Raw genomic sequence first — 110,485 nt, forward strand, 5'->3', positions numbered from 1 at the left:
GACCCACCAATTAGGTGGTTCGCTCATTCGCGAATAATGACTTGGCGGGATGGCGGTGCGACCTCATTTGGTCGCCCGTACATCCCATCGGACATAATAACACTTAACAGGTTAGCATTAGTAGATGATAAATGGCGGCAAGCTTGGCAAGTTATAATGGGTGGCGGGGATCTTGAAGGAACCTCATCTCTTTAATGATGAGGAGGGCGTTTAAGCGGGAGATAAGGTAAGTTTTAGTTTTGTTATTTATGCGCTTATGTCCCAAGCATATTTAATTATGTTAACCCCATAATGGGTGGAACTCTTATAGAGTTCGTCGGTATTTTTATTTCCTATATTAGTATGTTCTAACCTTGTTTTGCGGATGTCCGAATTTCACGCGGCGTTTCCATGGTATTGTTCTACCCTCTTTATTTAAATGCTTTGAGGACAAAGCATGCTTCTTGTTAGGGGGGGGCATAGAAACACGTGTAATTAAGGCATCTGTTAGGATATAGATATGTATAATATGCATTTGTTTTCAAGTTAAAAATTTCAAAAATATAAATAAATAAGTTTATGCTATACACTTAGGAATATTGGTATTGTTTTCCTTCTCTATGTGCTTAACAATCTAGAAGTCTCACATAGCTTTTGCATCAGAATAATTGTTAGCAACTTAGGTTAATATGTAGGTAATAATCTTTGCATCTATCTATAAATATATTACATGAGTATCTATGATTGTTAGCAGTAAGTTTCTGAAATCTAGGCTAGAGTACTTATTCTACAAATCCTGTGAGAATATAGCCTAAAGCCTTATATGAGCTAAACATTTGAGAAATGGCACAAGGGAGAAGTAAAATCCGGATAGAGAAATCATACGTCCACTTGCTTGATCACTATGCCATATCCTAAGCGAGAATTTAGGCCCTCTTTGGATCGATATAGCCGTAAATTCAAACCTATGAATTATTTTTCGCTAATTAAGCCCCTCTAAGCCTTTCTTTAGCCTTCCATAAACCACAATTCCTTTACCCTGTTACAAAAACAAACAAAATAAAAAATTCAACTTACCCAATCTAGAATAAGTCTGAGAATAGAATGAGTGAAGAAAGAAGAAGAGAAAAACCTGTGTAAACAAAAATTAGTAGTTGCTTCAGAAAAAGAAAAGAAGTTTCCATCCAAGGAAAAGAAAAAATAAAAATAAAAATAGAAATAAATAAAAACTCCAAAAATAGAATAAAAGGGAGTTAAAAGCCAAAGAAAAGAAGAAGAAAAAATATGGCTAAGGATAGAAACAAAGTATAGAAGCAAAAGAAAATAACAAGGTTTTCTCTAAGTTACATAATATAAATATTCTATTATCTCAGACTTGTCCTTTTGAATATCCATTTCCTTCCTTCTTAAACCATCTCCTAATCCCCGCAACACCTAATAAAGACCTCTAGCTCAATTAGGAATAGGTTAGTGTGATAGTAAGTGGCGGATGTGTTTGATCGACTCTGGCTTCCTTGTTGTCATTGAGATTGTAAGGTAAAGTGTGCCCATCGCACAACCGGAGTAAATGAAACTTCGGCGGAAAAATCAGAGTGGTTTTAGATCTTGACAATTATGTGAAGACCTACTTAAGGACGCTTATTCGAAGTTTTCATAAACGAACCTGCTAGGCATTTCATAGTATTACTCATAGTATATATATTTGTATCATAGATGATTGATTATTATGCATATATTAGTTTAGGTTTTAACTTGGTTATTCTTATTCAGGTTGCTAGTGAGATGTATAGATAGTTGGGACATGAATGAGGAAACAATAGTTTTATTTCTTAGTCGTTGTAGTATAGTTGAAGTTTGTGAGTACCTTCTTTGGAAAACTCTCACGAGGCTATAACTCGTCCACTAGGGAATTCCTAGTGGTTTAAGGCCTTTCGCATAAGGTCAATGCAATCGACTCAGTAAACGAGTAGATAGAACTCCATTTTTGGTCACTTATTCTAATTTCTCATCTTTGCTTGAGGACAAGCAAAATGCTGTTTGGGGGTGGTTTGATAAGAGCCCAAAACTGTAGTTTTAACCACAGAATGATCATACTTTTAGACCAATTATGTGAGTAATAATTAAGAGTTAATATCGACACGTGTTTTATGCATTTCAGCGTAAAAGTCCATTATGTCTGTGAAATGTGCCACTTTAGCGAGATAAAGGAGCAAAGGTCGGTTGCTAAGGAGTTCTGTGATTAAAGGCCAAGATTCAAGAAGACAAAGCCTCTGTAAAGCCTGGTCAAAAGATGAAGAGTCAAGGTCCACGCGGGCAGAAACAGTGCACAAAGTCAATAGAACTTCCGAAGACCATATCTTTGGACTCAGACCTCGGAATTGGGCCTACCTTATGTCAAAACGACCGGCTCGGAAAGAGCTTTCCAATGGTCTAAGCCTTGATCCAATCAGAGGAGTAAAAGTGGACGAAAAGTCTGTTGAAGCCAACTACAGCTGAAGAGGCCTTTTTGGACTGAAAGTATTGGGTTTTGGGCCTGATTCTCTAGCCCAAAACATGGCTCCAAGCCCATGCACGATTTTTGGATCTGAAAGTATAAAAACCAAAGCTTAGCTCTTTGTTAATGGTAGCTAGTTAGACTGTCATACCCCAAATTTCCAGAAAAATTAAAACTGATATTCAATCCTCTGGAAACCCAGGGTGAAACAAAACCCACTAACATATTATCAACCACAATATTTAAAACCTGAGATCAAATTAAAACTGAAAGAACAACGCTTCATTTACAAATAAAATTTTTACTAACCAACTCTATTACCTTTGTTTCAATTCAAAACCATACACTTTCGAAAAACTTAAACCAGAAGACTCCAAGAGCAAATCCAAGTCACGTGTCTTCATCCATCGTGACTCCACCATCTATGTTCCTAAGAAACACCCCCGTTGCAAAACAAAGCAAACATGGGTCAGACAAATTGAATTTCTTTGGTATGAGTAGACTAACAACAAAATATATATAATAATCTTTCAAATGAATAATATAACATTACAAACAATTTCAACTTGGAAGACAATATAGTTCCGTTTTCCAAAAACGGCGTGTAGTTTCTTCCCAAGTAAGATTTCACCCCCAACATACAAATTCCAAGAATCTCATATAATAGTAATTTCGTCATTCCCACTTTCCAAAATAACTCACAATACAATACCACTTACATTTCATTTATTAACTGCACATATGATAACCTAATTAAATATGAGTTTGGTATACCTTACCTTTAAGCCAACACGTCGTCTTAGGGTAGGATATTTACGTCCCTGCAGAAAAGATTAATTGATCCTACCCTCCTGCAAAACAGAGTTAGACATCACAATAAATTGATTTATCTCAGCCAGTCAAAATTCCATTCATAACCAAACCTCATTTAAGACATTTAAGTCTAATTGATATAACCTGGTTCATCCCGCATATTCAGGAAATACCACTTATCATAATACCTATATCAATTGTAGTCATTCATATGACATCATTACGTCATAAAGTTTCTGCGTGCATAATCATAGATCTCAGACTATCACAAGTCATTAATAGTTTCGTAAAAACATATCAAGTTATAGTCAATTCACAGTCACATAAAACTCACAATCATTTACTAGTATTATTCACCGTCACACTTCATATCCATAACATCACACAATTCATATAATTTTACTTTAGTATCACTCGTCTACTTATGAGAACAAGAAAAAGTCACAACCCAGGGAGTATATTCATCCCTTGTGAGTATCAACTCATACAAACTACGTATATATTTCTCATAAGAACTCATATGCATCATATGCAATAATTCCATCACACGTAAAATAAATATTTTACTTTACTTATTAATTATCTCGTTAACTCATTTATTCAAAGACACAGCCCAACCTTTAGTTCCTACTCCACGATTTGCACTACACACATTTGTCAAATCACACATATCCGTGTGCCCCACTCACACCGAGTACCACTACAAGACATACGTCCCAAGCGGGATATCGCCTCCAGGAAACATACTTTCATCTTGTAAACTCGTAACTTGTGAGTCACAACCATCTCTGGGCTTTCCATACACATAATCACAAAGCCTCCTTTGGGCATAATAAAATATCAGGTCATTCATGGCACATTCAATGAACACCTTGGGTCATTCCCGCCACATTCAAGGAATACCCATCATAACACTAATGGGCCATTCATGGCACATTCAATGAATGCCCTGAGTCATTCCCGCCACATTCAAGGAATACCCAAACCTACATTCCCGTACATTCAAGGAATACAACCAACCGGCAAGGCGAATACCTTAGTTCCTCTCTAGGGCAGTCCAAACGATTGGGTCATTCATGGCACATTCAATGAATACCCGGGTCATTCATGGCACATTCAATGAATACCCATCTATCACATGACATCACAAGTCATAAACATTTCTTTTCATTACCAAATTCTGAGGCGTGGAGAGTTCTAAAGATGTGGGCGACACATTAAACTTTCACCGGACACTTTTACACTGGATTTTTAACACTCATGAGTTCTCATATTATTATAATATTTTTATTACAAAACAAACATCGTCTCAAATAATAATTCATCACTAAAGATTCCAAACACAATAACTAATCAACTCACCTCATTATCAATTATATAAATCATAGATATCAAAAGGTTCAATCAGGAATAACACATTAGTTAAATGTTTCGTGAATACATTTTAAATAACCACAATCACGTACACAATCACGTTCACACATAGTTACCACAATAACTAATATATAATATTTAATATAGTATAGTGGCTGCACTTTTGCTCAAAGCTGCCTACGTATCCAAATCTTTCAGGATTGGAATCAAGCCTTCGTAGTTCTTATCAGCCACATAGTCAATGCTATAGTTTTTCCTACATTCATCCAAATGACATGTAACCAAATGACATGTAATTTAATTTTTTAGAAACTAAGGTATGTAGATATACTTTTTCATGTAGAACTCGAAGTCCCAACCTCAGCCTATCTAGAAGTAAACTTAAGTCGAAAACGGTAAAAATCATAATCTTCAGCAAATTAGATTTCTGACGGACTATCTTCCGAATGGCTCAACTCTTTCCACAGGTGTCCAAACGAGACAAGGCTTTTTGTGTTGAAAAGCTGACACACAGAACTTACTTTCTTATGTTTTACAAAAACACTCAATCTCATTTTAAACGTGCCAAAACTAGGCTCGAACACAGTGCGAAGAAACTGATTTCTGACCTTGCTTGTTTTCTACCGATCAAACTTCCAAACACCATAATTAATTCCACAGGCCTTCGAATGCGATGAGGCCAATTGGAATAGAAAGAATACTTCTAGATCTTACTCTTTTATGTTTTATAAAAATTCTAACTCTCACCCTAACTATGCAATTTGTGATCAAACCCTATGCAAAAAAACTATTTTCTGACGAATAGAATTTCTGACGCATAGAACTATCAAGGTCATATCTTTTCCGTCACTCATCCAAATTAAGTGAGGCTCACTGCGTTGGATAAAAGACTCTCTAAGGTTTCATTCAGTTTTGGTTTCGCACAAATCTACAAAGTACAGTGTCCTATACACTTCCTACAATGCAACATGTCCAGAATACTTTCACAAACAGTCATCATATATTGCAGTCAGTTTTCAATAATACACTGCATCAGTGTTGAGGATATTTAGATATGCATATCAAAGTAGACTTCTGAATTAATGATCTAATAATAGAATGCCTCCTTGTTATCTAAAATAAAAAAGTTATATCTGTATGATGCAAGCATACCAATTCCAAATTCAGTATCATATATCCGAAAAGTGAATGAAACCACTATGAAAGACAAACCTTGCTAAATCCCAACCAGTTAGAGTCCCCTCTAATGAAAACACCTTCTGGTTATCTCTCCAATTCCCACAAAAGACCTCATAATGTGGTACATGTGTCACAAGAAATTATAGGATGGTCAGATAGTGCATGCCATTAAATTCAAAAACGGATACTACCTTTTCTGCCTTCTTAGGTAGAGAGCACAAGTTGAGAGAAAATCATATAATAACATTATTCTTATGAAGTTCCCTATAAACATATATGATACGGTAACCAATGCTCTATTTTCGGAGGGTAATTATACATAAAGGTGTCATATCAAAAGGCCATTTTTTGAACCACATTGCCAGTCAGAAGCAATGATATTAGGCGGACAGGCAGCAACTTTGACAAGGGGCAACATGAATTCTGGTTCTAACTTATTCATTAGCATTCACTAGAAGTATAATAAACAATCTTTCAACACACGTTACAAATTAGGCAGTTAAGATTTCAACAAAAGTTCTGTGATGCTATTAATATTTTTGGGTACGCCAAGCCCTTAAATGTCTGAATGCTATTACGATTTCGATTTGCATACTATATTTAGATTAACCTAAAGTAGTCAACATGAAGAATTGAAAGAAATGAAGCAATTACCTCATAATCAACACCTTGTACGTATACATAATCGGAGTCAAGTGATGAGAAAACAAGTCATGTTATCTCATATTTTTTTAACAATTCATCCATCTTGATAAGGCTGACCATCTGCGAGAATCATATATGGTTACACTACGATCAGCTCCTCCTACTGCAATGTGCCCAGTTGAGGCACTGCAAATAGAATAGATTATATCCCCCATAGATCCACACACTCTTTGTACACAACATCCTCAAGTCCCATATAGACAGCTGGCAGCCAAAGGTGTGTAAACTCCTAATATCGATCTCCTGGTCGTAAGCATCAATACTTTTACCAAAGCTGTGTGCCACAGCTGCCATGGACCATTGACTTGGACTGAAGCAGAACCCTCTCCTCCTTTCTCTTTTAGATCCCGTCTATCTGTTTTTCTCTTTCCTTTCAAAAACCCCCCAAAAACTCACAAAGATGGAGAGTTCGGTTGTAACAAAACCCTTTTTACTCTCCCACCTTTTTATCTTATCTTCTTTTATCTTTATCCCTTTCTTTTCTTTTTAATATTATTATTACTTTTTAAATCCTAATAATAAGGAAAAATAAAGAAAATTAACGGGGTGTTATATAGACCTAAAACCATATAGATAATTCTAGATCTAGTTTTCAGTAGATTAATTAAGTTTTAGTGCCATTTTCAATTTTTGTTTTAGATTAATTCTTTGAATCATTGTTCTTGATTGATTAGATAAATAAAATAGTTATTTTATCAATTTCAATTTTTGTCATCTCAATTTATAGATCTAGTTTTAATTCTTGTTGATTATCATTTCGTAGTTTAAGTAGATTGAAACATTGTTAGTTAATTTAGTAAGTTAGAATTTTAATATGATGAGTAGTTATAATTCAATGAGAAATGATGGTTTGATGACTCAAGGCTAAAACCTCCATTAGAGGGGTTGATGAAGCCTTGATGAAAACTTAGTGGTATAGTGTAGAAGCATTGTAGAATCTATTCCAATCTAGAAGGTCGTGATTCGCCATGAGAATGGGTGGACGACCTCACATGCTAGTTAGTATTCGATAGAAATGCCATGAACACTAGGGATTAGAACTCGAATTTCTTGCCATAAGAACGTAAGAATCGAGATACAAGAATCTATGCTAGGTTATTAAGTTGGATTCGAGGTGGATTCAATTCCCCTCTAATCCTTATCTAGATTAAAAAACAATCATATTTCCATAGCATTCGTAGTTAAATTCAACATAATCAAATTCATATAGGTATCGTAGTATAACACCCTTCGTAAAACTCTCATTAGACTTAAGACCGACTAATTAGACTAGAAAACATTCTATGCTAGAGCACTAGGAGTGGAACAAATTTGTTACTCCACTCTATTTCGATAGAATTGAGAGTAGAAACTTTGATAAACATATAGGCTCATAAGATAGTTTTAGTTTACTTACGTTTTGAGTTCATCGTTCATTTCGTAGGTAAACTATTCAATTTTATGTTTTATCAATATGCTCGGGAACTATCCTAATAAGTGCAGGGGGGATGAGCCCTCCGCTGACTCTCGTGTCCAAATCAAACATGGGGCAGCCTGAGCTGTTCCCGGATGTGCATTTCGAAGGAGAGCAGAGGGGTTCGAGAAGAACCTTCGCGGATATGCTCTGGGACTATCCGAATGAGTGCGGGGGGGATGAGCCCTTCACGAACCCTCGTGTCCGAATCAAACATGGAGCAGGCTAAGTTGTTCCCGGATGTGCATTTTGAAGGAGAGCGGAGGGGTTCAAGAAGAACCTTAGCGGATATGCTCTGGGACTATCCGAATGAGTGCGGGGGGGATGAGCCCTTCACGGACCCTCGTGTCCGAATCAAACATGGGGCAGGCTGAGATGTTCCTGGATGTGCATTCCGAAGGAGAGCGGAGGGGTTCGAGAAGACCTTTCACGGATATGTCGTGGGGCAATCCGAATGAGTGCGGGGGGATGAGCCCTTCGCGGACCCTCGTGTTCAAATTAAACATGGGGCAAGTTGAGCTGTTCTCGGATGTGCATTTCAAAAGAGAGCGGAGGGGTTCGAGAAGAACCTTCGCGGATATGATGTGGGACTATCCGAATGAGTGCGGGGGGGATGAGCCATCCACGGACCCTCATGTCCGAATCAAACATGGGGCAAGCTGAGCTGCTCCCGGATGTGCATTGCGAAGGAGAGCGGAAGGGTTCGAGAAGACCCTTCGCGGATATGTCGTGGGGAAATCCGAATGAGTGCGGGGGGGATGAGCCCTCCGCGGACCCTCATGTCCGAATCAAACATGGGGCAAGCTGAGCTGTTCTCGGATGTGCATTTCGAAGGAGAGCGGAGGGGTTCGAGAAGAACCTTGGCAGATATACTGTGGGACTATCCGAATGAGCGCGGGGGGGATGAGCCCTCTGTGGACCCTTGTGTCCAAATCAAACATGGGGCAGGCTGAGCTGTTCCCGGATGTGCATTCCAAAAGAGAGCGGAGGGATTCAAGAAGACCCTTTACAGATATGTCCTGGGGCTATCCAAATGAGTGCGAGGGGGATGAGCCCTTTACAGGCCCTCATGTCCGAACAGAGGTGAAATTGAGCTGGTATTGAGAGATGGATCCATCTCACTTCATTTACTACAATTTACATACATTATATTGTCATCAAAGAGCTTACTTTCTGCATTAAATGTTTATTGCGTGATATAGCATTGAGTAAGACCGGGGTCGAGCCTCTTACTTGTTATACGGGGAACCTCGGAGTCTACTGGTACCTCTATGTAGTTGTGTGGGAAGAATTAGAGTTGGGTTGTTCCTAAGCCAAAGAGCCGGGTGTGAACCCTTTGTGGTGGACCAGGTGTCCGAATCAAGCTTGAGGCAAGTTGCCTCTGAGCCAGAAAGCGGGGGGGATGAGCCCTTCGTGGACCGCAGTGTCCGAATCAAGCTTAGGGCAAAATAAGTTGCCTCTAAGCCAAAGAGCGGGTGGGATGAGACCCATCGCGGACATAATGTGGAGTTTTACAAAGCACCAAAGATTGAGACCCTTCGCGGATATACTGTTGAGTTCTACAAATGAGAATAGAGGGGATGGGACCCTTCATGGATACAAGGATGAGGTCTGCGAAAGAGGACAGATAGGATGAGATCCTTGGCTGACATGATGGTGAGTTTTACGAATAAAAACGAGGGGGTTGAGATATTTTGTGGACATGATGTTGAGTTCTAAGAGTAAGTGTGGAGGGGATGAGAGCCTTCGCGGATAAGATGTTGAGTTGGAAGAGTGAAAGTGATGGGGATGAAACCCTTCGCAGATACGCTAATGAGTTTTGTGAACGAGAGCCGATGGGTTGAGACACTGCAATAGCATGGCGCAGAGTAAAAATAGGGAGAATGAAAGGGATGAGACCCTTCGCGGAGATGGTAGGGAGTTCTATGAAAGAGAGATAGTGGCTGAGGTTAGACACTCCACAGACATGAGGGCAAGCTGAGCTGTCCTTGGATATGCTTCACGCTTTTCGAATGAACAGAAGGGATGAGACACATCGCGGGCATGGTAGTGAGTTCTATGAATGAGAGTGATAGCAGGGTTGAGACACTTCGCGGGCATGAGGATCGAGTTTGAAGAGTGAGAGCGAAAGGGATGAGACCCTTCGCAGATATGATGTTGGGTCTTACAAATGAGAATGGAACATCGCGGGCATGGTAGTGAGTTCTATGAATGAGAGTGATAGCAGGGTTGAGACACTTCGCGGGCATGAGGATCGAGTTTGAAGAGTGAGAGCGAAGGGGATGAGACCCTTCACAGATATGATGTTGGGTCTTACAAATGAGAATAGAAGGGAAGAAACCATTCGCGGATATGTGCGCAAAAGGATTGAGACGAATAAGGATACGTAGATAAAGATTTGTCCACAAAAGTACAAGGGGCATCCATAGAAAGCATATTCTGAATCACGAAGGAGATGAGCACACTCGAGAATAATATGGTGGCAAATTAACTATGTAGGAGGAGCATTGGGTTCGTAGAATTTGGATATGAGATCCAGAGCGCCGAGGACAAGTTGAATAAAATCAAAGGCCGTGGAATTTGAGATACAGATATTTGATAGATTGAGCATTTGACAGGTAAGGAAGGTCGAAAACTTCTCGGATCCGCAGATTCTTCGGAGTACATCTGCGCACCCGAGAGGGGGCATTTGTAGTAGCCAAATTCTTAGATAGATGATGTATGTCTTGGGCCAAAAGATAAGCCCAAGGCCATAGAATGTATTGGGCCAAGAAGATAGGCTCAAGAGACACTATGGCCCATGAAGTAAATCTAAAAGAGAGATGGAGGGCACCAAGGAGAGAGGCGGCTGATAAGAGAGGAGGAGAGGGCAGAGGAGAAAGGAGTGAACTACGGCGACTTGATCCCGAATGGGTACGTAGGCAACCTAAATTGTGGTGCAGCCGATCAAAAATAGAGCACTAGTACTAGTAGAAGGAATGGTCACGGAATGGGATGCGACAATAACACCGCTAGCTATATAGCAATTTCCTTACAACACATGTGCTATTCGAGATCGCAAGATATAGGTAATGCATCCGATTCGATTTGGATAGAAAAGATTCAGAAGAAGGAGACATGAGAGGGAAAGAAGAATTGTGGTGAAAGGGTTTTTCTTTCTCATTTTTCTCTTAGCTAACAGTGGTTAGTAACCATTTCTGTTATTTGTTGGTGAATTGACAAAAGATTGTTTTGTTAAAATTTCCACCTTTTTATTGTTTATCAAGCTTTTTTTTTTTTTTTTTTTGGTAAAGGTCGGGGGTGGGGTTTTGAGTTTTGACGAAAGGTTTATTTCTCTTTTTCTTTTATTTCGGATTGTTACGCGAACAGTTTCCAAAACTGGGCGTGAGTTTGTTTTTTTTCTGCCGAATCATTGTAAAAGCTGAGGAGTCCATATAAGAGAAAAAAAATGGGGCTGACAACCTAAATAGGAAGATTACAACTCCAAGACATTCGTATAGAAAAAAAAAATTCTAGTCATTTATGCGGCTATCAATGGATGATGGAAAAACCAGCTAGCTCGGATGCTAAGAAACATCGTAAGAGAAGCAGACCTGACGAACAGTTATATCAGACCCAGAAAAAGAGGTCGGGGATTGTTCCGTAGCCATGTCAAACAAACATATATGACCAATTTTCATAACAGGTAGGGAGAGAAAACTAACATATATGAATTGCCAGTAAGCATTGAAGGAGTCAAAATCTTTACCAATGTATGCCCGTAAGCTTTCGAACGCTTCATTGCCATACAATATTTTCTGAAATCAGTTTTTTGTTTAGATACATAGGATTCTTATTTTCCTCAATACTTAAAGTACGGTATTTATGAGACATGTCCCCAAATACATAACAATATTCCAACTTCCTGAGCTTATTGAGTTCCATAGAAGAGCAATTAGGCAGACTTGACGAATTTTTTTAATTATATTCTTTAACAAACTATAAATTCTATATAATATATAGCATGATAGGGGAAAAAACTACTTTCGCACGATATTTGAAGTTGGAATTAAATAGATCAAAACATAAACGAACATAAAAACTCTCGAACCCAAAATCTTACGCTCGTTCTAGATAAATCTCTTCAAAAAAATAGTTTATTTTTTTAATTATAAAGTAAGCACCGATACAGAAAACTGCAAAATAGAGTTTTCAAAAATTACCCGAGTCATATTCTCAAAATCCATGTCCTTAATTGCTTTCATAGTTAGTTCAGATTAACTAACTGAATTTCCCCCTTCTCCAACCAAGTCCATTACTTCCCCCCTGAAAACAAATGATGTGCAATTGATAAATTATGAAATTGAATAATTCAATCGGAGATTTAAAAATATGAAATTCATAGAAGAGTGTACCTGGTGGGTATGGATGATTGAAATCAAGATTGAACTGAGAACCAATAGTTGAAGCGATAGAGAGATAACATATCCATATATATCAAATAGCATTGATTTCCCAAGTGAAAATGACAAAGTTCATATAGATGCTTTTAGTGGGTGGTACACTCAGTAAGGAATACTGGAACAGTAATAGAAAAAGCGATTGGAAAAAAAAATTAAAAAAAAATCTAAATATGTTTGTTGGGAAAGAAGTTATAACAAAAGTAACTTGTATAACCATTTATTCGAGATTACTTCCACCAATATACCATGAGAGCAGCTACTATCTTCCAACTATCTTGACCAAGTGAACGCATTGGCACCAATCTATATGTCACGATAGTTCCAATTATCGTGGCAACTGCAATAACAAAAGGAACAAATAAGCAGAAAAAGAACAAATACATAACATACATAAATCCTTCGTCAAAGGCTAGATTTGCAAATCCATGGTGAATATAATCAAAATTCATTTCATTCGAGTCAATTTTATGCAAATGTCATTTGATGAAAGAGGAAAAATGAATAATGTCATTCTGACAAATAAAGCTTAAATGTTCTAATAAACATGTATGCCACAATCTATTTTGAACAATGGTTTCAAAGAGTAATATGAATAGATTACATTATCAGTAACACCACATTACAACTCTTCCCCCACTCACAAAGAACAAACTAAAATACAAAAATTTCATCCACTGATAATGATGAAAAAGGACACAGAATTGATGCAAGAATATGACTTGATCCGAGTAAGAAAGCCAACAACATTTTCCCGGTTGACTGTACCACGCGTCCCAAATCCGCTTTAAATAACAATAATGGAATAGTGATTGGAAGAAGATATTCCATTACAAGTGAGTATGCAGGAGCTTCATTAGAGATTATCCCAAGATTACTTGCAGCAAGTCCACCCAATGTACTAACCACTACTCCACTGATAGTACACCCTATCTTCATAGTATCCGACCTTGAATCCCAAAACTCAATCTTGTAAGAAATTCTACCAATTAGACAAACAGAAACCTTGGAAAGAAAGTAAGAATTTAGGATAGCTTACTAGATACCAAAGGTAGCTGTGGCGAAGAGAACAGAAAAAGTTCCCCAATGATCTTGAGGAGGAATTAGAGAGAAATTTAACTGAGCTTTAACTTTTACAGATGGATATGATTTGGTTTTATTGGTGGTCAGAAGATGGTTTTATGTTTGAAAAATGGTTGATGATGTTGTTGAGTGAGTGAAGATTTTAGGGATGGAATGTAAGTGTGGAATGAAGTTAATGATAATTTTAAGGTTGTTGGTAATGATGGGAAAGAGGTAGTCGGTGTGTATAAACATCCATATCCATATTCTATGTTGAAACAGAAGTAACAACAAATAACACCGATCTAAAATGAATCCAAGAAGATGATGACGCCATCAAATAAAAAGATAAATTTGAAGTCTAAATTCTAATATCAGAAAACAAAAATGAAATTCGGTATAGAGGGATTTGAGAGATATTGCCACTATCGGTATTTTTTTAGAGCTCTTGCCCATTTTGAGATTTAAGACCATCGATTGAAGTTTGAAGAGATTAGATAAGATGAAGAGAAAAGTTGGGAGGGCGAACAGCGGTTTTTCTTTTGGATTTTCTGTTTTTAGGTTTATTTTTCCTACGCAAACGTACGAACAATTGAAAATGGCGTGGATTTGCCTTTTTTTCCTGCCAAAACTGACGTGTCCAACTCAGAGAAAAAAGGGAACTGACGTGTTTCAATAGGAGTATTCTCGACTGCTGAGTATTAATGGTCATTGATATATTAGTGGAATAGTGCTATACGGGCCTATTTTTTAGACCAACGGACATGTATCTCCAGGTAAATAAAAAATTACAATTAGTCGATTAGTAGGTCGGTTAAGTAGCTCAGTGTATCATTACTGTATATTAGTGTCCGTTTGGTTGTAATGTAAGTACGGCCAGCAGGGAAACAACTCACGTGGCGAATCCAAAAGGTCAAAATTAAAATCCGACCCTTTTCCGTTTTCTTAACTGATGCACGCTTCAATCACCACTTCGGCGCTCCCCCCCCAAACTATACTCCCTTCTAAGTACCCACGTCGCAATTAAGAAATCTAAAAACTCACCACGTGGCGAGTTCCTAATCTCATTGCAACTTAAAAACATTACTTGTACGAGTACAAAAGAAAAACACGGAGTTGAAGAAAACAGCACCGCCACATCTCTCTGCCAACAAAACTAACAACACTTAGTCTTGTTTTTTCATTAAACAATCTAAAAAAAAAGTCTTCTCTTCTCTCACATTCAAATGTGTTTTTCCAAACCCTAAAAAAAAAAAAAATGGCAATGGAAGAAGCCGTTAGTGTAAAACAAGAAAGAATAGAAACAAAACCACCTCTTATTAGTAATACTAGTTGTATAACATCTTACCAACCGTGTTCAGTAATCGAACTCAGTAGTGGTAGTAGTGATGATGATGAGTCAGACGATTTCTTTTCTGACGACTCAGAAGACGAGAATAAAAAATTAAAAAAAAAAAGGAAGAAGAGGAAATTGAGTAGTGGGAATAATAATAATAATAATGAGATGGGAATTGTATTGCCAGATGGTTTTCTTGATCCACTTCCACAGTCTGTTGAAGAAGAAGAAGAAGAAGTTGTTTTTCGTTTGCCTGAACCGGCTAGGAAAAATCAAGTACCGGTTGTAGTAAGTCAGCATGGGTCGAAACAGTTTTGGAAAGCTGGTGATTATCAGGATTCTGATGCTTCTTCTTCTTCCTCCATTTCTGGTAAAAAAAAAATATCTTTATGTTTAGTTTTCTCAATTATGTGTTATTTGAGTACGTGGACACCATATAGGTAGGTTTGTGAATGCAGATAATTTTGAGTGGAATAGTGAGAAGGGGTGGTTGGATTTCCTATTACCCCTTCTATGACCTCGTGCCAAGTTTTTGTTGGTTTTAGTTTGTTTTTTTGAATCCTGTTTCTCAATACTTTGGGTTTCTTTCATTTTTATTAGTTGTTTCTCATCCATTGGAGAGGTGTCTAGCATTTGTTTTTACCGTGGAATGGGGAGGAGCACAGAACATCTTTCTAGGCAAGTTTTTTGTTTTAAAAGAAGAAATGGGAAACGGGCAAGAAGAGTAGATGAAAAGAGGAGAGTGAAAATTATTCAAACGATTATCGTCTGCTAACAGAAGCGAGACAGAAAGATGGTTAAAGTCTAATGTTTTATTTATCATTTTTGTATGCAGTTGGCTTGGATCATGTCAGGGTCCATCCCAAGTTTCTGCATTCCAATGCAACTAGCCATAAATGGGCTCTTGGAGGTTAGACTGCATTATGTTTTTGTTTTTTGTTTGTTTGGAGTACCTGGGTCTTGCCATGGTTTCTTCCCCCACCCCCCACAGTTAGTTTTTTAATATTCGAACCATACATTTTTCAGCTTTTGCGGAGCTTCTTGACAATTCTTTAGATGAGGTATATTATGGTGTTATCTATTTGAAGGTATATTGGATTTCCTTCGTACTCTCTGCTGTCTTCATTAGAGATTCTAACTTCTTTGCTAGGTCTGCTATGGAGCTACTTTTGTAAATGTTGATGTGTTAGAAAATAAGAAGGATGGGAGCAGAATGTTGCTAATTGAAGGTAGGTACTCTTTAACTTATGCAACTTCACATGGGCATCTGCTTTCTTGGACCTAAGATTTGAGATGCATGTACAACATTGCAACCAAAATATATATATCGTTGTGGCCTTGAGGGCTACATTCATCTATATCTTGGGGTGTTGGTTAGTAAGGTTGAAGTGCAGGAAATCTTTGATTTCAAATCTGCCATGAGCTGAAGTCAACCTTAGGTGATGTTGTTACGATTAAAGAAAAGCACATCCTCAATCTATATTTTCTATAATACCTTTTGTTTTGTTTTTTCTTACTGGTAAATAGAAAATACTGCTTTATTTGGGAATGACTAGTAAACCAACGGTACGATTGTTTTGTTTCCTTTATGGGGGAAATCATGGCATGAGTTTCCTTTGCAGATGATGGTGGTGGAATGGATCCAGATAAAATGCGTCAGTGTATGTCACTTGGTTATTCAGCAAAAAGCAAATTGGCAAATGTTATTGGGCAATGTAAGACACATGTTTACTTGCATAAAGTTTCTTTAATATAATAAAATTTGTACCAGTGAATGTTTTGTAATGAGTATATACTGGTATGGTTTTTGGGGAATACTTTTTTTTATTTGCTAGAATGAAATTTTCTTTTCATGTTATCCCTTTTTACTTAAATCATAATATCTCCTACTCTCACACACACTCTCTCCTATAGATGGGAATGGCTTTAAGACGAGTACCATGAGACTTGGAGCAGATGTGATTGTGTTCTCACGTTCCCGGGGAAGAGATGGAAAAAGGTTTGGATTTCTGTTATAAACAGTCATTATATTACAGGCTTTGCTTTATAGTTATTTGCCATACATTTTAATCATCATCATCATCATAATTTGTACATTCTCTAATTACTAGGGTTGTCAATATCATTTTTATTGTCTTCTCTACTACATTAACATTCTCTAATTACTAGGGTTGTCAATATCATGTTGTGTCTCCAACCTTAGTTCATTCATGCATGACTTTGAGTTCTCAGAAAGTTTAGAATCACTAATGTGTATGAGCAAGAAAGAGGGTGCTCTTTGGTTTGATTAATCATTTGAACTAGCGTAAGAATTTAATTTGAATTTAGGAATACTAACTACAAATTGGAAAATAGAAAAGGTGTCCAGGAGAATTGAACATCTGATACTCTGATAGTACTATTGCCGTTGTCAAAAATATAGTACTCCCCGTCTGAAGTCCTTCCATGTAAACTTTTATAAAGTTCAGTGCATTTTTACTTTTTTCAGAACAATGGCTCTTTTTATCTGAAATGTTGTTTTTCAGCAGTTTTTTTTTTTTTTTGCGACTGCCGTCTTGGAAGTGGGAATTACTTGGGGCAGATTGGAAAAAAAAACCTTTGAGTCGTGTGTGTGTGTGATGACTCTGAAACAGTGAAACAACAAAAGTAATATAGCAGTTTTGTAATATGGACAGGTAGTCAAAATAGGACAGACGACTTTGGAGTCATTAGCAGCTTTCACTGTTGCTAATTCAATTATTATTGTTGTTTCTATTATTATTATTATTAGTAGTAGTAGTAGTAGTATTGTATAGTATTTAAGGTTGTGATATGTGATTTAAAGCAGACCAACTCGAGAAACACGTGGAGGTTGCAGCATACGTGAATGTTACTAGCCTACTAGTATATGTAAACAATTGTTTAGTTTCCATGATAGACTGCCAATACTTTTGGTCTATGATGCACGGATACTCCTAAAATGCCATTGCACCCGTATTGGTCGGGTACGATACCAATACGGGTACTAGATACTTCTAGGGTACTGGAATCCCCAAAATAGACCTGATCCGATAGTTCTACTCCGTTGAAATGTAAATTGTTCTTGAGCCTTCAAGCTGTATTTACTTTGACATGTGCTATAATAGTTTTTCACATGTTCTTGACTAATTTTACTCAAAGAACTGCTAACATAATTTTTAGAATACACATATTTTAAAATATTCATATTCATTAGCTGTACCCATAGGCCGTACCCATATCCTAATATTTCAAAAAAGCAGTATCGTACCCCGTACCTGTGTTGCCGTATCGGTATCCGTACCCGTATCCATGCATCATAGCTTTTGGTTTTATAATCCTTTTTTTTTGTTCATTTTCTTGTGCTTGTATTTTTCAGACTTTTAATTTGTTTCTAGATATTTTTATTCTTGTCTGTCCATTTTACTTATAGCTGAGCCTAATTGTTGTTGCTCTCTAGTCCCACACAAAGCATTGGGATGCTGTCCTACACATTCTTGCGGAGCACGGCTAAGGAGGATATAGTAGTTCCCATGGTAAGAATTTTTTCAATTGTGCTATATTTTCTCGTGTGGATTTTTAATCTTGTACATTTGGCTGTGAGAAATTTATGTGTTATTTTTTGAGTTCAGCTTGACTATGAGAAAGTTGGACGAGGGTGGAACAGGGTGATGCGGTCCTCTTCAGGTGATTGGGATATAAATGTAGAAACTATTGTGCAGTGGTCGCCTTATTTATGTGAAGCAGATCTTTTGCATCAGGTGATTTTTCTTTTCTTCGATGAAGAGGAGTGTTTTCCTCATATGGAACTTGGTACTACAATTTCATTTTATATATTTTCACATATCAGACATTGTTGAGGTAGAACTTTTCTGTTCTATTTTGCTTATGTTATGAACAGTACTCAGACTCGTAGTAATGCATTTTGTGACATGTTATTGCTATTTTTTGTTTTATTTTGTGTTTTTCCACTGTGTTAGATTGGCACTGGTTTAGAACTGCAAGACTGCCTGAAAGGAAAATGTCCAATTTTGAATTGTCAAGTTTAAACCACTATATTCTTTTAGCAAACTTTTCAATAATTGTCCATACATATTGTTATATCCGTATTTATCAACTATTTAGATTGTCATCTTGATGTGTGGTAAAATGTAGCATTGCTTGTTCTTGAAGAATGATATGAATTTCGATTTTTTAATGGACTTATTTTTTCTTGCTAACACTTTTCTTTAAAGTGTTTGGATTACTACTTTGAATGTCATAAATAGAACTATAGCAACTAGCGTGGTGTTTTATTAACTTTCTTTTGCTCTCTTAACTAACTGTTTTCTTATGGTTGCAGTTCAGCATGATGAAGGATCATGGCACTCGTATAATTATATACAATTTATGGGAGGATGATCAAGGAGAACTTGAACTTGATTTTTGCGAGGATCGGAATGTACTTCTCTGTACCTTTTCCTCTATCTTTTTCTATCTTTAACAAACACATTAATATTCAAGTGACTTGGTAAAATTGTTTTCTAAAAGAGTACTTAGGTGTACCATCCAAGAACAAGTAATTAATTATTTATTGGATGTGATCAAGTGTACGAATGGTTTTCTACACTATTTGAACACAACACTATCTGGGTGGTCGGCATCCTATGCGGAAGTTGGGTCACATTACTTATTTGATGTCAATTCCCACACTTCCATTCCCTGTGGTTGCACTAAACTTTAGAAGATGGACTTGCACGCAGGTGCTTTGTGAAGATCTACCCACCATGGGGATCTTTACAAAAACTAAAGTAATTTGTACACTCTTAATACTGTCAAAAGAAGGTTGTTATATGAGAAAATACAGTAGTATATTATCAGAAAAAAAAAAACAAAAAAAAAACAAACAAACAAACAAACAAAATATCCAATAGTTAAAAAACAACTTTTGATAAAGTCTGAAAATGTGAAATCATTTCAACAAAAATTCATTTTTCAAGGTTCCTTGTATACAATCATGTGTATAAAGCAATTGGTGCATTGATCCTACTTGTTCAGTTATGTGTTTCACTTATTTATCATTTTTCTTATAATCAAATTGCAGGACATTCAAATAAGAGGTGTCAACCGAGATGAGAGGAAGATTCAAATGGCAAAACAATTTCCAAACTCTCGACACTTTCTGACTTATAGGCATTCTCTAAGGGTATAGTTTATCCTTTTTCATTTCATATGTTCAAGTTATCTGGTTGAAGTTGATCTGTGTGTGTACACCTTGTGGGTTCAATTGTTTTCTGGTTCTGATTGCACCCTCTAGGAGCATGCTTGCTTAGCTTATGTCAGTGCCCTGCTTGATATATATTCTTATCTAATTTTTAGGCTATGGATGGCTTTAATATTTTTATATTTTTTCTAAGCTCTTCTTTCCAATCCATTGTTACAGAGTTACGCGTCCATTCTTTATCTCAGACTTCCGCCTGGCTTTCGAATTGTTCTGCGTGGGAAAGATGTTGAGCACCACAATATTGTTAATGATTTGATGATAACCCAAGAAATCACATACAGGCCGCAGCCGGGTGCTGATGGGGTTCAAAAAGAGCCGAATGTAAACTTCTTCTTCGGCTATACATTCTTCTCTGTTTACCCTGTCATTCAGATCTCAGTCTAATTAATACTTTGACGATTTGAACATTAGATGGTCGCTGTTGTGACAGTGGGCTTTGTAAAGGATGCAAAAGATCACATTGATGTCCAAGGGTTCAATGTTTATCACAAGAATAGACTTATCAAGGTTTGTATTTGCTTTTTCCACTGAATTTTGATCAACATGACAAGTGTGTGGCGTTGGTCTCATTGCTTGGTTGGATTACAGTACAATGTTTGGAGGATTGAATTTTCTCAGAATTGTTTTTTTCTGTTTTTGTAGCCGTTCTGGAGGGTTTGGAATGCTGCAGGGAGTGATGGACGTGGAGTAATAGGTACAAGAGTCGTCTTTCAAATGGTTCAGTTGACATTACGCTGATGTAACTCAAGTTCTCTTTTTAATATAGGTGTTTTGGAGGCTAATTTTGTTGAACCGGCTCACGATAAGCAAGGCTTTGAGCGTACTACAGTCCTCTCCAGACTTGAATCACGATTAGTGCAGATGCAAAAGACATATTGGTTCGTTATCTCGTTCACCATTTTTTTTTCTTCCAACAAGAAGTTGGAAGTCTTGGCGTTTTACATGGGGTCAAGAGGGTGGTTTGTCCACACTATGTCAACTGAAATATTCCATTTCATGCAGGTCATCAAATTGCCAAAAAATTGGTTATGCTCCTAGGCGACAAAAGAAGCTGGTGAATGAGGCTGCAGCTAGAGGTACTTTATAGATACATTCTTATTCCCTTTCCATCGCTACATTCTTATTCAATCCGAGCTGTTAAGATCAGAACTTTCTTGTTCATGCTTTTGTATAATTTGCAGAAAGTTCACCGGAGTACTCTCCTTATCAATCACATAGACATTCAAATAAATCTACTTCTGCACATATGAACAAGAATTCTACGTTAAAGGACTCCGTAGTATCCCCTAAAATGAAGGACCTCCAGCATGTTAGCAGACAAGCAAACGGTAATGGGGGCAATAAAATGCTGACCAGCACAAAGTATGGTATCAAATCAAGTTCTTCAGAACCAACATCATCTTTTGCAGAAGAGGATGGTGACTCTGTGATGCAAACAATTCGTTCCAAAGGAACACCCAATGGTGGTATTCGTAAGGCTTCTCCTGCTCGGAAATCACTTCAGAAGGAACTCTCTAAGAATACAAGTTCATTTTCTCCAAACTCAGATAACAGTGAAGTTCGACTTGATCATGTATCTAATGGAGTTACTGGTCGAGTTTTAACTCGCTCTCAAATAAAGGTAATTTCAGGTTGCCAGTGACCTTGTTAAAGCCATACTGCTCTGTGTAATTCCATTTTTGTGATGCATATACTTCTCTGCTATTGATTCTTATCTGCTTGTAGTCTTGTACATGGATGATCCTTTCACATATTGGTTGAGCCAATTGTCTATGATCCTTTCTGTGATATGCTTACTTCATCTTTGTTGTATATTATGAATACTGGTTTTCATGGTTTAGAGTTGTTTGGTTGTTTTCTAAGATGTGGATATGGAATTTTATGTATGAAACTGGCTTGTAAATACAGGATTTCTATTTTATGAGTGTTACTTCAAGAATATTCTTTTTAGTTCTCACCTGTTATCGCTTGAATAGTCAATGGTAACCTGTATTGTTGTTCCATGTCTTATTTTAATTTCTTAACTTCCTTACGATATTAAATTGATTGCGTTGAAATTGGTGTTGGTGGGAATTGGAGAGTTGTCAACATGAACTTAAAATGTCCTCTTACTGAAAAGTATGTAGTTTGAATGTTAAAGTTCGTAATACAGGCTTTATACTTTTATCGTTATTACAGTGTAGCCTTTTTTACCTTTGCAGCATTGTGGTGATCTCTCTACTTATTTATTGGCTTTAGGTTGTAATTAATGATTCCTAATGTAATCCAAGTTCACAGTTGTTTCTTGTTAGTGAGCTCCATTGTCTAATGCTCGAATTTGTCAGCGGTTAATGTCTAATTTCTTGTCTCTTGTATTGGCAGGAAACGTCTGCTGCATCTAATGAATATACACCTCCAACAGCAGATACACTTGGTCTTAATCAATTGAAAGTAGATAATCGTGAATTAAAGGACAGGTGGGCATAGCTTCTTTATGTGTTGGTGTACTTTCCAATAATATGTTTCTGTTCCATGGCCAACTGAAAATGCTTACCATGTAGATTAAAGAAAATGGAAGAATCATTTTCGCATGATTTGAAATTTGAGAGAGATAAGAACAGATCATTAGAAGCACTGGTAAATGGAGACTCTGACTTAGATGCATCTGGTCGAAGTCAGTTGAAAATGGAGAACCATAAGTTGAAAAACAGGTGCTTATTTTTCCCTTAGTTTCTCCTGTTTTACTCTTACAATTTTCAAAGCCGGCGTTTAGTGTTTAGAAACATTTTGTTTTGTAGTTTGAAGAAAATGGAAGAGACGTTCTTGCATGATTTGCAATATGAGAGAGACAGGTGTAAATCACTAGAAGCTCAAGTAAGAATGCTGCTATCGTTATGCATTACTTTATACTTTTCCTTTTTCATTTGTTAAAATCTTTGGATTTCTGTTGTGCTTGACACATTTATACTATTTTTTTTGAGGAATGTCTAGAACAGTAGTTAAGTTTTTCGATGGTGATGGAGCATTAATTGATATATGGATGTCCTTAACTATTTACTATTGTGCATTAAGTGAACTTTAGGTAAAGGTTTAGAACAGTTGTTGATTAAGTTCATTGTAGTAATCCATATCATGTGCTGATAACCGTCTCGGGATCAGGTTAGATTATAAATTCCTGCTAGAATGGCTTCTGCAGGTTGTTCATAACCATTTACTTCTTTACATTAAGTGAAAAGTTTAGGTAAATGTTTAGAACAGTTGTTAATTAAGTAGTTCATAGTAGTAATCTGTATCATGTGTTCATGACCGTTGGGGAATCAGGTTAGATTAGAAATTCCTGCTAGAATGACCTCTGCAGTCAAAATTCTTTATATTCATGATTGTGTTGTACATGCATAATACACGAGTATATTGTGTGACAGTGTGCGCAAATCATCGTCAGCAAGCTGAGATAATGAATTGAAAATGGAGTTTGCAGGAGGGAAGAGAAGAGAACTGAAGGGAAGAGAGGAAGGAGAAAGAGAAGGGAGTGAAGGGATTTCCAAAATTCAACAGTTTTCGAAGTCAAATTTCAGCAAAGTATGATTTGAGAGAAAGAAATTGAGGGAGGGAGAAAACAGCGGAAGAAAAGAGAGGAAGAGGGAAAAAAAAAAGCAGTAAGACATGAAGACAGGGAATGGGACAATGCTTTTAACCCAACTGTGGCAAGAGAACTCACAATCGTTCGTTCGGATTAGATACTCTTTACCAACCTTGTTTGCCTTTTCTTGCAACACTCAAACTTAATGTTGAAATGGCAATTGCAGAAAAACTAATCCCATAACCTCAGAACTGACATTCATTTAAGTCTTTAGAATCTTGATTACAGTGTGTCTGTTTATTGACGTGCTAATCTTAGAAAGTGTACAATTAGATGACCTTTCACACACAAAATAATTAATAAAACTACACCTTGATTGCTCTTCCACCTAGAAATGTTAAGATTGTCTCTCATGTCTATCCTCTTCTTTGTGAGCAATCCTGTCCATGTCCTCTTACTTGTTTGGTTATATGTGTATAATTATATTTGTTGAAATCCTGATATTGATTTCTGTTTCCCACTTTACCAGCTCAAAGATTTTGAAAACAAGATTGAAGAGATGAACAAAGAACAGGAAGCTTTGATTGATATATTTTCAGAAGAGAGGAAGCGACGTGATGACGACGAGGAGAATCTCAGGAGGAAGTTGAAGGTAAGAAACTAGTACGATCAACTTACTGGTTTAATTCATCCAACCGTTTTGCATCCCTTAATTCTTAAGATGCTTTTTCTGATGACTACATTGCTAATGCCACAATGTGAAGTCTCTATAATAGTAGGATTTCTGCAAATTTTCACATATATAAGCTATAAATAGCAGCTGATTTAAGATGCTTAAGGGGAAAGATACAAATGCAACCCAAGTATGAAGTGCACAAATAGCTAGCTTATTTTATATACTTTTTGCTGATGAATGGCAAAAGATCTTGTTGCATAAACTTTCCTAGGTAAATGTACTGCCTGCCTCAATTAATATTGTTCTCTTCCTTGTTTTTGATTCAGTTGTTGTTTATTCACCAGAATTTTATCCTTGTTTGTTTCTCTTGAAGGATGCGTCGAATACGATACAACAATTGCTGGATAAAGTGAAGCAGCTGGAAACGTTGAATTCTCAAAAGTGCAAAATAGAACATTAACAAAAGAAGGGCAGCTAGAACATCCAACTTGATTATTGTCTGTGATGACGATCGCTACCTTGATCCTCGGAGATATTTCGGCGTGGTTGAACATAAATTTCCGCAACAACCTGACCGAACCTGACTGGCTGCAGAGGCCTTGAACAGGGCTTGCCCTTTTTTGTATGGTAATTAATTGTACTGAATTATGTTGTTCATATGGTATTATTAGGAAGACCAGTTGTATAGTGTTTTAAGAACAAAGCTATATCGACCATTACTTCATTAATTTTTGAATTTTGTCCCCACTTTTTTTTGTTAGGTGGAGTAAGTGTAAGACTCTTCTTTAACACCGCTTGTAAGTCTCTGAAGTGAAACATGGTAGTGTCATTGGCTTGGAACTTAGGAACATAGCCATATATTGTTATTGTTCTGACTTTTGTGGTACCAGTATTAATTATTAAATGCCCCTCCACAAATTCGTTCTCTTGTTACATCCATTTTATATTCAGCTCAAAAATACAGAAGAGGGAGAAAAAAAAACCATTATTTCAAAGAATAGTCAGAACGTTAAAAGTGATAAATCCTTCAACCCATTGTCCGTCCACCTTTGTAGTGTAATGATATCTAAATCCATTGTAACAGCCTTTGCACTGCTTTCCCAATAACTACTTTCACATCCTTCGTTTCCTGCTGGGTAGGAAGACAAAGCTAAAAGAGATTAGAGAAACGAAAAGGAAGAAGCGAGTGAATTGCTCTTTGATGAATTGTTAAGAGACTCAAGATGGGTTTACCACTTGTTTTTTTCCCGGCTTGGATGCTTTGAGCCCTTTTTGCCTGCCTCCTTATTCCACACCACATGGGTTATTTTTCTAACCGTTAGATCTATTGTGTTGTGTGGTCCAGATCTATTGTATAGAATCCATTGTAAACGGAACCGCTTTTATGTTCAAACACACTTATATTCCAGCTGTACTGCTTAAATCGGAGATACTATTGTTGATTAAAAATTTGTTCGAAAAATTCTAAGAAGCTTACTGCCAAAGTTTGAGTATGCACTACACCTTTGGAACAGTTTTTATTAGGCCTGTCTCTAAATTGTGAAGAAAACTTTTATTAGTTTAATTTTGAGACGGGCCTAACGGAAATGATGTAGGCACAAGTGCACAACTACTAAAGAAATCTAAAGATTTATCTAAGTTGTTTTTCTCCGAATTAATGGGATCTCGGGAAGCACCTGCAATACGAATGAGCAGGTTTGAAGAACAGCCGGTCAAGTGTAAGTTGAATTTCACAAACAAGAAAGAGCACCTAGGGATATAAACAAAAAAAAGTAATGGGTATAATTCCAAAAGGTTTGCTAAATTTTTTTCTTCATCTCCATATTATGATATTAATGCTTGCAAAAAAGTTGAGAACTCAAGTGAAGATTGCAAATGTAAGTGTTAGAAGTAAAGAAATGGAATCATATGTTCAAAGATTGCTGTCATCAGAATAGGAACCATTCGATCTGGACACAATAATTCTCAAAATCAGTTGTTTTATTCTTGCGAACAACCAACAAGAGTCCCATGATGTCTAGTAATTAGACAGTGGCTGTAGTAAGTAGTGTGGTTCTCGACTCCTCAAAGGCTTTTGACCTGGTTTGAGGGGTTTCGGCTAATGGGCTGGGTCGGGCCGAAGACCATTTTATCACCCCTTGGACTGTGACCCTTCCCCGTTTCCCCCTTGCCCCCTTATCTATGAGAATCGAACCAATAAATCTGACCACTAAACCAAGTACATGCAACTATGAAAGTGACACAAATTTAGGTTTGGGGTCTTCTAAAGAAGGATGAAGATTAAAGGCTTAGAAATGTCAAATTGCATGGCACGAGCGCAGAGGGCTGTAAAGCAAAGCAAACTCAGCCATTTGATTGCTTTGATGGTTGAAAACTACGTTTGCTCATGGAAACACACGTGGGAACAAGCAGCTAATTGGTGAGCCGGACGTCTGCACGTACGCCTTGATCATGATTTTCAACATTGCCGAAAATATTTGCAAAGGTCATTATCAACACATTGAGAAGCGATAATAACCCTGCTGCTCTTGTACATATATTCTTTCAACACTGGGACTTGTATCGTGCTGCTCCTATTCTGAAATAGTTAATGTTATAGATTTTTTTTACGTATGGAGACAGATGTTAGTCCATTTAATTGTCGTATTTGATTTAATTAATTGTTCATTTTGTCAGGAATTGGAGATTAAACTGTCAAAATGGAATTGAGCTAATTGGTTGATGTACGCACTTAATAACGAAGTTGAACTCCTTTTGTCCACTCTGAGTATATGCAATCAAAACCAGATATAAGGAGTTGCTTGATAGAATAAGTTCATAGTACAAAATTGAGGATAAAATCGTCTTTTAGAAAACATCATTTCAAAATCACGTCTGACTGCGGAGCATGTTCGTTCACTAATTGCTAACTAGCTAATCCCTAATCTAAACCATAGGTGTACAGTTGTAACTTAGCTATAGGCTTTTGAGACAAGTTTACCAAATAAACCTCGAAAATTACCAAATGTACCTAGCTTTTAAAGAAAGACAATGACCAAATTCTGAAAAGGGTAATCCTGGAACACAACAATAATTAATTAATTTCCTACACATCACGTGCAATATTAACCAGAGTCAATAAAATAAAATTCTTTGAACTACAGTTACATTTAATATATATATATATATATATATATATATGCCAAAAGAAGAAGAAGAAGAAGCGTCTTCCTCATTATTAACAGTTGCAAAACACCCATTTTAAAACCCTAACTACTTTTTTCATGCGTGTGGAGGTGAGGTTACGAAACCATATGTATGTTTGATTGTGTGTTTTTGTTTTGGCTATTTTGATGCCATATTGGGGTGTTTGTTTTGGGAAAAAGCGCGTTATTCAAAGTATAGTAGTCTTGTTGGGTTAAAATGGTTTTACATATAAATGGAGAGAAAATAGTAAAGAGGTATTTATTTACTTCATGGGTGTGTCTTTCTAATAACTTGATTCATTCATTATCGATCTTAGAGCAAACTGAAACCAAGTCTATTATTCTTTCTTTTCTGTCTGATACAAATTTATGTGCGTGTGGTGTGGTTTCAGAATTCAGAAGAAGCATATATATGCTGCCAGATTTTCAGTTTTCATATATTCTCTTGTCCCAATGACACTTTTTCTTCTTTTTTTCTCGTATACAGCACACTGCCTATAAGGTCCTCTATTCAGCAGCAGCAGCAGCGTTGAAAAGTAGTTTATCATCTTCTTCAACTGAGATAGATATATTTTTCTTCTTCTAAAGATGAAGAATAAGAAGATTTGGTTCACTTTGTTGTTGGGGTTTTTGCTCACTTGTTGTTCTCTAGGTATGTATAAGTATTTCATGATTGAGAAGTGGAAAACCCATTTGTGAGTTTCATTTTTTCTTCCACAGGTTTGGAGCAAGTTATGGGGCTTGAATCATCAAACCAGAATATCTCCTCGACCCCACATCGGAAACTTCTAGCCCATGATGGTAAGAAAAAGGCGATTGAACCCAACCTTTTTTATTTGTTTATTTATTTTTGATTAAACAAAATGGGATAAAAATATCATAGAGAAGAAGGAGCATTAATGGTGTGGGAACGAGCGTGCTAGTGTTTATCTGTAAGACTACTGTAGTAGTGTTCAGGTATTCAGGTTGTTGTACGAGAGAAGGTGGCGCACTTTTTGTTTGTATTCTGTGATTGGCTGATCAACTTGTGTTGGTCGGCTCTTTTGTTAACCTATTTGATTTTTCTTCAGCTTGTTTTTCGTCTTTTTTCTGCGTCAGTAGCAGTCTGTTTTCTAGTGAACCACACCCTCCTCACCTGCTCTCTTTCTCTCGGTTCTATTTGCACCTTATGCGCATTCTAGCCTACTCCAGTTGTTTTATGCCTTGTCTCTTTAGGTACATGTTAGCATGAGAATAACTAGTCTTGTGTTTGGTGGTTTACTTTTGTTCATGTTAGCATATGGACCAGGAGTCTACGAAGCATGGAAATATGAAATAGTTATGATATCTGGCAAATTTGGGCATGTGGGTGCAGGGTGGATCATAGGCCCTATCATTTTCTTTAGCGTTCATGTGCTTTCTGGGTCTACAGCTACTCTCTGTGTTTATTCATAGTAAAGCTGTGAAAGGTTGTTATCATTCATGGAAGTATGGAACATTGCAAGCATGTGGCATCTCATTCTTCTTTCATTTATTTGGGGTATTCATGTGTTCTGTGCACTTGTGCTAGGTCTGTTGTAGCGCAACTTAGCTTACCATTTTGACTGAAGTCTTAACATTCATATATTGACAGCACATCATAGAGAGGAATAAAAAGTGTTTCTATTTTATTGCTTTTTTCATACTTTACAGTGTTATCAGCTTCAAAAGCATGTTTTGTCTTGAGATGTTTGGGCTTATTACTTATTTTTGGACTGTTTTTTATTTGGGACTATTTTGTTGATGAAAACAGCAATGGAACCAAACAGAATGTGGGGTGAAAAATGTTCTAAGTCCGATATTGTGGTGAACCAAGGGCCGACAGCACCATTACCAAATGGGATACCCACATACACAGTGGAAATCATGAATGTTTGTCCCAATGGCTGTGATATCAGAGGAATTCACTTGAATTGTGGCTGGTTCAGTTCTGCTCGATTAATCAATCCGAAGATTTTCAAGCGTCTTCGATACAACGATTGCCTCGTCAACAATGGGAAATCTCTTGTTAATGGCGGAACTGTCTCATTTCAGTATGCAAATACTTACCTATACCCACTTTCAGTCTCCAGTGTCCGCTGCTGATGGTTCCACATCATACTACTATATAGTAATATAGTAAATACACAAGTAAATAAGAATTTGACGATGTACAGGCAAAAGCACTACTAAAACCATGGCAAGATGGGAGAGAAATTCAGTTTTGAGAAATAGTGTGTTTTAGTCTTGCTTTTGCTTTTGGGGATTTTTAATTTTGCGGAAAACAGAGAATACATACTTGTACGGTCGTGTACTGATGATATGCTACTTCAGATTTTGGTGACGAGGAATTTTGAGATTTTGCTGTGATATATTTTTCTAATGTTTGTAGAATCAGATAATTGTAGTAATAAAGTGACTAGAAGTTGATTGATACTTGATATGTACTCGGAAAATTCATGATGATGAATTTGTGTTCAGACTTCATACTTCGACTTTTGTTTGGCACAGAGAATTTCTATCTTCTTATTTACTTGAGTTTTAGATTTTTAATCGTAATGGGGCCATGGGGGAGGTGTGGTTTCTGAACTTGTGATTTGGGATTGAAAAGTTTGTAATGAGTGCAATATTTGGGAAGGGCAGACAAATATCCTTCTTGAGATTGACAGAAGACGTCATTAGATTAACCTTGCGTTGCGTTTATCGAGATAAAAGTTGACTAGTGAGTTGGGAATTTTTAACCAGCATGTAAAAATTCCAATTTCCAAAACTCATGATTGTGAACCCAATTGCGGAAAAAGGGAAAGAACACCCTCATACACAGTTCAAGAGGGGCTAAAAACCAAATCGCCAATGAGAAATTCCGTTTAAGGCCGTTTTGCATATTGCTGCAAGTCTGCAAACTCAAAGTTCAAACATAAAACAAGTAGCTTGTGGGCTTGTGGCGTAATTTTTTCTGTAGGTATTTGATGTTTTTACTTTTTACACTTTTACCTTCTGGGTCTGGCCAACAATTTTCAAGTTCAAAACAAGACAAAGATCAAGTACATTAGAGTTGTGATAAATATATATGGTTGGGCTTAAGTTTGGCTAAATACTCAATAACAAGAAAATATAATTTGGAACTATATAATATAACATGGAGTGACTCTCCACGGCAGATCGGGGAAAAAGTAATTTTCAAAACTAATTTTCGGACAGGATAGATGAAAGGTCAAGTATACTATTGAAGAGAAATTAAAAACGGTTCAGAAAACTAAGAAGTCAAGTATACCCCTAGCGTGAAATAATAAACGGTTTGTTCCAACCGAAACGACCTGGTGTATATAGTATGAATTTAACAATCATTGTTTATACCTCAACATAATGTATGATTAACATAATGTATGATTAGTAAGAACACCTATTGGAGTATGAATACATATTTGAGTTATTCATATCTTAACATGAGCTATAAACACTCATTGTTCATATCTCAACATAATGTATGATCAGTAAGAATACCTATTGGAGTATGAAAATGATTGTTCATACCTATTTGGGACATGAACAATCAATGTTCATATCTCAACATAATGTATAATCAGTAAGAACTAGGGCTGTCAATGGGTTTCGATAACCCGATAACTGACTCGAACCAAACCGATAAAAAATTATTTGGGTTTTGATAATTTGGTTTGGTTTCGGGTTTGCCCTCCAACGAACCGAACCGATAAGATGACATTTTAGTAATATTTATGATTAATTTTGTATATCAATTATGTAGTTAAAATTAATTGATTTAATTGATTTTATAGTTTTCGATTCAGTTTCAGTTTGCAATATATCTTTTCGGTTCGGTTTTGGGTTCCCAATTTTCTTATCGGTTCAAGTTCGGATTTTCCAAAACCCGACTCAAACCAATCTATCGACAGCCATAGTAAGAACATCTATTGGAGTACGAACAATCATTATTTATACCTCAATATGAGCTATGGACAATCATTGTTCATATCCAAATAGGCAAACTTACCTCATACAATATATTAATGTATGAACAAAACAACATAAAGAGTAAAATCAGAAAATATTTATTTCAAATCTGAGTTATTTGTCCTTACAAGTTATTTTTACTCGAAAATTGGTTTTTCAGGGTTATTTTCACTCTCAAATTGTCCTTGAGAGTAATTAAAACAAAACGCTGGTTCTGAGAGTGATTTTCACTCGAAAATGGGTCTTGGAACCAATTTCTTGATAATATAATAACTTCAACTTGCCAACTACTGTATATTTAAATCCGATATTAGTTTGTGGAGATTTTTAATCATTTTATTAGAGTTTGATTTTGAGGAGTTTTTTTTTGCTCACAGCTCTAACGCTCACAGTGCTCACAGGGGCGACATGTGTCACACAGAAATGTCAACAAATAAAAATTAATACGTAGAGACTCTCTCTTTGCCCCCTCTTTTTACCTAGCCCCTTCCTCCTTACTCTTCTCTCTCCCTCTCCCATTTTACCTCACTGGAAATAATTTTAGTTTCATTTTATTCCTACCAAACGAATTCCGGTCGATAACCAAATCTAAACATATTCCGGCGAGATTTGGAAACGAACTCAAACCACTTTAAATGTGACGTTGCAAGGTAATTTGTATATTATTTTTTTTGAGGTTGAATGGATGCATAAAATTTTCAATTTTTTTTTAGTACTAGTTAAAAACTATTATACAAATTATTAAATTCATTATTTGCACAAATTATTTAATTCATTACTTGTAGGTTTTGTTATAGTGTAAATTTCAATTTTTCACTGGTGGTGTTGTTTTTAATAGTAAGTTATATTCTAAATCTACTTGTTTGTTGAATGTATAATGAACCTACTGTTCTGAACATGGCTTTGGATATTGAAGATGGTGAAGAGATATTATGGGAGAGGGTTTGGAGAACATGACCGATAACGCCGATGACGACACATCTGAAAAAATCCAAAGTTTGGTTCCTTCTGTTGGTATGTTATTTGATACAGACAAATCAACATATGACTTTTACAATCAATATGCAAGAACAATTGGATTCAGTGTTAGGAAAAAAACCATGTATAGTGACGCCAAAGGTATTGAAAGACGAAGAGATTTGTGTTGTTCCTGGGAAGGGTATTATCAGGGGAAAAAAAAAAAACACTCCCTTGAAGCGAATAGATAATAGAAGGGGTGGATGTAAAGCTATGATGATGGTGAAGTTCAAATATGACAGTAAGAAGTATATTGTGCTATGTCTGAAATGCTCCTTATAATTAAAAGTTTGGATTCAATTAATGAACAAGGAAATACATTTTGTGCTAGCACTTATAGTGCCCAAGAAAAGCAGGTTGATGAGAGCAATGTGGGTATGCCTAGTGGAGATGTATTACTGCGAGACCCGATACCAAAGCAGCGCACTCGACAACACAAAGGGTGTTACAAAGGTGTGCTAGAAAAAGAACAAAGAAAAAGGAAAAATACTACTTCATACCAAATTGAATCACTAACTGGTAATATTTACTTTAGTAATCAATTATTTTCAACTAACAATTCCTATATATTTAAGACATACTTTTTCTTAAACGGGTTGTCCGTTTACGGACATGTTACATAGTGTGTTGAGCAACTTATATAGTGTTATATATAAGCATAAATTAAAAAAGTTAATAAATGTAAATTAAAAAAGTTGTTCAAGACACTATATAAGTTGTTCACGACACTATATAAGATATTCAAGACACATGTTCGTGTTTGTTTAAGAGAAAAACTGATATTTAAGATAGTTTTATTAATAACTTCGTTTGATGTAGGTACCTCAAATGCACGTACTACCAGATGAAGATCAAATTCTAAAGGCCATTAATGGAAGTGTGCAGTCCACTCTGGTTTATACCGACTTCTTTGTACTATATTTTTGGTGATTTATTTCTTTTATCATATTTATTCCTTTGATTGCAACTTGTGAAACCGGATTCATGGGTGCCACATGCATACAATGGTCCAAGTGGTTACTATCCCCTAAATACATGTATGTATCCAGATTTGTCAATGGCTCAAAGTTTTCCATTTCATCAACATGGACCCCCAAGCATGCTAATGATGTTGTTTAATCACTCTTTGCTTTATTCACAGGTTTGCTAATTATATCCGATCTATACTAAAATCTAATCGTTAAGCTAAGCATCGTACAATTGAAATTCTGAAGTTAATTTGCAGGCTTTAGTAAGATTATCGGAGCACATAATCCAACAAGACATTCCCAATATTCAGGCATATATAAATGAAGATTAAGTTTTTTTTTTTCTTCCAATTTTAATTTTTTAATACAATTTATCGTTTGTTCTTATTTGGATATGGTGTAGGCAAGAGCTGAATCATCCCGCACACTCTGTAGACTTTGTGGATTTCTTTGTTTGAAATAGTATCTTTAGCCTATTGTGAAGTCCAACTCAAGCTTAAATTCATGATGCTAAAATTTTGTTCATGCTCTCAAAGTTGCTAACCGCTTTCAATATTTCGAGCTCTCTGTGGTTCTAACTTCAAGAGTGGTGAAAGCAATTGTCAAGTTAATATTGGAGTGGTCATATATTTTGTAATTTTCTTTATTATCTTAAAAAAGTTTTTGTTACCTGTATCCCAAACACATACATGAAATATAATGGAGAATTTTCTTGCATTGTAAATGGTTTTTCTTTACTATTTTTAATGGGTTAAATTTTATTTATTGGTAATTTTGAGAAAATAAATGAATTATATTATTTTGGACCGGAGAGGGGAAAAAAAAGAAGAAGAAACCCGAGAAAATAAATGAATTATATGTTGCCCCTGTGAGCACTGTGGGCGTCAGTGCTGTGAGCAAAGAAAACTCGATTTTGAGCGGTTATAAACTAATTTAATATTTTAATTATCAACTGTTCAACACTTCAACTAAATTTCTGGGCACACAAGAGACCGTTCGTTTGGACTTTGGACCAAGAAACGGACGTGGATCAATTTCGTTTTTAAAAACTTAATTGACAATGTAACTTGGGTGGGCTGAACCCCCAGCCCAACAAGTTAAACCACCCACAGGCCACAGAAGACCAGTACAAGTCCCATTTCCAAAGTTCATCTTGGGGCGAAGAATGTGTTAAGTGCCAAGGTTCGAAAACCCAATTTTATTACAATGTCTCGGTGTTTTCTATGTTTAAGTTTAGTTAGTCCATAATCTATAGCCTCTGTATATGGTAGAACAAACCCGAAATAAATTATTATGCTTCGAGGAATTTACATGAGAAGCTAGGAGCAATGTTCTTTAGTTGTTGATGGTTTGCTCCTTTTTTTTATTTGTATATTAGAGGAACCTGTTTGGCTTGTATTGTGTGGTCATTGTTTAGTATTGCAGATGGAAGCTTCACATCTTTTCACTAGGGAATATGAAGTTTATTTATGGGTCTTACGAAGTTAAGAGTTTTTGAATTTATCGATTTACTAGATCAGTTTAGACCTATGTAACATGGACACGCCATATGTCAAAAATAATCTGTGTCGGACACATTGTATGTGATATACCTCCATTTTTTATACTTTGCCGTGTCAGATAGTTTGTATCCGTGTCGGATACGGGATCATCTATCCATGTCAATGTAAGTTAGGTTTAGACTTTAGACTCTGCTTATTCTTGTTTCCTTGCATATATTGGGAATATTTCCAGGTAGGTGTTGAACTTAAACGGGGTTGAGTGAAGGACTAGGTAGGTGTTTACACCACTAAAATCCTACCAAAATGGATGCAAATCTAGGTAAAATTTTGCAGTTCTGAAATGGCAACAAAGATCACGGGATCTGCATCTTCTTTTTGTAGGATTTTAATGGTGGAAAGACCTACGAATCCTTCATCCATCCTCTGTTTGAGCTAAATTTCTATATGTAAAGGTTACCACAATTTGCAGGGGAAGTGAGCACAGCCTTAAGATTATTCATATCTCGGACCATGGTACTCAATTCAGATAAAAGATTTCATTGAGAACATAAACAAGAATCTGTTTCTACAAGGTTATCAAGACTCCGGACTATGGAATCTGAAATTTGGTCACTTTCTGTGAAACTCCTTTCATATGCTACGGTGTTAAAATTTTAGCAATTTGAAAGCAATACTCGGCAGTATATGTGCCATGTTCATTTCTTGAAGCATAATTATGGTGTTAGATTTCCTCTTGCGCTGAAGGAAGGGACTCTCTCTAAAGATTTAGTGATAATTTTGGGGATCGTAAGTAGGGATTAATGATGGGAATGTGGGATTGCTTTTGATTTTTGATTTTGGTTCTTTGTTCTCCATATGAGGCTCTTCTTTTTCCTCTATGTTTTTTGGTAATTTAGTAAATGATAAATGACCGAAGGGTTGCTAATCTACCGTTAAAGGTCTGTCCTCCCTTTACGTCTGCAATTTTACATATTATTATTTCATGACCTTTTCCTGAAGTACTTGCTGCTTTTCTTCGGAGGAGAAAAAGTGTAAGTTGCCTTAAGATTTTCATTTGCCTACTTAAGAAGAATATCCTAGAAAAGCATTTACTCTGTTGATTTCTCATAACTCTAGGTGGTTGTCACCATCATCTATGATATTGTTACTGATCACATCTAAGACTTTTATGTGTGCATATGTTACTAACCTAAATTAGCCATTTCAAAGTAGGTGCTTGCTTCAGATGATTACAGTGCGTTCAATAAAACATGTTGGTACATATATTTATCTATGTCGTTCAAGAAAACATGATGGTTTAAGTTTTCAATTCAGGGACTGGAGCTTGTACCAGTGTGCTCTTCAAGCGATAATAGAGCATTACTTTTAGGGTTTCAACTAGCTTTGTAATGTCCCCTTTCTTGCCAAAACAAAAAGTAGGCTTGCCAATTGCCATCTCCAGGTTCTGTTATTTTACCAGGGTGACCTACATGGTGCATCTGTGATTTGTCAGTGTAGTGATCTCCACATTTTGGAGAGTCTCTGAGAGTGATGAAAGAGAGTTTCCTGCCCTGTTCCTTGACCGAAAGAAAAGGAGATCATTTTTGAAGAGGGTGATATTGTTTACGGGTGGATCAGAGGGGAATTTGTGCATGATTCTTGTTCTTGGAAGATCATTAGCAGTCAATTTCCTGTCGGGGATCATGGACTATGGTAATGTGAACAAGGGGCATGTAAGAGGTTGGAACCTGAGCATAACCTAATCAGTGACAGCCGGCATCTACATGTTAAGATGTTGAAAGAGCAATGGAGTTGGGAAAATGTAGATTACTTAATTAGAGGTCCTGATGACATATAAAGTGGAGAATTCTGCTGGATGGTCGTTTCGAGAACCAGATAGCACCAATAGTACATTGGGATCCCTGGTTGACAGAAGATGTGGAATAGATGTCACATAAATGTGGTAAAGATGATATCATCACCTCAGCGTTGATTATTTCATGTTGTGGATACGATCATTGTAGAGTGCAATCAAGTTATCATGCATGGAGAGGGGATTGTGCTTGTTGCAGGATGTGGTTCATCTTCGCAGAGGACCACTGCATAAGTTCCAGAGATGAACACAGAACGTACTGAAAACGTGAAGGGAAGTTTGATGGAGATCTCTTCCCATCATAGCTTGGCGAGCTGGCGCTTAGTTCTGCTGATACCTGATGGATAACTGTGAAGAACATCCTTCACTTAAATGGTCTGTTGCTCTGTTCCCACCTTTGTGTTCCTGTTTTACAATATCATTCATGATATATTTACAATGTGTTGTCTAGATTAACCTATTTCCTGTAGATTGTGCTTCTTAATTTACCTACTTAGCATTAGTCCGACTAAAACACACTAAATAAATCTCATATACTAACAGAAAAATTCAACATAATTGAGATATATGGGCTACTCTATATATTCAAGACTATCCAATAATTACATGGTAATCGGAACATTGAATCTTCTAGTTAGAGAACCAAATGGAGAATAATAATGTTAGAAACACTGAATCTGGTGTCATGGATGCTGGTCTTGCGGTTGGTTAGGAGGGGGTGGAGGGATGAAAGGTATCCAAGTTCGTGGGTCTCCTAGATTAAAAACAGGAGGAGGAGATGTTGATAATAATGGTGGGGTTTGAGGAAGAGGAGGAAAGCGAGGAAAAGGAGGAAGGGGAGGAAGAGGTGGGAATGGGAAAGGTAGAGATGGTGGTGGAAGTGACACTGGAGGGAAGGGAAAATATGAGAAAGGTGGCGAGGGAGCAAAAGGAAAAGGTGGGAAGGAAGGGAAAGGTGGTGAGGGAGGGAAAGAAAAAGGTGGAAAGGAAGGGAAAGGTGGTGAGGGAGGGAAAGAAAAAGGTGGAAAGGAAGGGAAAGGTGGCGAGGGAGGGAAAGAGAAAGGTGGAAAGGAAGGGAAAGGGAATGAGGGAAAAGGCGGAAGCGGAGGGAAGGGAAATGAAGGGAAAGGTGGAAAAGGAGGGAAGGGAAATGAAGGGAAAGGAGGAAATGGAGGGAAAGGAAAACCAAATGGTGGGTAGCAAGGAAGAAAGAACTTGGCTGAGTTTATTGAATCTGACATTCCCTCTTTGTATTCTCCACATAAGTTTGTATCTCTTTTTGGTGGTCTGTAATTCAATGCATTTAAGCTATAGTAACAAACATTAGCTTGTTTCGATTTGAATGCCATTTGATCGGAAGTCGTCTTCAAACCGGGAATGTTGCACACGGATGATGTGGTCTCAACCAAGCTTGCCTGGCAAGATGATTGAACTGATTGCTCTTCCGCACACTTGATTCCATCAACAGATGGGATTTCCAACTTATAGATTCCGAATTTATCCGTTGTTCTGTTGACTGAGAAGGTGATTTGTTCTGTGGTTGTTGGTGAGATTGCATTGAACTTGCAGTTTATGTGAACCTTCACTCCTGATTACATGATGAACATTATCGTGCCAAAATGTGTTACATTTATCAGAATCTATTCAAAAGAATGCAACAGAGAATTTGAAGTATTGGGTCTATTTAGTTATATTACCTGGCAAGAAGTAGCTGTGTCTTGAGAAGGTGTTGTTGGAGCAAATGTCACAGTATACAAAACCCATTACAGCAATATTAGAGGTGGTTCTTGGTGAGGGAGATTCTTTGGAAAGTGACTGAGTAAACAAAGACACAAGAATGAAAAGAACCCTTGGATCCATTGCAGCAAAATGGGACTGTGGAGAAGCTCCCGACCAAGCTATCTACAGTAACATAATTCGTTCTTGAAGAGCTTTTAGAGCAGTACCACACACTTGAAGTGAAGATAACTAACAACAGATATAGCTGGAGCAAGGTGTATGTACTGTATTGAGGTAGATGAACCCGTGAGCAGTTGCTGACTTGTGTGTGTTAATGCAAAGTGCAATCAAAGACTTTAGGAACATGTTCTTTACTAGAAACAAAGACATGTGAAGGGGTTCTTTGGCAGCTTGCAGACTCTTTGTAATGGATTCACGGGTTGTAGTATATATTGAAGGCTTTATGAGCTTTCAGAAGCAAGAAATCTACGGATATATCGACCCCAATTGGAATGTAGGAGTGAAACTTTATTGTTCCGTTAGAATTAAATGTCAAGCTTTTGACTTCATTACTCTTTCGCCCTTTCTGCTACACATACAACAGCGTTGATAGATTAGCTGCAGACTGCAACATTCTGATGACTAGTACATGGAACATTCTGATGATTGGTACATGGAACATTCTGATGACTACTGTACAAAACTATTAAATATACTTCGAGTTCTGTTCAAATCAATGGAGTACTTGTATTTGTAGAATTGTGGACACCTCAACCTTATGGAGAACTTGGAGATGAAATGACAACAGACAACCTACATTCAAAAACATTTGGTTTTCGGTACTTTGTATTTGAAAGTGATGTATTTTACATGATGTTGAACAGTTGAATTTTAAATTTGAACCCATAACTATTATACATAAGCTGATCATGTAGATACATGCCAATATTTGAACGTAACCATGGCTTGATGGTGAGCAATTTGGCTCGGTAATGATAGCCTTTGGGCTTGATTTCTCTAGAGCTGTTTATAACTCCATCGTCAATTACCTTTTGGGACTGGAGCAAAAGGAAAATATTTACTTAAACTTGGCTTGAAAACACTGCTTGAACTGGTCGTCTATCATCTATATGGACAACTTTCTTGCCTGGACAACTTTAAACACATACATTGTATTAACCATGTACTGTGGACATGACAAGTTGGGTTGGGGGGTGGGGGAGTACTCTTGGTGGACAGGAGTGTGCCACTATAGACCGTTTGGCATTGCTAATGTTGTTAAGCTGCCTTTGATATGCAGAATATGCAGCCACTACCTTAACTTTATAATTGCAATTTTTCCAACCCAAAAATATTTAGGGTTAACCACTATTACACCCCCTAGATGGGAAATTAAGGTCTTTTCCCAAATACACACAAAAAAAACACGGTCAACCTAACCCAAGTTGATTTTTTTTTTTGGTGTGTACTTGGGGATAGACCCTAATTTCTCCATCTAGTGAGAGGGGAATTCTAATTTGCTCATTAATACTAGTAAACCCAAATATTTATATGAAGCACTTCTATTAGTTGTTATTCACTTTCTAGTGATAGAAATTGTTCAACTTGTTATGAAGATATATATGAACTCTGAAGATGAGAAAAGTAGCTTAATAAGTTTTAACAAACTAGCAATACCGTAGCAATACCAAATGGGCTAAAGCGTTGCCACTTGATATGTTGTTACTCTTTTTTTTAACACTTTAACTGAGTTGGATTGGCTTTGACTGTTTGAGATTTTTGTGGGAGGTGAAAATGGGTGTAGAAAGTGGAATGAAGAAAAAAAATCGTTATTTTCACTTGCCAAAGATAAGGCATTATGTAAATTTCCCTTCTAGTTTAGTTTATAGAGAACTTTGTGATACCTTGGCTTTAGCTAATGAACAAAAAGTGAAATGTTTAGGTGATCCATGGTGTCATCAAGACATCAACTAAAAATGACTGGACACAAAATAATTTATTTTTGGCTGGAGGGATTTTAACACGCGACAATTTCGAACACCATAGAGTCCTACTGATGATACAGCAATAGTTCCCATAATTTTCTTTTAGGAAGGATTCTAAGAACATATGTTAAAAAACATGTAAACTAGCTCATGTTCGTTCATGAATTTTTTAAGTTTTAGATTAGGCCCTTTTTAGCATATATGATCTCCAACTATTTTAAATATTGTCAAATTTAAATTGAAAATTCTATCCATTGAATGTAGCTAGTTAACAAATTAAGATTTGTAGACCATTCATTTTCATGATATTTGATACTATACTTGACAAGATAAAAAATTTCTGAATAACCAGATATTTTGTGACAATGTTTAATATAGTTATAAGATCATATCTATAAAAAAATTAACCTAATCTAATACTTAGAAATACCCTAACGTGTTTGTTTATGTGTTTTTGTAATTTATGCATAGTTCGGGATTTTGGAATTTTTGGAATTCCGATAAATCTAAAAACCGAAATTCATTAAATTTCAACCCTATCACATTTGGAATTTTGGATATTTCGACTCTATATTTGGAATTCCAATTTTTTAAAAAACCGAAATATTAGGCGGAATTCCAAAATTTCATTTGGAATCACGAACATTGAATTTATGTCACTAGAACCCTTCACTTTTCTTTTTAACTGCCCATCTTCATATTTGCTCATCGAACAATTTGGTGTAGAAAAATGTCACATATATGTTTAATTTTTCATTGTACAATTTTCTGAATTTTTCTGTGAGTAGCAAACTAAATTCGTAGACAAAAATACTACAAATGGTAATGTACTATGTGACCTTTACCAATTGGAATAATATACTATTTTTTGGACCAATTTAGGCAATGCACTATCTCAATTGGGTCACAACGTTTCTAATTCTGGCCAATTTAAACTCCCGGAGTGATGATGTGTCAGGTGAAGTTTGACATGGATCACACGTGGAGCGACAAAAATACTACAAAGGGCAATGTACTATGTGCTGTTTACCAATTGGAACAATATACTATTTTTTGGACCAATTTAGGCAATGCACTATCTCAATTGGGTCAATTGACACAACGTCTCTAATTCTGGCCAATTTAGACTCACTACTAACACATAAAAAATTACTTCTTTTTTTCTAAATCCATTGTAATTATAACTTCTTAAAAGATACTGTAAAAATATGGTGGAAAAACACATGCAGAAAGTATATATATACATGTTTAATTTCTATATGTTCATTAGAAGAAAAAATATATATCTTGAAAAAGATGATATATAGATGAACTTATTATTATATATGGGGGTTGAGAACCTACACACTAGCAAATAATATGAAAACATTCCAAATATTCTTTCACAAAAAACTACATAGAAGGACTCTTGACACCATTATTTGCATCTTAAGTTTAGGTTACTTAGCCTTTTTTCAGTATTATGCTTTCCTCTGAGTTAGTATTGTTTGTGTTTGCCTCCTAAGCATATAACTAGAGACATTGTGGAACACCACCAAATCAGAAGTAACACAACTCTTAAACAATGTAAACTTTGTCACTTGCATCAAACCACTTTTCACAATTAAATATCATTACTTGTTATTCACAAACTTAGAATGTTCAAATTTTCCACTAATAAATGATAGTCCTCTAAATTGGGCGGACTTAGAGATGTTGTGTCAATTGACTCAATTGAGATAGTGCATTGTCTAAATTGGTCTAAAAAATAGTATATTGTTCCAATTGGTAAACAACGCATAGTACATTACCCTTTGTAGTATTTTTGTCGCTCCACGTGTGATCCATGTCAAACTTCACTTGACACATCATCACTCCGGGAGTCTAAATTGGTCGGAATTAGAAACGCTGTGTCAATTGACCCAATTGAGATAGTGCATTGCCTAAATTGGTCCAAAAAATAGTATATTGTTCCAATTGCTAAACAGTATATAGTACATTGCCCTTTGTAGTATTTTTGTCAAATTTGTATTAAGCTCAGTTTGCATGAGACACCATTAAAGATTTCTTCACTACGTCAGCCTGCAGTATGTTGAAGGTGACAAATACCATATCAGATATTTTAGGAGTGGTAAGCTAAGTGAGATGGCCTGGCAAAGAAACTTGAAGTGCCGCCTAATGAAGAGGGACAAACAGTAGGCGTGTGTATTCTCTGTGCTGGGAAATCCAAGGCATTGCTGCATTGGCGTCGCCACCATGCTTACATCCAACGATTTCGCCAATGTCTTCTCTTTTGTCTCTCTCCTTGTTCCTTTGCTTTTAAATTTTGGAACTAAAAAAAACTCAACTTTTTTTCACTTGTCAACCTCACCACTGTACTATTCACCCATAATATTCAGTTCTCTCATAAGATAATTCTTATGAATAAGAAAAAATGGCATACGTACTATAAGCAAAGAACCTAATTAACAACAAAAAAACATAAAGGCCCATAAATTAAGCGTGGTACTGTTTTCTTTTGATTTATGTCCTTGGAAGCGATACTATCATTGTTATTCTTTTAAACAGGACAATATCTTTAATTCATAATAGTCCTTCAATGTCTCATGATACGCACTTTAGTAATCTCACGTGTATTTAGTTATCTTACCAAAAAAAATATGTATTTAGTTATGTATTATGGCATGTATTTAGTTGTCTTACCAAAAAAAATATGTATTTAGTTGTGTATTATGCAACTATAAGTATGTACAGAAATATTTTTATATCTCATTTGTCATTTCTGTTCTCCTGTTTATATTATGCAACACGAAGAAGAGTATGCAATAATGTTTTTTTTTCTTTCGTGTATGCTTAATTTGATATCTATTCGGAATGCAGTATAAGCTTATTTCTAAGGACAAACTGGTACTAAAAAGAAGACTCCGAATCTTGTTTTTCCACAATCGAAGTATTTAACCTTTTTTCTGTATTAATACAGTAGAAGACTAGAAGCCTTGATCCTCCTCCTATACAAAAACAAAACTTCTTAGTATAGTACTTGCAATGTGCATACGTACGGCCTCGGCTTTTTTCTGGATAATAATAAAACTAATCACAAATTCCAATTAAAGATTCAAATTCTCTTGTTTTAACTTTATTGGCCGGCCCAAGGAGGAAGGATCCAACTCTTCACAACCCTACTAGTCTACAACATAAAGAGTTGGCAAAAACTGATGAAATCATGGTACAAGATGACAAAGTACGCTTTCCATAATACAGCTAAACTTAGCATTGTTGATAAAATGGAGGCACTTCAATAGAAGCCTCCAAGAACATAATGTCAGAAAATAAATTGTGTCACACACATACCTCACATTACCCTCCTAACTGCCACAAAGTTGGAAGGAACAATATCCCTATATGAGAAGAACTAATGAAGACAGAAGAAAACTTTTAGTCCTCATATGCTACTTCCCCATCGTAGCATGTTGAAAATAGTGAGACAGAAGTGACATGTTTTCTCCTTTGGTTTGAGTTCGTACTGAAGTTTCTTTTTCTCTTTTTCGGTGACAAGAATGAAAAATTCTTTAGGTGGGAGTGTAGGAACTCTTAAGAGGGAGAATTCATACTCAACATTGAACACCACTCTTAATGACTCAATTTTGGAGAGATCAAACTCAACATTGAATATAACTCAAACTGATTCAGACTTGGAGAAATCATGCTCAGCAGTGACTCCATCTTCTTCTAATGCTTCACTTTTCAAGTCTAACAAGATTGCTGCATTGCTGGAGTATAATGAGATTGATCTCAATCCGTCCAATTCGATTTTAGAAAACCTCAAATTTGAAGAAATATACACTGAACTCCAGTCACCAGACTATTCAATATGGGAGTCTTTATTTACCGATCAAGTCGACCTTAGCCCAGACCTCATGATGTATTCCCCTAAGGTTACACCTGACGTAAAGATCTCTTCACCGATGAAAATGACAACTGGGACACAAACTTTAGGCAACAATCAAAACTACAGCCATCTTCAGGGGCCAAATCAGCTGGGATCATCACCTTCCCACATCTTAAATAAAGGGAAAGCACAAAGTCCACTGCACAAGATTTTCAATTCTCCAAAAAATCGTTTTATGCAGCCGGAAAGCTTTGTACTGCCAGGAATGGAAGGGTTAGTGGATGAATATCGCAAAGATGGATTAGGAGCTTATAACTCAACCAAGAAGACATCAGGCTTTGGAAGCTCCCCGGAGAATTTTGAGTTGACACTTTTGGAGATGCTGGATTTGCCAACACCGAATTCTTTGAAGTTTGGCGACGAGATCTATGACCCGCTGGCCTCAGTAGGTTCCAATATGACCCAGGAGAGAGATCCATATCAGCTGAACTCCGTTGTAACCACACCGCTACCACCACAATATCGTCGTCAACCACTGCAACAACAGCAGCAGCAACAACAACGACAACAGCCAACACCACCTCTACCACCACCACAACAACAACAGAAGAAGCAACAGCAACAGCAGAAGCAAGAACAACATGACGGCCTTAATTATAGCTTGGTTACACCTCCTGTCATTGGGGCTGGACAGGCAGATTTCACTATGGTAAGTCATAAATATAGTCAATTTTGTCTCCTTAAGCGACTACAGTATCTCCTTTCTTCTCACAATTACAACAAGACATGGTTAAATTTGACATCTGAAACCTTTTATAAAAGGAATGATCTACAAAAGCAACTTTTGCATAAAATAATGATCGAGATCCAACCTAAACAATATCTGAACCATTATCTGCATCTTTTAGAATTTCAAACTGGTTCAATAATTGTCATGGTTATAATGTAGTGAAGAGTCACTTTTCTTTAACAGAGACAGAGATCGATCTCATATGTTGGACAGCATCCTTAGAAATAACAGCATCACACACACCGTACTCTATATTTGAAGCTGGATTTAATATGATCGCAAAGCCTGAATTTCACAATCTAATCCATGGTATGACAATTTCTGGTTATTTTTTATCCATCAGGAACAAGACAGTGGTCTTCAACTCGTGCATCTTTTGCTTGCCTGTGCGGAAGCAGTTGCCAAAGAGGAGTACATGTCAGCAAGGCGGTTCCTCCATAACCTCAATAGAATTGTCACGCCTCTGGGCGACTCAATGCAACGAGTTGCCTCCTGCTTCACTGACGCCCTTGGTGCAAGGCTCGCTACAGCTCTTACCACAAACTCAAATTCATCCACTCCAAAATCCTTCGCACCCTTCGTTCCAAACTCACTAGACACGCTTAAAATATACCAAATTGTGTACCAAGCTTGCCCGTACATAAAATTTGCTCACTTCACAGCGAACCAGACAATCTTTGAGGCTTTCGAGTCTGAAGAGCGTGTTCATGTCATTGATCTAGATATCCTTCAGGGGTACCAGTGGCCAGCATTCATGCAAGCTCTCGCTGCTCGTCGTGGAGGTCCCCCTTTTCTTCGAATAACTGGAGTCGGTTCCCCACAAGAGTCAGTAAGGGAGACTGGCCGAGGCTTAACTGAATTAGCCCATTCTCTTCACATCCCATTTGCCTTTCACCCAGTTGGGGAGAGACTAGAGGACATAAAACCTCACATGTTTCAACGACGTATTGGAGAAGCACTGGCAGTTAACTCTGTGAATTGCCTCCATCGTGTACCCGGTGGCTCTCTAGGAAACCTGTTGGGAATGATTCGAGATCAAGCGCCAAATGTTGTCACCCTAGTAGAGCAGGAATCAAGCCACAATGGACCATACTTCTTGGGCAGGTTCCTTGAAGCATTGCATTATTACTCAGCCATTTTTGACTCATTGGACGCAACATTCCCAATTGACTCACCAGAGCGGGCCAAGGTGGAGCAATATATATTTGCACCAGAGATAAAGAACATTGTCGCATGTGAGGGATCAGAGAGGGTGGAAAGACACGAGAGACTAGAAAAATGGAGGAAGATGATGGAAGGAAAGGGATTTAAGGGAGTGGCGTTGAGTGGACATGCCGTAACACAGTCAAAGATGTTGCTGGGATTGTATCCATGTGCTGGGTACAGGTTGAGAGAAGATAGGGGTTGCTTGCTGTTGGGGTGGCAAGATAGAGCCATTTTAGCTGCTTCTGCATGGCGTTGTTGATACTTCAATGGCGTGCTGTGCCTTTTGTTTATGACTATAAACTGCAGAGAGAACTCACATCTATCTGTAGTTAGTCAACTTTTTTCTGCACGTAAGCATGAAAAAAAGTACGACACCCCTCCACCCCCTTCCCCAAACCCAACCAAAACAAAAAGACAAACTTAATTGGTTATGGTACTAAGAATAAAGTTCAATAGGATGCACTATATCTTATGTAGAAATAGAGATTATACTGAATTATGACAAACGAACTATTGTTAGGGGAGTATATGAGATATGGTTAGGATTTGTTTCTATCTCCATTCCTTGAAGATGTCCATTTAGATTCTCAGTAAATCAGTGTAACTTATCCATTTTATCAATAAAATTATTCTTTAGCTAAAACTTATGATGGCAAGGCTCTACTGATAGCACTTTCTTAGAAGGCGTCTTTTGCCTGTGACGATGGACTCCACAGTCGAGGAGACAAGGACGGAGACATTCCCCAAACATTTGGAAAAACCAACAAATTATACTACAATTGGTACAAATATTATTCCAGAAACTATAAGGCTTCCCCCTTCAAAAAAATTCAGGATGGTGAACTACTGCCTCCTCATACCCCCCAGATTCCTAGCTCCGTCACTGTCCCCAGTTGCCAGACCCCTCAGATTCCTAGCTCCGTTCCTGTCTCCAGTTGCCAGACGCCTTATTGTATTATCTCGCCATGAAACTGACTATATTAAAAGGATTAGTACCCTTTTCCTGGATCAATGACTCCAAAACTTACATTCTTAAGCATAGAGGTGCACTAAATACCACGGATTCTGATTATAAGCATTATCCTAAATGATGGAGCTAGGGAGGCTGAGGGGGTAAACCCGCTGCCAGATATATTGGTAAACTAGTATGTTTCATGGTCATGCCATATTTTGAAAAAAATCCGTGTTTTTTATATTTCACGGTTCGCTGTGTCATAAACTTCGTATATGTGTCGGATAAGGACACACCTATCCGTGTCCATGTAACTTAGGTAAACTACTATTTTATATCACTATAAGAATTTCTAAAACTACAAAGGTTCGCCCCTCCGAAAAAATTCAGAAAATGTACTAAAGCCCCCTTATGGCCTTATATAAACCCAAGATCCTCGCTCCTCCCTTTCCCCAATCCAAACTCAGATTGCTACCTCTGTCAAAGATTACCCTCCTGACGTTACATCATCAAATACCTGCAGGCTATCTAGCATCGTACTCTTAATAACAAAACCGGCCTTTGTCTCTTGGAACCAACTGATCATTGTAATCTCACTATTTAGTTCTACTGTATTGGCAACCTGTTAATCATCTTTCTCCCTAGTCATCACAATATGAAGCATTGACGTGAAGCCGTGAACACAGACACAGAGTCAAATGGTAATTCCGTCAAGACTGATTATCGTTAAAGCTATGACTTCGGATTAAACATTTAAACTATAATGTTACTCAAATATCTCTTGATAAAAGGACAATGCTTATAGTATGATATGGATGCAAGAGTGCAAGACCAACCGATCTTAATGTGTGTGCATGCATTTGTACATCACAATAAAGTGAAACACATAACACAAGAAAAACAAAATTTCGTACCTCTCTCGCGTGTTGAAGCAGCATGCCTTCCGAATTGGACTTCAATGCTGAGAAAGTCCTCTAAGTCACGTAACGTTATTGGATCACTTTCGTCAAGATTTTGATGAATTCAAGTGCAAATCACGGATTCAAAGCTGCCAACAAGTTTCAGTTTTCAAAAGATCATTCAAGAGTGAATTTGAGAAAACGTATGAGTGCAACTGTGCAAGACGCATGTTACGCATGTATATCAATCCTTTCATAGGCTACGTACGTGCCCAAATAGTGGCTACATCTATCTTAAACAATACACATTCCTCCGGCGTTTGAAACGTTGTGGGTAATCTTGCAAGACCAGTCCAATTATCCAGGCCTAACTAGGCTCAGCTCGTACATAAAACACTATCCCCAAAACTCCTTTCGAGGTCACTCGACTAGATCGAGACATTTCTGGCAGCACCGGCCTAATGTTTCTAGGTTGGGGATGGCCATCCTTTTTTAATACCTGGTTTCAGGCCATCAGCTATGTTTTAGCAATTTTTTGACCATGCATGCAAGATGTGTTCAGACTTTAGAAATGGTTAGAGAATCTCAGATGGATCAATCCTATCATTGGACTATATTGCGCTTCTGGCCTTTACACTAAAGACGGGACAAATCCAATAACACGCTAATCGCTAATCGGTACTTATTTGGGCCTAATTGGGCCCAGGTTTAAAATACTTCATATCCGAATAACGGAAACTGTTGCCAAGCTTATGCGTTTAGCACCTCGTAATTAAGGTCTTCCAAGTCCTATCAAGGTCGATCCTCATTCCTCTAGGTGAATAATGAAGCTGACCTAGGTCAAGAATATCCAATTTCGCAATCGCAAGCACGTCTAAACCAATGCCTTTCAAACCAAGAAATTAGTCGCTGCTTACTAGGTTGGAAATCAGACATTCTTATTGAATCGGGGCTACAATGAAAATATAATACATGGGCTGTGACTCTGTGAGTATCTTTAGGCCTTAGTAATAATATAAATGGGCTTTTTTGTATCATATGTGTAACATAAGATAGCACACCATGAACAAGGATCAGAGAGCAATGAGACACATTAGGCTCTGTTTGGCAGTAGAAAAAATTCGTAGTAGCCAACCTGGTTTAGCTGATCTAATTCTGTAGATGTGCAACTTAAAGCAGAGTAAGCTGTTTGGCAGTTACTCGTTCTGTCACAAGTTTGGTGTGCTCGCTGTTTGGTTCACACTGTATTTGTTACACTGATAACTTGTTACATACTTGAAAAAATAATATAACATTATAAACAAAAGGAAAATAATAACTTAAATGCCCCTATTCTCACCCAAAATATTTTTAAAAAAAACACTCCACAAAATATTTAATTAGAAACACGTACCATCGATCATTTCATTCTTAACATGAAACAAATCTAAAAAGGAAAATCAAAATTATTACATCAATCTGCATTGTAATAGTCACAATAGTCATTCCACATTGCAATGGCAATAGACTTTCTATAATTTGATGCCATTTCTCGTATTCTATTTCTACTAAGGTTTCCTAGATCTTGTCTCCTCATTCCAGAGTCTCCTTCAAGTTCTTCTTGCTCTTTCCGATCCTTATCGAAAAATTCATCATTAAGTTTCTCTCTTCATATGTGATTGTGTAGAACAACATGCTATTACTATCTTTACTTGTGTTTCAAACGGACATGGAGGTGGAAGAGCCAAAATAGCAAACCGCTTTTTCAAAATTCCAATGATACGTTCAACAGTATTCCTCAAGATGAATGATGAAGATTGAATAACTCTTTGTAATTTGTAGGATGTAACACTCCAAATTCTTTTAGATGATAGCGAGTGCCACGAAATGGAGCAATAAAATTTGGTGTATTGGCATAGCACGCATCTGCCAAATAATATTTACCTACATTGCAAATTAAATAAAATTAGGTTACAAATAGTATACAAAACACCCTAGAAAGATTTAAGAAACTTTTAGTTTATTACTAGAAATATTTTCCAAAATAGGTCTATGCACCTACAACGACAACATGATGAAGCTATAACTTTCTCTACATTCATCCAAATGACACGTGACTTGATTATTTAGAAACTAAGATATGTACACTTATTTTTTCATATTGAACACAAAATCTCAATGCCAGCCTATCCTAGAAGTAAATATAGCACAAACTCGGTAAAAATCATGATTTCTACAGACTAGAAATCAGACCGACTATCTTCCGGATGGCACATGTCTTTCCATATATGTCCAAAAGCTATGAGGCCTTTTGCGTTGAAAAGAAGACTCACAGACTTATATGTTTTACAAAAAATCTAACTCTTATGCTAACTATACAAAAACGGGGCTCGAATACAGTGCGTAGAAACTGTATTCTGACGGAATATTTTTCTGCCAACCAAATTTCTAGACACCATAACTATCTCCATATGCCTCGGAACGGGATAAGGCCAATTGGATTAGAAAGAAGACACTCAAAACTTACATTTTCATGTTTTATCAAAAACTTAAATCTCAACTTAATCATGTGAAATCGTGGATCCAATCCAGTGCACACAACCTGAGTTCTGCAGTTAGAAAATTCTGACAGCCTAAGTTCTCGAGTCCATAACTCTCTCCTCACAAATCCAAAAGGACTGTGGTTTGCTGCATTGGATAGAGGACTCAATAAAGTTTCATTCAGAGTTGGATTTGGTGAAAAAGACTAACTATTCAATTTTAGACGGAATTTCAAATATCACCGCAGATACAATATTATAGCTAAAAGTAGACATCAAGTTTGTTATACAAAACAAATGGATGCAATAGGCCATCATTAGCTAACTTGTCACAAAACAAATGAAATGTATGAGCTAACTTGTCACAATAATCTTGTTTAGAAAAGAATGAAACAAAATGCTACAAGAAAAATGTACGAGCTAACTAGTGTTACCAAAAAGCTCAAACTAAAACAATCTATAAAGAAGTTAGTGTGTCCCCCCGACTCTCTTATACACCCATACACTCTTACTTTGGCAAATATTTCCAACTTGAGCACTATATAATTGATTAAGCAATCAGCAATTCAGCACTAGCTTCATGTTCGACAAGTCGATTCTTGATTCAACCTCATTCGCCCTAAGTAAGGCATATGGTCACTTATACATAGAGCATACTAGACTACTAGATTAATAAGTTGTTCACTGGGCACCTTTTGGAAGAACTTTACACCTTAGTTCATGGGAACCTTGAACTAATCTGATAAACGGTCTTCATCAGTGTAATAGTTTTAGTTGGACATAGTAACTCATAAGAGGGAATTGAACTAACCAGTATGTCATACTAATATATTACCTACAAGCCCACAAAATATATAAATCGTCCCTCAGCTCCTTTTCCTCTTCAATTATTACTCTCTAGTTGAGTACTCCTTTTCCTAAAAGCCTATGGAGCTCTAATCGATTGACTCGCACAAACAATAGCATATACATTTTCCAAACTCCAAAGGCTAGATCAATGACTTGTGCCAACCACATACATATTTTTTCAAAGGCTATAAAGTCTTGCAAACTACTGAAACTAGTTACTTAGTTAGTTAGAAACCATTTTGCATAACAAATTGCCCAAACTTTTAGCAAAAGAATAGAACGTACAATAACTGCAGAAAAGTGATGGATTTCAGGGGGTAAATTTGTGTTTTCAATTTACTAACATTCCTAAATTTTGAAACCCTTTTATATTGTTCAAACTCACACTTCCATTACCAATGTTCTTGAAATATAAAAGTAAGAGAGAGAAGAAATACCTAAGTTTGAATCAAAAGGCGTTAAGGTAGAGAGATCAATGGATAAAAATGGTGGGAGCTAGTGGTAGCGTGTTGTTTCTTCACTTCTCTTTCGCGGTCATTTTTTTTTTTTTTTCTTCGTGGTTTTTTTATTTTATTTTCTTGTTTATGGGTTTTATAACTTAATCTGTAGATTGGAATCCAGTGCTCCACAAGTGATATCAGTATACACGCTTTTGTGGTTGGGCCAACCAACTAGTTGCCTACGGTCTACGGAATTGGGCTCAAAATATAAGAACCAAACATAAAAACTTGGATAGTGCACCCTAACCCATGTACAGGTTGGCCCATACATGCTACCAAACAGGGCCTTAGCGAAAAAAAAAGAAGAGAGCAATGAGACGGACTTCTACTTTGATTTGGTATAGCATCAAAATTGTTAATGCTTGCCCTAATTCAAAATTTAAGTTGGCTATCCAATATTTCAGAGAACCACGCTGTTTACACACCAAATTAAAGTTAAACAACTCTGCACAGTAGACTAAAATCAAGTACCAGTCTCGGAAAAACGTTGATCATCAGAGAATTCTTTATCTCTGAACATAGGTACACAACAAAGACTCTCGCATGCGCCACGTCCTTTATTGGGAGAAATTAAATCTTTTGAGTCACCAATTGTTACGTACGGCCATGTCGTAAGTCCCATGATGACGTCGACCAAATTTCACGACAATGAACGTGCTATTTTTGTCCTCAGTTAAAGCTCACCACGTTGCACATTTGTCTTTTACGTTGCGTGGTCACTGAGCCCAATGCCACGTCATCTGGTATGTAATGCTTTTGTTTCTTTTTCGAATTTCTCCTCACACAATTATGTTGTTGATTGTGCTTTGCAGGTTGCAGAGAACAGATAAGCGATGCCAGCATATAATCCTTGCTGAAATGTTGACAAAGAATGTATTTCCATTTTTTTTGGGACAAAATTTTATATGCCAATTTTTAGCTGACAATGCTACAAGTATACAACATGTACATATATAACGCCAGAAATTAAAAAGAAAGTAGATTGAAGGAACAAAATATCACTAACAAGTAACAAGTAACAACCATTTTGTTTTCCTCTCAGTAGGAGAAGTACATTTCTCTCTCTGCACCTCTCAACACACTCAAAACACCCATAAAAAAAGAAGGATAAGAAATCGAGAGAGAGAAAAAAAAGACTAAAAACTGATTAGCTGATGAAGGAGTCAAAACAAAAATCCAAGTCTCCTTTTACTTTCTAGCTAGTCTATGCATATTTTTGTCTAACTATTATTAGTAGTAGTCATAATTAAACCATTATCAAAGCCAAAGGGCACCAGCTTCTTTGAGCAAAGGAACAAGAGAGCCATTAATATGAGAAGCCATAACACCATCCATAGCACCAACAAGTTTACCACCAACAAAAACAACTGGGACAGCAGAAGAAGCACCAAGCAAACTCATTAATGCTTTCTCAATCTCTTTACCTCTTGGGTCTTCATCAAGTTCATAAACAGTTGGGTTCACACCCATTCCACAGAACAACCTTTTTATAGCATGACACATACAGCAAGTGCTAATGCTGAAAATCACCACAGCACTTTCAGATGCTAGTCTCTCTATTCGTTCCATTGGGTCTCCATTGGTGCTCCTTGTCGACATGTATGAGCCCCATGAATCAGTCTGATAATGCATATTGAGGAATTGACACTAGTTAGCTTGTTTGTAGTTGTTTGAAAAACAAAGGAAAACTAAACAGATATGTTTGTATGTATACTGTATAGAGTGGTGATGAAGTTTGTTTTTGAGTGTTTTTTTCACTCTCACAAGTGAGAATTTATAGAGAGCATAGTAAAGAGGGTATTTTCGTAATAGTAGTGTGATTTGTCGAATTATGGTCGTCACTCGTCAGAGCATGCTGGATGAAAAAGTGGAGTATGGAATTGTATAAATATAATTCTGTTTTAGTGGAAAAGAGTGGAGACATAAGACAGGCTTTTTCAGGGAGAAGTTGTTCGTTATTAGACGGCTTGTCTGTGTCCTTATTGTCGGTTCAACGTGAAAAACAAAAGAAGGAAGAACTGCCCATAGTCCATGCCCACCTCATGGAGACGTGGAGTCATGGCTGCATCCTCAATGTTCAAAATGTCAAAATATCAAAAACGAAAAAATTAGTTTTGTTTCGCGACCGAAAAGGTCACTTGCCTTGAATAGTTGAATGCATAAATTAATGTAGAGCATATTTTGAAACTTAATTTGCATAACAATTACACAATTCAATAGAATGCTTACTTTGAATTTAATATAAAGTTGCTCAGTCTCGATTTGAGATATGTAGATTATATATATGGCTCTTATAGAGTTTAGCATAGTTCAAGACTTCAAGTGTTTATTTTCCGAAACATAACTCAATAATGGCTTCTTTTTTTTTTTTTTGGTAGACAATAATAATGGCTTTGTTTGTGATCTTGTATCCGTAGTCAGGAATTCTTTTAAGTTTCTTGCAACAAATTCACAAACGACAAACATATACAAATTGATTAGAAATGTACGTTTGGTGGGCTACAACTCTTAATTATTAATAGAACTTAGGTTTGGGTAGTATCTCGCTTACGTTGAGCTTCTTTCGATTTTTTCTTGCTAGCTACTAATATAATATACTGTAAGAACTTTAATTTTTTTGTTTGGGTCGGGATTGGAAGGAAGATCGAGGTTGATGCATAATTTTATTCCAAAGCTAACTGCCATGTATTCTTCAGCCATTACAAAGCCCTCGTATGGTATGTCAATTAGAATAATTCGCCCATGTTAAGGAAGCTTAACCATATCTTAATACGACGATATTATGAATATTGAATCATATATGTTAACTCTAAATGTTAAAAGTTAAAACTTATTTGACTAAACGAAAAAATAAAGAATAGTTCCACGGAAGATACCAAAATCACTTCTTCAATTTGGCAAAATGATTAAATCATATCTTCAATTTTTGTGTTTATACGTATGAAATTTAAATAATTATCCCAAACTAGTTAATTGGGTCGAGTTACCCAGAATAACTTGAATTGATCACAGGGGGGAAAAAAGGCCAGCATGGAAAGTATAAGCCACTACAAATAAGGTTCAGGGAAGCTGTTTGAACTTTTAACCTTGGAACATGGAGCCGCAACTAGACAAACTCACAAAAGTCGATTACATTGTGAAATTGAATTGGGTTCTGTGTGCACGCTAACTGTAATTGCTAATAGGCTATTAAGCATGTGGATTTGTTTTGTAAGTTAGTTGTCTTCTTTGTTTTTCTTCATTAATAAAGAGAACAATGGCTATTAATAATCTATTACGCATGTGGATTGGTTTTGTAAGTTAGTAGCCAACATAGTGTGCCATTAAAGAGTAAACGTCATGGATTTAAGTTGCAATTTTTGGTGATTTCATCTGACTATATGGGATTAGATTTAAAGTTTCCAACTTTGTTAAAAAGGAAATGCTAAAAATAAGTTACAGGGATCGGAGGAAAAAAAAATGAAATTTGAGGAAACACCATTGCGAAGACTCGGTATCATTAGAAATCTCAAAACAAACTCACATTTTTATGTGGATGATCTCCTTGCAGAAAATGACTTCGTATGTGTATGGTAGAGTACTATACCAAGTGAGTAGTTTTACAGTATCTACTAGCTGGAGAGTCTTGTATGAGGGGAGAGTCTTGTATGAGGGCAGACCCTTTTTGTCATGCCCTAAATTTTCAGAAAATTAAAATAGAAAATTATCCAATATATAATTATCTCAATCGTCACTCTATTCCAAAAACCCAGATGAAACGAAACCCTAATAACCTATTACCAAACACAATATAGAAAAATAAGATCAAATTAAAACTGAAATAACAACTCTTTATTCACATATAAAAAAATTACTAACCAACTCTATTACATCTATTTCAAATCAAAACTTTCAACTTCAGAAAACTTAAACCAGTAAGGCTCCAAAAGCAAATCCAAATCAAACGTCGTCATCTACTGCATTCTACCATTTATGTTTCCAAGAACACACCCACATTACAAAAGAAAGCAAACATGGGTCAGCAAATTGAATTTGCTGATATGAGTAAGACTAAAATAAAATATACATTACTACATTCAATTTTCTAATAAATAAATAAAACATTACCAACCATTTCAACTTGGAAGACAAGATAGTTCTGTTTTCCAAAACAGCGTGTAATTTCTTCCCAAGTAAGATTTTCAATTCTAATAACTCATTCTAATAATTTAGTAATTGAATTAAATCTTACCGATAACCGCTTCTCTGTAAGAGTAGGACAACGTCTCTGCATAAAAAGTTAATAAATCCTACCCTCGTGCAAAACAAAGATAAATTTCCCAAACGTAACTCTTTAAAATATACATTTATTTCACTCTCACTGCAACTATCATGGGTATACATAATCTGGCATAATATATCGCCAATATTAACATTCATGTCATACTGTCATATTCATCATATCACGCTAACTACATTCACGTACATTCCTTCGTAAGAAATTATATGTATCATATCATAATACATAACAAATCATATCCAACAACTCGCTCATACATAAAACCAATATTTTACTTAAAAACCATTCGTCTATTTATGAGAACGAGGAAAAAATCACAACTAGGAAGTACATTCATCCCTCGTGAGTATCAACTCACACAAACCACATAAACATTTCTTTATAAGAAAGTATGTACATCATCATAATACATAAATATTCATATGTAATAACTCATTCATACATAAAATCAATATTTTACTTTGTTTATTAATTATCTTGTTAACTCATTTATTAACAGACACTGCCCAACCTTTAGTTCTTACTCCATAATTTGTACTTCACACATTTGTCAAATTACACATACCCGTGTGCCTCACTCACACCAAATACCACTACAAGACATATGTCCCAAGCGGGGATATCGCCTCCAGAAAACATATTTCCATCTTGTAAACTCGCAACTTGTGAGTCACAACCATCTCTGGGATTTCCATACACATAATCACAACCTCTTTGGGCATAAAATCTCAGGTCATTCATGGCACATTCAATGAATATCTTGGGTCATTCCCGCCACATTCAAGGAATACCCATCATAACATTAACATGTCATTCATGGCACATTCAATGAATACCTTAGATTATTCCCGCGACATTCAAGGAATATCCATCATAATACTAACAGGTCATTCATGACACATTCAATGAATACCTTGGGTCATTCCCACCACATTCAAGGAATACCCAGACCTACATTCCCGTACACTCAAGGAATACAACCAACCTACAAGGCGAATGCCTTAGTTCCTCTCTAAGACGGCTTTTCACATGAAATCATTAGTCATAAACATTTCATTTATTTTCTTTTCATCAAAAAGGCGTGGAGAGATCTAAAGATGTGGGCGACACATTAAATTTTCACAACACTTTTTACAACACTTTTTAACACCCAAGAGTTATCATTTATTATAATATTTACATAATAAAATATACATCTTCTCGATCACACAGTGGAATCATTAATAAATATTCCAAACACAATAATCATTTAACTCGCCTCAATATCAAATATATAAAACATATATATCAAAATTCTCAATTATGAGTAACACATTAATTAAATGCCTCGTGAATTAAAATACACTCCCAATCGAGGAGCAACACTCTGAAAGAGTACAATCAAGTTCCACATACCGTTTATCACAATAACTAATATATAATATAGTGGCTGCACTTTTGCTTAAAGCTGCCTACGTATCCAAATCTTTCAAAATTGGTATCAAGCTTTCGTAGTTCTTATCAGCCACATAGTCAAAGTCAAAGAACAATAAGAAATTATGCCATAAGGTTGCACACTTCATTTCCCTTTCATTCCTCAATTATATATACTAAACTCAAACTTTATTGTAACATATCACGTATTAACATTTAGGGTTTGTGCAACAATTGTACAAATATTAAATTAATCAATCAAGACACCCATATGCCTAAGTACAATCATTTATCTCATTACAAAAAGAAAAGTTAACTAGAGCTCACCTAAAAGAAAACATGGTAGGTTATCTAGCTAACTTGCCAAAATAATAACTTTTCCTACAGTCATCCAAATAATACACCAGGCCACTTGATTATTTGAAAACTAGGATATGTATACTTATTTTTTCATGTAGAACTCGAAGTCCCAACCTCAAGCCATATAGAAGAAAACTTAGGTCAAAAACGGTAAAAATCATAATTTTCAACAAACTAGATTTCTAATGGACTATATTCCGAATGGATCAACTCTTTCCATAGGTGTCCAAACGTGACAAGCACTTTTGCGTTGAAAAGAAGACTCTCATAACTTACTCATTTATGTTTTACAAAAATTCTAACTCTCACTCTAACTATATTAAAACTGGACTTGAATACAGTGCGCAGAAACTAATTTCTATTGCACTGTTTTATATCAACCAAACTTTCAAACATTATATCTACCTCCACAGAACTCGGAATGTGACGAGGCCAATTGAGTTAGAACAAAGACTCATAAAACTCACCTTTTCATGTTTTACAAAAACTCTAACTCTCCCCTTAGCTTTATGCAATTTGTGATCAAACCTTATGCAGAAAACTATTTTCTGACGAATAGAATTTCTGACGCATATAATTGTCGAGGTCATATATATTTTTTCACTCATCCAAATTAAGTGAGGCTCACTGTGTTAGATAAAAGACTCTCTAAGGTTTCATTAGGTTTTGGTTTCGCACAAATATACAAAGTATAGCTTCCTATACACTTCCTATAATGCAATATGTCCATAATATGTGCACAAACAGTCATCATATATTGAAATCAGTTTTTCATAATCTTAAACACGAGTATGAACTTGGGTCAAAGTATGAGGTTGTATCTCTCTAAGTATAGATTCTAATGGTTTTGGAATCAACACAAAAGAGTAAATATTTTATTTTATAAGATTTTATTACTGCAGACTGCTCAGTTTTAGTCCTAGTTTCTGCGTCAGACTTTAACTTCAATTTTAGTATGCAAAACGACTAGATATGAAATTTTACAAAACACGAAAGTTGTAGATAAGCGTGTCTACAGTAAACAGGTGTTGGATTCATATAAAAAAGATCAAAAACAAATTTTCTATACTTAAATTTCCATGAATAGTTTTGAAATTCTGAAAATCAAAACCCTATAACATGAATCCAATGACTTCACATCATTCAAAATAGTTGCAAGCCTATATAATACTACCAATCAATCAATAAACACATGGTTTACTCACTACCATATACAAATACTGTTAGTAATATACAACTTAATTGTACTTACTCTTTACCAATTACCAAACCATACAAACCTTTTATCTTGTATGTATCTTGTACTTCTTAATTAAATCCGAGCCTAGTATAGATACACTATGTCCTTAAGACAGATTTTCTCCCTCACAGTGCTTGAAGGTTGATGGGAAACTATCTCCCAAGATAGAACGTATTTCCTTCTATAGAAAGCTAGCACTTCAATTCTATAGAATCAGTGAACACAACATAGTATTTGACTAAGAACAGGGGGAGAAGAGAAAGATCAGAACTCTGTGTGATCTGGTATGTCTTTCTCTCCAAATTTATCCACTATTTATAGATAAGTGATGTCTCTTTGAAACAACACAGTGACTCTTGGGAAAAAGTAAACAACTATTTTAAAAGTCACATGTTTCGAAAATACACATCATTTCGACATAAAGCACTGTTTCGAACCAGTGCCTATTTCGAAATGTCACACCTTTTCGGCATGATGCACTGTTTCGAACGAGTGCACATTTCGAAAGGTTGCACATTTTTGGCATAATGCACTATTTCGAACTAGTGCATCCTTTTGAAAAGGTTTTTCTCACTTTACATACTGTTTCAAGAGAAACCCATTTTATCTCAATATGGGATAACTTGGGAGACAAATTACTCATTCATATCTCAATGGATTTGTGCAAATCCATTTTTCTAACAAACACTCCTCAACATGACAACACCTATATATCAAAGCTAAACTTTTGGTGCCAGTAACTCAGTATACTAAAAGTTTCTGATTTAACATATAATTTTGATCTCAAAGTTTCATTATAGAGAATTAAATACACAACTAATCTAAACCATAATAATAAATCAATTATATAAAAATAAGGTTTAGACTACTCATTTTTTGTTAACCGAACTGAAAAATGAAAGTTGACTGTCGGCGCCTTAAGTGATTGTCTTCTTCCTCCACCCTATTCTTTTTTACTCTCCAACATTCTCAAGCAAATGGCTCTTTTTTTCTTTTTTTTTTTCTCTCTCTTTTTCTTTTGCACGTCTCTTTTTTTCTTTTGTATTTCCAAAACCCCTAAATACAAGGAAAAAGGTTCAATGGTTATAACCCCCTATCCTTTTCTCTCCCCACGTTTTTCTCTTTCTATCTTTATCTCATCATTTTCATGTTTTTTTTTAAAGCCCACCATCCCACTTTGTAAATAATAGGCCCATGTCCAAATAAGGTTAATAAAACAAAATAAAATACATGCTATAAATATTCTTTTATTTATTTGAAAAAAATAGGGGTGTTATACTCTTAGCTATCAAAACATTCCCAAAGCAGGTTTTGTTACTCCACAAGACTATTTACCCTCAAAGTTACACTCTTTTGGCGAACCTATCAGGGGTTGTCCAATGCAAAGGTGATTTTGAAACCTGGATGAAATCTAATATCCCGTTCAAAGGAAAAAATAAATCACATGGACAGAATGAAAACATCTCGTCTTTTACTCAAAATGTCGAAAACACGCAGGGCTGAATGAAACATGCAGTCCAAAGAAAAGGAAAAAACATGAAATATTGAAAAAACGAAATGTCAACGAGAAATAAGAAAAAACAAGCGGGCAACACTTGCTACCCTTAAAGTTACATAGTGAAGAATGACATACATAGTCACCCTTGCATTGGGAAGCTCTTTTTGGCAAATGAGGCTAGGGGCACTTTGGCAATGTGACATCCAAAGTGACCTTGTATTGAGATTGCTCTCAAGATGGGAATCCCCTTTTCCAGTTACTTTAGATTCAATTAAAGTTGATACTTGATAGGAGTATCAACTATTATGTATTCACAAACTTCTATGGACTTCAAACTTTCAAATTGTACTATTTGCAATTTTCTTCTTCATTTGAATTTGTTAACTTACAAGTTGTTCTTGTTCCAGTTTCTACCGATTCCTATAGAAATCGTAGACCAAACCAATACACTCGGTTTTCTAAAAGTCTAAACCAAAACAGAATTGAACTTGAAAAAAAACCGAGATGAGACCGAAATCGAAACCGAAAAATTCGGTTTCGGTAGGTTGTCAATTTGGGCCTTGCCATTTGAGCTTTCTATCAAACTTCAAATCGAAGCCTATATGGGCCTATTGAACACCAGCCAAGTGAATTTTAATAAATCTGTTGAATAGTATTGATGCCAATTTAGGCCTGTTGACAATATATAACACCAATCATAAGAAACAAGAGTAGCATGAACCATTTAGCCAAAAAAAAAGAATAGTAATTAAAAAACTCTAAAATTTCTATATGTATCTAGCACCCGATTTGGTTCGGTTTATATCGGTTAACCGAACCTCCAAACCGAAAAATGGACCTAACCAATCGGTTTTGCCTTTTGAGAACTGGCAACTGAACCGAAGAAATTAAAAATAGCTAATTTCACCCAGTTTAGCTCGATTCGATTCAGTTTTTCGGTTCCCGATTTTTTTTAACATCCCTACTTACAACAAAACAGGTGGACGACTAATTCACATGAACTTGAACAAGTTTCACATGGGCATTGGCCACGGTTTAGGACATTAAAGCATCTCTAGGTGGTAGTATTACCTTCGAATTTGCTTCCACAACTCAGAATTCCGCGAAAAACCAACTCTAGGTGGAAGCAAATCTGGAGTTATCACCTGTCTAGCCGCATCCGTAGATGCAAATTTGTGATTTTGGATGTGGATGCAGCACGACAGTGGTAATGTCGCGCGCCATTACTAATGTCACCCAAAATGTTTTTTTGACTTTGACCAGCACACTGCGTCACTACTAATGTTGCACGACATTTCTACTATAGCGCGATACTATCACTATCGCGTGCTCCAGCGGGAAAAATACGGGCAAAAAACGGTCAGAATTCTACATCCATATATCTACACTCATTTCCTTCTTCATTTTACAAACATTCAACCCAAACATTCCAATCAAACAACTCAACTATTTCACATCAATCCTCAACAAACAACACACACACACACATTGCCAAAAACTGGATCATGAAGTGTATGAGCCTTTTCCCTTTCAATCTTCATCTTTGTCTTCATCTTCATCGTCATCTTCTTCTTCATCTTCTCCGGCGGAAGACTCGGTAGATAGTCTTGATGAGAAATTTGTTAACGTCATTCCCCTTATGAAGCACATTTTGGCTATACTTGCACAAGCACAAGTACATGCTCCGAAGGCACCACATGGTGGTTCAAAGAAGGGTCGAAAAGTGAAACATAGAAACTATGTTTTGACTTTGGAAATCTTGAAGGCCAACTACGTCGATCATCCTGTTTTTCTGAAAGAGGATTTCAAACGGTGTTTTCATATGAAAAAAATTTGTATTCCTTCACATCTTCAATGATACTCAGACTCATTTTAAGTACTTTCAGCCTAAATTTAACAATGTTGGTAAACCTGGGATATATTCTTTGATCAAGGTGGCTGCAGTTTTGCGAATTCTTGGTTATGGTACGGTGGCTGATCAAATTGACAATCAATTATACATTTCCGAGCAATCTGGAAACCAGGCGTTGAGGCATTTCTATTATGCAATTATCAAATTGTACGGTTCAGTCTACTTGCGAAGGCCAAACATTGCAGACACAGAGCACTTGCTTGCACATTCTGCCAAACGTGGATGGCCGAGTATTTTGGGAAACATTGATTGCATGTATTGGGAATGACATAATTGTCCAACTGGATGGCAAGGTGCTTACAGTGGTTGTTCTGAAAACCATATGTTATTCTTGAAGCTGTTGCAACCGAAAATCTGTGGATATGACATTCTTTCTTTGGGATGTCAGGGTCACACAATGACATCAACATGTTGGACAACTCACCGGTGTTTGAGCACATGATCAATAGTACTTTCCCAACTGTTTATTTTGATGTAAATTATCATATATAGCTACAATATGGGTTATTATTTAGCTGATGGTATCTATCCTGACTATGCGACATTTATACAAACAATTTCAAAACCTAATGCTTTAAAGATGTAAATGTTCGCAACGATGCAGGAAGCTGCAAGGAAAGATATTGAAAGAGCTTTTAGGGTTTTGCAATCTAAATTTGGGATTTTGGTAAAAACTTGCAAATTATGACATGTGGAGACAATGGGTACTGTTATCAGAGCATGTATCATATTACATAATATGATAATCGGAGTTAAGAATAAAAATTATGAAATTAAGAGGTACATTCCTGATCCAGAAGGGCAACCACAGATCCCACCTACTCGAGAACACTACATTGAGGGGACTCCACGAGTTCAATCAAAGACTATGCATGATAGACTTAAAAGCGACCTTATCGAGCATTTATGGAGCATTAGGAGTGACTCACGTTGAGTCAATTGTTGTAATTTAATTTAATTTCGTAGATACATGTTTCTTCTTAATCATCAATAAAACAATGTTAATCAATTTCTCTTATATATATATATATAAACTAACATATATTTATAGAAAATAAAAATTCATTCATATTAAAAAAAACATATTACGTTACATATTCATAGAAAAATAAATTGATTAACCACTCTTAGTTCGCAAACTTTTTCAGCTCTCTAATACCATTACAACCATTTGGGCATGGTATCTGTGCATAGGTGTTGAAGTAGAAAGTGGTGGGTAAAGGGTTTTGAAGTTATTCATCTTAGATCTATATATGAGTAGAAGTGTGATGGAGCTGAGAAAAACCAAACTTTTCTATTTGTTCTTGGTAAGACTTGATGTATGAAGATGTAGACCACTAGTTATTAAGGTTTTGAGGATTAAAACATGAATATTATGGTGAGTTAAGTGTTAAGCATGTAGATTTTGATGTATAAAGGTAGCTTGGTTAGCAAGTTATATTCATTTGATTGATTCAAATGAGTAGAACCAACTTTGGTTGGTTGAATGAATGAATAAGAAGTTATTTTGAAGAACAATTTTGATAAGTAACAAGATTAAACACTTTGAATGGAAGAAAACCAATTTGATTCAATAAAGGTTGAAGCTTGAAAACAATCAAAATGGAAAACAATAACAAAAACTATTTAATCTACTCATAATTATTTACACTACTCCTAGCTAGCCTACCCTAACTTGCATCCTTATTTTGTGGGCATCTTTATACTTATATATGTGTAGAGATGTACAAGTTTGTCCTAATCTTATCTTATCCAACAAGCAACCTAATCTAGAACCTTCTTGTGTCTTCTTTGAGTGGATAGAATTAAGCCCTTTGGGCCCAAACCCATGTCTTTAGGAATTTGATCATTTGGTCTTTTGAGGCTTTTGTGTTTAGTCCTTGTCTTCTAAAGGATTGAGTCTTTGGTCCTTGAAGCCTTGGAGTGTTTCCTGAGCTTTTGGACTCTTGAGTTGACTTTGACCGTTGACGTTGACGTTGACTTTGATAGTTGACTTTTTGGCACTTTTTCTCAGTTGTCCCATAAGGTTCTTTTTATGCTCCTTTTGGCTCTAGAACACGTCTTTTGAGGTATTTTATCAAGAATAGGTTGTATCCTAAAAAAGCAATAAGAACATGGGTTTTCTACATTATTGATCATATAATTTGACTAAATCGAAACATATATTATAAGAGGATAAAAACGCATATTTGGGGACTGATCAATAGGGGCAATACCTATACCAATGATCTTCCTCGCCACAACACTTGCATATCAACAAATATATATATATATATATATATATATATATATATATATATATATATATATATATATATATATATATCATACATGCATTTCAAAAATCTTACTTTTTCACCATCTTCGTTACACCTTCTATATATGAGCATATAATTATGAGCATATAGCCTTGGCAATGTAGTGCTTTAGGACACCTTGCATTCAGATACTTGCATGATAATGCAAGGTGTTTCCTTGAGGTGCAAATTTAGCACCTATCTTGATCGAATGTATCAAAATAACATGATTGTTGAGTTGATTCGCCAACGTCGGTATGTTGGCTAGTTTTTTGCAATGATGAAGAAGAAGTCATAGTAAAATGAAATGGTTGTGGAGATAGTTTTGGAGTTCGGGGTGAGAATGAAGTAGTGTGAAAAAATTGCGTCTTTTTACTCGATAGCACGTGACATTGGTAATGGCGCGCGGGGTAGACCCTACATACATACAGATTTGCGTCCGATATTTGCCTCCACCTAGAGTTGGTCAAAATTTGAGGATACTTTTTTCAAATTTCGCCTTCAAACTTGGAGGTGATACTACCACCACCTAAAGATGCTCTTAGTGTGCTTCCTTCAACACTATTTAGATAAATAGTCACCGAACCAAATCGGGTGCTAGTTACATATAAAAGTTTTAGGGTGTGTTTGTTTAGTGGCAAATAGGGGTGGCAAATTTTATTTTCCCACTAGATGCACCATTTGCCAGTGTTTGGGTGCATTTAAGGACACTGGCAAACACTATTCTCAATTTGCCGGCAAATGAAATTTTCCCACTAGAAGTGGGAAAATAGAATCCACCTCTCCCCCTAAACTCTTTTGCCACTCGTTATTTTCCCACTATGCCAAAAAAAATTTGCCAGTCTCTCTCTCTCTCTCATCTCCCACTCCCGGCCTCTCACCCTCACTCCCTCGAGCTCTCGCAGGTAAACCCTTCTCATCTCTCTCTCTCTCGGTTGCAGGGTTTACTCTCTCTCTCTCGGTTGCTTTTAAATAGTTTGAGAGAGAGAGGTAGAGAATCAGTTCTAGAGATATGCCATACTGTCCCTCTCTTTGATTGTCCCCAAGTTGAATTTGGATTTGGGATTTCAAGTGGGTTGAAAGAGAGAAATGCGAGATAATTTTCGCTTGTTTTTCAGCTGACTCCGCGGGCTTCTCTGTTTTGTGTCAGTCTCAACACGTAATGCCATGTTATTTTCATTAGATTTATTCATTTCTCTTGATTTCTTATTAGTAAAATTTAATTAGGTAGTTTCGTTTTGATATCAATCGACTAGTCTTCAAATACATTTCCTCATCATGGAATCCTATGTATACCAAATACACTGGGCATTATCGAATGGGCATTGCAACAAGTCATCAGTGGGCACGCTACCATGCCTGTTTGTCATGGCCAATTTATCAATGTCATCGGATTGACCGAGACTGCTGGGCTACTTAACTTTCTTTCTCTAAACCCTTCTCATCTCTCTCATCTCTCTCTCTCAAACTATTTCCCACTAGTGTATGTGAGTGTATTAGTATGCGGTTCCATGGAGAGAGTGATGGGAGGTGGTGTGTGTGTGTATGTGAGTGTGTGCTGGCAGGTGGCGGTGGTGGTAGTGTGTGTGTGTGTGTGTTGGATTGGTGGTGTGTGTATTGAGTGTATTAGACTAGTGGTGTGGTGGTGACTGCCTGTTGTTGCTGCTGGGTGTTGTTGGGTGCTGATGCTGATGTTGCTGCTGTGCTGATGCTGCGCTGATGCCGATGATGTGCTGATGCTGATGTTGTGCTGCTGCTGTGCTGATGCTGCTGCTGCGCTGATGATGTTGTTGTTGTGCTGATGCTGCCTTCTGTTGTCGCTTGTTGTGCCGAGCTTTTGTGTAGTGAAATGGTCAAATGGTTTATTTAACTTATTATTTGAGATATTTGAGATATTTAACTATTTTTCTATGTGTTTTAGAAAGGGGGATACAAATTGCTTGTGGACTCTGTGAATGACGGTGTGTGTGTGTGTGTGTTGTGTTGGCTGGCGGTAGGTGTGTGATGTGTGCTGGCAGGTGGTGGATGATATGTATGGTGTGTGCTGGCTGGTAGTGTTAGTGTTAGTGTGTGTGTATGTGAGTGTGTGCTGCCTGGTGGTGGTAGTGTGGTGAGTGTGTGGTGGTGGTGGTGGTGCTGGCAGTGTGGTGTGGTAGTGTGGACTGGTGTTGGCCGTGCTGCAGGTAGTACTGCTACTGCTGGTGTGTTGCGTGAGTGTGTATGTGTGGTGCATGAGTGGTGTGATTGTGTGTGATGCATAAGTGTGTGTGCTGCATGAGTGTGTGATTGTGTGGTGTGTGCATGTTGTCTAAATCCATATTATTTGGCCTTCAAATGTAATTGAATGGAGGATCATGGTTTATTTTTATTATTGTTTTTGTCTCGATCCTTTAGGAGTTACTACAAATGCACAAGTGCGAGATGCTCTGTGAGGGGAAACACAACCATGAGGTGCCTGCAGCTAGGAGCAGTAGCCCATGAACTCAGTTGGTGGTAGTGTACCTCTACCCAACTCAAATACTCAAGCCTCGCTGACGCTTCAGAGAAGCACCGATAATTACTTGTTCGCATCTCAAGTTGAGTCCAAAGAGATGAGGATGCTTTTGAGTGCCTAATAAGATTAATACATGCCTGCCTATTGCGTTAGATTTTTTGGTTATTCATGTTTGTTATTGTACAAAGCAACTTTATCAACCAGACTCGCATGCGTTAAAGCGTACGTAATTACTCTTTGTTTTTTGGTTCGGCTAAAATGACTATTGGAAAACTTATATTCATACTAGTCTGCAATATTATCTTGTATTTTTATTTTATTTTTTGCTTTTGTTATACTTCATTGAGTTTGAAAACCAAAAAAAAAAAATATTTCCAAAAAATTGAAATATCATTTGCCACTAGAGAAAAACCATGTAAACAAACACTGACAAAATTGGCAAATCTCATATTTTCCCACTAGAAATTTTTGCAAACAAACACTGGCAAATTGAAATTTTCCCACTATAAATTTGCCCTCGGCAGAAATCTCTAAATGAAAAAAACGTTGGCAAATCTCATATTTTCCCACTAGAGGTTTGCCACTAAACAAACACAGCCTTAGAGTTTTTTTATCAATATTTTTTCTGGCTAAATGGTTCATATTATTGAACATTTGAATACTTGTTTCTTATGATTGGCATTATAACTTGTCAACAGGCCTAAATTGGCATCAATACTATTCAACATATTTATTAAAATTTACTTAGCTAGTAATCAATAGGCCTATAGACTTCGATTTGAAGTTTGATAAAAGATCCAACCCGACAATTGAACCAAAACTGAACATTCGGTTCGGTTTTGGTTTAGACTTTTAGAAAACAAAATATATTGGTTCGGTCTACGGTTTCTATAGGACCAGACCGAGAACAGCCCTACTTCAAATGCTCAAAGATGCTCACACACTAACCCTAATGACAAGTGACATACAACTATACAACTGATACAACTGCATTCTATTTTTGGTAGAGTTTTGATACAAAGTGATGTCATTAATTATAGGGTACCCTAATTATATCTTTGGATGAACAATATGATGAGGTCATACGACCAAAAAACCCGCACTCAATGAGCAAAGAGAATCTTTTAAGGAACAATTCCATAATTCAAACGGAAATTCGACAATTATGCCTTATGAATCAAATGGTTACGTACACAATCAAATGATTATGTTTGCTTGTATGCAAAGAATTTGATAAGAATAGGAAACTCTTCAGATATCGGGCCCTACCGCAACCGTTGCACTTGTGTGACATCATCCCAACTTTGCTCATTGCAACAAACCGTATAGATCAGCTGCCACAATCACATTAAGCTTAGAGTACTGTTTCTCTTAAGCTATCACAATTCCAACTTACATCTCCAACAGTTTTATACTTTTATGGACTCTAATTTTGCAGAGCATATGGTTTCGAAACTTTTGTGATGATCAAATAAATATTTATTTGTGCTATGGCATTTGGGATTTGACCATCTATCTAATAAGATAGGGTGTTTTTTTTCGCTACAGGACAAAACTATAATAAAGGACGGTCGGGATCATTTCTATCACCATTCTACGGCTACTGAGTAGTGATTAATCTCGAGATACGAGTTCTAATTAGAATTTTGAAACAGGAAACTGCCGGGACGGATCCCATTTGGTTTTTATGGGCTTTTCGCACACAAGTCGCGGGTTCGAGCCCAGAGAACACTAACGAGTTTCGGTTTTTTTTTTATTCAAATCTTTTTAAAACACACAGTCAACTCCACTACTTACCCTCCACTCCGTCACCATCAAAAAGAAAAAAAAAAAAAACCCCTCCACTCCAAAAGTGAGTATCATGCAGCATGCAGGCCGGTATCAGTTTTATATACTTAATTAAATAAAGTTTAGCTCAACAGCTCACAAAAGTTTTAGTCAACATTAGTTAAGAGTTTGCAGACCCGCACGAATTTCTTTCACTCCAAAGACATCACTTTCTATAAATTTTCACTTCAGCAATTTAAAACAATGTTATTAAAATATCTCAAATATCAATGTGAGTTTGCTATCTCAGTTTTTACAATTGTTTATCACTTAAGGATTTTCGATGTCAAGCAAGCTATTGAAGGGTTGATGAAGAGGCAAGCTATTGAAGAGTTGATGAAGACCAAAGAATGGTATGTGTACTGCAGTCGACCTACTGGATTGTTGATCATTTTTTTCCGCTAAACTCGGGGATTGTTGATCACACCATCTCGATAATCAAAGCTTTTCTTAGCTATATGCCTATAGGGGCTCAAAGACCACAAATCTGTTGGCAAGTTCAAGTCCTGGTTTGAGCCACATTTAAATAACTCATATGACTTATTAACTTTCGGTTCATGCCTATGTAAGCCATTTGAATGTGGGAAATTGGGAATTATTCAAATACAGATAAAAACATAGAATGGAATCTTATTTGTTAGTTGATTTTGGTGGAAGCGTTTCCCATTACTTTCATACTAACCCTAATCACCTCCTTCATTCGACGAGCCAGTGTGTTTAAGAAACATGTTAGTATATTTTCTACATTCAATCGACCCTTTTACAATATTCTTCAGTGATTAAAATGCATATTTTTAATATTTATTCTCTCTTTTTTTTCAATGTTTAAACTCCTCAGAATCGTATGTAGATTACATTTACAATCAGTAACACAAAGTCAATGTATACTAAAAGTGAATAATAGACTTAATTAAATTAGAATTTTATATGTTAATTCCTAAATATATATGAAAGTCAATGTATTTCAGTGTTTTTTCAATTAGGTGTTCTACTATTTACTACTTTGAGTCTTCGCCGTGCTCTTTGATTAGAGCTCCGTTTTGATTCTCTAACTTTGCGTGTTTCCAAATTTTTGTGAATCCTCAAGATAAGGGTTCGAATTTAATTGTTGGAATATGACATTAACGGGAACGAATCCCACTTCGTTTTTACGAGCGTTTCTCACACCAAGTCACGGGCTCGAGTTAGAGCCCATCATCAATTTCATTTTTTTTGGGCACTCCTTTTTTGCCCTCAGTTGGACAATGAGTGATATAACTAACAATAGTAAGGGGTCTCAGTTGGACCCTTCGGCATCGATATTCTTGGGTTTGGATGATAGTAGGATTTGTAGGTGGGATAAGCGTGATCGAAAAGATATGATTTAGAATCTCGCAAGTGAGAGTACATCCGTCGGACATCAGTTTTCTAGAGGGACAAACTTTCAGTGTTTTTCCATTATTGGTGGTGGTTCAATTGTGGTTGGATCTCTTGGTGGTAAAATTAGATTGTATTTGCCATTACTGGTGGTGGTTCAGTGTGTCATGAGTGCCGTCTGGCATGGGCATCAACTAGTTGATTAAATAATATAAGATAGCAATTCATTAATAATAACATTGTAATTGAAAATGAAATGTAGATCAAAATCATAAAATACCAATACTAGAGTTTGATCATAGTAACGTACACTTTCTACACACGCATATATAGTTTACACTTTACACTATACAGTTTCACACCATAGTGTACAGTGATTCACACGTCAATTTGGTTGAAATGTCAAAAGTTAAACAAGTACAAATATCGTTTTTTCCAGAATTCTGCACAGAATAAAAAAAAAAGTTTTGAAATACTCCTGTTCTCCAGCAGTCCAGCCTAGCTATGACAGTGTACGCGTCTCAAAACCATTCGTAGTGACATCATTTAGTAGCTCATCACAGCCTTATCATCTTAAGAACTGGAGTAACACTTTCTTTGCTTTTTGATGAGACATAACAGAAGGAATGCAGTGGTGGAAGCACGCGGGGTATGAATTTTTGGTACGGGTACGGCGGAGACCGGCAAGAGATGAGGAGAAAAGTGAGAAAAGGATATATCAGTGTGTGCTTAATGCTTATTGCTTAAGCTTGTGTGTAGGACCCAAGAAAGAACAAGAAGAAGTTGGCATTCATATGTGCTGCAAAGGTGTGCTGCTTGTCCTTTGGTCTCCTCTGTCATGTTGGGCATGCAAAGTGAATTGAACCCCTTCTTTGTCATCTTTCATTTATCTTAGGCAGTTAGGCATGTTTCTGACGCAAACACCCTACTTTTCCTTAGTTTATGTTAGAAAGTAACTTATTTGAAGACTGGAGTAATTAATGAATATAAGTTGAGCATGATTTTGCTAAAACGGTAAAAAGTAAGAGATGAAGAGAGAAATGCATGACGCATTTCCTCAGTCATTCTAACGGAAACAGGTGACGTTTATACAGTTGACTGCTTTTCCTGGTGAGCTTAATCACTTTTCAGATACCCACATTTTTAATTCTTACCAATTAATTTTCACAACATGTCTCGTGATCGAAGGTTACTTTATGTGTATGTGTCCATGTGTCTCAGGTATTTTAAGGGTAGGTCGTTTGATTGGTCCCAAGTTGTGTCCTGAACTCCCGATCACTCCTTAGTAGTAGTTTATTTCTTGATGCTTGTTTTGTTCTAACTTCTAAACTATGTCACATTTTGCTATATGCAGAGCAAAACTTGGCCACGTGCACATGAATTTTCTAATACTCGACTGTAATATACATTCGGCCTACCAACCCTAGGACTACAAGGAATGCTAGGAGCTACACTCAAAACCACATTTCTTCTTTCTGTGTTTCTGAAAAACATGCTCAACTTTCAATTCTCAGGACATGAAATTTATCTATGCGTTGATGATTTTGCTAAATAAATCATCAGCCAATTGTTGGTTGACAAAAGGGTATGACCCTGGGAACAAGCCATGGAAGACGTCCAAAATATAATTGGTAATTTAATTGGAAACTTCAAGCAACCTCGATCTAATCCAAGCACTTGACAGATATGAAGGATTCTCCCCGCTCTCTCGAAGCAAAGCTTCTCCTGAATCATCAAGGAATATGCAGATTATGAAGCAAAAAAAGTAACACATCACCTATGATTGGGTATTGTAAAGTTCTAAAATCATTTCCCACACAAGCTTCCAACCTTTAAGTTAAATAGGTATCTCTCGTATAAATTAATTGCCACTGGGAACGTTAACTAATATACAACTGTGTACTGAATTTATCCGAAGTTGCAGACCCTAGGATGGATAATTATGGGCAAGGAAACAAGAATTTCCATCTGCCCAAAAAAAGAGGTTACAGAGACTTCTTCCAAGTGCTCCAAAAATTGGAGCAACGAGAATTCACTGCCTGGAAATTGGATGAGATGATGCTGGCAGGGGTGGCTGGCTATAGAAACCACCTTCAGGTCCATAACTCTGGTAAGTATTTGGAGAAGCATAAGGAGGCATCCCTGTCAGTGGAGCTCCGACCATTGGATAACCAGGAAAAGGTGGCGTGCACTGCTGGGCTGAACCATAATTGTAAGATTCACTTTGCATTGTCCCCACTGTCTGCATGAATTGCGTTGAAGGCGGTTGGAGAATAGGTTGTTGGGGCGGTTGTGGCTGTTGCTGCACTGGAGGGGCTGGATGTCTCGGTGGCGATGAAGATGGAGGAGGTGGCTGCAATGGCTCGGAAGTGGCTGGTGGCATAGGCTGAATAAAGTCTGGATGTGGAAAAGGTGGTAGTGGCGGCTGTGAATGCTGAGGTGATGGATTGTAAGAAGATGAGCCATTCTCAAGCTTTGGTCTCTTCCCTGAAGCATACTCGGAAGAAGACTCAGTTGATTGGCTTCCTATGACACCCTCGGATGCCAGAGAGGAGAGAACATAGGTGAGCATTTGAGCTGAGGATGTTGAAGCTGCAAGCTTTGCAGCCACGGCAGCAGCTGCAGATTTCCGAGGGTCATCTTCCTTTAAGGAACAACTATTCAAAGGTCCCCGCTGTGTATACATGACTGGAGCAGATTGTTCTTTTTCACGACCATCAGTTGTTTCTGGAACAAGACTGGAATGTGTGTCCGAGTATGTGCTTGGTTCCTTCAGTCTATGCTCAGCAAACTGCCCACTCTTGATGTTCAATAATTGTTGGCATATATTACCAGCCCGTTCAGACCGAGATTGCGCAGCCTGAAAAAGAAACCGGAAATTATATGAAAAGCCCATTATACAACAGCAAAAAAAATGCAAACACTCACGTATCTTATTTAGCTATTCATATTGATTGTCGTTTGCAAGAGCACACATAAAACAAGACCATTCTTAGGATGGATATAGTACTCCAGAACGAAAGCTTTCTCACAATGCAAATCAGCTGGTACTAGTGCATTACTTGGATAAAACATCAGGGGATACCTAGAACAAGTGGTTTAAAGGCCTTAAAAGGTAACAAAAAGCATTTGTTAGGCATCAATTACCTTTCAGAAGGTGCCACAAAATTTTAATGTAAGTACATTGCTGGTATTGCATCTCAACATAGTAGCCAAGTCATCCAAAATCTATTACAAGCACAAGAACTAGTGCATTTCATGAACAGAACTTCTATAACAATTTCACAAGCGTTGCACCTCATTTCCCAAAAAAAAATCTTCTTAAATCTAATTGGATACAACTAGCAGCTCTTATGACAGCGAAAAGACTTCTCTACTCTCTCATTCCTCTTCTGGTCCTTGTCCTTCCCTTTTGGGTGCCTTTTACTTGTCCAATATCCGCTTATTCTTCCATTTCGTTTTGTTCACATCATCTTATTTGCACTTTAAAAGGGGACAGTCAATTCACTTCGATAGTATTGTTGACATCTGGATGGTGTGTGCAGTGAAGACTAGGGTTCAATCTGATAAAAAAAACATACATACCTAACTGGTCAAAGGCTAAGGCAAGGGAAATCTATGGATTGCACTACTAGGTAAATACCTATCTGACAACACGGCTCAGTATAACCTAGTAGCCAAATATATGGTGCAAGCCAAAGATGAGTCCTCAAGCAGTACTCTGTTATATGCCAACATAAAATTGGTAGAAACTCAGAGCTCCACCTCTAGCACTTCTATGATTGATTCGCTTTGTGTTCCACTTTTCCATTACAGATACCACTCGATAGTCACAAACCCATTTAATCAATCATAACAACAAAATCCTAGGCTAATCCATCAAATAGTCCTCCAAATTATTCCAGACTTTACAAACAAGAGAACAAAAGACAGCCTACAGTATAGTTCATATTCACCACTTTAATCAGGCTTGTTTTTCAAAGTCATCAAAATCGTCAATTCTGGGAAGAGCTCTCATTGGATTTCCACAGAACCTGACTGTAGAACTTACTTTCTAGAGGAACTCTAAACAGGATCTTGAGATAGATTGGAATACGACAATACTGCAGATATTTTTCACCCATGGCTGAAGAGATCTAAAGTTTCGAGATGAAATATATCAATTTTGAGAACTCTCACATTTTTGTTCATTGGAAAGAACCCCATATATAAACATATCTCCCCCAATTGTAGCAAAGTCGGTAAGTCACAAACATAAGCAGTTTTCTTGCGGAATATGTGCTACAAGCTCTGAAAACAATTAAGATAGTACGTCCAAAATGAACGATTGTGCAAGAAGATTGCTTCCTTCATGTAGAAAGCAATCTCTTGGCCTTGGTTCTCTGAAAATAGAAACCAATATCTTGTGACCAACTGACAACTCCTTTAGCAGCCATATCGCAAGAACCTAAGCACTTCGAAACAATATTTAAAGAACTGAAAATCTACACATCCCATGTGGGACTATAACAGACATCTCAACATGACCCCTCACGTGTTGCATTACTTGAGCCTAACACGTGGACAACACACTTCGGTGACGTGGAGCCCTTTGGGACAAACACAATAGCCAGCTCCAATACCAAGTGAATACTACTAAGATATATTTATTTCACCACGGTGAACAATTACATAGGCTCACTCTCCTAATGAGGAGGGAGCGGGAGCATGTGACAGAACTCCTAGCTCTCCAATATGGGACTAAAACCCACACATAATAATACTAATATGACTCTAACAATATCACTTAGACTTGTACATTCTCAACATCTTCTTTACACTCGACAAACACCAAGGTATTATCGGCATATTGGAGAATTTCCTCAAGACTCGATATGTACCCTTTCTTTTCCCCAATTCCACAAATCCAGTGAGAGCATCAGCCACCATAATGAATAATATAGGAAACAAAGATCACCCTGCCACACACCCCGAGAACTTCCAACGAAACCACACGGAGAACCATTCACTATAACTATAACTGAAAATTTTGCCGTAGAGAGACAAGTCTTAATCCAACGACGCCATCTATCACCAAGCCCCATTCTTTGCATAACAAATTCATGAAATCCCACCTAATGTGATCAAAATCTTTAGAATAGTCCATCTTGCATACAACCGCAGGTCTATTGACTCTATTGTAATAACCAATAACCTCATTACCAATCAAAGCTCTATCAAGAATTAACCTGTTATCACCGATGCACCTTGATACTCAGAAATGAGAGTGACTACAAGTGACTTCAGTTTCCTAGTATGAGTTTTGGCAATAATCTTTGAACTCCTCCCAAGAGACAAATTCGTCTAAAGTCCGCAAGAACCACTACCCCTTCCATCTTAAGAATAAGACAAATCTGAGCAGTATTATGCCTCCAATCAAGGAATGAATTATCTTGGAAATTTTTCACCACCTTCATAATGTCACCTTTATGAAGTGGAGAAAACCTACTCCACTTCTCTACTCTTCAGTTCATGGAAACGTTTCATGCTCTGACCATTAATGTTGAAAGTGGAACCATCCTTTGGATTTATCATTGACTGCACCATGTACAAACAGAATTCTTACTAGAAATAGACCTGACAACTGGCCCTCAAGATGCAGCCTAGAGTTGTGCAGGCCCTTTTAGTCAGGTTCAAGTGACATTTAATACATGGACTTGTCACAAAAATTACTTGCTTCTATATTCTACCATTGGTAAGCATCATCCGTGATTTCTTCCAGCTCAATGGTGCTGAAGTTTCTAATGACTTCCTGTAGCAAGCAAGTCAAATATAAGAGGTCTTCATGACCATAAGACCCTGCTTTAAGACAACTGTTAAGTGAGGAGCTTTCCCCCAGTCACAGACTAGCCTTTAAGGAGACATTCCTAGTGGTGTTTTAAAGGTGACTAATCATATAGTCACACAATTCGTCCAATGTTTAGTATTCCTTAGTAACTTAGCATTCAAGGTTTGCAAACAAGTTTATGACACTGTTGCCAGGGACAATTATATTATTTTCTCTATATAGAATTTACTTTCGAATTTGTGCACCTCCTGCTTCAACAATCCCTTATATTTTTAAGTATTCCCCTCAAACATTTTATGTGCGAGCAAATGTGGTAAAAATACTATGTATTAATATAAATGTAAAGCTACAACTCAACATCAGTCGCAATCGATAATTCAGATGAAAAAGTTGAGTCAGATAGATAAGGTATTCAAAAGACCGAGCCAAGCTAGCTTCCTAGTCCACCTCTCAAAATGTAGGGTCTGTTTTGTGATTGAAGACAGATGAAAGAAGATGCATTTTACGGTTTTTTACCCTCCCCCCCCCCAGTGTGGGCGAAAACCTACTTAGTTCAGGATTAGCTGATCAAAAGGAGTTTAATCATCAAAACAAGCACTGCCCAAAACAGCAATTCACAGTAACATGTACTAATTCTTAAACTTTGGACTCCAACTCAAAACCAATTGGCAATATGTGGAACGGCCTGAGGAACTATATTCAAATATGCATGGCTGCAAGTTCCCGTGTGGGATTATGCTAAACATCTCAACACATCCCCTCATGGTGGGGTTACTTGAGCCTGACACAAGGGCAAACATACTTTGGGACCACATGGAGTAAACCAACCCTTTGGACCATATAGAATAGCCTGCTCTAATACCATCTAAAACTCTGGGGTATGCCAACTGGCAGTAAGTAGAGCGACCCAGGAACTATACACTATTATGCAAGGCTTCAAGTGCCCCACGTGAGACTATACTAACTTCTCATCAATGATAATATGCCATCTTTTGTTCTAAAAACAATAAAAAGTTAAAAACAACTAATAATCAAATAGAAATTCCAATGCAAAAGTGAAAGTCCAAGAATGGAAGTTTCAAATATTACCTGAAGCTGATTACGGACCTCCTCCAATTTAATTTCCTGAAAATAAATTATTGTCAGATTTGTATCGATCAACATATGAAATATACAACCAGAATATAAACAACTATATACACCATCAGGTGCAATTTTTATTTCACTTGGAAGTAGATCATGTGGTCAATTGGGACAGTTAGCAGCTTGAGCTGTAAAAGATGCAGTGTTCTCATTTCTCATCTTGGATTACTGTTAAGTAGTTGTTGCATCTCTGAAGTCGAAGCTAAAATAAGCTCTAACTTAAAAGAAAAGGTGCAAACAAATCAAGGACAATAAATTGGATCATATCTGGACTCCCTTGTAATTACTCTCCATGTCCTTGAAGTAATTAAAAGAAAAGTTTTGATGTCGTTAAATACCAATTAGATGGAATAAAATAACACCAAGAAGCCACAATATCCCATCGCGATTGGGATAGGGAAGAGGCTGTTCTTGACAATTGCATCAGGTGGTGTGACATAGTTTTAACCAATGGTACTTTTATCAGATCCTAACTCAATTTATAGTTTTGGGGTTTGTGGTTGCCTTTACAAATGATAAGAAAATATTATTCTGCTCTATTCCTATATGGATCAGCAAAGGACTCAACCTGCTCCTGAAGAGCCTCTCTTAAATGAGACACAAGAGTTGCTCGGGATGATTCGACTGCTCTCAGCTGTTCAACGCATTCACTCAATATACCATGCTGCCCTTCTACAAATTCTGAACTATTAAGCTCCCCTGTTTATCAAAGAAGACAACATATGTATTAGAAAATCAGTCAATGTTTGGCAGTATCAAAAGAGATATTCCAGGAACCAAGAATATTATCTTTTGGGTGTTATACTATTCACCAGAGCATCAATGCGATGTTTCTTTGACTCACACATCACAAAATGACAGACACACCCACTTATGTAATTCATGTCGTATTTGAGAATTTTTATTTTTTGGATAAATAAAAGGTATTCATTGATAAAATTTGGAATTCCATCAAAAAAATTTATTTTAGGCTTTTAGCTAGTTCTCCATAGAACCCAACCAGCCCAAGTACAATAAAATTACATTTACATGCCGGTTACAATAATACTCCACACAAAGACAAAATGGGAGTTAAATTAATAAACACTGTCATAATATTCCCCAAGTGCTCAAATCTTAAATTTGGGGACTTCCCATATTAGACGCTTCATCGAGGAACCTGACACCTGAAACCATATTTGTGCATCAGAAAGTATGGAAGGTGGAAAGCCGCTAATTCGAAAAATGGGTGAGTTGCTATAGTTTCCTTCATCCCTCCCACATTCACTACGTAACCGCAACTAAAAAAAGAATCCTTTGAAACCATAGACAAAGAACTGGATTGATCTAACAAATTGCTTGGCTTATATCAAATCAAGTCTTTCTTATCAAACTCGTTGTCTCTTCAAAGTTGCCACCAAAGGTTAAACACAATTGCATATTTTTTTTTCGTTTTCCGATTTATTTCATTCTAATATTGAAACTTGGAAGTACATCTCGATTGAGAATCAGGAAGTAGGAAATTTTCTTTTCTTCACCTAATTCTACATTACTACTCACATTAGTATACTATTTCAGACCTGGTCAAAGTCTTATAACAAATTTAGGCCAATATCTTATTTCCAGTCAATAAGTACCCCAGATCTCTTTGTAGTAGGATTCAGTCATTAAAAACTAAGAAAGCATCCACAAGATTTTTTAAAAATAAATGAGGTATTTCATTGATTTGTAATCCCATTACAAAGAAAGTAAATGCAGCTTAACAAGATGCTAAACATAGGTTACCCGTTCCCAACTCAAAAAACAAAAAGATACTAAATACACGCATCAACGAGCTAGAAAGACCTAATACCAAGAAAAAAATTCATTTGGGTTAAACTTTCAAAAAATAGGTGAAGACTGTATTTGGTATTTATACATGGACCGTAGGATGGAAAAGCAACAAGTTTCTCGATCTACGACGCATCTTTACATTCTGTTCAGTAGCCAAATCAAGGACTGGGCTTAGTAGTGACTAGTGAATCGACAAGCTAGGGAAAGCCATGGTATTAGCCTCATGTAGAAGGCGAATTCGTGTATGAACTTAGTAGTGGATCCACAAGCTTGGGAAGGCCAAACGGATTTGTGTCTGCGCCTCATGTAGAAGGCGAATTTGTGTATGAGCCACATACATATATCAAATATAGACACGGACATAACTAAAATTAGGCTAAATAACAATTTTCATAAGAAATAAGATCAGTACACAGAATAACTAATTCATAGAGTATGTTTATGTACTGAATAAACCTTATTACTAGCTTCATAACAAGAAATTTATAAGATGATAATGTGGCTTTTGTACAGTAACAGTTAAACTATTATTGTATCCATTTTTAAGCTGCTTGATAGTCCTAATTTTGTGAAAATGACAAAAATAGACAGCAATAACCCTGAAATATGTGTTACCTGAGCTGCAGTCAATGCCAATTTCTTTCTCTACTCTATCAACACATCCAATTGCTGCTCTGCATTTGCTCAAAAGTGATTCTTCATCGACTGGACCATTATAAACAACATCATAACTTGAAGTGATCTTTTCAAGTACATTTCCCATGGACTGTTTCTGGTTAGGATAAAAAAAGATCAAAAGAAGATATACTTGAGTTTGAATCACAGCACCCACATGAACCACACTTATGAAGAACTGTGTACTAGTATACATGTTAAAAAGTCCTCACCACTTTTAAGCATGAGATTTTCTCATGTTTACTGGTGTTCTCCAGGTTCCTTCCCACAATTCCTTCCTTGAGAATTTTTCCACGTGAGCCAAAAACTTTTCTCTCTTCCCATATATTAACCTGGTTGGACAGATGCATGATATAAGAATAAATGCTACAGCAACAATTTTGAAGTGATCAATTGAACAACTTGATTAACGTCTAAAAGGAAGAAATTACATAAACAGAAGATTGCAAAACTAAAGATGTCCTCCACAAAAATCACCAAATACTAAGAAAAATCACCAACTTGATTTGTGAACAAGAAAAATTTCTCAGGGAGGAAGTCCTTCAATGGAATCTTTTCACGATTCCCTTGCCCAACTGAAACCTAATCGCTTCCCCAAACTACAATTAAACACTGAAAATCTTTCTTTCCTAACAACTGGTAGACCTAGTGACTAAAATAAGATAATAGCATCTGTGTACTATCTACTATGTGAATACAGAGTAAAACAAAGTGCTACGTCAGAAACTTACCCACTTTTGAAATCTAATAAGTAATTCTACATCAGTAAAGAAAAACGAAAAAAGGTCAACCAATGGACATAATGATCTAAAAATACAACGAACTTTGCTGTTATTTCTATTAGATGTAATGTATTATTTTTCTTGCCTACAATACATCAAATTTTCAATTCTTTAAAACTGATACAATCTGTTAAAATTGATTGAAGGGAATGTCAAATATCCGTTAAACATGATCACGTGAGTTGCACTCCCCTCACATTACTAAAATACCCTCTTTGAAAAACAAAAAATAATATGTACTGAAATAAAACTATGGGAAAATTCGTCTCTCATGTCATGTTGGCATCGATTTCTCTTAAACCATTGGGTGATAGTCATGTATAGCCTATACTTTGGATATTCTGAACCATGATTTTAGCTTAATGCATAAGGTAACTAAACAAATTTAGAAGAATGACTAATACTGCTAAGTTCCTCTTCAAAACAGAATAGATACTCCACAAAAACAATTGCTAGATTCTTAACAATTTCAAGAAAAGAAAAGAGAGAGAGAGAGAGAGAGGCCTCAAAATGCAACAAAAACAATGAAAATAAAAATGGTGTTTTCAAGCTCACAAGATTTCCCTATTGAGGAGGCTTCCTAGAGTATGTTTTTATGTTCTTGATTTATCAGCACTTAATTTCATAGAAGATTTGAAGAAAATATATATTTCTTTGCACCTATTCTTTTTAGGCACTTCTTTTTTCCTCTCATTTCTAATGTCCACATATATTGGTAAAGTCTGAGCATTTTAGTCATATAAGAAAAAAAATGATTAACTCATTGCCAAAGGGGAGAAACGAGAGAGGGGTTGCAACTCACGTGACCACTTCTAATGGCTAACTGACATCCCATCCAATCAATTTCAACAGATTGTAACAATTGTAAAAAGTTGAAAGTTCGATGTATTTTTAGGCAACAAAAAAAGCACATTGTATTAATTGTAAAAAAGACAAGCAAAGTTCATTGTATTTTTAGATTGTTATGTCTATGCCAATGCACAGTATTCAAATACTTACATCATCTTCAACAATACGCGACCATAACATGACAAAGTGCTTAGGCTTCATGTCTTCATCAGTCAATGATAAAACAAACTCGCCTACATGTGTACCTACTGGCGCACACACACACACACAAAAACCCCTACCCACCTAAATGGCTAAACCACAGAGCAAAATTCCAATTCCACCATCACCAGTTCCCCATCCCCAGTTACAAATACAAATACACAAACTACATCATATTACCACATAAAATAAAAATGAAAAGACATGTTAGTTCATCATACCAGTCGTAGTGCTGCATTTTTTGCAAATTCATCCCCATTTTCAATCACTTCACCAAGAGCTTCTGGAAGAAACTTCCAAAACTCAGCAACAAATTCAGAGCCTTTTCGCCTACTGTTCTGGAGTATATCATTTGCAAGATACAGAAAAGACAACCGCTGGTCTCGGGGGGAACAATGGAACTGCTTAGCCCAGGTTTCAACAACTTGTTTTGCTTTATTCATATGAAATATACACCAGTGTGAAAGAGCTTATCGGCGTCAAGGAAAACACCTCAAACACATTGATAATTATTAAATATTAATTAAGCAAGATTATTTTTTTATGGGGCAAGCACTAAGAACAAAATGTGAAACATATGAAGCATAACTAGCAGTCTAGCCCAGATAAGGCACTGAGCACAAACGAAGGGGCATGCAGTTTGAAAACAATTTTGAAATCTGAATCATCTCCAACTGCTAAAATCAAAAGGATACTCTCTATGCTTTGCTGTGAACTGTTGAGCCGGGCTAACTTTTCCACCAAAATCTGGGGATTGAAAGTACCGTTCATTTTTCCTAGTCTGATACTCTGAATAAATGAGATAAAACCTAGAAAGGAAAAATTAATTAGTATAACTCGCTAAAATATAGAACACTAACCAAAAAAACCAGTCTCTGCGATTCATTATTCAATATTACTCAGAGCTTCAATAAAGTGAATCTACATATTATACAAGTCAATATACATGTTCATGCTCAAGCACCATAATGCACCTAAATAAAGAATAAGGTTTACCTCAAAATTACTGTCTACTCCCGAACTGTATGCTTCACAAGGATCCCTACAAATGAAAGCTGAAATAACGTAAAACCAACTTCCAAAACAAGCCATATCTCATTGCAAGGATTAGTAATTACAATATTAACCGGAAAATACGCAGCACGGACAGTTGAAAAGGGAAATTTTGTTTTTGAACAAAACAAACAGAAGAAATGGGGTTGAACTCTATATCACCTCCATATAGATACACCCAGACTTTGAACAGAGACAAAGGACCAAGTATCTAAGATATACATTACACTGTTTATATTCCACATCCACCACATTACATTGCGTCACCATATGATCGATTTAATTTTTATTATATGCACATTGACTTAAGAAGTAATTACATGCTCAGTTTGACTTAAGAAGCTTTCCTTCAACTTCCCTTTGAAAAATCATAGGATCCTAATCCTACTGGAGCAGTAACTTTGCAGTACATAGTTTCTTATTCCTATCTAATTTCCATTTACACATTTATCACCCTTTTTAATTCTAAACACTCAAGTCTCTACATTATCTCTACAAACACATGGATTCTGAACTGACGTATACAGAAAAGTGATTGAATATATACACTAAGAATAAAAAACATCTCATTCATTCACTAAATATCAACTAAAGATTCATTATATCTCAGCATATATACAAATTTCAATAAAAAAGAAGGAAACTTTAACACGGAAAAACAAGCACAGCCATTCATTAAAACAAAAGCAAGCTTAACTAAAACTTTACCATAAACAAAGAGGAAAACGAATTTAAAATTGAGAATGCAACGACCAAGTAAGAAAGAAGCTGCTTTTCATGACAACATTCAAAATATTGTTTTGTTTTTCGCCGTGTTTAGAGGGGGCAGATAGATTGTGTGTTCTGTTTAAGATTCTTATATTATTTTAAGTACAGAACAAAAGGGCTTTAGTTTTCTTTTTACTAAAGTACCCTTGTTTGTGTTTTTGTAGGAGTCGCGTGTTGTTCACGTGAATGTGAAGTGATTCTATCATAATTTTTAACCAACAAAAGGGCTGCTAATGTCTCCCAAATCAAATAAGCTCAAATATACCAACAATATTTTGCCTAAAATAAATCTCAACGTGTTCAAACACATATTCACATTCTGTGATAGCAATCAAATTGTCATTGACAACAATTTGCATTCAGAGCTCACGTAGGTTTTTACTCTTTTAGGCATACATCAATTAGTGCATGACGTTTAAACCTTAAAATTGTTCAGAAATCGATCTAGTGTGCAAAAAGAATAAATTTTTACAATTTTGGTGAAGAAACTTATCGTTTAAAAAGCTTACCACAAATAAATATAATAAAGTTTAACCAAACACGTTTATTCAAAGTTGATTAAATAACAAATCCAAATAAACATTTCATTTTTGAAATAACATTTTTAACACTTGAGATCCAATGTTTTGGTTGAAAAAATTGGCGCATGCAATTCACATGTTTTTATGTATTCAATAACATAGTTTGTTGGGGTTTATACCAATACCAATCGATTCCCCACTACACAGATAATTTGTATTTGAACATAATTCAACTCCAGACAAATTCTAAATATCAACTACAATATATATTAACATGCCCAACTCGTTAAACAACTATTAACAACAGATAATAATGTAAAGTAAAATTAAACGCATACCACAACACAAAGATATACTGTGGTTCAGTCAATGGTGTCTACTTCTACAAGGGCTAGTTCTTTATAAAGTGGGAAGGAAGATTACAATCTCTCCTTTCAGTCTCTCACCTTACTAGATCACTCTTATCTCTTTACAGTGTTGTCTCTCTGTAAAGGTTATCTCTCAATCTTGATAGCTTTCAAGATTGGGTTTTTCTCTGACTTTTGTGCTGCCTCTCATGTGTTTTATGGGTGTTAGGTTTTGCCAAAAACTATAATTCTTATTGCAAACTCGCGGTCCCAATTTTCTTTTGAAAATAGACTTGGGCGTGGGTCGCGCCTCGGGCAAGACCAAGTCGAGCGCGCGTCACGCTGAAGGTACTAGAAGTCTTCCACGACATGGGCATTGGTCGCGCTCAAACATTTCCACGTAGAATGAAATCCTTTTCTCTCTCCTCATGTGAGGGATAAAGCCAACAATCTCCCCTCCCGAACAGTGAGGGGGGCTTTCTCCATGCAATTTCCAAATCAACAGGAGGAGTGTGCTGCCGTTCCGGCAATAGCACAACAAACATCAAACTTACCTTTTGGTAAGACTTTGGTCATCATATCCGACCCGTTCTTATCGGTATGGATATTCTCGATACACAAATGTTTGTCTTCGAGTACTTCTCTAATCCAATGATAACGCACGTGTATGTGCTTGGATCTAGAATGAAAACTCGGATTCTTGCTCAAAAAGATGGCGCTCTGACTGTCACATAGAACTACAAACTATTTCTGCTTTAGCCTTAGTTCGTCGAAGAACCTCTTCATCCATAGCAACTCTTTGCAACACTCAGTGGCTGTAATATACTCGGCTTCTGTAGTGGAGAAGGCAACACACTTTTGCAACTTTGATTGTCAAGAAACTGCTCCCCCTGCAAAAATAACCAGATAACCGGAGGTAGACTTTATCGAGTCAACATCACCTGCCATGTCTGCATCAGTGTAGCCTTCAAGTAAGGGCTTACTTCCACCAAAGCACAAACATGATTTGGAAGTGCCTTTGAGATATCTCAATATCCACTTAACACCTTCCCAATGCTCTTTTCCCGGATTTGACAGAAATCGGCTTACAACACCAACGGCAAAAGCAATATCTGGTCTTGTACACACCATTGCGTACATCAAGCTGTTCACTACGGATGCATAAGGAATCTTTTCAATCTGACTCTGCTCATGCTCACCCTTTGGACACATCTCTTTGGTCATGCGGGCCGCCACCAAGCGGATAACCGACCCGGCTTTGATCCATGTTGAATCTCTTCAACACCTTCTCAATGTAGCTTTCTTGAGAAAACCACAACTTTCCACTCTTTCTGTCACGAGTGATCCGCATCCCAAGTATTTACTTTGCTTGACCTAAATCCTTCATCTTAAATGACTTACTCAAGTCTTTCTTCAGCTTGGATATCTTGTTGATGTTTGGGCCAACTATCAACATATCATCCACATACAACAATAGCACTATGAAATCCCCATCTAGAAATCTCTGAACAAACACACAATGATCGGAAGCAGACTTCTTGTATCCTTGCTTCGCTATAAAGGAATCAATCTTTATGTATCACTATCTCGGTGCTTGCTTCAACCCATACAAGCTCTTTATCAGCTTGCATACTAGGTGCTCTTTGCCTTTGACCTCAAACCCCTCTGACTGGTCCATGTAGACATCTTTTTCAAGGTCTCCATGAAGAAAAGCTGTCTAAACATCTAGTTGTTCAACCTCAAGGTTCATACTTGTGGTCATACCCAATACCACCCAGATAGAAGTCATCTTCACTACAGGAGAGAAAATCTCATCAATGTCAATCCCTTTCCTTTGATCGAATCCCTTCACAACAAGGCGAGCTTTGTGCCTTGGGTGAAGATTGTTCTCCTCATGCTTGACTTTGTATATTCACTTATTCTTGAGAATTTTTCGTCCTTGTGGTTTCTCAACTAACTCATAAGTGTGATTATTATGCAAAGAATACATCTCGTCATGCATGGCCTTCAACCACTTTTCTTTGTCTGTACCTTCAAGTGCCTCTTGATAGTACATAGGTTCTCCACCATCCAATAGTAGCACGTACGTATGTGGTGGATACCTGGTTGAAGCTAGTCTCTCTCTGTTTGACCTCTTTCCCCCATCTGCTGGTGCCTCAGGAGGATGCACTTCTGCTTGCTTTGGTAGTGGTTCATGCATCTCATCTGCATCTTCTATACCAATAGGTTTTATCCCATCATGAGCAATATGATTCTCATCATGAGCTTCAAACTCATAGTTTTCTGTATTCTCAATGCCTTCTACACGTTCCATAAGAGGAACTTCTGGTTCTGAATCAACAAGATCATTGGTGAAAGCATGTAGCTTCTCACCCTCCTCAAAGTCTACTATGGTTTGGTCTTCCAGGAACATAACATCTCGACTTTGGATTACCTTCTTGTTAATCGGATCATAGAGTTTGTAACCAAACTTTTCATCTCCATAACCCAGAAAAATTCACTGCTTAGCTTTGTCATCAAGCTTGGATCTCTCATCCTTTGAAATATGCACAAATGTCATGCACCCAAATACTCAAGTATCCATAATCAACATCTCTGCCTGACCATACTCTCTATGGATAATCACTATTCAGAGGTTTTGACGGCGATAGGTTGATCACATGCATGGTTGTACGCATTGCTTCTACCCAGTAGGTTCTAGATAGCTTAGAGTGAGATAACATGCATCTCATTCTCTCTACAATGGTACAGTTCATTCTCTCTACTATTCCATTTTGTTGCGGTGTCTTGGGAACGGTCTGCTCATGACGAATCCCATGACTTTGGCAATACTCTTCAAATGGCCCAATGTACTCACTCCCATTATCTGAGCGAATACACTTCAACAACTTCCTAGTCTCTCTTTCCACCATGCTGTGGAATTTCTCAATCACGCCAAGTACTTTATCCTTGGTCTTCAAACTATATGCCCATATCTTTCTTGATGCATCATCAATGAAGGTCACGAAGTATGAAGCTCCCCCATGGGACTTCACTTTTATAGGACTACATAAGTATGTGTTCACTAGTTCAAGGACATTGTCCTTTCTGTGAGACGAGAATCTTTGGAAAGACACCCTGTGTTGCTTTCCTACCAAACAGTGACTACATGTATTTAAATGTGTACCTTTAATGTCTGGAAATGCCTTTTTCTTAGCAAGAACTTCCATCCCTTTTATGCCAATGTGGCACAGTCTCTTGTGCCACAGTTCAGAGGAAGCTTCTTCTTCTGCCGCATTCACTTCTGCTTTACACAAACTAGTCAGTGTTTTGTAAAAAGAGCAAGTTTTCTTCCCTCTGGCTGCTATAATGGAACCTCTGCTTAGTTTCCATACCCTGTTACTAAACGAGTTTACAAAGCCATCGTCATCTAACTTTCCAGCCGAAATTAGGCTTAACCGTATGTCAGGGACATGTCTTACATCCTTGAGTGTCAAGGTGTAGCCAACATTGGTTTCTACATGAACATCTCCAATGCCTATAATCTTCGAGACGCCACTGTTACCCATCCTCACTTTACCATATTCACCACAATTTATAGGTAGTGAAGAATCCCCTATGTGGTGTGACGTGATAGGATGCTCCTGTATCTATCACCCACACACTCTGTATCCTGACATGAGGTACTAAGACAGCACACACCACAATCTGATATAATTTCCACTAGATCGTCGACTAGTGCGGTAGTATCTCTGCCTGTGTTTCCGTTCCTCTACACCATGTCTTCATGTACATAGTTATTCTTCTCATCCATCTTCAGTGTTCTGCACTCATATCTAAAGTGGCCCTTGGTGGCACAATAGTAACATTGCCTCTCTACTTTAGGAGTTCTAACTTTACCCCTAGATTTACTTCTGTCATCACCTCTAGAACGAGATGGTTTTCTGTATCTATCTCTCCCCCGTTTCTCTGTGACAAGGATCTTTGAGCGAGAGGAGCTGCCTTTTGAACTCCTTCTAGTATCCTCATTAAACAAAAATGCGGTAGCCATCTCCATGGTAACTATTCCATCCTTGGCTGCTCCGTGTAGAGAGACTGCTAATATCTCCCAACTTTTTGGTAGAGAGCCTAATAGAAACAAAGCCTTAACTTCATCTCCTAAATCAGTCTTCATCAAATGCATTTGATTGATGGTATTCTGTAATTCATTAAGATGCTCAGACATTGAAGAACCTTCTTGGTACTTCATGTCGGCAAACTTCTTAACGACCAGCACTTTGTTTCCGCCCGACTTCCTCTCGTAGAGGTATTCGAGTTTCTTCCACAAACTGAAGGTTGTAGTCTCTTGAGACACATGTTGAAAGACATTGTCGTCAATCCACTGTCGAATGTATCCAATTGCTTTTCTGTCAAGCTTTTTCCACTCAGCCTCATTAGTCTTTTCTGGTTTTACTCCCTTATTCTCAATGGGTAGTGCTAAGTCCTTGCAGTATAGCAAGTCTTCCATCTTGGCTTTCCAGATGGTGTAGTTCTTCCTATTCATACTCGTCATGCGAGTGTTCACGGAATTGTCCATCTCTACAAGTTATTTCAACTCAAATATTCTCTCAGGAATTTTGTCAAACACCTTCCGACCAAGATTTGGATAACACTTTAGGTTAATCTAACCAAGGCTCTGATATCACTTGTTGGGGTTTATACCAATACCAATCGATTCCCCACTACACAGATAACTTGTATTTGAACACAATTCAACTCCAGACAAATTCTAAATATCAACTACAACCTATAGTAACATGCCCAACTCGCTAAACAACTATTAACAACAGATAATAATGTAAAGCAGAATTAAACACATACCACAACACAAAGATATACCGTGGTTCGGCCAATGGTGCCTACTTCTACAAGAGCTAGTTCTTTATAAAGTGGGAAGGAAGATTACAATCTATCCTTTCAGTCTCTCACCTTACTAAATCACTCTTATATCTTTACAGGGTTGTCTCTCTGTAAAGGTTATCTCTGTAAAGGTTTCTCTGACTTTTGTACTGCCTCTCGTGTGTTTTCTGGGTGTTAGGTTTTGCCAAAAACTCTAACTCTTATTGCAAACTTGTGGTCCCAATTTTCTTCTGAAAATAGACTTGGGCACGGGTCGCGCCTCGGGCAAGACCAAGTCGAGCACGGGTCACGGTGAAGGTATTGGAAGTCTTCCACGGCATGGGCGCGGGTCGCTTTGGTCAGGTTAATCCAATCTGGTCGGCGGCTCAAACATTTCCACGCAGAATGAACTCCTTTTCTCTCTCCTCATGTGAGGGATAAAACCAACATTTTGAACATTAGAAAAACAAAAAACAAACAAACAAACAAACAACAACAAACATTTAAACTAGGTTACCTTGACATGATGTCGAAAAACAAAATTTATGTTGACAAACACTTTTAGATAAGATAGGTGAGCAAAATCATACATTACAACATGAAAAGTTACAATAGTTTCATGAGCTATATTATTTTTTATTTTATTATTATTTTTTGTGGTCTCTTGATCAGTCCCCAAACATGTCTTTTCTTACCTTTACAATGCTTCAATTATGTCATTCTTATATTTAATGAACATCTTTTGCTATCTTTTGCAGGATACATACCATTTAGGATGTATATTACTTAAACGCGTATTTTAATGCAAAAATGATTGCTATTCACGTTGCTTGGGAAGATTCCAATTTAGGTGCAAAAGTGTCGAAAAGTCAAAGTCAACTGTCAAGAACTCATGACTAAAAGCTGAATACCCAAGGACTCAAAGCTAAAAGCTATGGACTCAAAAACTTAAAGCCAAATCAATAATTCAATTATATGGGCTAAAGTCAAAAGCATATATACAAAACTTTATCTTATCCTCAAGATTGTTTCTAGAAGAAATGGCAAATATGTAATTGGTGCCCTATATAAACCAAAGTATGAGGAGAAAGAATTTTACCCTATAATTAATCTTTGGTCATTAGGAGTAGACTATTTATTTTAAATTAATAGTGTAATTTGTTATTTACTTGTTTTCCATTTTTATGCTATTGAAGTTTTAGTTGTTAAATCAAGTTCTTATTATATTCAATACAAGTTTTCAATCTTGTCTTCAACACAGAGTTTTCATTACTTTCTAATATTTGATTTAACCCCAAAAACACTAGTCATACTCATTTAACAAATTCAAATGAATATAACTTTGTAAGCAAGATATCCATCAAAACTATTTTCCATATATATATTTTTTATCAATCAATAGTTTATTTAAAACTTAAACCCATTTTAGATAAAGAACTAGTGTTTCCACCATTAGAACATCAATAACAAAAGTAAATAAATACTATAAAGTTTAGAAAGAGATTTGACAACTGTTCTGGCCCCACAAATATGGCCCAATAAAAGTCTAATTCAATACAAACCCATGCTCATAGCTTATCTATAATAAAGCTTATGCTCATAGCCCAAAAAGCCCATGCTCATAGCTTATCTACAAAAAGCCCACGCTCAAAGCCCATGCTCAGAGCTTATCTATAATAAAGCCCATGCTCAGAGCCCAAAAAGCCCACGCTCAGAACCCATGTTCAGAGCTTATCTACAATAAAGCCCACACTCAGAGCCCATGTTCAAAGCCTATGCTGAAAGCCTACATACCTACACATAAAATCAATATCAATCGCGCACATGTTTTGCGAGTCAAACAACTTCCACAACTTCGTCCACATTCAAGATTCACTTCCATCAACTTCATATCTCCGGCCAGTTCTCCGGCCAGTTCTCCAACTTCATCCCACGATTGGAATATTGGAAAACGAGGAAGTAACTATCACCAATCATACCTATAAAATCCAACCTTCGTCATTTTCCAGAACTATGCAATTGAGACTTGATCCCAATCAAGCAATATCTTTGGGTACGTAGGCAACTTCAAAATCAAAGTCTAGTCTCAACTCTCCCCAACAACCATGTCCTTCGTAATCTCCTCTGAAAAAGATCACTTCCGACCCAACTGGTGCGTTTAGGCAAATCTTGTCGAAACATATTTGGTATCGTCTATGCTCCTACCCTCAACCACAAAACCAAAGTTACGTTAATGGCTTCTCGAAAAACAAACAACGGTAAAAGTTCCCCTCTTTCCGCACAAGTTCAACACTTACCTTCTGCTAGGAATTCACTTTCTAAGTTTGATGGTCCTCGACCATCTGCGACTGAGAGAGTGGATATCCATATTGCGAATCCAACAACTCTGGTCGATCGTCATCTCTAGAGATAGGAAAACGGAAACAACCATCTCAGGAGACAGCTACGACGATTACTTGAAGTTAATTTGGAATCAACGAAACCAACACGTAAGGACAGATGTATTTGGGATCATTTGGACGCTGTTGGGTATAGCCAATCAAAGAATAAAAGCACTTGCTCACGCTCTAAGAGAAATCGTGCGAGTCGATTAAGGAAGGTTGCTCAAAAAAAAAAACTACAATAAGAGTAAGCAGTTCCAACAACACTCAATTTCGAGTGTGATTGTGAGTGAGTCCAGAAACTCTTCTGCTAACTTTGCATGTTAACTTTGCAGCCAATCACTCAACGGAGTGGTTGACAACTCATTAAAGATATGAAGAAAAATAATGTTGGTATAGCCGATCATAGTCGAAAGGCTATAAGATGTCATCTCTCTCTTAGAAAAAATTATCTAGACTCATTGAAGATATGAAGAAAAATAATGTTGGTGTAGCCGATCATAGTCGAAAGGCTATAAGATGTCGGCTCTCTCCTAGAAAAAAATATCTATACTCATCGAAGATATGAAGAAAAATAATGTTGGTGTAGCCGATCATAGCCAAAAGGTTATAAGAGGCCGGCTCTCTCCTAGAAGAAATTATCTGGACATCCGGACCACTATAGCTGGTATGCATGACAGACCACAAATAGAGGGTTGACATGCAGTCTATTGCCAAGATGCCGATTTCAGTTGCTACGCTTTAGTAGTTCAACGCCTCTGGATAGTTCCAACCTTTGAGCTCTCCAGTTGACTAAGGCATGCTCCACATAACATGTCAATTGATGGTAGTAGCTTTGTATAAGGTGACTCACTTACATAGGACCACAAAAAGAGTGATTGGATTCCAACCTTCCATCCATATTATCTAGACGTTCGCCCTATATACGGAAAAACCGATCTCTATAATTGGCTCTCTTCTTCATTGCCAATTTGCAACATCTGATTTTGCCTACCTTAAAAAAAATTAAAAAAAAAAATGTCGATCTAAAATTGGTTTTCACTTTGGCCGATCTAAATGGTCGGCAAGAAAAGTTTTGTCTTAATTGATTTTTCAATTTTGGCACTCCAACAAATTTTACTTCAGAAAAGCTTATTTAACTTAATTGGTCGGCAAGCAAAAAGAATATTGATTAGATCTCATTTTTATTCTGATCATCTTATATTGAGTAGATCAGAATCTAATATTGAGCATATCAATCATTTTTAGTAGCTCGATGATAGAGATGAAACTTCAGTAACTACGAGAAATTGGCATGCAACAAGAAGTAGTTGGCCTCATAATGGAACTTGCATAGTCGATAGTAGCCAAAACCTTAGGACTCATCGACATGCTGATCTGTCCATACGATGATGTCGATAGACTTCTATTTGTTGCCACACTGAAGAATGGATCGGAACTAGAAATGATTGACTCGTCATGGAACTCGCACAGTCGATAGTAGCCAAAACCTTAAGGCTCATCGACATGTTGATCTGTCCATACGATGATGTCGATAGCCTTCTATTTGTTGCCTCACTGAAGAATGGATCGATATATAACAAGGACAGTGGTTGACCTCGTCATGGAACTCGCACAGTTGATTGTAGCCCCAAACTTCAGGCTCATCAGCGTGGCTGATATGGTCCATAGGATGATATCGATAGCGTTCTATTTGTAGCCTCACCGAAGAATGGATTGGAATACAACTAGAAGTGGATGATCTCGTCATGGAATTCGTATAGTCGATAGTAGCCCAAACCTAAGGGCTCATCGACATACTGATCTGTCCATATATTGGTCAATAGCCTTCTATTTGTTGCCTCATTAAAGAATGGGTCAACATATAGCTAGAAGTTATTGATCTCGTCTTGGAACTCGCACAGTTGATAGTATGACAAGCCTATGGATCATCGACATGCTAATCAGTCCAATATGATGATATCGATATTTTTCTGTTTATAGCCTAAATAAAGAATGGATCGGACATACAACAAGAAGTGCTTTACCAACGACTCAAAGAACGATGATACTTACAACCCTTATGTCTCAAAGTCATATTGATTCACTACAAAAAAATATTGCAATAATGACATTCACTCAACCATCAAACGAAAGACTTTCCATTCATACATGGGGCATCTTAAATAACTTTTACATTTATAATTCATTTGTTATTCATACATACATACATACATTTAAATTAGCATTTCATTCATTCGTTTTACTCATTAAATCATTATATTATCATTATACTTTGGAGGCGGTGGCACCTCAAAATTCAATACGTTACTATTGCACTTGGGGTCGGCAACACCAAATTTTATTACGTTATCATTACACTTTGGAGGCAGCGACACCCCAAACTTCATTACATTATTATTACAATCTGGGGGCGGCGACATCCCAAATTTCATTATGTTATTATTACAATATGGGGGCGGCGACACCCCAAATTTCATTACATTATCATTACACTTTGGGGGCGGCGACACCCCAAATTTCATTACGTTATCATTACACTTTGGGGGCGGCAACACCCCAAACTTCATTACATTATCATTATACTTTTGGGGCAGTAATACCCCAAATTTCATTATGTTATCATTACAATATGGGGGATGCGACACCCCAAATTTCATTACATTATTATTACACTTTGGGGGGGGGGGCGACACCCCAAATTCCATTACGTTATCATTACACTTTGGGGGTGGCGACACTCTAAATTTCATTATGTTATCAGTATATTATGGGAGCGGCGACACCCAAGTTTCATTGCAATATTTTTACACTACACAGAATAGTGACACCCCACTCGAAATTCATTAACACTACCTACCGTATACAAACTTATAATTCAAATTAATTTTGAGTTTGGGTAACTTTAAACATTAGATCTTCCTGTTAGCTTAGAAAGATCTCTTCGTTGAAAAAATTAATCATTTCGAAAAATTCTACTTTTGATCGATCCGAAATATTTTTTGACTGACTTTTATTGGTTCGGTCACAAAAAAATCACTTCTTTTGATAACAAATCCTTGATTGGCTACCATTTTCGAAATATTTTTCAATATTCAAAATTAAGCACCTGACCCTTTTTTAATCAGTTGGAAGTTTTATTTATTAATCCATATTGATTTGAATACCCAATGAACTACCAATTTCTTTCATTTTAATTACCTATCAAACCAATTCAATTGCTTGTCGAACTAAATAACTAACAAATACCGATCCCTAAATTGCTGCTCATCAAGATGTTAACTCTTTGGTCAATAATTAAAAAAAAAATCACTTTCGTGATTGTAGATGTTGGTGTTTTATGCCTATGACCTGATATTGAGGTTAAGGGGGAATGGCTGCGCTCTTCTTGGGGGTAAAAGTTGCCTACGTATCAAGTCTCTTGGGGTAAACTTGAATCAAGCCTTACGTAGTTAATATATCTCTATTTATAGATGTTTGAGCTGACCTTTCATATTTGCTCCAGGCCGTTATGAAGTGTAGATCCACCTTGTGTACTATCTTAGAGATTCGTCATTACTCTAATGTTACAAAGTAAATGTCTCCTTGATTGTTGTGTTGATTGAGCTCCAGGATTGCGCTAGCTGATTTGCTTCCATAAATGGTTGTAACTAATGTTGGGGACGTTTTGGGGTTGGGTCGCTGGTACACTCTGATGAATTGGTATGAGCTGATAGACTACGACCTGGTGTGTGGACACGTGTACTGTAGTGTAGAACGGAGGGTACTTACATAGCCCCCTTTATTTTATATATTCTGTGTACAGCCGCGGTGGTAAAAGTATGTGTAAAATAAAGCTTGACAACATGTGTCAGATAGCTGGTTATTTGAATCGGGTTTTGAAAAATGTGCGGGAACTATTGGGTTGGATTCGTGGACCCAAAATCGCAGTGGTTTGTGGGCGAGTCATGATTGCAGTTGTGGGAATACGAAAAGGTTTGTTTTTCTTCGAGGTTTGTGCTGTCAAAGGGTTTTGTTTTGTTGGAAAGGTCATTTGTGTCTTTATTCTACCAGTTCAACGAAGAAAAGGAAGAGAGAAAAAAATACTCAACAACCCTTCTTTGCTCTTTCGTTTTCCAAGTGCATTCTTTGAAAAAAACTTGATCTTTATTTCTTTTTGCTTTCATAATGTCTATGACCAGTGATAGTTTAAGTGGTGAAGTCAAGATATATGAGTGGAGAGAGAGAACAGTAAGTGCTGAAGAAGTTGAAGCTAGGGTTTGTAATGGTGATGAGGCTTCATCATCTTCGTCATTTGAGATGATGGCTGATGATGCGAGGAGGCCTAGGTCAGAGGATTGTTATGCTTCTTTGAGGGAGGAGTTTAGTTGGGTAGAGGCCGACTTGGCTATGTACGACCTAAGTGGGAAGAGGAATTTGTATAGTAGTGACTATGTTCCTTGGGGTGGAGGGGTAGTGATTTGTTATGGGCAGTTGAAGGCTGGGATGAGGTTGCCTTTTTCCCGTCTTACTGTGGAGGTGTTGAATTTTTTGGGAAAAGCCCTTTGTCAGTTCGTAGGGAACAGTTGGAGGATTTTCCATGTGTTGGATTTGTTGAATGAGAGGGGTCATAACATCTGCTTGTCAGATGTCTTTGGAGCATTTCACCTTGAAGAAGAGGGCGGTACTTTGAACTTCGGCCAGTCGGGAAGGGGAAGTCTCCTGTTATTGTGGGGGTGAGTAATGAGAATTGGGGGCGTAGGCCGTTGTTGGTTATGGGTAGATATTGTCCTTCTCATTGTGAGTTGGACACTCGTGTTCTACGGTTGGAGGGTAGGTCATTTGTTCTAGGTCGTACTGTGTGTATGTTATATTATACTTTGGACGTTCTGAATTATTTGTTTTGTTTGTGCAGAGGTTCATATTTTTGATCGTATTGAGATTGGTGCTATAGAAAGGTTTGCTTGTTTGAGCTTGGAGGAAAAACGAGCTTTGTTAGGGGAGGTTGCGCATTATTTTAAGAGACATGGAGGAGAGAAAATCAACCGTAAAAAACTGGAGCAAAAGAAGAGGGTTCGCAAGGCTGTTGTTGATATCTCTGATTCCAGCTTGGATTCGACAATGGAGAGGAAGAGCCACAAGAAGACACCTGTTTCTGGAGGGAGAATGGCTGGAGGGGCTGCAGATAGTCGTTCTGCTGCGGTAAGGATGGTTAGAGGAGCTGCTGATAGCCGTTCTACTCCAATGAGGACGGATGGAGGAGCTGCTGAAAGCCGTTCTGCTTCCAAACGTTCTGAGGTGGGTGATGGTGAACGTTCTGCATCCAAACGCTCTGAGGTTGGTTGTGAAAGTGCTGGTGGAAATGTTGGTGGAGATGCTAGTGGTAATGCTGGTGGTAGTGCTAGTGTAAGTGCTGGTGGAAGTGGTGATGCTCCCACTTCGTTCCAGAGGCCTAATCTGAAGAGGCGCTCTGAAGTGGTTGAGACGGAGGGGGCAAAGAGGTCCCGTTTTGAGTCTAAAGAATGATCTGGTGCTGGTGAAGGTCGTGCTTCTTCAGGTCAGGTATCTTTAAAGAGGATGAACTTGAGTGATTTAGCTATTGATGCTGGAGTGGCTGAGGCCCGTGGTAAGAAGAAAGCTGGGGATGCTGAGCCAGCTGCCCAAAAATGTCAGGGGTCGGGGAGTGCGGCCCCAGGTGACAAGAGTGGAGATGACGTTCTGTGTAAGCTTGTCATGTATGATGACCCTGCGAGTGGGCTGAGGAAGTTTGTGAAGAATGAGGATTGTAGTTTTAAGTCAATGTTGGTGGCAGGAGGGTTGCTGGAGAGCATTGCTCTTGATGGAGATAGGCGTAAGCTGGACTCTGGGAAAGGCTTGGATGCGCACCTAAAAGAAATGGACCGATCGCTGTGCTCTGCTGATCTGAGCTTGTTTTCTTTATGCATTTTAAGTGTTGCATATCTAACTTATTTTGTTGGTTGTTAGGTGCTGGCCATGTACTAGAAGTTGAGGGATATGGCAACCATCTCCGACCTGTACAAAAAGGAGCTGGATGCCGCCAAGGAGGCCTATGACAAGCTGGTGGCTGTGCAAAAGGTGGAGAGGGCTGAGGTTGTTAGGCTGAAGGCTTAGGTGCATGATATGGTTGGGGATGTGGCCTTGTTGCGACCTACTCTCGATGCTTCAAAACTAGAGACTCAGCACTGGGCTGGTGAGTTCAGAAAGGCACAGGTCGTTGTTGAAAAAGCTCAGGCTGAGTACAACGACCTGGTTGATTTGGTGGAGAGTGGGGTTGAGGACGTTCTGATTGAAGATTTTATAGAGCTGGATCGTAAGTACAACGCCCTGAAAAGATCTGTCGAAAGTGGGGCTGCGAGTGGTGGCGGTGGAAGTACCACTGGCAGATCCGGTAGACGATCCGACCGCCTCCGACTTAGGTGCTGTTCCAACTGCCTCTCCTGATGATGTTGTCGTGGATGATCCGCCTAGTAGCTCTGCTGCTGTAGAGGGCTGCGAGCTAGATCCTTTGAATGTAGAGCAAGTTTCTCATGTTGTGTAGTATTGATCTCCTCTGGTGAGTTTATTTGTTTGTAGGCTCTTGGAACAATATTTAAATCTGTTTGTTTGTTTGCTACTGATACACTATATTTTTGATGATGGGGATACTGAGGTCGGTTTCCCGGGATAGTCTGGGGGCCTCTAGTATTTATCCAAATTTGTATTTAAGTAACAATATTAAATTACTTACTTGCTGAGATTGTGTTTGATGTTTGCCTGCATATGATTGCTTTTGCTATTTTTGATTTATTGTATGACGACCTATATTCAAAATTGATGAATTGTTGGACTTTGATAGGTCGTCTGGTTGTAACAGGTCGTAGAGCATTTGTGGATGACCTGACATATTTGCGTAGTTGATACCCTAGGCTTTCTCATGCCCTTAGGTGTTCGTGCTGAATCGTTCCTTCTTGGGGGAACTTCTTTTTAATATAATTAGCCTTTGAATGACCATTATAGTTGAGTCCAACTTAAACCCTGTAGAGGTCGCAAGTTGGCTTGGGGTCCTTTTGGAGGACCCCTGGATTTTATTTGTCTGATAATTGGCCTTTGAGTGGCAATTACAGTTGAATCATACTTAACCCTAGCGTTGGTGTTAAGTTGATTTAGGGTCCTTTTGGGGGACCTTGGGTTGAATTGATTGATAACTAACCATTGCGTGGTTGTTGTAGTTGAGTCGTTCTTGACTCTGCCTTTGATGTGCAACCTGACATTGTAATGTTCGAGGTCGTTTTGTGTAGTGCAAGATGCCTGGTACTCATGTAAAGCAAAAGATGACATCTGTACTCGAAATGTTGATGAAAATTTATTCATAACGACTGATATATCTGGAAGAAAAAACTTATTGATAAAATCGCTTGAGGAGAGCTGTATTCCAAGGTCGGGGAAGCATATCACCGAGTTGAGTTTTGATCCAGTATGCGCCATTTCCAACGACTTTGTCAACAATGTAGGGGCCTTCCCATGTTGGGTCGAGTTTGGCAGGAGCGAGTGTCTTTTTGAAAACTAGGTCGCCAGCTTGAAAAGATCTTGAGACGACCTTCTTGTTGTAAGATCGTTGGATTGTTTGGTGTTACTGAGCTAGGGATATTGCAGCTGTTTCCTTTCATTCTTCTAGGAGATCGACCTCTTTTGCCAAGATGCTGTCATTTTCTCCTGATTCGACGATGTCAGAACGTGTAGTTGTGACTGTGAGTTCTGATGGTATGATTGCTTCTATTCCGAAGCAAAGTGTGAAAGGAGACTCATTGGTACTGGCTCTGGCTGTTGTTCTATATGCCCATAGAATGTTCTCGAGTTGTTTCGGCCATTGGCTTTTCTTGCTTTCCAACTTCTTTTGGAGATTCTCCTTGATTGCTTTGTTGGTAGCTTCTGCTTAGCTATTACTTTGTGCATATCTAGGTATAGAAAATGCTTGAATGATGCGCCATTTTTGTAGAAACGCTTTGACTTGCGAGCCAACAAATTGAGTTCCGTTGTCCATGACAAGGGTGTGGGGGAGGCCAAATCTTGTGATGATATTGGTCCATATGAAGTTGATGACGTGGACTTCTTTGACTTGAACTAGAGGGATTGCTTCTACCCATTTGGTGAAGTAATCAGTGGCTGCTAGGACGTATTTGAGTCCTATTTTCTTTTGTGGGATGAATGGTCCCATGATGTCTAGCCCCCACATGTGAAAGGCCAAGGGTTGTATAACACCCCGTGTTTTTTTATACGTATTTTTCTATTTAATTAATTAATTTAATTGTTTATTTTAAAAAATTCGTCGGATTGGACTTCGGGATACGTGGGGACCGGGTTTTGGGCGAAGTGCGTGTTGGGCTTGGGTTTAGGACCCAAGTATATAAACACTTTTTCTAGAAAATAGGGTTGAGAAGATAATATAATATATTAAAAATGGAAGAGAAACTGTTTTTCTTTGGAGCATTGGGTATGACGAATCGGGCTAGGAGGATTCGAAAGCCGTTCATCAGTGAGTAGCTATTTTGCTATTTCAACGAACTTATGGTTTTCTCGTGTTGATCTTGTTCATTTTCCGTTGTATTGGACTTCGTGCTATTTCGTTTTTATTAAATTTTATTAAATTTCGGATTTGTAATTAAACCGTAATCTTGCGGATAACGCTTCTCGTTGAATCGTGGAGCTCTGTTCAAACTTTGAACAGCGCGCCAATGGCGTCGACCTCCGAAAAGCGCCCAACATAGTTTTAACTCTTTGTTTTGTGTGGGGTGTCGATACATTTGATAGAACTGTCGGAAGCTTTCGATGAAGCGTCGATGGTGGCGCAAAAAAACCCCGGATTCGTTTTTGGTTTTTTGTTGTTTTGCTTTAGTTGGATTTTGGTTGTTGTATATCTTGTTGTTGGGGGTTGGAGTACGGTGGTTGGGAGTTTGGGAAACTTAAGCGCCAATGGCGTCGAACGCCATTCTTGGGCTCTTGAAGGTTTTAGATGTTTGTGTTTGTTGTTTGGGTTTTGATTGGTTGTTGATGTATGATTGAAGTAGCTAGTAGTCGATGTGGATGGGTTTGTCGATTTGAGGTTGGAAGAACCATTAATGGTGGCGAAACCTTTTAGATCTAGTTTTGGGGAGTTTAGAATTTAGGAATTGAGGGTTATGCCTTAAGTAAAGTTATAGGGTTTTAAGTGTGAGTCAAACCGATGTGATGAAGTTGGAGGAGGGAGGAGAGCTTGACGGCGGGTTTTGGTGGTGTTGGTAACTAGAAGATGATGAACAATAATCGAATTTGGGCTTGGGCTTAGATGGTTGTTGGGCTGAAATTTCATTTAAATCTTTGGGCCGGAACTTGGTTATTTTGTTTGGGCCCGATCTTATTTTGTTTTGCTTGGGCGGTCCATATTAGTTTAAACTGTTTTAGACCAGTTTAATTAAGTTTTGTTTGGGCCTTCTCCCATTTGTTTTTGGGCCGGTTTCAGTTTAAATTTTTGGACCGAACCACTTAACTGTTTTGGGCCGTTTCTAATATTGTTTGGGACCAGTCCATAGGACTTAAAATAGATCCAATTGGGTCAGGTAGAATAAATAAATTGGTTTTAAACTTTCGGGTTCTAAGGTTTGGGCTTGACCAGTTGGGTTCGGACTATGACCTTAGTCACAAGCCCGTGAACCATGCACCTTTGACCTTAGCCATGAACCATGGCTATGACTCTGAACCTGTCAAACACGGAAACGCCAGTTTGACTTTGACTAGGACAGTTTGACTTTGACCATCTAACCGTTGACTTTGACCTTTGACCATGGACGGTTGACTTTCACCTTTGACTTTGACTTGGACAGTTTGACTTTGACTAGGACAGTTTGACTTTGACCATGACATGTTGAGTTTGACCTTGACCATGACATGTTGAGTTTGACCTTGACCATGAGGTGTTGACCTTTGACCGTTGACTTTGACCGTTGACTGTGAATGTTGACTTTTCCAGTTTTTCATATGTTTGTTTATATGGATATATATATAGTAATAAAATACTGTCGGATATTGTATAACTTGGTTGGTAAATTATCTAATTTAGATTTTGACGTGAGTAGTGTGTAAAAGCATTTTGGGCTTTGATTGTGGCTGTGGATTGTTTAATTGTACTACGTTTTATGTGTATATTATATGGACACATATAGTAATAAAATGCTGTGGAAGCTTGTATAACTTTGGTTGTCATTTATCTAAGAAAGATTTGACCTTGATGATTGGGTATTTTTGTTAAACAAGAGAAAGTAAGTTCTATGCGTCAGCTTTGCAACATAAAAAGCTTCGATGCGTTTGGATACATGTGGAAAGAGTTGTTCCATTCGAAAGATATCCCGTCAGAAATCCAATTTGCTGAAATTAGGATTTTGACCGTTTTCAACCTAAATTTTCTTTTAGATGGGCTAAGGTTGGGACTTCGAGTTCTACATGAAAAAATATATCTAAATACCTTAGTTTCTAAATAATTAAGTTACATGTCATTTGGATGAATGTAGGAAAAAAACCTTAGCATTGATTATGTGGCTGATAAGAACTACGAAGGCTTGATTCCAATCTTGAAAGATTTGGATACGTAGGCAGCTTTGAGCAAAAGTGCAGCCACTACACTATATCTATAATATATATATTAGTTTGTGTGATAACTATGTGATTGTGTTAGAAAGTATTGTTGTTTTGATACTACATAAATATTTATGTGTGAGATAGAAGTTGTATATGAATATAGACTTTAGTATATGTAGATATGTTTTGGATATTAGTGTGTGTGGACTTGAATTTGGGTTAATGAACTATTTGTTTACAATATTGTATATATGAGTGTGGTTATGTAAATTGTATTTGTTTGATTATAAGTCTGTTTACATTAAATGATGCTTAAGTGCTTGATTTGCCTTGACACGCGAAATGACTCTCTACATGTGTGGTCTGTTTTGACATGAGTAATGCTAGTATAATTATAAGTGATAATAATGTTTTAAAAGTGCCCACATCTTTAGAACTCTCCATGCCTCAGGATTTGGTAATGAGATATTATGACTTGTGATGTCATGTGATAGATGGGTATTCATTGAATGTGCCATGAATGACCCGGGTATTCATTGAATGTGCCATGAATGACCCAACGGTTTGGGGCGCCCTAGAGAGGAACTAAGGTATTCGCCTTGGGTCGGGTCGTATTCCTTGAATGTACGGGAATGTAGGTTTGGGTATTCCTTGAATGTGAAGGGAATGACTCGGGCATTTATTGAATGTGCCATGAATGGCCCGATTAGTGTTATGATGGGTATTCCTTGAATGTGGCGGGGAATGACCCAAGGTATTCATTGAATGTGCCATGAATGACCCGATATTTTGTTATGCCCAAAAGAGGCTTTGTGATTATGTGTATGGAAAGCCCAGAGATGGTCGTGACTCACAAGTTACGAGTTTACAAGATGAAAGTATGTTTCACGGAAGGCGATATCCGCTTGGGGCGTATGTCTTGTAGTGGTACTTTCGGTGTGAGTGAGGCGACGGATATGTGTGATTTGGCAAATGTGTGTAGTGCAAATCGTGGAGAGTAGGAACTAAAGGTTGGGCTGTGTCTTTGAATAAATGAGTCAACGAGATAAGTAATAAGCAAAGTAAAATATTGATTTTACGTGTGATGGAGTTATTGCATATGATGTATATGATTTCTTATGATAAATGTTTACGTGGTTTGTATGAGTTGATACTCACAAGGGATGAATGTACTCCTTGGTTGTGACTTTTCCTCGTTCTCATAAGTAGACGAGTGATACTAAAGTAAAAGTATATGAATTGTGTGATGTTATGGATATGAAGTGTGACGGTGAATAATATTAGTAAATGATTGTAATTTCTATGTGACTGTGAAATGACTATAACTTGATATGTTATTACGAAAATATTAATGACTTGTGATAGTCTGAGATCTATGGTTATGCACACAGAAACTTTATGACGTAATGATGTCATATGAATGACTATCATTGATATAGGTATTATGATAAGTGGTATTCCTCAAAGATACGGGACGAACAGGTTATATCAATTAGACTTCAATGTCTTAAATGAGGTTGGGTCATGAATAGAATTTTGACTGGCTGAGATAAATCAATTTATTGTGATGTCTAACTCTTTTTTTTTGGGAGGGTAGGATCTATTAATCTTTTTGCAGGGGCGTAAATATCCTACCCTAAGGCGGCGTGTTGGCTTAAAGGTAAGGTATACCAAACTCATATTTAATTAGGTTATCATATGTGCAGTTAATAAATGAAATGTAAGTGGTATTGTATTGTGAGTTATCTTGGAAAGTGGGAATGACGAGTAATATTATATGAGATTCTTGGAATTTGTATGTTGGGGGTGAAATCTTACTTGGGAAGAAACTACACGCCGTTTTTGGAAAACGGAACTATATTGTCTTCCAAGTTGAAATTGTTTGAAATGTTACATTTATTTATTTAAATGATTATTATATATTTTGTTGTTAGTCTACTCATACCAGCAAATTCAATTTTGCTGACCCATGTTTGCTTTGTTTTTTTAACGTGGGTGTGTTCTTAGGAACATAGATGGTGGAGTCACGATGGATGAAGACACATTGACTTGGATTTGCTCTTGGAGTCTTACGGTTTAAGTTTTTGAAAAAGTGTACGGTTTTGAATTGGAAACAAGTGTAATAGAGTTGGTTAATAAAAATATATATATATTTGTAAATGAAGCGTTGTTCTTTTCGGTTTTAATTTGATCTCAGATTTTAATAGCGTTGTTGATAATATTTTGGTGGGTTTTGTTTCACCCCGGGTTTTCAGATGATTGAATATCAGTTTTAAATTTTTCTGAAAATTTGGGGTGTGACAGGTTGGCTATGTTGACCAACTCCCGTGTTGGGCTTATGTGGTTGTGGCCAAATGTTTGACATTGGTGGCATTTGAGCACGTACGTTTTTGCTTCGATATGCATGCCTGGCCAGTAGTACCCTTGGGCTATTGTTTTATGTGCCAGGGATCTTGCTCCTGCATGGTTGCCACATTCGCCCTTGTGAATCTCGTCGAAGATGAGTTGGCCTTCACGTGGAGTGATACACCTGAGGTGGGTCCGCCTGCTAATTTATGGAACAAGCGTCCATTGATTACGGTGTATCTAGGAGCTCAAAATTGTATGGCACGTGCATTCTTTGTCTCTGATGGGAGCTCGCCATGTAAGATGAACTTGACAAATGGGCATATCCAAGATTGACTGATCTCTTCTTTGGATGAGGGCTGGAAATCTGTGAGGCTGTTGACGCTTTCTTGTTGGTAGGCAGGCCTCTCTAAAATGTCAATGTAGATTGTGCTGGGGCAAACCTTTTTTGTCTTTGAGGCTAAGAAGGCTAGACTGTCTGCATGTCTGTTATCTTCCCTTGGAATATGCTCTAATGAGAACGTTTTGAATGATCTGATGAGGTTATTGACGACCTTAGTGTACTTTGCAAGGTTTGCTCCATTTGTGACATATTCTTTGGTTATCTGCTTGACTATTAGCTGCGAGTCGCTGTAAGCTTTAAGTTTTGGGACTTGTAGTTGTTATGTCATGCGGAGGCCTATGATCAATGCTTCATATTCTGCTTCGTTGTTAGACATTGCAAAATCGATCTTGATTGATTTTTGTAGCTGGGTGCCTTCTGGTGAAGTTAACACAGCCCCCAGTCCACTAACGTTGTTGTTGCACGCTCCATCTAAGTAGAGGTGCCATGTGTACGGGGTTGCTGGTTGATGGAGTGAAGTGATGGGCTCAGGTTCCCAGTTGACGTCTTCGACGGGGAAATCCGCGAGGAAGTCAGCAACGACCTGTCCTTTGCGAGACGTTCCGGGAATGAACTCGATGTGGTGCTCTCCGAGCTCTTCATCCCATTTGGCCATTCGAGCCGTTTTGTTGTTGGAACTCAAAACTTGCTTGGTGGGTACATCGCTAATTACCTTTATGCTGTGGGCCTGAAAGTAAGGACGGAATTTCCGAGCTGAGTATAACAGAGACAACATTGTTTTCTCCATTGCGGAGTAATATTTCTCTGCATCGGCCAATGTCTTGCTTGTGAAGTAGACAAGCTTTTCGATTCCCTCATTCTCGCGAAAGAGGACTGAGCTGATTGCAAAGTCAGTAGTTACAAGATAAAGTCCCAGTGTTTCTCCTTCTTCTGGTTTGGATAGGACGGATGGAGTTGATAAATACACTTTCAGGTCTTTGAAAGCTTTTTGGCATTCGTCTGTCCATGTGAATGTTACGCCTTTTTTGTGTATTTGCAGGAATGGTCTGCACTTATCAGATGCTAGTGAGATGAATCTGTTGAGGGCTGAAAACATCCCAGATAACTTGTGGATTTGTTGCTTTATAGTTGGCTTTAACATGTCAAGGAGAGCTCGTATCTGTTCTGGGTTTGCTTCAATGCGTCTTTGTGAAACGAGGTAACCTAAGAACTTCCCTGAGGCTACTCCGAATACGCATTTGGCTGGGTTGAGCTTCATCTTGTTTTGGCCTAACCTTTCAAAGGCTTCTTGTAGGTGAGAAATGTGATCGCCCGCCTTCTCGCTTTTAACCACCATGTCGTCTATGTAGACTTCCATGGTGTCGCCTAGCAAGTCTTTGAATATTTTGGTGACCAGTCTTTGGTAGGTTGCACCGGCGTTCTTCAAGCCGAATGGTAGGACGTTGTAACAGAACGTTCCTTGCTCGGTGATGAAGGACATTTTTTTCCTGATCTTCCTCGCGCTAGCGTATATCGATTATATCATTTGTGATATCGTCCATAAATGATAAAAGCTCGTGATCAAGAAGTTTGATCTACCGTAATGTCGATTCTTGGTAGGGGAAATCCTTTTCAAGCGATGCTTGTTGACGTTGGTGAAGTCTATGCAATGTCGTACCTGACCATTCTTCTTTGGAACGGCTACAATGTTGGCTAGCCAGGTCGGATATTCGACCTCTCTAATGAATCCCACATTTTTTAGCTTTTCTATCTCTTCATTGATGGCCTTTTGAAATTCCTAGGTCGTTGTTTGATAGGTTTGACAGTTGGATCTACATTTAACTTGTGGCAAGCGACCTGAGGGTCGATTCCTGGCATATCGATATACGACCAAGCAAAAACATCTTTATTGAGAGATAGGAATTTGACAAGTTGCTCCTTGAGCGTGGGGTCTAAATCAACCCCTACATAAACAAACTTTGGGTTATCATTTGTGCCCAGATTGACTTTTTCTTCTAGTTCTATTTGAGCTTGTTTTCCTTTGAGCTTGTCTGCTGCAGTCACCGGAGGGCTGGATGCTTGAGGATCTTGCTTCTTTGCGACGTCCTTGTCTTCAATGACCTGAGACTTGGGTAAGGTCGTTGTGCTGATGTGATTGCATCGGTGAGCTTCTAGTTGGTTACTTCTGAGCTCTATGATGCCTCTGGGTCCGGGGAACCGTAGGACTTGGCGCAATGTTGATGGAATTGCTTGGATCTTGTGAATCTATCTGTGCCCTAGGATGGTAATGTAGGACGACTTAACATCGATCACACTGAAGCGTGTTGAAGTTTTGACCATGTCTTCCTTTTCGCCAATGGAGACTGGTAGGATAACGGCTCCGATGGCATCTGTGCAATCTCCGTTGAACCCATAGAGTGGTGCATTTGATTCTATCATCACCGAGTCTGGCAGGTGCATGTCCTTGTAAGTTTGATAGAAAAGTATGTTGCACGAGCTGCCTGGATCGATGAGGACTCTTTTGACTGTCCACCCATTAATTTTGACGTGCACTACCAGGGTATCATTGTGGGGTAGGCACACCTTGTCTAGATCCTCCTCAGTGAATGAAATTGCTGTTGTTGTTTGAGGGTTGGTGGGATTGATCACCTCAGCTTTGTGGGAGAGGCGATAGATTTCTTGAAGCGCTCCAACTCTTCGTCGCTTTTCACGACCTAAGGTTTCATCATTGGAGGTGTCTGTAATCATGTTGATTACATTTTCCTCATCATGGTCGGAGGAGTGTTGTCTCCTGTTATGCCTCGACTGACCTGGTGATTTAGATCGTTTGGTCGTTCGGCTCCTGCTTCTGTTGTTGGCAACTCGTTCATGGCTGCGCTCTCGCTTACGCGGTCCCCGACTTTTATGTCCGAGGTCATTTGTCGGGGAACTCTTTCAATTTGCCCTCTTCGACCAAGTCTTGGAGGTAGTGCTTCAGGCTCCAACAATCATTGGTGTCATGGTGGTGGAGCTTGTGGAAATGGCAGTATGAACGTTCTGGAATGGCGATCACCTTGTTGATGTTAGGCTTGAAGTATGGTGTTGTATATATCTTCTTCTTCAGGATCTGGATTGGCGTCCTGGAGAAGTTGGAGAATTCCCTCTTTGTGTAAGAGGGTTTGTGGGAACTGGAGCTCTTGTTGTTGTTGTTGTTGCCAGAATAGTGGATGCTTTCTTTGGGCTCTTGTTTGTCGCTCACTGCGAGGACTTCTTTGCCCTTGCGCTGGGCCAACCATTCCTCGTACTTGTCTATTCTGTGGTATAGGTCATCTAAGCGTTCTGGCTTGTTTCGCATTAGAGACCATGCTAGGTCGGAGTCATCCAGGAGAACGTTGGTGAATGCAGAAGTTGCAAAGCTGTCATAGGAAGGCGCGGATCGTCTCGCCATGTGCTTGCTTGAGCTTAAACAGGGAGTCCAGGTCGGCTTGCTTCTTCCTGTTGTGGACGAATTCTGCTGCGAACGACTTAGCTAGCTTGTCGAAGTTGCTGATTGAATAAGGAGTGAGCGTGTAAAACCATTCCAACGCTCCGTCTTTCAGGCTAGTTGGAAAAAGTTTGCACTTCAAGTAGTCGTACTCTGTAACGCTGTATAGTGTGAGGATTTGGGTGTAACGAGCTACGTGCTGGCCTGGACACGAGCTGTGGTCGGACAACGGGAACTTTGGTTGGATGAACTCTGATGGAGGCTACTTGTCTCTGATTTCAATTGTGAATGGTGACGCCTTGTACGTCTGGAGGATCTTCTGAGTGATCTGGAGCGCGCTGGCCTTGCCATTCGACTTCTCCAATCTTTGTTCTAAGTCTGCTAACCTTTTGTTTGTGGTGGTGGTGAGGGCTGTGATGGCGTTATTCTCCACTGCGTCTGGAGTGTTGTTGTTGTTGTTGGAGGTGGCTTGTTCCCGCATCGTCTAGTTCTCTTGTTGCAAGGTGAGGAAGGTTTCTTAGAGCATCTTCATCTAATCTGCCAACATTTGAAGTGAGGGGTCCATGGTGGTTTTTCTGACCAGCTTCATGGGCTTGAGAAAAGAGTGGCTGTTCTTTTCGTCAGGAAACGAACCGACAGACGACGCCAATGTAGATGTTGGTGTTTTATGCCTACGACCTGATGTTGAGATTAAAGAGGAATGGCTGCACTCTTCTTGGGGATAAGAGTTGCCTACGTATCAAGTCTCTTGAGGTAAACTTGAATAAAGTCTTACGTAGTTTATCTCTCTCTATTTATAGATGTTTGAGCTGACCTTCCATATTTGCTCCAGGCCGTTATGAAGTGTAGATCTACCTTGTGTGCTATCTTGGAGATTCATCATTACTCTGATGTTACAAAGTAAATGTCTCCTTGATTGTTGCGTTGACTGAGCTCCAAGATTGCGCTAGCTGATTTGCTTCCATAAATGGCTGTAATTGATGTTGGGGACGTTCTGGGGTTGGGCCGCTGGTACGCTCTGATGAATTGATATGAGCTAATAGACTACGACCTGGTGTGTGGACACGTGTACTGTAGTGTAGAACGGAGGGTACTTACCGTGATGGATTTCCCGATCATTCAAAAGATATTAACTCATGCCGAAAAGATTTGCCGCTCATCAAGATATAACAAAATAATATTTTGTTTATTGAATTTATTTCTTTTATTGGTCAGCAAATTAATAGTGTGTAATTTCACTAATCTTGAGCTACAGTTGGGTCTGTTCATTATTTTTATGTGTCTAAACCAATTGATTAACAACTCAACAATAATATAACAACTGCCGACCTATTAATTTAGTTGATTTGCCGATCAAAATTAAAAGTTCGAATTTGGTCGATCGAATCGAAACATGCCGATCAACTTGGCCGATCAATTCAATGAAAAAAATCAATTATACAGCTGACAACTTGCCGATAAATCATTTAAGGCCACTTGATACTATTGCCTGATCAATATTTTGAACCGATCATTTTTTTGGAAAAGTACGTTGCGAATCCATTTAATTGCCGATCCTTTTTGCCGATTCACCAGAACTGACAATCCATTTAATTGTCGATCATTTTTGCCGATTCATTAGAACTACCAATCCATTTAATTGCCGATCCTTTTTGTCGATCCCTTTGAACTGCCGATCCTTAAATTGCCCACCCTTTGAATTGCCAATCTTTTTGAACTGACGATCCTACGAATTGTCGACCCCTTGAACTGCCGATCATATGAAA

At 37.5% G+C, this 110,485-nt stretch overlaps 6 protein-coding genes and 4 long non-coding RNA genes across 14 annotated transcripts; 6 read left to right on the top strand and 4 right to left on the bottom strand.

The window, feature by feature from the left end:
• The first annotated feature begins 14,648 nt into the window (after positions 1 to 14,648).
• On the top strand, positions 14,649 to 25,247 carry LOC147515313 (protein MICRORCHIDIA 7-like). Of its 2 annotated transcripts, XM_086586736.1 has the most exons (22): positions 14,649 to 15,204; positions 15,435 to 15,512; positions 15,670 to 15,744; positions 15,861 to 15,895; positions 15,985 to 16,063; positions 16,457 to 16,549; positions 16,749 to 16,833; positions 18,292 to 18,367; positions 18,464 to 18,592; positions 19,174 to 19,272; positions 19,915 to 20,016; positions 20,254 to 20,415; positions 20,506 to 20,601; positions 20,737 to 20,788; positions 20,861 to 20,972; positions 21,097 to 21,170; positions 21,276 to 21,715; positions 22,456 to 22,550; positions 22,635 to 22,784; positions 22,872 to 22,947; positions 24,183 to 24,305; positions 24,703 to 25,247. In XM_086586736.1, exons 1-22 carry the CDS (start codon positions 14,757 to 14,759, stop codon positions 24,787 to 24,789), a joined length of 2,766 nt encoding a protein of 921 aa, XP_086442862.1. In that variant the 5' UTR covers positions 14,649 to 14,756; the 3' UTR covers positions 24,790 to 25,247. The 2 variants fall into 2 exon arrangements, with proteins under 2 accessions (XP_086442862.1, XP_086442868.1); XM_086586742.1 differs by lacking the exon at positions 15,435 to 15,512 and having other exon boundaries at positions 14,650 to 15,204.
• Positions 25,248 to 27,513: 2,266 nt separating this feature from the next.
• On the top strand, positions 27,514 to 29,998 carry TPD1 (tapetum determinant 1). Its single transcript, XM_086586746.1, has 4 exons — positions 27,514 to 27,604; positions 28,002 to 28,166; positions 28,235 to 28,315; positions 29,286 to 29,998. The coding sequence occupies exons 2-4, from the start codon at positions 28,103 to 28,105 to the stop codon at positions 29,615 to 29,617; spliced, it is 477 nt and encodes a 158-aa protein (XP_086442872.1). The 5' UTR covers positions 27,514 to 27,604; positions 28,002 to 28,102; the 3' UTR covers positions 29,618 to 29,998.
• A 4,658-nt stretch (positions 29,999 to 34,656) lies between these two features.
• LOC147515315 (uncharacterized) lies at positions 34,657 to 37,310 on the top strand. Its single transcript, XR_015210165.1, has 2 exons — positions 34,657 to 36,001; positions 36,285 to 37,310. It is a non-coding gene; the product is annotated as an uncharacterized LOC147515315 (long non-coding RNA).
• Positions 35,775 to 39,484, bottom strand: LOC147515316 (Pollen Ole e 1 allergen and extensin family protein). The gene is made up of 2 exons (XM_086586752.1): positions 38,520 to 39,484; positions 35,775 to 38,410 (listed from the first exon to the last, which is right to left on the bottom strand). The coding sequence occupies exons 1-2, from the start codon at positions 38,680 to 38,682 to the stop codon at positions 37,506 to 37,508; spliced, it is 1,068 nt and encodes a 355-aa protein (XP_086442878.1). The 5' UTR covers positions 38,683 to 39,484; the 3' UTR covers positions 35,775 to 37,505.
• Positions 39,485 to 43,791: 4,307 nt separating this feature from the next.
• Positions 43,792 to 47,033, top strand: LOC147515317 (GRAS family protein RAM1-like). The gene is made up of 2 exons (XM_086586761.1): positions 43,792 to 45,103; positions 45,528 to 47,033. The coding sequence occupies exons 1-2, from the start codon at positions 44,063 to 44,065 to the stop codon at positions 46,647 to 46,649; spliced, it is 2,163 nt and encodes a 720-aa protein (XP_086442887.1). The 5' UTR covers positions 43,792 to 44,062; the 3' UTR covers positions 46,650 to 47,033.
• A 2,605-nt stretch (positions 47,034 to 49,638) lies between these two features.
• On the bottom strand, positions 49,639 to 52,264 carry LOC147515318 (uncharacterized). Its single transcript, XR_015213413.1, has 2 exons — positions 52,047 to 52,264; positions 49,639 to 50,164 (listed from the first exon to the last, which is right to left on the bottom strand). It is a non-coding gene; the product is annotated as an uncharacterized LOC147515318 (long non-coding RNA).
• Positions 52,265 to 53,075: 811 nt separating this feature from the next.
• ROXY1 (Thioredoxin superfamily protein) lies at positions 53,076 to 54,020 on the bottom strand. The gene has a single exon (XM_086594466.1). It carries the CDS (start codon positions 53,739 to 53,741, stop codon positions 53,367 to 53,369), a length of 375 nt encoding a protein of 124 aa, XP_086450592.1. The 5' UTR covers positions 53,742 to 54,020; the 3' UTR covers positions 53,076 to 53,366.
• An 11,821-nt stretch (positions 54,021 to 65,841) lies between these two features.
• Positions 65,842 to 67,890, top strand: LOC147515320 (uncharacterized). Its single transcript, XR_015213414.1, has 2 exons — positions 65,842 to 66,013; positions 67,503 to 67,890. It is a non-coding gene; the product is annotated as an uncharacterized LOC147515320 (long non-coding RNA).
• A 3,531-nt stretch (positions 67,891 to 71,421) lies between these two features.
• On the top strand, positions 71,422 to 73,584 carry LOC147515321 (uncharacterized). The gene is made up of 2 exons (XR_015210191.1): positions 71,422 to 71,592; positions 72,140 to 73,584. It is a non-coding gene; the product is annotated as an uncharacterized LOC147515321 (long non-coding RNA).
• On the bottom strand, positions 72,617 to 83,983 carry LOC147515322 (ENTH/VHS family protein). Of its 4 annotated transcripts, none has more exons than XM_086586772.1 (9): positions 83,836 to 83,983; positions 83,071 to 83,116; positions 82,770 to 82,883; positions 82,296 to 82,543; positions 80,455 to 80,574; positions 80,183 to 80,339; positions 78,324 to 78,454; positions 77,702 to 77,737; positions 72,617 to 73,645 (listed from the first exon to the last, which is right to left on the bottom strand). In XM_086586772.1, the coding sequence occupies exons 3-9, from the start codon at positions 82,843 to 82,845 to the stop codon at positions 72,818 to 72,820; spliced, it is 1,596 nt and encodes a 531-aa protein (XP_086442898.1). In that variant the 5' UTR covers positions 82,846 to 82,883; positions 83,071 to 83,116; positions 83,836 to 83,983; the 3' UTR covers positions 72,617 to 72,817. The 4 variants fall into 4 exon arrangements, with proteins under 4 accessions (XP_086442898.1, XP_086442909.1, XP_086442902.1 ...); XM_086586783.1 differs by having other exon boundaries at positions 80,183 to 80,333; positions 83,836 to 83,981; XM_086586776.1 differs by having other exon boundaries at positions 80,183 to 80,333; positions 83,071 to 83,129; positions 83,836 to 83,975.
• Between the last annotated feature and the right edge of the window lie 26,502 nt (positions 83,984 to 110,485).

This window comes from Coptis chinensis, chromosome 2 (assembly GCF_015680905.1).
Source record: "Coptis chinensis isolate HL-2020 chromosome 2, ASM1568090v1, whole genome shotgun sequence".
Lineage (NCBI taxonomy): Eukaryota > Viridiplantae > Streptophyta > Magnoliopsida > Ranunculales > Ranunculaceae > Coptis > Coptis chinensis.

What these genes read in the sequence shown, in the direction of transcription:
- TPD1 (XM_086586746.1), top strand. Translation starts at nt 28,103, where the DNA reads ATGAAGAATAAGAAGATTTGGTTCACTTTGTTGTTGGGGTTTTTGCTC. An exon ending in GCTCACTTGTTGTTCTCTAG is followed by an intron (nt 28,167 to 28,234) that starts GTATGTATAAGT and finishes TTTCTTCCACAG; the next exon opens with GTTTGGAGCAAGTTATGGGG. An exon ending in GAAACTTCTAGCCCATGATG is followed by an intron (nt 28,316 to 29,285) that starts GTAAGAAAAAGG and finishes TGATGAAAACAG; the next exon opens with CAATGGAACCAAACAGAATG.
- LOC147515313 (XM_086586736.1), top strand. Translation starts at nt 14,757, where the DNA reads ATGGCAATGGAAGAAGCCGTTAGTGTAAAACAAGAAAGAATAGAAACA. An exon ending in TAACTCGCTCTCAAATAAAG is followed by an intron (nt 21,716 to 22,455) that starts GTAATTTCAGGT and finishes TTGTATTGGCAG; the next exon opens with GAAACGTCTGCTGCATCTAA. An exon ending in ATCTCAGGAGGAAGTTGAAG is followed by an intron (nt 24,306 to 24,702) that starts GTAAGAAACTAG and finishes TTTCTCTTGAAG; the next exon opens with GATGCGTCGAATACGATACA.
- LOC147515316 (XM_086586752.1), bottom strand. Translation starts at nt 38,682, where the DNA reads ATGGATCCAAGGGTTCTTTTCATTCTTGTGTCTTTGTTTACTCAGTCA. An exon ending in ACACAGCTACTTCTTGCCAG is followed by an intron (nt 38,411 to 38,519) that starts GTAATATAACTA and finishes TCATGTAATCAG; the next exon opens with GAGTGAAGGTTCACATAAAC.
- ROXY1 (XM_086594466.1), bottom strand. Translation starts at nt 53,741, where the DNA reads ATGCATTATCAGACTGATTCATGGGGCTCATACATGTCGACAAGGAGC.
- LOC147515322 (XM_086586772.1), bottom strand. Translation starts at nt 82,845, where the DNA reads ATGAACGGTACTTTCAATCCCCAGATTTTGGTGGAAAAGTTAGCCCGG. An exon ending in TTCACAGCAAAGCATAGAGA is followed by an intron (nt 82,544 to 82,769) that starts GTATCCTTTTGA and finishes GACGCCGATAAG; the next exon opens with CTCTTTCACACTGGTGTATA. An exon ending in AAATCTCATGCTTAAAAGTG is followed by an intron (nt 80,340 to 80,454) that starts GTGAGGACTTTT and finishes TATCCTAACCAG; the next exon opens with AAACAGTCCATGGGAAATGT.
- LOC147515317 (XM_086586761.1), top strand. Translation starts at nt 44,063, where the DNA reads ATGAAAAATTCTTTAGGTGGGAGTGTAGGAACTCTTAAGAGGGAGAAT. An exon ending in GACAGGCAGATTTCACTATG is followed by an intron (nt 45,104 to 45,527) that starts GTAAGTCATAAA and finishes TTTATCCATCAG; the next exon opens with GAACAAGACAGTGGTCTTCA.